Raw genomic sequence first — 144,179 nt, forward strand, 5'->3', positions numbered from 1 at the left:
ATGTACATATCAAGCTTATTTTGCAGTTTGTTACAGTAAGTCCACGTACACTCCTACTTCAGAATTCATTTGAACAGTTAGAATTGCAATATTATTAATGCACTAACTTGAAAATTATGTGTGACTCTGATAACCAGCTTCATCAATTATTATTCCCATTCAGGGAGCAGAGACAGTGGGAACTGTGGAAGACAATTCTACTCAGGCAGCGGATAAAAAGTGAGCAAGGCTCACGGCCTTCACTTACTTTCTTGGGAGTGGATAGAGCTGGACTTGTGGGAGACACTTCTCCTAGGGGCTGAGAGAAAAAACAATCCATGAGTGATAAAAGCAAAGTGGCACTGGCATGGGAAATCTTGTTGATTAGTTGGTGGGAAGCTGCTGTGAGAATGTGTGTCTAAATAAAATAAATTTAGAAAAGATATTTATTATTCATTAAGTATAATGAATAATATTAAATTTAATATTAAGTAATATTAAATTTCAGCAAAAGGGAGGTAAAATTAAATCAGGCTAAAGTAAAATAAAATGACAAAGGATAATAAAGTTAAAATAATTAAAGTTAGGTCTTGGTAAGATTTTAACCAGTCTTTCATTTTATTCTAAGGGCAACAAATAGACTTCAAAATTGTTAGATGGCAAGTCATCTAGGCCAAATAATGTGCACTGCCATGGTATATTTGAAATCATGGACATGTTTCTCAGACAAACACATCCTCAGGAAATTTCACCAACTGCACAAGCTGAGCTCTGCATTCCAGACCTTGAGCAGCCACTGAAGTCACTCCATGAGGTAAAGGTCTACGTGAATAGCACTTATAGGGAAATTGTCACACTGCAGTTTGGAAGTGTACAGGCAGAGAGCATACAAGTGACCATCAGACAATCTATGTAAACCAGGCAGGTATTGCAGAAGTGCCCCAAATCTATCAAGCTTGCCAACTGATATTTTTATTTTGTGAACTAGTGGTGAAGGTTTTTCAAGATATGATGTGGAGGAGCCAGTGTTGGACTGGGATGGACAAAGTTAAAAAATTACATAACACCAGGTTTATTTGGAAGCACTAGCTTTCAGAGCACTTCTCCTAAATCAGGTAGTTGGACTATAACCTGGCGGTGTCATTTTTAATTTTCTCAAGAGAGTGCAGCCAGAGTCAAGTCCATGGCACATCTTAGCTGTACAGAGAAAGAAGAATAACAAGGAAGTAGATATAGGAATCCCATATTCAGGAGATCAGGCAGACATTTCTGCAGCATTAAACTTGACTCCAATGTGACATATTGCCTTCCTGGTGCCATGAAGAGAATGAGGGCATCCTTTTAATGGATGGGGATTAGCTAAAAGTCATGGCCAATAATGCTACCAATGATATGAATGGGAAGTGAGATGAGGTCCTGAAAGCAGAATTCAGTGAGTTAGGAAGAAAATTTAAAAATAGGATCTCAAGCTCAATTTTCATATTTTTGAGCAGAGAACAATGTTCCCTGAGGAAATCCATAATATCCTAGAGACCTTCTGGAAGAGGATTATTTTTACTCAAGAAAATCATTTCTTTAGTAAAACCATCATAATCTGTATATCGACAGTAGCCATTTATTCCAGACCTTCCGACCACCTTAAATTTATGACAAAAAATGTCAAGTGTTCATTTTTAATAGATTTAAGATCATCTATTAAACACTTAAATACATACAAAATGTCAATCCTGGGCACAGAACAATCTAGTTACAACTGTCCTTAATAAGTTGTCATTTAACACAAGTATCCAATGCACTATTTTCTTATCCTTTTATCAAGAGCAATGAGAATTTGATCATTATTATTATTATTATTATTAACATTATGTGCAGGGTCAGTGGGGGAGAGTAACTATAAAATGATGGAATTGCTCAATCGGATGGACAGTGAAGACATTGATTCTAAAGCTAGGATCTTGAACCCAGAAAGGGAACTACATGGGAATGAGATGCAAGTTGGCAATGATGGTTTGGGGAACCTTGTGAAAAGGGTTGGCAGTGAATAGGCAACATCTAATATTTAAGGAATGTACAAATGAATTGCAACAAATATCCATTCCTATCTGGTGCAAAAACCAGAAAGGTTGCGTAAGCATGGTTTACAAAATAAATTAAGAATAGTGTCAGATTCAAAAAGAAAGCATATAAAATAGTCATAAAAAGCAATTAGCCTGAGAACTAGCAGCAGTTTAGAATTCAGCAAAAGGAAGATGACTTGATCAAGGGAAGAAAATAGAGGAGAGTAAACTTGCAGGCAATATAAAAACTCACTACAAAAGTTCTTTAAATATAAAAAAAATACAATTAGTGAATATAAATGTAGGTTCTTTACAGTGGAGGAGAAAATGGAGGAATTATAATGGGGAACAAAGAAATGGCCAAAGAAATTGAGCACATATTTTGGTTTAGTCTTCACAACAGAGGATACATAAAATTTCTGAAAAAAGTTATGGAACCACGTTCTAGTGAGAGGCAGAAATTGAGGATAATCAATACTCAGTTAAAACTGACCAACTCCCAAGACTTGGTAATCTGCATCTTAGAGTACTAATGGAGATTGTCCTGAAAATACTGGTGGTCATCTTCCAAATTTCTGTATACACTGAAGCATTTTCTGCAGATTGATGTGTAACAAATGTAACCCTTTTTTTAAAAAAAAAAGAATATGACCAGTGAGCCTAACATCACTAGTTAAAAAAGTGCTGGAGTCTATTATTAAGAAAAAGATGACAAGATAAAGTATTATTGGGATCAGACAAGGTCAGATTGGATTTAACGAAAAGAAAACCTCCTTGAGTATGCAACTAGCAGAATATATAGGTGAGAACCAGAGAATATGGCATATTTGGAGCTCAAAAAAAGCTTTAAATTAAGTCCCCCATTAGGAACTAATGGGCAAAATTAAAACAAACATGACTGGATGTAATATGCTGACATGGATTGAGAAATGGTGGACACAATTGAAACTGAGTGGAACTAAATGGAGTGGCAGACAGTGATTAGTTGTGGACCCCAGGGTTCAGTGCTTGAACCCCATATATTCACAATGCGTATAAATAACTTGGATGAAAGAACCAAATGCAATATTTCCAAGATCGCTGACAACACAACTAAGTGGGATTGTGAGTTGAGGATGATGCAGAGACTTTAGAATGATTTAGAACGATTGTATGTTTGGACAAAGACATGGCAGATGCAATATATTATGAATCAATGTGAAGTCATGAACTTGTGTGAAAAATAGAAAGGCAGAATATTGTCTAAGTAGCATTATTTTGTGAAATGCAAATGTGTAAAGGGTCCGTGTACACTAGTCAACAAAAAAGTAAATGGGCTAGTGTGGCAAGTTTGGAAAGTCTAGGGAGTCGAAAACCAGGGATTACTGTCTTAGGATATAGGATTGTCTACTTAGGACTAAGATGAGAAAACATTTCTTCACTGAGGGTGGTCAGTTCACTACAGAAGGCTTTGGAGGCCAAGTCATGTGGTGTTTTCAAGAAAGAGGTTGCTATACTTTTAAAAATATTCAAACCATCAAGGCATATAGGGAGAAAGCAGGAATATGGCTTTGAAATAGAGGATCAGCCAGGATCACACTGAATAGCCTACTCATGCTTCTAGTTTCTACTTAAGTTCTTCCTGACTCATTAATTAAAATATTTTGATAAGGTGTATGACAGCAAAGTGCTGGTTTCATGAGTTCCACGGTGAAATAATTTTACTAGAGTCATGGAGATGTACAGCATGGAAACAGACCCTTCGGTCTAACCCGTCCATGAAGACCAGATATCCCAACCCAATCTCGTCCCACTTGCCAGCACCCGGCCCATATCCCTCCAAACCCATCTTCCTATTCATATATCCATCCAAATGCCTTTTAAGTGTTGCAATTGTACTAGCCTCCACCATTTCCTCTGGCAGGTCATTCCACACATGTACCACCCTCCGTGTGAAAAGGTTGCTCCTTAGGTCTCGTTTATATCTTTCCCCATCACCCTAAACCTATGCCCTCTAGTTCTGGACTTCCCCACCCCAAGAAAAATACTTTGTCTATTTATCCTATTCATGCACCTCATGATTTTGTTAACCTCAGAACAGCACCAGCCTGTTCAGCCTCTACTTATAGCTCAAAAACTCCTATACTCAATACTCTGACCAATAAAGGAAAGCATACCAAATGCCTTCTTCACTATCCTATCAACCTGCGACTTTCAAGGAGCTTTGATCCTGCACTCCGAGGTCTCATTGTTCAGCAACACTCCCAAGGACCTTATCATTAAGTGTATAAGTCCTGCTAAGATTTGCTTTCCCAAAATGCAGCACCTCACATTTATCTGAATTAAACTCCACCCAACACTTCTCAGCTCATTGGCCCATCTGGTCAAGATCCCATTGTAATCAGAGGTATCCTTCTTCGTTGTCCACTACACCTCCAATTTTGGTATCATCTGCAAACTTATTAACTATACTTTTAATGCTCACATCCAAATCATTTATATACATGATGAAAATAAGTGGACCCAGCACCAATCCTTGTGGCACTCCAGTGATCACAGGCTTCCAGTCTGAAAAACAACTCTCTACCACCAACCTCTGTCTTCTATCTTTGAGCAGGTTCTGTATCCAAATAGCCAGTTTTCCCTGTATTCAGTGAGATCTAATCTTGGTAATCAGTCTCCCATGGGGAACCTTCTCGAATGCCTTACTGAAGTCCGTGTAGATCACATCTACCGCTCTGACCTCATCAATCCTCCGTTACTTCTTCAAAAACTCAATCAAGTTTGTGAGACATGATCTCCCACACACAAAGCCATGTTGACTATGCCGAATCAGTCCTTGCCTTTCCAAATACAAGAACATCCTATCCCTCAGGATTCCCTCCAACAACTTGCCCACCACGGATGTCAGGCTCACTGGCCTATAGTTCCCTGGCATGTCCTTACCATCCTTCTTAAACAGTGGCACCATGTTAGCCAACCTCCGGCACCTAATCTGTGACTATCGACGATACAAATATTTCAGTAATAGGCACAGCAATCACTTCTCTAGCCTCCCACAGAGTTCTAGGGTACACTTGATCTGGGTCCTGGAGATTTATCCACCTTTCTGCATTTCAAGACACCCAGCGCTTTCTGCTCTGTAATATGGACATTTTTCAAAATGTCACCATTTATTTCCCTACATTCTGTATCGTCCATGTCTTTTTCCACAGTAAATACTGATGCAAAATACTCGCTGAGTATCTCCCCCATTTCCTGCGGCTCCACACCAAGGCTGCCTCGCTGATCTTTGAGGGGCCCTATTCTCTCCCTAGTTACCCCTTTGTCTTTAATGTATTTGTAAAAACCCTTTGGATTCTCCTTAACTCTACGTGCCAAAGCTATCTCATGACCCCTTTTTGCCCTCCTGATTTCCCTCTTCAGTTTCCAACTTTGATAAAAACCACTTTGTTTCTGAAGCATTATCTTTGTTTGTGTCCAATAGAGTCATAGAGATGTTCAGCATGAAAACAGACCCTTCGGTCCAACTCATCCATGCGATTCTAGCCTCCACCACTTCCTCCGGCAGCTCATTCCAACCATATTCCACCCTCTGCATGAAAATATTGCCTCTTAGATCTCTTTTATATCTTTCTCCTCTCACCCTAAACCTATGCCCTCCAGTTCTGGACTCCCCCACACCAGGGAAGAGACTTTGTCTGTTTATCCTTTCCAAGGCCCTCATGATTTTATTAATCTCTACAAGGTCACCTCTCAGCCTCCAACACTCCAGGGAAAACAGCCCCAGCCTATTCAACCTCTCCCTAAAGCTCAAATCCTCCAACCCTGGCAACATCCATGTAAATCTTTTCTGAACCCTTTCAAGGTTCACAACATCTTTCCGATAGGAAGGAGACCAGAATTGCACGCAACATTCCAAAAGTGGCCTAACCAATGTCCTATACAGCCGCAACATGACTTCCTAATGCCTGTACTCAATACTCTGACCAATAAAGGAAAGCATACCAAATGCCTTCTTCACTATCCTATCTACCTGCGACTCTATTTTCAAGGAGCTGCGAACCTGCACTCCAAGGTCTCTTTGTTCAGCAACACTCCCTGGGACCTTACCATCAAGGGTATAAGTCCTGCTAACATTTGCTTTCCAAAAATGCAGTACCTTGCATTTATCTAAATTAATCTCCGTCTGCCACTTCTCAGCCCATTGCCCCAGCTGATCAAGATCTTGTAGTAACCTGAGGTAACCGTCTTCGCTGTCCACTACACCTCCAAGTTTGGTGTCATCTGCAAACTTATTAACTGTTCACCTATGCTCACATTCAAATAATTTATATAAATGATGAAAAGTCATGGACACAGAACCTGTCTAACTTAAAGTTAATGTTTGGGTCCCTTTATCGAACTAGTCACTGACCATTTCAGGTGCAAGGCATGTGTAGGTATTAGTAAGTTCATTAAGTGGATCAACAAGCAATTGCAACAAAACAATACTTATCAAGGCTGAAGGTACAATATGTTCTTGCAAACACTCACGCTGAACTTCCCATTGAATTGGGATGCCATCTCCTGCTATAATTTTGATGCTTTTGACCACAGTCTAACTCCTCTTCTCTCAATTGTATCAAGGGTCATGACTTTTTTTTATATCATTTAGAAATTCAGCATCATATCACATTAGGTGACTGCTTAGTTTACCTTCAAGTCAGGTCAACCTTTCCCTAAGCCAAACTGATCAGTTTACCATTATTTCATAATTATCTATTCCTGTTTTGTAAAACTTAAGTGTCTCCCATGCATGATAGTTTTGTTTGTTGAGAATGAGATGCTTCAGGTAACACAATTATGTAGTTATTTACCTTTGCTATTGTCTTATCAGAGAGTTTGGCAATTGAAGATGCTCATCCAAGTTTCCAGTGTAACAGAGGTCAGAATACTCACTGATTTAAGATTGAGATTTCTCACCATCGCCATATATTTCAAGTTCAAATTTGTTCTGATCCCAGCTGATGACATTATTTAACAGATCATAAGTCAAAAAAAGGTTTATGTTCTTTTGTTTACCAGGTGTGTTTACTGAACCAGGTTTTACTTAATTGATGCATCAGGTTTTTTTTGCTGTAGAATGTAGAGACCCTGTACAAATCTGTCAACATGGACCTTTCACATCCAATAGCATAGACTTTCTCAGTTCTAGTAACCTGCAAATTTCTAAGCAAACTCTCAAGCCTTTACAAACTAAGCCCTTCTACTGAGGTGACTTGTTCAGTGAACTATTATATAAAAAAAACATAACTTTCTTCTGAACTCAACCTTGGTGACTTTGAAACTTTAATAAAAAAACTCGTTTCATCTTAGATGGATCTGAATTGAAAAGAAATCTAATAGCTTTCATGATTACTTTGTCAATCATAAAGGCTACAACATGAACATTTTCCATTTACACCGCTGGGGCCCACGGTCACCTGATTTCTGAGAAATACTGGATTTAGATCCCTGCCATGGAAGGACTCTAACCTTGCTTTTTTTTTTGTTTTAAGAAAATTCTTCACAGAAGAAATTAATGCCCATTTGCCTTTATCTTGAAATCAAAATTCCAAAAACAATATTAAATACACAATTTCATCACATTGATAATTTAAAACTTACACTCAGTTTTGCAACATTTTCTAAATTTATAATTCCAAAGTAACCCACAGATACTTTGAATTATTTGCAGTAAATGCCAATGAAGTTAATTACGCTCAAGATCTACAATTTCCAGCTTCAAGCTAACAAGTCAACTTTTTGAAAGAAAGGAACAATATTTTGGTTTTGAGTAGCACCTTCTGTGAATAACAAGCAACCAAAACCTTCAGGCACAATTCCTCCTAATTCTCTCTCATTTCATGTATTCAGTATCTTTGGTTCCAACTGCCAAATGAATGTTCAAACACTTCATTCCTAAAATGTTAGAAAATTTTATCATCAATCTCCACATGATTATGTATATCCAACTCTAATATAGCAAACATTGCTTAATTTATTTTCATCATGGATCAGACATTTCCAATTTTCATTTATTCTTTAACTTTGAGAGAAACAAACCTTATTGAATAGTGTCCAATATTTTGACAATGTTGGGTTTATTCAGAAGGTGCCTCAACCTTTTAGGTTATCCTAGAAGCCTTTAGATACATTCTAACCTGCCTGTTTTGTTTTAGATCTGGGCTTTATTTTCCCCAAATTTATTGAGTATGCAGCTACTGACAATGTCATAAATAATGTTGTTTTAATGTGTTACTTCCTTCTCAGGCAGTCTCTCAGGAGCAAGGACAAATACTGTTGGGCTCCAAATGAACTGATAAGTTCAATGGGCAATCTGCAGACTCGACCACATGGACTAGATAGTTTTTGAGATATTGATGGAAGTTTGAGAGCTCTCGCCAAAGATTTAATCTGCACCTTCTCAATGAAGAGTCTTCATATTTTTGGTGCCCTGCCAATTAATTTGTCAACCACAATCAGAATGTCCCATGAATTGATGGGTATGTTTGATCGCTTCAGAAATTCTTGCAGGAGATCCCCAAAGCATGCCAAAAATATACATATTGGCTTCATAACTTTGGTCCAGCATATATTCCCTTGTGCTTCACCTTTAAGTTTTCAAACATTCACCTATTTTAAATAATCTGTGTTCTTAAAATGTTGCTTGTTAATGTTATCAACGCTTGCTTCTACATGTTATACCTTGAACGCCAATGGCACTTGAATTATTATATACCCATTTGCATTCAATACTGTTCCTGTAATAGGTTAACATTATCTTTTGTATTGAAATCAGCAAGGCAATTTTCCCACTCAAGTTTAACCATATTAGTAACTCAAAAGGGGCCATGCACGTCTAAATATAAACAAAACAAAGGCTCCACTAATGGTTCATGGAACCCAAAAAGAAGGAATGTCGCAGAGAAAAAAAACATTTAATAATGCGACTACCAGGAATTGATAGAAGATTCACTTGTGTGTAAAAATATTCTCAATTATGTAAGTGGTAGCAAGGGAACTAGTTACATCGCACATTGACTTTAGACCAGAATTACATTTGCCTTTGCTGTATCTCTCACTGTTCAATAGTTAACCTCAACACCCTTATGAGATCAAGGTAACTTTTAACGTAAAGAACGAACCATAGAAAGCAGTACCTTTTTTTTTTAAAAAGCAATAGATATTTAAAGTTAAACTTAGATAAACATTTCAACAAAACTGTTGTTAATACAAAGCTATTATGATAATTAAAAAAAAGTTTACACTAGTTGCTTTGGGTTCACAGCAGGCAATGTTGGCTGAAATGATCACATTGCCCACCCGATGGCACTAGTGAGAGCTTTGAAGTATTTCATAGGTCAAGCCCAAGAAAATACTTGTGGTCAGCTGTCAGCGCTTAATGAATGCAAATATAGGAGTTTGCCCATCTGGGAAGGATAGGAAATCTGATGGTACCGCTGCAGAGTTGAGCCAGTATCCAGCCCTTTTAAAGGGGATGACAATCCAGCAGAACAATATAATACCAAGCGCCTGACAGCAAGCAGGAATTTCTTTTTTGTTGTTGGATATGAGAAACATTCAAGTTCCTATTGGCTCCAAAGAAATCAGTGGCACAGACTTCTTTTAAAAATAGAATGACCCCTTCGAGCTGTTGAAAGTCCAAGGACTGTTGGTTTGGTTGTATTGAATCAGTTCAATCTGATGTATGCTCCACTCTAATTAAATGCCAAAATTAGATCAGGAATCTGCAGATGGAGCGGGGCTCTAACTTGCATATGTACGCAGATCTCTCTTTTAGGTATGTGCAGAATGTCTGCTTCTTTGTCTTGTCAAAAATCATACCGGACTGGAGGTAGGTGATTAGGAGTGTCCTTGCAATTTTTGGTGTACTATCAGCCCATTCTCACTCTAAAATCAGATCAAAAATATTTCAATCAAGATTTGTTCAAAATTGAAGATGTGAAGTTTTGAATGGCACCTCAGGAATAAGACTGAAGTGAATCCTTTCCAAACTGCACAAGCAAACTTTCTTTTAATAGTGCTCTTGATATTTAAAAAAAAAGATTTTCCCAGGGAGTTCAGACTTGTTTTACAGCCAGCAATCATTGGTTACCTACACCAAGGCAGCATAAGAGTCCTTTGTTCTGGGCACTGAAGCAGAACAATAGGCACAATGTTCAACTGCATTAAAAAGGAAAATAATGAAAGCAGCTAAATGAATTAATGAACCTACCAGCTAAGATGCTTGAGAGAGAAAAAAATTGCTGGTTGGCAAGGTCAAGAACAATCTGTATGCTGCTTAAAGCAAAAGTTTGTACTTTGTAGTTTTTAGAAATTTGGCGAGTGCTTTTGAATGCAAACATGGATTAAGTTCCCAGGCAAAACAAGGTGCTGAACAAAAACTAAACAATAATGAAATTCATTCATTTTAATACAGCTTTATTTGAACACGTTTTTTTTCTTGCAATTAACACCTTCATTAAACGCAAGTGCAAACTGAAATCTAAGGGGAATGAATATCAATGTGTTAAGGCACTGTCTTCACACAAATAAAAAGTCGCTCCGTCTTCAATTTTAAAGCCAACAATTGCAATAGCTTTCTTGTATCATGTACATATCCTAACCACTAAGTTGCACTGCTGACTTTTCATTGCTATCTCAAAAACAATATTTAAAATTGTAGACTTTTATAAGACCTTTTAAATAAATATACTTGACACTTAAATACAACTACCGAGTTTTGCACAGAACTAGGCCAGCAATTATGTCTTATGATTGGAACAAACTGCAATTTAACATGAAGTCACGTAGATAGAATTGTGGGAACTTCCTTTGTAGCAGCATAGAAACCGATTCTTACATAATATTAAGGAACTTCGAGAAAATCTATATTTAAATTCTTACACATGATACACTTCCAGTTCAACCATTACACCGGCAATATTGAAATAGTAAAAATGAACAGATATTTGTCAAATATTAATGAATTAAATGAATTCCCAGATGATTTGCAAAATGAAAATCATTTAAATCAACACATTGTAAAATGTAAATAAACTTTATTATGTTTCGTGCCTTTTTATTATTGAATTAAAGTATTTTTTTCAATGAAACACTCTAAAAATCCTAGAATTCTGTTAGAGAGAGGTTTCAGCCATTTTACAGAATGACCCAGTACTGTACAAAATCCATGCAACAGCAGGAGTTGAAGTACGCATCCTTAATCGGTGAGAACATTCACACTTCCTTTGGAAATCAGTGGCAGGCTCAGTAAGATTAGTAACATCGTCAGTGCTTTTCCACCAAGACTTAATATCATCAGGACGACTACATTCAGATCACACTTTTGCCTCTTTCATCATATAAAGTACATAAGTAAGGTCAGTTGCATTATTTATACTTTAAAGATTTTTGTTTTGATCTTTTAAGATGGCAAATTAATCCTCTAAATGCAACTGAAACCCATGTACTTCACAACTTTTATATGCACTGATAGTTTCACTCTCACTATGACATTAGCATGTCATTTTAGAGGCACTTAAAAGTTCCCAGCTTCAATAGTGGAATTCAAATGCATATTTTTTGATCATTAGTTTGGGCCTCTAGATCACTCATCCCATAATAAACACTGCTCCTGCACATCACATTGTAGTTGAACTCTAAGGGTTAAATTGCATGGAGAGATTTCACAAACAGGAGTGAGTCTTTTGGAAGTTAGAAGGCAAAGAGCTGATCAAAGTTTCCAAGAGAGTTGGTGGAGAGAAAATATTTCTGCTGGTCGGGCAAGTTCAGGACCATTGTTCATCATCCAAGAATTAGATGGGAAGCTAGGAAAAGTTTCTGCACAAAATGGTAAAACTTTCTCCCACAAACTGCAATGATGCTGGATCAACTGTTCATCAGAGATTGAAATACTTTTGTTAGCCAGACGTATTAAGGGATATGGAGCAAAGGATGGATATATGGAGTTAGGTCCATAATCTAATTTATGAATGGAACATGCTCAAGATGCTAAATACCTGAATTATGCTTCTACATTCCAATTACCATCAAATCACTTCAACACTCTTTCTTCCCAAGTGAAGGAAAATGTGCCAGTGAGTGCGTATGTTTTTTTTTTACACGAAGACTTCTCAATATTCTCATTGTTGAAACGGTGATGAATTTGGAATAATTCACCTACCTGACTTACAAAATACTGTCAAGGCAACTTACTAGATAAAGTACAAGTGGACTCAGCTTTGTTTGGAAAATGCATTTAGATTAATGGAGGACCAAGGTTGATGCTTTAACATTTTCAAAATGCTATGTGTTCTAACAGCGTATCACTGTAAAGGAATCCAAAATTTAGCAAAACAATCAAAACTTACTCCAAAAGGAGATGTGACTAATTTCACTATTCATGACAAGTTAACGGTTATGTGCAATACATAATTGGAATGTGTTTCAACTTTAAACCTATTGCTCACTTACTGGTTGGTGCTATGGTGAAGGTGCAGAGAAAAAAATTGCCTAAGATATATATTTGAAGTATTCATCTATTACAAGTCCCTCCACGGCTTTATTCCATTCTAACTTTGCAATGTTATCCAGGTTTGCTTCCCAGCCATCTCTTCCAATTCCACTTTTCTCCACTTCACCAGTCAAAAGAGCCTTCAAACATCGTACCCTTCAACTGCAGAATTCTTGTTGCCTTACTCAAATCTTCCTCTCAAATCCAAATACCTCTTCAAAGTTGATGCTCCACCAGTGCTTTGGTCACCTCCATAAAATTTCAATCAACTCCTGCTCAGTGCTCATTCAATTCCAATATATTCACCCGCAACATTTTCTGAAACATCTATTTTAAAAATGCCATATAATAGACCAGACCAATCTGGTTTGCCCCCTGCTTAAAAAATTCATCCCTATTTACTTGGCTGTCCCCATTACCCAGTTGAGTAAAACTCCTTTTAATTAAATCTCAACTTGATTCATATTTTGAGGCTGTATTCCAAATTACAGGATTTGGCATTATGCCAAATAACAAATCAGGTTCAGTTTACCAATACTTCAAAGTACTGAAAGCATCAATTTTTTTTAGATTATGTCCACTGGGAAAAAAATCTCAGCATCTTTGGTAGCTCAGATACTTAATCCATATTAATTTAATTGTCCTTTTCAGTAATCCCCTAAAAGCAAGTTCATCCGCTGCATAAGGCTCCAAAACTGAAAGCAGAATGACAGAATTTAACCAGTTGGTTATACACATCCACAATAATAAACGTCTAACTTTTATCTGTTTTATTACTGGCAGAATGTACTGACTGTTTCAATGAGTATGATCACTTCTGTTGTTATAATCCACTACTTGTCTATCTTGCATTCATAGGTCACTCTTGTTCCCCAGATTTAACAACATGCATTCCTTAATCATTTGATATATGCAGAAGCCTAGAAACAAGTTAACAACTGTCAATCCTGTTTCCCCATTATGTTCAGCACAAAAAAGAGTCATTAATAAGTAGGCTTCATACTTCACATAGTGGTTTATATTAAATCCAAATTAGTTCCTGCCTTTCATATTAATTCACTTGCTTGGATGCAAAATATTTGCAGTTTGTCAACAAAAGTTAAATTGAATTAAATCATGCAAATGCACTCAATTTACTAAGCCAAGTCTCAAATGGTGCCCACAGCATTAGTGTATCCCTCAATGGATTAAACTTTTAGATCTGTTTCATTGTCAAGATTCTTAGTATTTGCACAGAATTGAGACATATTGCATCACTCCCTTTCCAAATAATTTCATTTTTAGGCAGCTATATTCAACAGTCTGACATCACTGACCACAAACTATTATGTTCCTCCGCTCCACAATATTAGGCTTTAATATTCTCTAACATTTTTTGTTTTTACGTCTGCTTGCTTTCACTGCAGAATTCTTGTTGCCTTACTCAAATCTTCCTCTCAAATCCAAATACTCTTACTGATTTTAAATTGACCTCAGATGACCTATGCTTTCTGTCCACAATGACAAATGATACTGTTCCAGCTTGTGATTTTTCTTTGCTTTTACTCCCCATTGCCAGCATGACTTAAGTCAACCAAGGCCATGCCCAAGTTTTGTTGTTTCTTTATTGCCATTTCCCCTTTAAGGGACTTGTAGAAACCCATTCCCATTAATCACATTTTTCACAACCCTTTCTCATGTCTTCCTTTAAATCAACATTTGCTCTTGCACAGTAAAGCGACTTGCAGCATTTTTTTCTTTGCTCTATGCTGTATCAATCCAAGTTGTTATTTGAATATTCTTTGATATGAAGTGATCAAAATAAAGATACATCTAATTGCATAAATCAGAAAGTGAAGTGCTTCACATCTTTTAACCTGATGAGCAAAAGTACACAATTCTTAACATCTACCAAATTGGAAACAAGGCTGATCCATGAATACATTTGAAGATTTTAAATTCAGATTAATTTCAATTAAGAATGAAACTACATTGAAGATAAATGATCTGCACTGTGTGAAAATACAAGAAAAAGCACAAACTTTGTGTGGATGTATTTATTACAGCATTAGCTTCATCAAATGACAAGAGCAACAGTACATCAATCACCCACAGGACAATTATTTGACAAGTTGACTGTACAAGTCAACAAACTATTATATATGACACAGTATGCATTAGCTTCAATTATTTATCGATTTCCTAAAACTGCAGGATAAAGGATTCACTTAAAACCAGTCACAGTTCAAGATAAAACATACAACAAGCTATTAGTCCATCATTTGTCTTATACAATAGCAAACACTGCTAACCATTAGATTTTACAACCAAGTACCAGCATGTAAGCAAATTACTATCTAGTACAATATTTATGACAAATTTGTGTTTTAAAAATTTCAACGATTTGGTTTAAATCTGTATGTACAAAACTGCAATTTAAAACAGATTGTAAACTTATTAAAAGGCAAGTCACAACAAAAAAAGAACAAGCTCATCACCCGTTAGGTTACCTGTCAAAAAGTAAAACTACTTCAATGTGCAACCATAGAGATGTGCTATTAATACAGCAGCAGTTTAAACATTTAAGGAACCATGCAGGCTACAAAGCAAGAGAAATTAAAAAGCGGATAGTAGCTTGTCTCATTTCCCCATCCTGAGTAGATTTCAATGCTTTAATGTTGCTTTTTAAAAAAACTACACGCATATCAAAAAAATCTTTGAATCAGATTTCAGCTATTAAGCACAAATATAATTTATGTGGCAAGGATATCAGAGAAAACTGGTTCAAGTCACATCATTGGACTAGTGATAGTACTAATCCTTAAAAAGGTGACAATGCACGTTACGTGCCAAATAACAGAGAGAGATACCAAACCACACCTTAGACTTCCTCAGAGAGCTGGTGCAGGCACGATGAACCAAATCGCACCTCTCTGAATCACAATTCAGTGTCACTGTCCACCATTTGATATTATTGAAAATGACAAACTGAATAACATGCTTTGATTTATAGTACCACTATGGAGCAGTAAACTAAATACTTTAATTTAAGGCTATGTTATTCTCTGTAATATTTTCTCCAAATAGCAGATCTTGTAAATGACATCATTTAGCAACTTAGGATGATTAAGTACATATTCAAACCAGATATCCGGCATTTGCAAATACTAATTCCTAGTTTCCTAGGCGCTGCAAGTTTTCTTGTAATGAACTGGTAAAACCTTCAACACCTTAAATGTACATGGTAGATTATATTATGACCATACATCATCTCTCTCCATCATTTTCCAGCAACAGGCATTCATCGGATGGGTTCTTTTGTATTGACATTTAGAACATCTTACAATTAAAGATACAAGAGATATGGCTTCTCTGTAGATGACTTCATTGACTTCTTTTTAATATATAAAAATGCAATCACTTTTTCAAGTAGCTCCAGACTACCCACAATTGTTATTGAGGTCCAAATAACAAGACTGGGCTTGTTAGGTGGAGTAATGAAGTAAATGCATATTTACTCAATATAACAATTGTCCACTGCATAAATCCCCTGAGCATGCTCAGTTAATGCAATGGAATGTAAACGTGCTTCCTCAACAGCAACAACTGTAGCATCCTGATAAAAGGAGTTCCTTCCTACAATGGGGCTTTAAAAGCATGCATATTAAAAATAAAAACATCCCATTTATACAATAACAAAACCCTTTTCAAACTGACAGCGGGTAAATTATTAATTTCATAATCAGATTTAGTAACTTAGCTTAATTATATAAAAACATAAAAAAGTGCAAAATAATATTGTACACTCTCTTGTGATAAAAACTTTAATTTGACCTCAGTGTTGTTGGACAGCTTTCTAAACTTTCTTTCCAGGGAAAGAGGTCAGGGTTAACTATGGCAGGTCCTGGGTGATTAAGAAATCAACATCCTTGTTCTCAGCTGCGTTTGGTCTTTGAATGTTGAATGAGCCACTGTAGTGTTATATCTGAAATTAATTGGTAGAAAATTAGAAATGCAAGTGGCAAAATACTCCACACTCAATTGATTTTTATATATATAGTCACTGAAAATCATTTCTAATTATAAAAGCACAAGCAGCAAATTCCAAACGTGAACCATTCTCTGCATTTATATATTACGTGCCTTTGCAAACTGCAAGCTTGTTCAGTACATACTGCTCAAATTTTGCAGCCACTTTCAAGATACATGCCAATGTATACAAAATTAAAGTCGAATGTATTAACCAGAATGTATACAAAATTAAACTCAAATGTATTAACCAGAATGAAAGCCATTGACCAGGGCAAATACACAGCAACTGTAAAAATACATTAAGATAATAAACTCTTTTTGACTCTTTTTTAAATGCTAAATAATAAGTCCCACAGAGTTGTCAATACTACTTGTTCAATTTTTTTCTCTTATAAAATACATCACAGGGTCAAAGAATCTAATTCATCTCCAATGCAGTAGCATGCATTACTGAAATGATAATCTGGCAAGAGCACTTGGATTTTTAAATATTCCTTCAGGGCATCGGAATGTCACGGCACTTACTGCCTATCTCTGATTGGTTAATTGTAACATTCACTGCACAGCTCAAAATCAAACATTCTTATGTCTGGCTACATATAAAGACAAAAAAAGTGAAGGAAGTTTGCTGTCCTTTCTCACAGTAAACCAAATAGGTATTGACAATTCACCATTTTCACTATCACTATTAATGGTACAATATACTTTTAATTCCAGACTTGCTCATGTGAACAGAACTCATCCTACAACTACATTAGCAAGATTTGAATTCATATTGCTAGATTTTTGGCTCAGAGACTAATTATGAGAACTGTAACGAGAATTATACTATTATTAAAAATGTTTATCTTTAAATTTATTTCTTATTCTCCCAATTTATACTATGAAGATTGGTAATGTACATCTTTTAGCTTTTCTCTTTATTTCTCCATTTTTATACCCAATCTATTTTAGTCCCAAAACTTGGTACCTAAGATAATGCCTTGTGTGCCGAAGATAGTGCGCATTTCACTGTACACATGACAATAAACCTAATTCTAATTCTATTAATAAATGCATCACTGTTACTGGTGAACTCCATTACAGAATCAAATGTGAGATTGCCAAATTCTCAATGAGAACTATGCTCCCTCAATATATTTACTGCTTCATAATGCATTGTTGAGGGTTTTGACATATTACAGCATCATCTACCTTTATTCTACACCAGGTTAGCTACTTAATGCAAATTAAGCAACAATCAAAATACTAAAGTGTGCAGCTCATCCAGTGGTACAGAAAGTGCTCAGGTCAGGGACTGTATGTTAAGTGTTACAATACTGCAGTAAACCCTTCTACTAATTAAACCAAACACCCAGAAAAGCTCATCTTGTCTCGTAATCTGTTAAAATATAAGTGAGAGAGAACTCCCAATTTCCAATATTTAAAGAAAATAATATCAATTTAGTTTTTAAACTCTAAAAGGTGAACATTAAACAGCAACTATTCACAAATCTAATCTCCCCCTTTCTCTTAACTGATTATTATCTGCCTCCAAGTGTATAACAATATGCTGTTCCAATAAGACACATTAAAATTACATTAACCTAATTTCAACACCACATAGCTGCTGTCGTCTTCGGTGTCTTTCTTCCTCGGGTGACTGTCTGTGTGGAGTTTGCACATTCTCCCCGGGTCTGCATGGTTTCCTCCAGGTGCTACGGTTTCCTCCCACAGTCCAAAGATGTGCAAGTCAGGTGAGTTAGCCATGCTAAATTTCCCATAGTGTTAGGTGCATTAGTTAGAGGGAAATGGGTCTGGGTGAGTTACTCTTCGGAGCGTCGGGGTGGACTGGTTGGGTCGAAGGGCCTGTTTCCACACTGTAGGGAATCTAGCCTAAATCTCCCTAGGTCATCATCTTTCTTTTTTACTCTGAATGTGTTTCATCTGAAGAGGTATCTTTGATAGAGTGTTTCCTAATTCTTGGATCTCTCTCAATGGCAGTTACTCTCGCTGCAATTTTCAAAATGTCTGCACTTTTATATCCCCAACATTGGATCATCTCACTGGTTCGAGGTTGGCAAAAGAATAAATTCCACCTTGATTGGGTTTTAGTATCCTGACATAATTTAAACTGATTGGTTAAATTTGAATTGTTATCAAAACAACAACATAGGTATCCAAATGTTACATATTTTCAATTTTCTAGTATGCCATCTAGTCATATACACAGGTGCTTGTAATTTCAGTTCAGAACAGTATTCACTCTCTCAAAAGGTACTGTACACACCTTCAACTTCATAACATAAGGAAAAATACATTGAAGCTGTCTTTGACTTGCTGTCATTTAAAATGGCCATTCTGTCACTGTTGCTCCAAATCTCATACCTTTTCAACAACACTGAATAAACATTAATGCACAAGGAAAATAAAAGGTCAGCCTGCACCACAGAGCCATTTTAACAAGTATACATCATGAACCCAATGCTGTCCAGCAGACATTTAATCTCAATGACATATGATCCTAATGACTGGTGTTTTATGGCTGATTCAGCCATCCTCTAAACAGCAGCTATTTCCTCATCTGCAAGACAATTGGTGCACAATCAATGTGAAGAGAGACCAATAGATTAATCATTTTCAGTCCTGATCATCATGACTATATAGTTAGAGCAATACTAACAATGGTGTCTTCAAGCTATCACTTCTGTGTTAATGTATCTAATGGTAAATTTACAAGATCCTGGGCCTGAAGACACCATCTAATCTCCGCTAGGAAAGTAATTACTGGAAGCAACTAAAACGATTGTGACAAATCTTCAGGGAAACAGAAGCTTCTTTTAGCGTCGCTAAGACACAATGATCAAAATAAGTTTCAAATTTATGCCCAGCCCCAGTGTAAGTGTTGGTCTATTTGGGTGAAAGGGTTAAAGATTAACTAACAGCATGAATAAAAATTGGCTGATTCATGGAAAATGGTAATTAATGGTCAATGAGCATTTTTGGGCTGGAGGGAGGTTTGTAGTGGAGACCCAGCGATCCATGTTGGTACTTCGGCTTTTCCTGATATACAATAAATTCTTGGTGTCCATGAAATCACAAATTTACCTATTCACGCCAAAATGTTAAATATCAACAAAACTTCACATCCGCAGGCAAAAATCATATGTCTGCAATTTTTAATTTACTTTTAAATAAACTCTGCACTCGTGAACTACTTCATTCCAGGGGTTCTCAGAAATGAAACTCTCGTGGATACAGAGGAATGAGTGTACATTAATGATCCAGATCAAATGGGTAGGGGACAAAGTTTGCAGATCACAAGAAACTTGGAAGCATTACACAGTGAAGACAACATTGCAGAACTTCAAAAGCACATAAACACCTTGGTGGAGTGGGTAGATAGATAGATAAAGTTTAATGCAGAAGTGTGAGGTGATGCATTTTGATATGAAGAGCATATAAATACAATATAAAATAGTGGTTCGTTTTAGACGAAATAAGCAGGAGGGCCTGGATGTGTCTGTGCAGATATTACTGAAGATGGCAAGTAGAGGCAACAGTTAATAAAGCAGACAGTATTTTTTGCTTTACCAATAGTGGCACAGACAACAATGGCCAGGTGGTGATTCTGAACATGTGTAAGACATTTGTTGGGACATCAGCTAGAATACTGTGCACAGTTTTGGGCACCAGACGATAGGAGAGATCTAAGTGTTTTGGACAGGATACACAAGGGCTTTACAAGAAAGATTTCAGTGGTGAGAACCTTCAATTTATGAGGATAGATTGAAGAGGTTGGTACAATTGTCCATGGAGCAAAGCTAATTAAGAGATCTCAAAGAGGCTAGATGGAATAGGTACAGAGAAACTGTTCCAGCTCATTAAAGGATCAAGAACAAAAAGGGCATAGATTTAAAGTGATTTGCAAAATAGGCATGCATGACAAGATTTAAAACAAACCAGTTTTTATACAATGATTGTTCTGGATTTGGAATGCTCTGCTTGGATGTTTGGTGCAGGCAGATTCAATTGAGGCATTCAAGACAGGCTTTGAAGATATATTCAAATCAAACTGTTCAGAGATGATATTGCACGCCTCAGGAATAAGTAGTACTTCAATCTAGGCTTCCTGGCTCAGAGGTAGGGAAACAACTACCGCACCACAAGAATCCCACAATGGGTACTGGATGTTTATCTGCATTTAAGCAGTCTAAGAATCTTTAATGGCATGCCCAAAATTGGGACAAGGAGAAATTTCTTCACCAAATGAATGGCCTGTAGAATTCTCTGTTTCAGAAAGTAGTTAAAGCCAAAATATTGAAGATTTTCAAGAAGGAGTTGGACATAGTTCTTAGAGTTGAAGGGATTGTTACAACTCACTGCGATTTTTTCATTATTTTTATTTTGTTCGTTAATTTTGAATTGAAATTATGAACTCAAAACTGTGAATTTTGGATTGTGATTTTAGTTAATTCATGAGGTCAGACCTGGAAGTTAATTGTAAGCTGGTTCTAATTAAGGTTTTGCAGATGCTTGGTCACTAAGGAAGAGTGTTAATGTTTAAATACATATCAGAAGCTGGTTACTTATAAGGTCAGTTCCTAGATTTTGGTTCCAGCAAGTCTGAAAGACTTTATGATCAAGCAGATATTGAATGGTAACCGTGATCTCAGGAGGGAGATGGTCAGTCGTCAGGGAGTAGTCAGTGTTTGAATTGGGTTTTAGACTGAATCAGACCAAATTAACAGTCAGTCAGTCATTCACCTCATCTAGAGTAAAATATCTCCATTATATTCTAGTTAACAGTGGTTGCAATTCATAATGTATTTCCTATGAAACACTTAGAGAAGTTTTGAGAAATGACAGTACATGAATATCAGACTCTCGCTGCTCAAGTCAATTACCTACATCGGAAGGCTATAGCTAGGCTTGAGCTCTTTACATTATTACAGAATATTACAAATCATGTTCAAATAAAAATTCCAATTTATTGAAACAATAGATTTTCCAATAGTTCCTCCATTATTCAAATTGCAAATTAATTCCAGCAGCTGAGTTTACGATTAAAGGCAAACTCTGCTGGGTTCAGAGTGCTACATTGCTGATAGTAAAATATCTTGTATTAGATATAATAAACTGAATAATAAGTAAACCAAAAGGACCTCTGGACAAGCACACGTCACAATGCAGTAATACTTGAGAATTGAATGAAGCACATCCTGTTTACCCAGGAATTCATTTGCAACATTTTAAAAAGGTGAATATCTTTTTTGCTTATGCATAATGGATGGCATTCAAAACCTCCTACAAGGCAAGGCTTGAACAGAATGTGTAAAAAGAAAAGGCAGCTTTTCTCCTTCCTTCGCTTTCACTTTCACTTTCCAGGTTTATCTGCCTTAGAGATCCAAATCTGTTGACCATTCAGTCTTTAACTTCTGACAGATTTTCAGATGTTGTCCCTTTCTTTCAAAGAAAATCATCCTTGTTTTGGAATATTGCACTTTTGACATGTCCAACCTAAGATTCTTGAATAAGGTGTCACCTCAAAAAATTATGTTCGTTAGTCTAATCCTTTCATTCACTGTTCATGCTGTTTATCACAGCAAGGCTAAAAGACTAAAACTGTCAAAGACACAAATGACTTTCTTTGCCCTATATTATTGCTCCATATCCTCAGTTTTCCAACATCTGTCTGCTCCACTAAATCTCCTCTACTGTGGACCTCACTAGGACAGCTTTTCATTCAAACTGATTCATTTTCTGTAAGTTTTTTTTTCAGCATTCCAAACTGTTGCCCAAAAATCTTCTGATTCAGTTCTTCTATACAGTTTCCTTCTGCCATCCCATCAATAGAACAACTTGCAACCATCCTGACTATATCGTCTGGTGTACCATCTACAAATGGCCCCATATACATCCCTCATTCCATTTAAAAGCTTTTCAAAATTGTGTCAATATCATCAGTTGTCGTTCCTAATTTTCACTACTTCTCAGTACAGACAAATCCTCTGCAAAGCATCATGGAACATTTCCTAGATGAATGAAATAACTTATATTAAAAAGGTCCACTATTTTAGGTCTGATTTTCCATAAGGATCTTCTATTATTTCAGAAGTACAACTTGCATCTTGTTTCAGTTCCAACCAAAAGGAACCAAAATTTTGAAAGAAATCAAAAGATGTGCTTCACTACCCACATCCATTGAAAGTGAAAGCACAATCTTGCCCATAAGTGCTTACCTATGTTATCCTTTTCCTTGCAGGAGATGGAATAGCAACAGATTTCACGATCTTGGATAGCAGACAGGTTCCTGACATCATGAAATAAAGGGAAAATGAAATATAGCTTTTAAAAAAAATTCAATGTACTAACAATGCAACTAGTAATGTCTATATCAAAAATTCAATGAGAATGGCTTTGGATTACTGGTCTGCAAATTATATCTATGCAATCTTAGCAAAAAAAAACTTACTGTGGTCAACAGATAAACAACTTCATTTTCATAATAATTAACTAAAACATTTTTCCAACCTTTTGGAAAAAAGTGATAAAAATATACAAAATTTCTTAAAGGTTCCAATAGCTAGATAGTTGCAATATTTTATTATTTTACTTGGGATTTTAGTTTTTAAATGTACAGACTTAATGCTAGTTTTATTATCTACATAGTGATGAAATTACATAATGCAGTGAAAAGTTAACAAAAAAAGCTGGGCAATACATTTTTTTTTGCACCATCCACCCGGGGGTAGATTTTGTAGAATATTCATCAGGCTGTGCTTTTTAGGAAAATCACCTCTAGGTGGAGCAAGGAACACACTGGTTCAGAAACTCCAGTTGGTGTGTTGTATCATTGCCAAACGACTGATGCAGCTGTCATTCAATTGGAGGGATAATCTATTGAAACAGACCTCCAACTTTCCGTGAAGCGAGAGTGGGAATGGCTCTCTGATTTGTAACATTTTCAATGTCAAAACTCATTGTGTATGCATGATTGAAAAAAAAGGAATCCTCATTATAGGTAAGGGAAACATTTCAGTTGTGATTCATTTCAAAAGTGATGAATAAACCTCAGGTCAGCAACAGTGATTCACGCACATTACTGAATCTGTTGCACTGGCGAATGAAAATTTTCAGATGTGCATTGCAACAACAAACTATTCATATAGTGGCTTTGACTTGTATAATATTACAAGGTGCTGAATAGGAACATTCTCAAACAGGAGTATTCTCTATCACCACCTGAAGAAGCAGTGCTCCGAAAGCTAGTGCTTCCAATTAAACGTGTTGGACTATGATCTGGTGTTATGTGATTTTTAACATTATCAAAAAATCTTGTACTGAACTAAACGAGGAGATATTGAGGCACATGACCAAAAACCAGGTCTACAGATTCATGGAACATTTTATAGGAGGAAAGAGAGGGAGACACAATTTGCTTTAGAGCTTGAAAACAGCTGAAAGCACAATCATCAATACTGACAGAATAAAATCAGGGATAAAAAGAGAGAAGAATGGCTGAGCACAAATATCTAAGTGCTAGAAAAGATTACAATAATAAACTTGGGTAGCAGGGAAGAATTGAAAACACATGTGGGTGACTTGGTGGCACAGTGGTTAGCACTGCTGCCTCACAGCGCCAGAGACCGGGTTCAATTCCCGTCTCAGGCAACTGACTGTGCAAACTCCACACATTCTCCCTGTGTCTGCGTGGGTTTCCTTCAGGTGCTCCAGTTTTCTCCCACAGTCCAAAAACATGCAGGTGAGGTGAATTGGCTATGCTAAATTGCCCGTAGTGTTAGGTGAAGGGGTAAAATGTAGGGGAATGGGTCTGGGTGGGTTGCGCTTCGGCAGGTTGGTAGGGACTTGGGGTGAAGGGCCTGTTTCCACACTAAGTAATCTACAAAAAAAGAAAATTTTAAACCAAGGCATTATTTAACTGGGAGCCAATATGTGATGGATAATAAGCAAATAAGAATGGGTCGGAGTCAGGGCACTGGAAGCAAAAATTTGAATAACCCCAAGCTAACAGTTGGTGGAAGATAAAAGACATGGAAAGTGTTTGAACAGATAAATGTGAGGCAGGTGTGCAGTCAGACAATGTTAGGAGTGCAAACTACCCAAGGATGAGCAATTATAGCGCTAAATTAGACATATCTACTTAACTGTTGACCAGTAAATGGGAGATTTTTCACTCGGCAAATTCAAAGTCTACTTAAGAACTCACTCAGAATACACATGGATAAGATTTATTAAAATATTTTTACTGTGTTTCATTGATAACAGTAAAAATATTGCTTTTCATCTCTGGTTCTTGCAACAATTACCTTAAATCTGTCTATTCTAGTTAGCAAATCCTTCTGTCCCTAGAAACAGTATATCTTTTTTTTCTCAACCAAATCCCTTTACAATTCTGAACAGGTCTATTAAATCTCCTCTTAACCTTATCGACCTCAAAGAGAACTAATCCAGCTTCTGCACAATGTCTAGAAGTCATGCTAGCAAATTTCTCTAGAGCCTTAAAATATTGAGTCTGATGCTCAGAATTGTCCACAATAAATCTAGCTGGATTCTAGCCTGTGTTTATTGCTTGTGTGTTTCTTTTATATGCAAATACAGCTAATCAATAATTAAAAAGAATACCCAGAGGAACACCGCTGTGAAAGTGCAGCAATTTGAAAAATCACAGTTCCCAGCAACTTTGTCAATTTTCCACTCATTACTCCTTGACAACTGGGGTTTCAAGTTCAAATTAATTCCCTCACCTGAATTTGGTCACTTTGCTTCGTTCAATGCTCACCCAAAATCTAATTTCTTGCCAAATGCAACTTCATTTGCGAGCAACCCCATTGCCTTTAACCCAAATATCTATTGCACTTTTGAAATATAGCTGCTTGAAATAAACATTGGACAAGATTCAAACTATTTCACAATACCTTCATTTACAACCACATAAACTTGGCTCAGTGCTGGGGCCCTTGCTATCAGTGATATATATATATAAAATGTAGGTGGTATAATCAAGATTGCTAAAATTGATACAGGTAAATATTGAGGATAGTCATAAACTGAAGGAGGATATAATGGAATGGTTGGCATAAAAAAAACAGTAGCAAATAGAATTAAACCCAGAAAATGTGAAGTAATGCACATGAGAGCTAACAAGACAAGGGTTGGATGGCAGGACCCTAGAAAGTACTGACGACCAGATGAACCTTGGTGTGTATATCCACAGATGCCTGACAGTAGCTGGTCAAGTAGATAAGGGGGTTAAAAGGCATATGGGATTCTTGCTTTTATTAGTGGAAGGAGAGAAACAAGAACAGTTTAAAATGCTGGTCATGCTATTGCTGGAGTAATGCAGGCAGTTCTGGTCACATTATGGGAAGGATGTGATTACATTAGGGAGGCTGCAGAGATTTATCAGAATGTTGCCTGTGCTGGAGTGTCTAAGCTATGAGGAAAGTTTGGATAGGCTTGGGTTGTTTTTCTTGGAGCAGCAGAAGTGGAGAGGCAGCCTGATTAGAGGTCTAAGATTACAGAGGGACACAGAGTTGAGTATAGAGGTCAATAATCAGAGGGCACTTCAGCACAGAAAACCTCTGCTGTCTTGCTGTTTAAAGTAGTTAACCACTCTCTTCCACTCAATCAAAACTACCAAACTACTCCAAAATGTTCCCTCCATCCCCCTAACTACTGCCCTAACTCTAATCATATTATTCATGAAAGGTCTACGGCGTGTAGTACTATGTAGCTCTGTAGTCATATCAAAGGCAATTGGAGAAGAAACTCTTTTAGTCCAATTTCCACTCAATCCATTGCACAAATAACTTTGTGGTTGAAGTCATCAACACCACCCCTCAAGCGTGTTGTGGCACAATGGTAGTGTCCCTAAATTCTATGCTAGAGGGTCTGGATTGAAGTCCCATTTATTTCAAAGGTATGTCATAGCATATCTGAACAGGCTGATTAAAAATCTCTCTCGAAATATGTCCGTACAGCTTCAGTTAACATATTATTTAAACAATAGAGGCTGAATGAACTAGAGCTGCTATTTTATTCCTGCCAACTCGACTTTATTGATTCTATTCTTTCATTTCTATTACTCATGAAAATTGAAAAAAAAAATTGATGTTCAATAGCCTGAGATCATTTCCCTCCATATTCATGATTTGCCTTTGCTCATCCAGTGAAATTCTTAACTATTCATTAACTTCAGCCTTCGCTTCAACCACACTTCCTCAACGACCTCCCACTTATATTGTTCACAGTAATTTATACAAAATTTCCCCCTAAAAATGCTAGTCAACCTCTTTTTAAAAGCCTCTCACTGGATTTGGGTGTCATTGGCCAGATTAGCATTTATTGCTCATTTCTACTTGCTCATATGACAGTTTACAGTCAACCATATTGCTGTGCATCTGGAGTCACATGTAGGCCTGACCAGATTTCCTTCCCTATGGGCTATTTGTGAACCAGATGATTTTTATGGGAACTGACAGTGATTAATGGTCACCATTAGGCCAGCTCTCTATTCCAGATTTTTAGCAAATTCAAATTTCACAACTGCCATGATGGGAATCAAACCTACGGCCCCATGAAATTGTGCCTGGGGTTCTTAATTGCTAGCCCAGTGAAACTACACTACTGCCAACCCAAAGTATACTGGTTTATTGTTCTCTAATGAATTAAAAATCCTCAACCTAATTTACAGTCCTGTTGTAGCCATCTCTGTCAAGATGTATAAATTCCTCCAGCCTAACATCCGAGCTTGTACCTATAAGGATTTTATCGCCTCCAATACATCCCTATCTTCTCCATCACAAGTGGCAGTCATCAGCTACAACAAACTTGCTATCTCGGCTCACGCCATATCTCCTTCACTTTTAAAAGCTAGGATCAACCTTGTTGACTTTCTACCATGTGACAAGATGGCTACTGTTCATAATAGCTGAAAATGTGTTGCTGGAAAAGCGCAGCATGTCAGGCAGCATCCAAGGAGCAGGAGAGTCAGCGTTTCAGGCATGAGACCTTCTTCAGGAATGAGGAAAGTGTGTCCAGCAGGCTAAGATAAAAGGTAGGGAGGAGGGACTTGGGGGAGGGGCGTTGGAGATGCGATAGGTGGAAGGAGGTCAAGGTGAGGGTGATAGGCCGGAGTGGGGTGGGAGCGGAGAGGTAAGGAAGAAGATTGCAGGTTAGGAAGGCGGTGCTGAGTTCAAGGATTAGACTGAGACAAGGTAGGGGGAGGGGAAATGAGGAAACTGGAGAAACCTGGGTTCATCTCTTGTGGTTGGAGGGTTCCGAGGTGGAAGATGAGGCGCTCTTTCTCCAGCCGTCGTGTTGCTACGGTCTGGCGATAGAGGAGTCCGAGAACCTGCATGTCCTTGGTGGAGTGGGAGGGGGAGTTGAAGTGTTGAGCCACGGGATGGTTGGGTTGGTTGGTCCGGGTGTCCCAGAGGTGTTCTCTGAAACATTCCGCAAGTAGGCAGAACGTTTCAGAGAATACCTCTGGGACGCCCGGACCAACCAACCCAACCATCCCGTGGCTCAACACTTCAACTCCCCCTCCCACTCCACCAAGGACATGCAGGTCCTCGGACTCCTCTATCGCCAGACCGTAGCAACACGACGGCTGGAGAAAGAGCGCCTCATCTTCCGCCTAGGAACCCTCCAACCACAAGAGATGAACCCAGATTTCTCCAGTTTCCTCATTTCCCCTCGCCCCACCTTGTCTCAGTCTAATCCCTTGAACTCAGCACCGCCTTCCTAACCTGCAATCTTCTTCCTGACCTCTCCGCCCCCCACCCCCACTTCGACCTATCACCCTTACCTTGACCTCCTTCCACCTATTGCATTTCCAAAGCCCCTCCCCCTAGTCCCTCCTCCCTACCTTTTATCTTAGCATGCTGGACACACTTTCCTCATTCCTGAAGAAGGGCTCATGTCCAAAACGTCGACTCTCCTGCTCCTTGGATGCTGCCTGACATGCTGTGCTTTTCCAGCAACACATTTTCAGCTCTGAACTCCAGCATCTGCAGTCCTCATTTCTCCTACTGTTCATAATACATTTATTTTGCATGTGATCAGTACTTTAGGATGTATTTTATGCTAAACACACTAGTTGAGAGTTTAATCAATAGGTATTTACTTGAAAGTTAATGAGATGAATTGGAAGTTAAGATGATGAGACTGATACCATAAAAACATGTTACTTACATTCTTTCTATCAGTTCCTTTTCATCCAATGCCTCAGGTAGGTCTCGCTTATTCCCAAGAACTAGCACCTAAAAAGAGACTTGCCAGATTATTCAAAATGTTGTGCCTCATAAATGTTTAATCAGTGAAATTTTATGTTAGTTTATATCAAATGTAAAGTTTCTACCAACAGAGGTTAAAAATAGTGACAATAACATAACTTGTCACCAATAAACACTCTACTGATTTGCAAGCATTGCTAAAATGGATCATTTAAAGTACAAGTTTTTGTTCATTTAAAATGGGGATTTGAATTTATTATTACCATGCACTGGGAGGCAAGAACAAAAGAAAAAATATACATTTTAAATTTAGGTCTTTCCTTCAGTCATCCAGTGTTTCAGATCTCTAAGTTTAACAAGGAATTGTTGAAAAGTCTTCTGTGGCTACACAAAGAATTCATAACATTTTGAATGAAACTAGAAGGCAGATTAAAAAGCAAATTCTTCTTAGAATACAGACTGGGAACAGTAGGGAATCAAAGTGATGCAAAGGGAGTAAAAATACAACCAGGAAACAGCAGGTGCTGAGGCTACCATGAAACGACGAGATGTGACATCAAAGGGAAATAGATAAAGGATTGGCTGAGATGAAAAGGAGAGAGATCTGGAGCTGGGCAAGGCAGAACAGCTTCAGAATTGAGAGTAATGATGAGAGAGGCCGAGCCATTCAGTTATAACAGCAGGCAGGGAAGGCCCAGAGGCCAAATCACGACATCACAAATTGAAAGTGCACAGGGCAGGGAAGCGAAGTTAACATATGGGTAAGATCTGAATAGCTATTTGTGAAACATACAGCCTATTGTGGTAGCAGAGTCTTTGCTGCTATTACTGGGGTGACTGATACACCTTTGTCACTTTGACAGCAACTCAAGAAAGATAGACTGTGGGCTCCACTATTTTTTTGGGTGGGGTGAGAAAGGAGAGAAGAGTAGTTAGGACAACACGAGTGATTAACTGCACAGCAGAGTCTGGTTGCCAATCATTTCAGTTATCCACGCCACTGGACAAAGACCTTGCACACCCATGACACTGTGGTATGTCAATGCATCTCCGTGAACACACATAAAAAAAACATGTACAGAGATAATTTCCACCCCCTAGAAACGTATCTGAATCAGCCCGATAAATGTGTAGCCAAAACAGAAGGTCAGAGACTAAGAACTCGCTAGAGTGCAGTACCTCTACAAAGTCTGCTCACTACCGACAAAGCTCGGCAGCAAAAACAGCCTACTTGACCGCTTTTTGTCATTTATATAAATGATGTGGATGTGAATATAGGAGAGTTGGTTAGTACATTTGCAGATTACATCAAAATAGGTGGTTTAGCAGACAGTGAAGATGATTACCACAAAGTATAATAGGACCTTGATCAGATGGGCTAATGGGCCAAGGAGTGGCAGATGGAATTTAATATAGATAAATGGGAGATGCTACCTTTTGGAAAGGCTAATCAGCACAGGACATATGTACTTAATGGTAGGGTTCTGGGGAGTATTGCCAAACAAATAGACTGAAATATGCAGTTACTTGAAAGTAGAGCCGCAGGTAGTGAAAGTAGCATTTGGCATGCTTGACTTCATTGGTTAGTGCACAGAGTATAGCAGTTGAGATGTAATGTTGCGACTGTACACAACATTGGTGAGGCCATTTTTGGAATACTGCATCCAATTCTTGTCGCCCTTCTTTAGGAATAATGTTGTCAAACTTGAGTACGCAGACAGGATTTACAAGGATGTTACTGGGACTGCAAGATTTGATCTATAGGAGAGGCTGAATAAGCAGGGGTTTTTCTCACCTTCCTCGTGCTTTGGAGGCTGAGAGATGATGTTATAGAGGTTTATAAAATCACGAGGGGCATTAAATAGATGAAATAGACAAGATCTTTTTCCTCGAGTGTGGGTGCCCAAAACTTGAGGGCATAGGTTTAAGATGAGAGGGGAATTTTTAAAAAAAAACGTGAGGGGTAACTTCTTCATCTCAGAAGGTGGTGAGTGTATGGAACAAGCTACAACAGGAAGTGAAGGCAGGTACAATTACAACATTTAAAAGGCATCAGGATGGGGATATGAACAGGAAGGATTAAGGGATATGAGCCAAATGCAACAAGCTCAGATTGGGCACAGAGGAGTTGGATTGAATGATGTGACTGTATGACTCAACGACTGGGACATCATTTAAAACCTTTGGCACGTACATCCAACACCACAATACAGTGACAGCAACACATACCATCTACACAATGAAAGCAGCAACTTATTATGATTCATTCAATAGCACTTTCTAAGTCCACAACTTCAAGGATCGAACGGCCAAGGAGTGCAGATGGATGGGAGCACCACCACCTGCAATTTCCCCTCCAAACCATATCTCATTCTGTCATGGAACTATATTGGCATTCCTTCACTGTCACTGGATCAGAATCCTAGAATAACTTCCCAACAAAACTACCTGTACTGCAGCAGTTCACGGTGGTGTCTCATTAGCATCTTTGCAAGGGCAAACAGGGATGGAAAATAAATGCTGGCCTAGTCTATTTACATTTCTTCAATACGTTTAAATAAATTCAATTAAATGTTACTGTTTCCATACAGTGCTTAAATGACCAAACATCAACATTTTTAGAAAAATTAGTAAGCAACATTTTTGGATTTAGTGACTGCACCATAATAACTGAATAATTATTTCACTTGCATCGCTCATTTAAATATTGTAAAGTAGCAAAACCTCAAATGAAAACAGCATCAGCAAATAAAGTGAGTTCAATCATTTGCATGGCAAAACTAATACCAGATATAATTATTGATAGGATATAGTATTTTCCACAACAGAGCTTGATGTTTACTGAGGTTAGACTTTTTGTGCGTGCATCCCTTTAATCTAGAATTTTTAAACATTAAAACATGGTTTACTGAGCTTTAGCTATATACACACAACCTTGAATCAGATACAGAAGGTTCCACAAGTCTGTCATTGCTGACATGCATTCATTAATCATGATAACAGTACAAAAATAGAAACACTTGTCTATTACCATAAATAGTCGAAACTTGTGGCGCTGGAAAAATACAGCAGATCAGGCAGCCTTCGAGAAGCAGGAGAATTGATGTTTTGGGCATAAGCTCTTCAGCAGGACTATGGAGAGGGGAACTGAGGGATAAATAGGAAGAGGGGTGATGCTGGGGGTAAGGTAGCTGGGAAGTTGATAGATAGATGCACTTGAGGGAGGCGGGGAGTATGGTGATAGGTCGGAGCAGAGAGTGGAGCGGATAGGTGTAAGGGAAGATGGAGAGATAGGACTGTTCAAGAGGGTGGTGCCAAGTTGGAGGGTTGGATTTGGGATGAAGTGAGAGCAGGGGAGAGGAGGTAACTGGTGAAATTGACATTGATGTCATGTGGTTGGGAGCTCAATCATTTGCATGGCAAATAGAGGTCCTAAGGCAGAAGATGAGGCGTTCTTCCTTCAGACATTGGGTGACTGGGAATTAGCAGTGGAGGCGGCCCAGGACTTGCATGGCTTTGTTGGAGTGGGAGGGGAATGTTGAAAGGGTCAATCACAAGGGTGGTGGGGCTTTTTGGTGCGTTTGCCCTGGAGATGTTCAAAGAAAAATTCCACAAGTTGGCATCCTGTCTCCCCAGTGTAGAGGAGACCACATCGAGAGCAATGGACACAGTAGATGAGGTGTTTGGATGTGCAGGAAAATCTCTGTCGGATTTGGAAGGATCCCCTGGGTCCTTGGATGGAGGTGTGGTGGAGGAGGGGGGGGGGGGGGGGGGGGGGGGGGGGGGGGGGGGTGGGGGGTGTTTAATGGTTGCAGGTTTTATACCTCTTGTGGTGGCAAGGGAAGGTGCTGGGAGTGAAGGGCGGGGGCGTAGCCCTTGTTGCGGTTGGAGGGCTGGGATTCAAGGTTGGAGGAGCAGGAAGTGGAGGAGGTGCGTTGGACAGCATTGTTGACCACATGGAAGGGGAAATTTCTATCCTTGAAATAGGTGGCAGTCAGGGATGTTCTGGAGAGCAATTGCTCCTCCTAGGACCAGATAATGCATAGAAATTGTGAGTAAGGGATAGCATTTTTATGGGTTGGAGAGGGGACGGGCGTAGTCCAGATAGTTGCAGTAGGTGGATTTGAAGTAGATGTCCATGTTGAGTCTGTCGCCGGTCACAGAGATGGAGAAGTGAGGCAGAAAGGGGAGGCAGGTGCCTGAGATGGTCCAGGCGAACTCGAGATCAGGATGGAAGGTGTTCGTGAAGTTGATGAACTGTCCAACCTCCTTGTGGGAGTGTGAGGTGGCACTAATACAGTCATCAATGTAGCAGAGGAAAAGGTGGAGAATGGTGCCAGTATAACTACGGAAGATAGACTGTTTGATGTGTCCAAAGAGACAGACAAAGGACACCCATGCGGGTGCCCATGGCTGCCCCTCTTGCATGAAGGAAATGTGAGGATTAGGAGGAGAAGTTGTTGAGAGTGAGGACCAGTTTGGCCAATCCAATGAATGTGTCGGTGGAGAGGTTCTGTTTGGGTCAACGAGAGAGGAAGAAACAGAGGGCTTGGAGACCTTTGGCATGGTGGATGGATGAGTACAAGGACTGAATGTCCATGACGAAGTTGAGGCACTGGGGGCCAGGGAATCGAAAGTCGTGGAGGGCATGGGCTGTGTCCCAAATGTATGTGGGGAGTTCCTGGACTAAGGGGGACAGGATGGTGTCAAGTTATGAGGAGATACGTTCAGTGATGCAGGAGCAGGTGGAGATGAGGGGTTAACAGGGTCAGTCAGATTTGTGAATTTTTGATAAAAGGTAGAACCAGGCAGCGTGGGGTTCCAGAACTCTAATGACTGCCACTACATTGATGACTGTATCGGCCCTACCTTGTGCTCCAACGAGGAGGTTAAACAGTTCCTCAACTTCACAAACACCTTCCACCCTGATCTCAAGTTCACCTGGACCATCTCAGACACCAGCCTTCCCTTCCTGAACCTCCCCAACTCCATTTCCAGCAACCGAATCAATGTGGGCATCTACTTCAAACCCACCGATTCCCACAGATACCTTCTCCTAAGAGGAGCAATTCAACTCCTGAACATCGCAGATGGCCTCCTATTTCAACGACCACAATTTTCCATCCCACGTGATCAACAATGCCCTCCAGCACATCTCCCCCACTTCCCGCACCTCCGCCCTTAAACCCCACCCGTCCAACTGAAACGATAGAATCCTCACCTTCCACCCCACCAATGTCCAGATACAGCGCATCATACTCCACCATTTCCACCACCTACAGTCAGATCCCACTGCCAGAAATATATTTCCTTCCCCATCCCATCACCATTCTGTAGAGACCATTCTCTCTAACTCCCACGTTAGATCCATGACTCTCACCAACATATCCTCCACTCCCAACACCTTCCGTTAATGCTGCAAGAGGTGTAAAACCCACGCTCAGATCCCGCCTCCCCCCCCCCCCCCCCCACCTCCATCCAAGGCCACAAAGGATCCTTCCATATCCAGCAGAGATTTTCCTGCACATCCAAACACCTCATACCGTGGCCATTGCTCTCGATATGGTCTCCTCTACGCTGGGGAGACAGAACACAGAACGCCAAATCCTGGAATGTTTCTTGGAACAACTCTGGGACACATGCACCAAACAATCCCACCACCCTGTGGCCAATCATTTTAACTCCCCCTCCCACTCTGCCAAGGGCGTGCAAGTCCTGGGTCTCCTCCACCGCCAATTCCTCGCCACCCGACGTTTGGAGGAAGAATGCCTCATCTTCTGCCTTGGGACCCTCTAACCATATGGCAACGTTGACTTCATCAGTTTCCTCATCTCCCTTCCCCCCCCCAACTCATCCCAGATCCAACTCTCTAAATTGGCATCCGACCTCTTGAACTGTCCTACCTGTCCACCTGCCTTCCCACCTATCCATTTCATCCTCCGCTCCGACCTATCACTGTCACCCCCGCCAACTGCATCTAACTATCATCTAACCAGCCATATTCTTCTATTCCACCCCACCCCTCCCAATTTATCTCTCTGCTCTCTTACCTCCACACTCTACCACCTTCCTGATGAAGGGCTTATGCATGAAACGTCAATTCTCCTGCTCCTCGGATGCTGTCTGACCTGCTGTGCTTTTCCAGCCTCTCGCTTTTCAATTCTGATCTCCAGCATCTGCAGTCCTCACTTTCTCCTATTACTATAAATTGTATACTGTCCTTAACAGTATCAAAATTAAACACTTAGTCATACAATATCAGAAATAATGAGAGCTCATCATAACTCAGCATAGATTCCATCTCACTATTTAAATCCACCTTCTTCATTATGCTCTTGCATTGTCAAAACAGGTCCAAAGTGTTTGTTAGTCTTTATATTTGCTTGTGTTACAAAAGTCTAAGTTTTACTTGAGCCATTTTACTCAAAAATGGATACAAGGCGGCAAGACACAAGAAATGCTAGAAATCTGCAGTGGAAAACAGAAAATGCTCAGCACAAGGAAAGACAGAGATAAGTGTGTAAATTTGACATCAAGGTCATCTCAACTCTTCATAAATGCTACATGACCTGTTGAGTATTTCAATCATTTTCTGTTAAATTTAAATAGATTTTCAACTTGCTTTATGTACACATTTTTGCAATTTTGACAGTTTTTCAACTTGAGCTTGTTCAATTTTTTTTTGACGAGAATGCCCAAGTTAAAAAGGTACATAATTTGAGTTTTTCACATTAACTACACAATTGCTTATTGGATATAAATTAAGTCAAAATTGTAACAAAATGATCTCTTTACTCAAAGGAAAACTTCAAAAATAGTTAAATTATAAAAATGTGAATGCTAACTGCAATAACTGATTATTGTAATCATTAAATTGACTTTTTGAAGCATTATTATAGAATAATAGTCATAAATAGCATGTTTCCAGTGCATTATATTGCTCTGAAAACTCAAACTGCCTCAAATTCATACTTCTAACCATTTCATTAGAGCCTTGCTGTCAAATATGCATTCTGTTTAATAACTAAGACAGCTTCTCTCTACAGATAAAAGACAAACCCAGAAACTATAGCAGTACCCTTGTCTTTTAGTGCTTAAGCAATTTTCAAGAGTACAAGATGACATTATTCCAGCAAAGCTAAGTATTAACTGGCTGCATACACTTCACTAAGTCTTTCATCTAAATACCAGAGACTAGAATTTTGTTAAATATTACGTTTGAAAATATTTAAATCAGAATTCTTATTTGCATACTGCAAGCTCTGTATCACCACAATGTTGTAACCTCATCACCAAATCAGAATGATACAATAAATGCTGAAAACATTTGCTTCCAATTCTAAGACTTTGAAAATTACTGTTCATTAAATATTCAGAATACCTAGGTTAGGTTATTTATAAATCGAAAAAGAATCAACGTACCGGGATGCCTTGCAACTGTGGTTTCTCCAATAAATTATGCAGTTCATTCTTTGAAGCTTCTGTCTTCTCGTGGTCTGCAGCATCCACCATGTAGCTGAAAAATTCACAAATGTGAAACTTATTAATAAATTCTGTTTGAAAGCCACAGTGGCTCTAATGTGTAGCTAATCAGTAAACATCAAGATCTCTTTATGATTTGTGCTAAGGCAGCGTTGACAATCAGTACAAGTGCACAATTCTTTATCAGAAATGGTTGGGACCAACTGGCTTTCAGAATTCAGAATTGTTCCAATTTCAGGATAAGTGACAGTTTGATGGTGAAATTTTGAAAAATCTTACTGGAGGAGCATGCCTCACTAAGTAAAACAGGGCCCTGAAACAGAATTGAGGCCTGCTGGTGCTGGGCCATGCCCCCCACATCACATCTGAGAGACACGCATCTAGAGGGTGACAACTTGGGTTAACTGTTTGCATGCCCAATCTTGTTAGTGAGAAAAAAACTTCACAAGAACACCTTTGGACTTTGGAGCTTTTCGGATTTTGATAAAGGATTGCCTACCTGCACTTTGGCAACTGAGCTTAGAAATGAGAAAGAATGTGAACCAATTCACTTGCCAATTGCTGCTCAGGAATCATTGTTCAATGCAAACATGCAGCTATTAAGCACAGGGATGGATTTGATCTTAATGTCCATCTCAATACTCACCAAACACCATGTCATTTAACACAAGTGATGGACAGCATCTGACACCCAGAGGAATATGAGTAAGACAATGTTTTGAAATAGGTGGGGATGAGAGGAAAGTGAAGAAAATTGTTTCAAAAGGACAAGATACAGAAAGACGTGTTAAGGAAATGTGACACGACTAACGCCTAACTAGAAAGACAAGGAAAATGACCTCATTAGACACTTCTGTTGTGACAACACCAAATAATTTAAGATCGAACAGACTGTCAAATGATAAGTGTCAAATGATAATTTTCACCAATTTAAGTACTTACACAATTGCACTGACTCCTCTGCAGTAACGTTCCCACATGCTTCTAAATCGAGGCTGCCCGCCAATGTCCCAGAGCTAAAATTAAGGTAGGCAATTAATATAAAATAGTCTTTGAATAAATGTAGTCCAAGTTTGATCCTGCTCAGCCAGTTTCCTTCTTTTGTAGCGGATTTCAAGTTTCTCTACCTGCTATCATGCAGTCACAGACCTGTCCTTACTGACAATCATGCAACATATTGACAGTTTTTCTTCTTCTCACCTGGACATATCACTACAAAATGTTTTAACTTACATTATAAAGATCAAAATAAAAATATTTTCACAGAGGCTACCCAACACTATTTTAAATTGGATCTTTGAGGGCTATTTGCAAACCGATCAAGGTATAAATCACAACTAAGTTATATTTTTTCAATTTTAAACCCTACAGGTGCCAAATCCAAAAGGGCCCAAAGTGTGCCAGTCAGTAGTTATCACTATTTCTTTGACTGGGGGAAAATGTTCATAAGCAGGCTGCACAAGACAACCTTGAACTAAATCATAATGCAAACTGAAAAAAAAAATTAGTTTCATCTGTAGACATTTAGTAATAAGATCTTGCTTATGGAGGTGATGCTGCAGAAAAGGGGAGGATACTCTATTTACTTGAAAGAAAACAATGGATAATTGCATTTTTTACCATCCTCAATTCCCCAACAGAATACATGCAAGCATATCATTGGTCAACAGAAAATCAATCATATCAAAATTCACCAGATTTTATTACAGAAAAATGTTTAGAAACTTGGAATGTGACATTTTATTCGAAAACCTGAACTTCTGAAAAGAAATACTTCAAGAAAGGTTTTTATTTTATACTCATTAATTTCAGCAATTTGCAAGGATACCAATTCAAGGGGATAAAGCATCTACGTTACATTACAGGACTGCATGTGATTGCTTGGCAAGTAGACTAATTGGCAGGGGTGTTGCCACAGAAAGTGCACACATCAATGCTGGTTGACAGTTAATGGCCAAGCTTTATTTAAATTTGACACCAAACTGTTTAATATTAGGTGTGATTTTGCAATTGGACAAAATTTGCTGTACAATTTGAGTACACAAATACTGGATGCTGCATTATTTAGGGGCCTCTCCTTTGCAAGGGAAATAACATGTACATGTATGGAACCGGTTTTAACTTACCAAAATAGGTAACTGCAATTTTCTTGTTCATTTCTCAGGACAATGTTCTCACTAATTACAGTCAACTTGCTTGATTTAAAATTTAAACAAAACTTGACAGTGAACTGTCAATCATTAAAAGTGATTCTCCATAGCAATGCCTTGCAAGATTCTGAAATCCAATTTAACTTCAATTGTAAGATTGTGTCCTGATTCATTACTTTAACTATCAATCAGCTTCTCTTATTCCACAGTGGGTCATAGTTAGTATTGTCTGACCTCTGAGCCGAAAGAACCAAATCTAAGTCTCAGGTGTTCTAGAACTATGTTGTAACATGCTTGAACTGGGTAATTAAAAATATTACCCACTCCCCAAAGCCTATCAAAATAAGATAGAACTAGTAAAGCAATTTGAATGTCTGGCTAGTGCATCTATTATCCCCCTCCAGTGATAAACTATTATTCCAAATTATGCATTTAAGAAATTCACAAAATCTACTGACATCTTTTAAGCTGTTATTCACTACTGCTCATTATAGTTTTACTTATCATTTCACTGCGTTTTGTAGCTTATCACTGCAATATCAAAATATTGTGTGATCTGCTTTGCTCAGTTGCTTGCAGTCAATGTATATATGCTATCATATCCTTGTGAATGATACCTTCAATTCACTGTCTCAGATCTTGCTTAATTGATGTAAACCCACCATTAAGTCAAACAAGTATTAATGTCTGTGTTAGAGGCCACCTGTTTAATGCATTTCCACCCTCCAATTATTGATGTTTAAAACAAATTACTTTAAAATAAGAAAACAATATTAAAGGAAATATAGAAAACTACAAAGTACTAATGCATAAATCACAAAGTAGGTCATACATAAATAAAACAGAGTGTACAAAATAAGTGCACAATCAATACTGTATAAAATGACAGATATCCTTAAACTTTCAAACATATAATTTCAACTATTAAAACCTACAATAATTATACTACCCACAAAACCAATCACACATTGTGACAAAAGTTAAATCATTTAGCAAAGGCAGCCATTGCTTTTGTAACTAAAACATTACAAATTAAAAACATAGAACACAGCCGCGATCTTTCTTTCCTCCGCTAATGATAGATTTTAAGAAACTACTTAATGATGGAGGAAAATCATATTCACCCATTCAACCACAGCAGTTGTTACTTCCATTTTGTTTAAATACTGCTAAAGTGACACTGAACAGTCACATTACTAAAGTCCTACATAGATTATAATTTAAAAATAGGAATTTAATATTAAATATAGCTGAATGCAAGCTAAGTATGAACATTAATTTCCCTATAGCCTCTACCAGAAAACACTTACCAATCAGCATTGTCATCTTAGAGTATAAGTTTTACTCTTGAATTGACATTTTTGCAAAACCCCCTGACGAATGCAAGACAAGAAGTTTGACAAAATCTGTCCTTTTTTTTAATTTATTAATAAATCACTGAAATTTCCAATATTAAATACTTTAACTGAAAATTGGAAAACGCACATGAGTTAGGATATTTCAGGTTATTTTTATCTTTCATATTTTGTCTAATCAAGCCACCACAAACAAAGTACACTGGAAAATCAGAAGGAGCTAAATACCTTGATGGTAACATTTCCTTTGGTAATTTTTCTCATGTTGAATCCGACTGTTGGTATCATGTCTTCACTGAATTGTCCAGACTGTTGGCACAAAAACATTGAAATCAGGAAAGACTGTAGTAGAAATAGACTTACCACAGAAAATAATTAAATATACTACAATACTTCACAGCTCTGCTCAAAAAGCAGCACTGCTTCATATTTATCTTTCTTACTCATTAACATGGTGGGTGACTTCCATCAAACAGATTTCCAAATAAAATGTCTGAACAACACTCGCCAACAGTATGCACAAAAGATATGAGAAATGTTGCACCACTTTCTTTAAAAAAAAGATTTGTTTACATCAAGGCCTTGAATAAACCAGCATAGATATCTGCATATTTCAGACTTACAAAAAGACAAATACTGGAAATAAATGGATATATGGAATTTAGCTTTTAAAGAAGTTTCTAGTGAAACAAAAAAAATGAAAGCAACGTAAAGCACTGCTGTCAGTAGGAGTTAGCTAATGCACTTAAGAAAATTTTCTTTCCATTAATTGTTAATGTGCGGAACTTACAAATTGTTGACATTTATTGAATTTGGCAATTAGAGATATCTAGGGAAACCAGTAGTGGAGCACTCATTCTTGTCAAATATTGCAGTCAGATTAATTTTCCAGAACAGATACAGTTGATTGGAGGAGTGTGGAGGGAGCAAAAGGAAAGGTAAAAATTGTATTCACATGTTTCATATTCACTGTATGAAAACTACAAAACCAGTATTTGTCTGAATTCTGATTATAACAACATGAAGAACAAAATAATTTCAGTGAAAAACATTCAATTTGTTTATCTTCTGTTCACAGCATTTTTATTTTATTGTTTTCACAGGATGTGGATATTGCTGGCTGGCCAGTCTTACTGCCCATCACTAATTGCCATTGAGTTTGTGTTGGATTTGTTCTTATTTACAATGTACCAAAATAATTGGGCTTAGACACTACTGAATATCTCTGACATTTTCTAATCATGAATTGTGAAAAACTGAAAGAAGAATATCTTGATGGGCAGACAGCTAAGCCATTTAATTCAAGTCAGAAAATGCAAAGTCGGAATTTGTGTTACAACACAAAGACAAGATAGCAGAACTACATCAGCCTTTCTTGCTCTGCAAAATATTTGCAAAATACTAAAATTAAAACATTCAAAGATTCTCAAAGTTGATTCCAAATGGTTCCTAGCCAGGCTTTTGAATAACCTAAAACAAAAACAGAAATTGCTGGAAAATCGGAGGTCTGGCAGCATCCATGGAGACAAATCAAGGATAGTATTTCAGGCCCAGTGACTCTGTCAGAAAAAATCTAATGAATATCAACAATCTAAGTTCTGCTGCCAGAGAGAAAGAGTTAGAATTATGAAAATAACTGAATTTGTATGTCAAAGAGCAAATAGGATTTTAAAAAAAAGGTCTGAGGACATGGGATTTTGGGGTAATAGATAGTTTCTGTTGCTCAGCAACACAGAAACAAGGCGGCATATCTGAGAAAGCTTGAAAACAATTAAAGGAGTTTGTTAATTTGTCTTTACAGAATATGGTTACAATTTTCATTTCTGGCCACAATAATTGTAGTACAGACCATAATAAATTAACAAATGGCTTTCTTTTTAAATAAAAGAGGTCCAATAAAGGATATTAAGAAAAGGAGTTTCAGATTCAAATAATGACTCAATTGCGAGGGGTAGAACTTGCAGACTTGATAGAATTGAATTACTTCAAGTTTATGCCGTATCATTCCAAGAACCCAAGCAAGTTGGCATTTCTTGCATCCATAAAGTATGTTCTTCTACAACAGATCTCTCAAAATCAATGATGCCTTATATATTCCTAAGTTTCATGTATCCTTGTCGCCATTTGATTTCATTAACAAGATTCGCAAAGATCATACTAGTAATGCACACTATAATTTATAATAAGCTTTACAAGACAGTATATTTCAGAAGCAGGTATTGTATCATATGAAACCTTGGATTGATATAAAAGACCATCTGGAAAAAGAATACATCAGAATGCTGAAGGCATGAACTGACAGCAGCACTGGGAGCAACAAAATCATATTGAGTCAGTTTAGTGACTGGCTTCATTGGTAATATTTACTGAGCACTAGAGTTAGAAGGTCACTAGTCTGACATCACTCTTAAGATGTTTACATCCCAAGAGTTGAGCAACAAATACTAAAAATGACTACGCGATGTACAAGATGCCTAAGTGTACTCTAAATAAATATTACATCCAATAGAAAATCTTTAGAAGACAATATTAAAGATATTTATTTATTTTAAACTCTAAATTAGAAAATCAGTTTTCCTTCAACAAGTACCAGCACAAGCAATGAAAAAGTAACTCAAGACAAAAGTGAAGTCGACTTTGGCTTACACGAATGAAATCAATGGGCTACCACTGAAGTTGTATCATTTTATTTGCGTCAGTCAAAGAAATTATTGATATTCATCTTTCTTGCGAAACAGGTTACATGATTGATGCTCTTAAGAGGTTATGAATACCTTGCAACAAAAGCTGTACGTTATGATCATTTTGGAAATTTAGATTTTAAAGTACAGGCAAATGAAGTACAGCTTTTTTTGAAAAAAAGTCAAAGTCAATTGGAAGAGTAATTTGAAGACATGACTTCCAAAAAGAGTAAGTGTCTAGCTGAGTTGTGTTTTATGATAAGCACCCTGATACTTTTCAGATCAATTCAGAAGAATCGGGTTTCAGTGCAGAAGGACAACTACATCCTATGTTACTTTGTAGAATTTCCAGGTGAAAGCAACTTGCAGAAGTGTCCCATCTCTTTGAACAGAAAATGAATCCAAGCCCTCAGAACCAGAAAGAAGTCTCCAGGTCATCAAGACTGAGTTGGTTGAATCAGGAATCATATGTTAAGACAGAAGTAATACTTCGCTGGAGTTCACAAAGCTGTATGCAGCATGAAAGCAGACCCTTCGGTCCAACTCATCCATGCCATCCAGAAATCCTAAATTAAGCTAGCCCCCTTGGCCATAATTTGGCCCAAATCTGTCTAAACCCTTCCTAATCATTTACCCAATAAGATGCCTTTTAAATGATGTAATCATATCAGCTGCCACCAATTCCTCTGGCAGCTCATTTCATACACGGACTACCCTCTGCGTGAACAAGTTTCCCTTTCATCCCCTTTAAATCTTCCCTCAACCCAACCCCACAGCTTAAATCTATGCCCTCTAGTTTTGGACCCCGACACACTGGGGTAAGGACTCTGGGTATTCACCACATCCACACCCCTCTTAAATTTTATAAATCTCTAAGATCACCCCTCAGCCTCCGACACTCGAGTGAAAAGAGCCACAGCCTAATCAGCATTTCCCCTATTATGTAAACCCTCCAAACCTGGCAACATCCTTGTAAATCTTTTCTGAATCCTTACAAGTTTCACAACATCCTTCCTTTAGAAGGGAGACCAGAACTGAACTCAGTATTCCAAAGTGACTTAACCAATGTCCTGTACAATCACAGCAAAAGGATATTGTCAAGAAGAAAAACACAAAAACAAAGACTGATCTTATGATTAAATCTTTTCAAACTATTTTTATTTCTTTTGTTTTATAAACTTGTAACTTTTGTTAAAAGAATACTGACAATTTCATGTGAATACATTCAGTGACTAAACCACCATGGGTAACCAAACTCCAAAACAAAAAAGAAAAAAAAAACTTATGATCTTTCAAGCAATGTTTCACTCTGGGATTGGACTTGTCCAGTATTATCAGCAGATGGGGTCATAACTTCAGGTGGAATATAATCCCCGGATTAGAGGAGATTTGTTTTCAAATTCAACGAATGCATTTGATCATTTGAAGCAGCGAGTGAAAGTATCCTAGGCAAAAAAAAACACTCTGCTCAAGGAATCAGATTTGGGTTCACCCCATTTTTGACCATTGTAAGCCAGAGATCTTGCTGTATAGGAATTAAAGAAAGGAACAACTATTCTATTTTAATACAATATATCAGAAAGACGGTTTGCAATTTCACAAACCTAAAAGAACTAAATAGTGAACATTTTCCACCTGAGTATGCATAAGATACAGAGTTGTTGATATTGATCATCACTGCTTTAAATAGAATCAGAGATGTACAGCAAGGAAACAAACCCTTCAGTCCAACTTGTCCATGCTGATCAGACATTCTAACCAAAGCTAGTCCTTTTTGCCAACACTCGACCCATATTCCTCAAAACTCTTCCTGTTCATATACCCACCTTATAAATGTTATAATTGTATCAGCCTCCTCTGGCAGCTCATTCCATGCATGCACCACCCTCTGCGTGAAAAAGTTGCCCCTTTAGGTCCCTTTTAAAGCTTTCCCTGCTCACCTTAAACCCATGCCCCCTAATTTTGGAATCCCCTACCTTGGGGAAAAGACCTTGAATATTCACACTATCATGCCCCTTACTATTTTATAAACCTCCATAAGATCACCCCTCAGCCTCTGATGCTCCAGGCAAAATAACCCCAGCCTGTTCAACCTCTCTCTATAGCTCAAACCTTTCAACTCTGGCAACATCGATGCAAAATCTTTTCTGAACCCTTTCAAATCACACAACATCGCTGCTAAAATGCGTTCTAACAGTCATTAAAATTACTAAATATTCAATTATTTTGCATGTGAATGGATAAACTTTATTACCAGACAGGTACAAGTCTACTGATAATTCAGTTTTAAATTATCTAACGCAGCTAGAATCATGAAATATAAATAACTTGAAGTAGTCATTACTTAAAAAATGAATATGATGACTCAAATGATTTTATTGGACATTACAGTGAAAAATAATTAAGTTTTTTTTTGTAAGTCCAGTGAACTAAGTTTATTGTGAAGGTAACCGTGCCATGAAGGTCCCAAGTTTAATTACTAATAAAGCAAAAAGGTGTTCATTACTTATAAACTTTACAGTACTGTACTGTCATTACTTTGTAGAGACTCATTCAGATGTTTTTCACTGACAGAACAAATAGAAATGCAAACATTGCTAACAGTATCTGTCGGCTTCTCCCTGCAGAAAAAAAATGATATTTACTTATACCTGACAACACTCAACAAAATGTGGAAAAAGGAGACCAAGACAAGATCAAATAAATAGATGCACCATTTGTGCAACAAGGTGAAGCATTAATAAGTGTGACATATGTAGATTAGAGAATTAAACATCTGTTGGATTAAAATAAACAAAAGATCATTTCATTTGCTTCACTCAGCTTGAAATTCACCGAGAACTACAATTGTGTAAGAAGCCTTGATACAGAACTATTGTTCATGTATTATAACATGCTGATTCAGAAGCTTTTGACAAATCAATAAAAGCTAGAGCATGGGCATAAAATTAAAAGTGCTAATGGAATATTGACATGCATCTCAAGTGGCTTGGAATAAAAAGGGGAAAGTTATGCGTTCTGTACATCCCTGCCAGCAGCTCATCATTTAGTACTGAACAGTTTTTTTTATACAGCACTCAAAAAGTAGTAAAGCATCCCAAGAACTTCTCAGACGCATAAAACAAAAGATGACATGCGCCATATAAGGACGTATCAGGACAGATGCCCAAGGCCTGGATTAGGAGGTAGGTTTCTTTAAGGATTGCCTACAAGGAAGAAAAACAATTGGTGAGTATCTATCATCAATTGGCCTAAAAGTCCATCTGGTTAACCAGCGTTCTAACACTAATCTTCATTTTCCTAACTACCATCACTTCTGAGGAACGTTAACTCTAATTTCTCTTCACAGATGCTGTCAGACCTGCTGAGCTTTTCCAGCAATTTCTGTTTTTATTTCTTTCACTGCCATCCTTATCTGGTCCAGTACACATGTGACTCCAGATCTAAAGTAATATGGTTGACTCTTAACAGCTGTCTGAATTGTTCAGCCATTTCAGTCAACTAAAGAGCAATTTGGGATAGCTAATAAATGCCTGTCCACATCCCATGAAAGAGTAGAGAAAGTAAAATTTCCTTAAGGTTAGAAGACCAAGTGGTAATTTAACTAGAGCTTATAAAATTTCAAAAGAACAGATGCAGAGAAATTACTTTCACTGGTGGGAAATCCGGAACAACTGGCATAAAGATTAAATGTTAGATCATTTGTGGAGAAAACACTTCTTCCACACAAAAAGGTGGTCTTCAAAAGGCTCAGAATACAAGCTATTAGAGATTTTCAGGACTGAGATCAATGAATTTTTAGTAGGTATAGGTCTCAAATGGATAAACAAGGTTGTGGTACTGACTAATCACAATGTAGTTGCACACCAGCAGCTGTTCCAGGAACTTACATTTTCTCATGTCAACACTCAATTTCCCAAATGCTCAACTTGCTTGCCTCCTACTTTTCACTTGCATAAAATTCATTTGTTCTAAAGCATGGCCACACATTCTGTGCTAAGCTTGATCCAACTCAGCTGTCATACTTGTATTAACTGACAATATGTAGAGTGCTCTTGCATATTTCAAATCACTTCATGACTTCATCTGAATCTGTAACAGTACAAGGCTAGATGAGATTCCCAACTCCTTATCTTATAAATCTTCCAACCTGTTAAATTTTGTAAATTTCCATCCACTTCTATCTGTGCAGAATTACTGTCTCAGATCTCTAAAGTTGGATCACCTCTTAATGCTTACATCTTTCTCTGTATAATCCTTTCACTCCATGTTTATCCTTACTCTGTTCCCCCATTTCAAAGCATCTTGGCAACGTTAAAAATATACTACATAACTGCAAGCTTTCAAGATTGACAATATGCTCAAATGAACATGGATGATAGCACTTTTTTATTATGCATTTCCCACAATTATGTTTAGGGCTAACCTTTAAAGCTCTTGCACTGACTTTAATTACAAATACGTTGTGACAATAGCAAAAGATGAATGTGAAACACAACCAAATTAAGTTTTCTGCATTGTTTAAATGGTCCAAAGAGCTTCATTTCCATCAGGCAGTCTCAAGGAAAATTACTTTCACATATCCGATAGCAATGCTTTCCACATCATTAAAACTCTACAGGTTTGATTGGCGACAATAATGAATAAGAGGAAGTGGTGAATGGAGAAAGGTAGATGTAGTAGTAGAAAAATTGTCATGGATGTAGGTTATCATGGTCATACATCCAACTGACTGGAAAAGGACAGGAAGATGACATGACAAATCATTTGTCCTCTCTCATGATCTGGCAAGTAAATATCTGTGAAGAACTGTAATGCATTTGTGTGCATTTCAGTCAACTTGGATTGAAGCATATACATCATGGAATTAATGGAAAATAGAAGCTTTAAAGGAAGTGTGGTGCTGAAAACCATTTTTTTAAAAAAAAGCTTAATTTGTTCCAGGAGAAATGTTTCAACAAATGCATTACCAATTAATTCAGACTTTGGAATTTCCTCTCAGGAAATACTTTATTACAGTTAAAATCATAACATCAGCACATGCATTATGGCATTTCATGAACTGTCTGGTTTTAGAAACTGAAATGGTTATTTCGCACTAAATAGAAAACTGCATACATTTATACACACCTGTTTCCAGTGGACAAAAATGGAAAAAATAAAGTGAAATATTAAACCGTCTAGTTCAATAGAAATGAGAACAAATGACAAAGTCATTCAGTTTCACTATTTCTAAACTGCCCTTACTAAACTGCAAATCGGGTTACCAAAATGTTACATAATTTAGAGAGCAAAACAGGGAACTCAAAGACAGAAGACACTGGTCGTTGTGTTCAGACTGTGCTTAATTCAACCGTGACCTGAAAAAGTCTCCTCTGTCCACAACCTGTTAGCACGTCAATCCAGTTCCAAATGGATATGAGTTTTGTAGCATAAAACCCTCCTTAATTTTCTACTATGGGGCAGCCTCATCAAGAGCATTGGTGTGACAAGTGATAAATATTCTGATAACGTAGCTGGTTGGGACATACTCATGGACATAGTAGAGGCAGCATTACTGCACAACTGGTCATTCTATACCTGACCTTTGACCCTAACATTGTGTTTCTAGCCACTATAAAAGTCTACGAAACTGTCACAATCGTGGTTCGGTCTAGAAAACAAATAATTGCAACTCAAAAATTTGTCAAAATACTAATCTCTTTTGGCATTGTCACAAAGAATTTAGTAAATTGCAATGATAGACACATGTTTTTTTTAAAAACACCAAATCCTCTTGAAAAAGCAACTTGGCAGAATGATTATAGATTTGGTCCTAAAAAAAATTGGTAGGAAGTTTTAAGTTACATGACACTGCAGTAAATTGCTGGTCATTACGGATCTGTCAGCTGTGGAAGCAATTTAAAGTGATGAATTACAAGGAAGCTTGCAACAAAACAACATACTGCACAGTATTAAAGCACACCGGCTCATGGCATCTTTGCTATAGTATTTTGATAACTGCAAATCAATAAATCAAGCAGTAACTCTAAAATGAAATAGCTTTTCAAGTTATCAGAACTCTCAAAAAGCAACCTTCATTTTTTTTAAAATAATTAACTTTTCTGCTCAAAACTTAATGCAAAAACATTATTTTAACTGATCAATGGCCAACGGACCTTAGAGAGCACTTAGGCCTGTATTCCCATGTCACCATCCAGCAAACTTAATATTGAGATATTTAGTTTAAACAGATGACACATAACTTAAAACTCATATGGCTTTAGGGATCAGCCCTTCTGCAATTAAGCAAAAAGGATGCAGGAAGAGAAGAGTGAATAAAAAAAAAGGCAAGAGATCCTCAGCAGACAAAAAAGCAAAACTCATGGAGGTGGAAAAGGAGAGGCCTAGAATGTGATGCTTTCTTGCTTCTAACACATGCAGCAGAAAAAGACTGGACATGATAATCATACACAGATGTATATATTTTACAACACTAATTCTATTAGCATTTTTCATGCTTGCAGGTGCCTCTGGACACTCAATTTTGAAGTCAACATTTCGCCATTTCCATACCTGAAGTGTTAATTAAATAGAAATTCCAAACATCCAAAATATAGTTATCATAAAGACACTTTCAGGAAATTATTGACCTTAATTTGGCATGAAAAATATAATAAACAATGGAAACCATGAGGATGAAAATTTCAAATTCCATGCTGTAATTAAATGGTTTTTAAAATATTTATGCTACAAACGCACAATTAAAAATACAGAACAAGAATCACGTTCAGGTTGCAAAACATACACTCTTGTCCTCTAACTTGTAAGATATTTGTCATCAAACTTGAACAGGTAATAGAGTGACACAATTTAAAAATGAGAGATTAAATATATATTCTTTGACATTTAAATCTGAAATGGAAAAAGAGGAATGACTGACAAACGATACTGATGAATTACCTAAAGAGAAATAAAGGAGCTAAAAGAAAGATTGGATAGATGAAAAAACTGAAAACAGTTCAATTTTGAAAACATCTGGGATCAACTTACTCCCCAACTCTTTCTAGGTTCCAATGTTAGGTTATATTATAATAACAGAAATCTTGCTTGCAAATATCAGCACTATGTACTTGGTAGATACAAAAAGTAGCTGAGATGTTCAGCGATGCAAACTATTTGTAAGTGGAAGTGGTGTGTAATGAACCTAATTAATACAGTAAATGCAAAAGCAGCAATTTCCTGAATCTAATTAAGAAGGTGGTGATGAATTTAATAGGCAGTCTCTTAAATAATCCAAAAACTTCCTAATTACAAACATATACTTTATTCATAAAAATCTACAAGTACATACATAAGGTCCTAAATCAGTCTGTAGTCTTTGCTGAGAATAAGCAAACACAAAGAAATTTGACATTTCTCAGATGCGACTGAAAATGCATTTTCTACTCATGCAGGAAACTATTTGCACTCATTTTGAAGCAATAAGAGGTCTGAGAACTTAACTGACCCTCATTACACTTTAGCAGAGAGATCTTAAAAAGTGGTCTTTCCCCACTACGCCTTGGTAGCAACTGCCCTGAGCTTTAGCTTGTCCCTCAGCACATAGTCCTAGACCTTGGAATGTACCAGCCTGCAATAGTCAAGGTCAACTTTTCACACTGGAAGACCAACAAGGTTTGGGCGGACCGAAGAGTGTCTTTCACCAAGACAAAAGACCTCCAAGGCTTGGTCAATATTTGTGTCTGTGCGTGTCCCAGGGAACAACAGCACAAGGTCCTGTACCGTGGAGCTGCTTGGGATGATCCTCAACAAAAAAACATTGCATCTCTCTTCAAAACATTGCATCTCTCTTTTGTGAAGGTCCATCCTGAAGGAGAGGCACAACAGTCACTTTAGCTACTTTTTGAGGGTAGCATGCGGTGGCAGAGAGTGTCAGGCAATTATGAAGGATCTGATGGATGGTGCATTTCTTACCATCAGCCAAGCTATGTTTTGATGTTTGTTAGAAAGTTTTGACAATGAGGTATTCTGCCAAATGATTTGACAATTTGGACTGCTCCAATAGGATCAACTATTCTCTTTTGAATTGATCAACTTGTCGTCAAAAAATGTTCCTTTACAAATTTCTCCACGGAGGACGGGCAATAGACAACACTCCAACTACTTGGAGCATTCTACAGCTACAAGCCAGACTCATCTTTGTAACACCAGGTCAGGTAGAATCTCAGTATGTAGTGATACTTGACATTTGCGTAGCAAGGGTCTACACACAGCTTGATGTAGCTGCACAAAAGGTGTGCGTCAGGATGAAGGCCACATTGGATAGATGTTGCACACCACCCCTGCCCCCCCCGCCACTATCCACCTCAGCTACAGCCTTGTATATGGCATCCCTGCAGTTGATGCATACCTTTGATCTCTGATGAAGTTGATGATGGCTTCAGTGACTGAAGTGGTGCAGGTTCAGGGAATGGGCAAGATCTACACTACATACAACACTAAGAGTTCCTAATACCTGACGACCAGGTTTTTTACCTGCAAGAGAGGGAGGGAGTGATGCTCTGATCTGGTCAATTTCAGCCTCATCTTGGCAATATACTCCTCCAAAGTTCAGCACACACCCTGCCCCCTCCAAACTATACTCACAGCACCTTCAAGTAATGTGACCTGATGATGAAACAGACAAAGGACCTGTTGGCCATTCCCAAAGTACATGGCCTTGCTCTTGTCTTGATTTATCATGACTTTCAAGGCGAATCTGAAATAGTCACAGATATTCATGAGTCTGTGCACTGATGCCGGATCAGAGCAGAAAATGGCAACGTCACCCATATACAGGGAAGATTTGACCCACTGACCTCCACTGCCTGGAGTTTCCCCACTCAGACTCGCAAAGTTCCTGATGGATTCAGCAAAGGATCTATGCAACACAAATAAAATCAGGAGTGGGCAGCCCTGCCTGACTTCAGATCCCACGAGGAAGTTGAACAGTTCATCCACTTTACTAACACCTTCCACCCTGATCTCAAATTTACCTGGACCGTCTCAAACTCCTCCCTCCCCTTCCTAGACCTCTCCATTTCCACCTCGGGCGACCGACTCAACATAGACATTTACTACAAACCAACCGACTCCCACAGCAACCTAGATTACACTGCCTCCCACCCTGCCCCCTGTAAAAACACCATCCCATAGTTCCAATTCCTTCACCTCCGCCGTATCTGCTCCTAAGAGGACCAATTCCAATTCCGAATAGCCCAAATGGCCTCCTTCTTCAAAGACCGCAATTTCTACTCCGACGTGGTCAACGATGCTCTCCACCGCATCTCCTCCACTTCCCGCACCTCTGCCCTTGAACCTTGCCCCTCCAATTGCCACCAGGACAGAACCCCACTGGTCCTCACCTTCCACCCCACCAACCTCCGGATACATCGTATCATCCTCCGTCATTTCCGCCACCTCCAAACAGACCCCACCACCAGAGATATATTTCCCTCCCCACCCCTTTCAGCATTCCGGACAGACCACTCCCTCCGTGACTCCCTCGTCAGATTCACAGCCCCCACCAACTCAAACTCCACTCCCGACACCTTCCCCTGCAACTGCAAGAAGTGCAAAACTTGTGCCCACACCTCCCCCCTCACCTCCCTCTAAGGCCCCAATAGATCCTTCCATATCCGTCGCAAATTCACCTGCACCTCCACACACATCATCATTTACTGAATCCGCTGCACCCAATGTGGTCTCCTCTACATTGGGGAAACAGGCCACCTACTTGCGGAACGTTTCAGGAACACCGCCTGGACACCCGCACCAACGAACCCAACCGCGCCATGGTTGAACACTGTAACTCCCCCTCCCACTCCGCCAAGGACATGCAGGTCCTTGTCCTCCTCCATTGCCAAACCCTGGCCACACAACACTTGGAGGAAGAGCGCCTCATCTTCCGCCTAGGAACCCTCCAACCACACGGGATGAAGATAGATTTCCCCAGCTTCCTCATTTCCCCTCCCCCCCACCTTATCTCAGCCCCAACCCTCAGATTTAGCACCGCCCTCTTGACCTGCAATCTTCTTCCCAACCTCTCCGCCCCCACCCCCTCTCCGGCCTATCATCCTCACCTCCTTTCACCTATTGTATTCCTAGTGCCCCCCCCCCCCCCCCCCCCCCCCAACCACCACCTTTTTGCTCAGCCCGCTTGGCACACCAGCCTCAATCCTGAAGAAGGGCTTCTGCCCGAAATGTCGATTCTCCTACTCCTCGGATGCTGCCTGGCCTGCTGCACTTTTCCAGCACTTTTTAATTCAGATCAGATTGTGAAAGTTTCTAATTCCTACCCATTGACTGAGAATTTCCACTGATGTTGGTGTAGAACAGTCAGATCCAATTGTGCTTTCCCTCCACAAAGCCCATTTTGGACAACATGTCTCTCCTCCACCCACCCCCTCCCCACCACCCCCCAACCGCCCAAGTATGCATGCAATATTCTGCCAAAGGCCCTCAGGAGCCATGGTGCCAGTATTGATGGTTCTTTACTTCCTGAAGATCCTCCTAGACATCAAGTGCCATTGTCTGCAGCAGAAGTTAATTTTGCATGTTATTCTGGAGTTTGGACCAATCTCCCCCCCATCTCGAGAACCTTTGAGGATGGAGAACGCCTTAATGTACTCCTTGACCAATCCACTAGAGGCTCTGACATTTCATAGTTCCCCCACCTTTGTAATCCATTTTGAGTTCCTCAATGTACTCGGTGGGGGGTGGGGCAACAGCTTCATGATCAGCCTCCCCATTCCCTTGCTGACCCATTGATCATCCTGTAGGTGGCAGCTGGCCAGCAGGAGGCAGCGATAAGGGAAGAACACCAGTTTGACACTGGTGGATCTAACCAAGAATGTTTGGGATACAAGCAAGAAATCTATTATTACAACATGGGTAAATCCTCCATTTCTGTTCCAGCAGGAGGAAGAGTGGGAGCTCCAACCAAGAAGGACTCTCGTGTGTTGTAAAGGTAGGGCTTTTCAACTTATATTTGTGTATCAGTTTAATTGGTTAATTGAATAAGACCATAGCAGAGAAGTACTAGAAATTATTTAATACAAAAATTGTAAAAGTTAATTAAATGAGTAGTTATGGCTGGACTGGTGATGTGCTGTAGCTATATGATGTGGGAGCTGGCTGATCCCATTGTGAACAACAGTGACCACATCTGCAGCAAGTATTGGTTGCTGGAAGAACTCCGGATCAGAATTGATGATCTGGAATGTGAGCTTCAAACTCAACAACACCTCCGGGAGAGGGAGAGTTACCTGGACACTTCAGGAGACGGTCAGACTCGGTAGATTAAGTAATTCAAAATTCAGTAAGTGTTCAGGGACAACAGGGAGAGACAGTAAGTGAGGCAGATAGGGGGATTCTGAGTTTAGGAGTGCAGGAGCTTAAGCCTTGTCCAATAGATCTGAGATTCTTGCTCCCGGTATGGATGAGGGAAAGAGATGTGGATAGGATGAACCAGCTGACCACAGAACCATGGTGCAGAAGGCGATTCAAGAGGGGGAGCAAAGAGACAAGTAGTTGTTTTAGGGGAGTCTAATAATTAGGCGACAGATAGTATCCTATGCAAGCCAGATCAAGAGACCCTCATGGTGTGTTGCCGGCCGGTGCCAGGGTGCAGGACATCTCCGCCTGCTTGAAAAGATATTGGAGCGGGAAGGGGTCCACATTGGGACTAACAACACAGGCAAAGCTAGGGTGGAGGACCTGTATGATTATCGAGCACTAGGAAGGAAATCGAAGTACAGGTCCTCAAGGGTCATATTCTCTGAATTACTGCCCAAACCACACGGCAATCGGCACAAGGATTAGTTAAGGAAATTAACGCGTGGCTAAGGGATTGGTGGGGGAAAGAGGGGATTCCATTTCATGGGCATTGGCATCAGTTTTTGAAATGGGGGGGGGGGGGGGGTTGTATCATTGGGGCAGTCTTCACCTGAACTGATCAGGAACCAGTGTTCTAGCGTAAAGGGTGGTCAGTAGGACTTTAAACTTCTGAGTCAGGGGTAAGGGAAAGCAAAAGCGACAGGGAGTATGGAGTTAAATGGAAAGATAAGCAGCAGGATTAACAAGTGTGCAGGTGGGTTTAAGCTCGAGGCAGACGAGGAATTCAGCAAAAAGGAAGGATACCTTGGGATATCTTATGATTTCCAATATCTCTAATAACGATTAGAAAGTTAGCATTAAGGCACTTTGCCTGAATGCTTGTAGTATTCATAACAAAGTAAATGAATTAACGGCACAAATCACTGTGAATGATATGATGTGGTAGGCAGAGAGACATGGTCGCAAGGGGTTCAGGGTTGGCAGTTAAACATTACAACTTATCAAAAAGACAGGGAGGTGGGCAGAGAGAGCAGAGTTCCCTTGTTAGTTAAGAATGGAATTAAATCTATGGCGCTAAGTGACATAGGGTCAGATGATGTGGAGTCTGTGTGGATTGAGTTGAGGAACCACAAAGGCAGAAAATAAAATGAGAGTGTTATGTACAGACCCCTAACAGTGGTCAGGACCAGGGACGCAAGATGTTTCTGGAAATAGATATGGCATGTCAGAAAGGCAAGGTCACTGATCATGGGAGACTTCAATATGCAGGTGGACTGGGTGAATTATGTTCTAAGTAGATCCAAAGAAAGAAAATTCATGGAATGCTTACAGGATTTTTTTTTGGAACAGCTTGTGATGGAGCTCACAAGGGAACAGACGACTCTAGACTTAGTGCCTTGTAATGAGCCAGACTTTATAAAAGACCTTAAAATAAGGGAACAGTTACTTATTTAAAGCAATCATAATATGGTAGATTTCAGTCTGCAGCTTGAAAGAGAGAAGGCAAAATCAGATGTAATGGTGTGACAGTTAAATAAAGGTAATTATAAAGTCATGAAAGAGGAACGACGAACATCAAATGGAAGCAGAGCCTAGCGGAGAAGACAGCAGAACAACAATGGTAGGAGTTTCTTGGTGTAATTGAGGACACAGTACAGAGGTTCATCTCAAAGAAAGATTGTCCGGGGTGGGTGGCGAGTGGTTAATTAAACAGCCATGGCAGACCAAGGAAGTCAGGAAACGTATCAAAAGGTAAAGAGAGCACCTATAAAGTGGCCAAGAACACTGGGAAATTAGAAGGTTGGGAAGGCTATGAAAACAAGTAGAGGATAACAAGGAGAAAAATAAGGAAAGAGAGGATCAAATACAAAGGTAGGTTAGCCAGTAATATTAGAAATGATAATAAATATTTCTTTCAATACATAAGAAACAAATGAGAGGCAAAAGTAGATATTGGGCCGCTTCAAATTGATGTTGGAAGGCTAGTGATGGGAGATAAGGAAATAGCTGAAGAACTTAATAAGTACTTCGCATCAGTCTTCATAGTGGAAGACACGAGTAATATCCCAACAATTAAAGAATCAGGGGGCAGCATTGAGAATGGCAGCCATTACAAAAGAGAAAGTGCTGGAACAGCTAAAAAGATAAATCTCCTCGCCCCAATGGGCTACATCGTAGAGTTCTGAGGGAGGTGGCTGAGGAAATAGTGAAAGTGTTGGCTGTGATCTTTCAAAAGTCATTGGAGTCAGGGGAAGTCCCAGATGATTGGAAAATCACTGGTGTAACCCCCTTGTTCAAGAAAGGATTAAGACAAAAGATGGATCAGATTAAAACAAGTCAGCATGGATTTAGTAAGGGGACGTCGTGCTTGACAAACATGTTCAAATTATTTTAAAAGGTAACACGTAAGTTAGACCAGGGAAACCCAGTGGATGTTATCTAGACTTCCAAAAGGCCTTTGATAAGGTGTCTCACGGGAGGCTAATGAGTAAGGTGAGGGCCCATGGTGTTTGAGGTGAACTACTGGCACGGATTGAGGAGTGGCTGTGTGACAGAAGGCAGAGAGTTGGGATGAAGGGTTCTTTTTCGGAATGGCAGCCAGTGACAAGTGGTGTTCCACAGAATTCAGTGTTGGGGCCACAGCTAATCACTTTATATATTAACGATCTGGATGAAGGGACTGGGGGCATTCTGGTGAAGTTTGATACAAAGTTAAGTGGATAGGGCAGGTAGTGCTGAGGAGGTGGGGAGGCTGCGTTAAGATTTAGACATTTAGGAGAGTGGCCCAAGAAATAGCGGATGAAATTCAATGTCAGCAAATCCAAGGTCTTGCACTCTGGAAAAAATACAAGCATGAACTATTTTCTAAACGGTGAGAAAATTCATAAAGCCAAAGTACAAAGGGATCTGGGAGTGTTAGTCCAGGTTTCACTAAAGGTTAACTTGCGAGTTGAACTGTGATTAAGAAAGCAAATGTCATGTTGTCAAGTGGGTTGGAATATAAAAGCAGTGATGTGTTTCTGAGACATTATAAAGCTCTAGTTAGGCTTTTAGAATACTGTGTCCAGATTTGGGCCCCACACCTCAGGAAGGACATACTGGCACTGGAGTGTGTCCAGCAGAGATTCTCACAGATGATCTCTGGAATGGTAGGCCTAACATATGATGAATGGCTGAGGATCCTGGGATTGTATTCATTAGAGTTTAGAAGGTTGAGGGGAGATCTAAAAGAAACTTACAAAGTAATACATGGCTTAGAAAGGTGAGACGCAGAGAAGTTTTTTTTCTGTTAGGCGGGAAGACTAGGACCCATGGGCACAGCCTTAGAGTTAAGAGGGGATCAACTTAGAATGGAAATTAGGAGACATTTCTTCAGCCAGAGGGTGGTGGGCTTGTGGAATTCATTGCTATGGAGTACAGTGGAGGCGTTAAATGTCTTTAAGGCAAATATTGATAAATTCTTGATCTTATAAGGAATTAAGGGCTATGGGGAGAATGCAGGTAAGTGGAGTTGAAATGCTCATCAGCCATGAATAAATGGTGGAGGGGACACGACAGGCCAAATGGCTTTACTTCCACTCCTAGGTCTTATGGTCTTCTGCTAATTTAACCCAAATACACAGAAAAGCTTACCTCGCCTCGTGATCTGTTTAAGTACGAGTGACAGAAAACTTCCCAAATTCCAAAACAGTAAAATTCAAATTCAATTGGGTTTTAGTATCTTGGGGCATAATTTAAACTGATTGGTTGAATTTGAAATGTTGAGTAAACAACTCAGTCTCTGAGCGACAGCTCAAATGTTACATTTTCAAGGTATCCAGCACACTCTTTGCCTGTAGTCATTCACATGACAGGCTTGCCCGCTTTTCAACTTTCGCTCTGTCTTAAAGGTACAGTACACGCCTTCAACTCCATAACACTATACTTGAGCAGATATACCTGGCCAGAGCCAGACAGGCCTATCTATACTTTGCTCCATCTGTAGGGGTGCTGAATATGTCGTGCAGCTTGGCATCTTTTACCAGTGGCATCAAAAATCTGGATGTGGGGTCCAGTTTGCTATTAGCCCCACTAGATCACCCAGCTGTATCAGTGACGTTGTTGAAGTCACCGAACACAATAACAGGTGTGGATGTTGCCAACAGCAGTGGGAACCAGATGCTCACACTTTACTGCCCGGCAATTGGCGTGAGTTGCGAGTATGAATGGACCCACAGTTTCTCTATCATAACACAATCTGCCAGATGATAAATAATAGGCTGTACATTTAACTCAGTTTTATATTCTCAGCAAATTCTGAGCTTCACATATGATGTCTTAACCATGCTACTTAATACATTTCGATAAAATATGTCACATGTAAATTACTGTAAATGAAGATACAAAATCCAATTAAAAGCATTGATTTATGCAAGTCACACACCCATGTTCTTCATTAACAAAGGATTTATCTTCCTGACCTTCATAACCAAATTATCCCAACAAGAGATTGCACATTCTTCCATGTAAAAATGTGGCTAAAAAGCAGATTTTTTTTTTTCTTCCGCAAATAAAAAACTTGTACACAATTCAAGAAAAAAAGTACACCTGAAAAAAATTACAATGGCCCCTCTGACTCAAAACAAGTCTGGAATACAATCTTTTTTGCTGAATCGTCCATCAACAGCATCTTAACGGTGACATGCGTCATACCAGATAAGATTATTGTACAAGGCAAGGACTTGCCGTGCACTGTTGCATAACTCAGCCTAATTAACAGTGGGCCAGCAGCACAGTCTATGAACAAACAGTTTCCAAAACATTGAACAAACATATGAAATAAGTCAGAAGTAGAACACTTTGATCCCGAATCCACGCTACCGTTCAATACATGGATAGCTGATTTTCTTGCATTTTAAATTCCATATTCCCATTTGGCTCTGATAATCCTTGATTTTCCCTGTCTAACAACAAATCTATCGATCTGCATCTTAAAAGTAATCAATGACCCTACCTCCATTGTCTTTTGAGACAGAAAGCTCCAAAGCCCCACAACCCTAAAAATAACTCCTCATTCCTTTTCAAAACAGTGTTCCTTTACTCTGGACTGACCCACAAGATGAAATATCCTTTGCATGTCTACCTTATGAAAACCATTCTGGATAGTATACACTTGAATCAAGTCATCCCTCATTCTTCCAAAAGCAAAGGGATTCTGTTGTTCTATGATTACTAAGATGACAGCCTGTTTCTCACTAGGTTGTGGTCAGCAATGGTGCTTTAGGGATAATGTTTACCACTGCTATAAGCAGCGAGGAAAATTAGACAGATCCATCATGTTTCATTTATGCATCTTCCAAGCTAATTTATCCAACCAACAGAAAGGTCTCAAACACTGCCACAGCAGTACACAAATAAATAACCAACATGGCAGTTAAGGGAGTGAGTATGCATGTTATTTTAGGGACTTCAGTAGCATTCAGCAAGCTGGACAACCATACAACAGCTTGACGGCCCCAAGCATGCTGATCAGCATCACAATGCAGAAGTTGCTGCCTTGCACAGAACTGGGAGGCTCACACAGTAGGAAAAAATTAGAGAGATCACTAGACTTCAGAAAAACATTTGACAACACTTAAAAAAAGAGTACACATGGTATGGCTTCGACAGGAAGTTACCTAGGAGGTGGAGTAAATGTGGGGATAACGAGATGCATTTAAACGACTAGAACACGACAAATTATATCCCACAATGTTCTGTACTTGGGCCATAATTTTTTGTCCCTGTTTCTGGCGGCAGATGTCTAGAACACACAATCCTTCCAAATAAATGACCTTAAATTCAAAGCTTGAATCTTCAGTGGTGATCCTAGAAAGCACTTCAAAAAGGATAGGTAAAATTAAAAGCTAGTGAGGCAAATATAAAACTTCAAAACTCGGGGGTGACAACTTTTGTTTGGTATGGCTGGTAAGGGTTAAAAGCAGACAGATGCTGAAGAGGAATTTCCCATAATTCTCTTTTCCCTGTAGTAGTCTATTTTTCATTTGGAATCCAATCTTTCCTGCTTCAAGAGTTTATATGGCTGTTGAGAGAGGGGATATCAGGAACCACAATTGTACTGCAATTAAATTTTATGTGAGACACATTCAAATGGTCCAGTTCATTTTCCTGCCATGACTGCATATTTGTATTGTAGTAAATCTGATGCTGCAACTTTTTACTAAATTCAAATTCTCCCTTTATTCTCCACAAGCTGAGCCCATAAAAATGTCTTTCTCCCCTGCCACCACTCATTCATTGTTTATTAACAAAGCTTTCCTCTGCTCCAGACTGATAGCCAGAAACTCAAAAATCACACCATATTGTAGCATAGATTAAATAGGTAAAAACAATGACTGCAGATGCTGGAAACCAGATTCTGGATCAGTGGTGCTGGAAGAGCACAGCAGTTCAGTCAGCATCCAAAGCGCAGCAAAATCAACGTTTCGGGCAAAAGCCTTCATCAGGAATAAAGGCAGTGAGCCTAAAGCATGGAGAGATAAGCTAGAGGAGGATGGGGTGGGGAGAAAGTAGCATGGAGTACAATGGGTGAGTGGGGGAGGGGATGAAGGTGATAGGTCAGGGATGAGAGGGTGGAGTGGATAGGTGGAAAAGGAGCTGGGCAGGTTGGACAAGTCCAACCGTAACAAGGACAGAATGTCCCTGGTGTTCACCTACCAGCCTACACACCTTCGCATAAACCAAATCATCCGCCGACATTTCTGCCACCTCCAAAAACACCCCACCACCAGGGATATATTTCCCTCCCCACCCATTTCCGCCTTCCGCAAAGACTGTTCCCTCCGTGACTACCTGGTCAGGTCCACGCCCCCCTACAACCCACCCTCCCATCCTGGCACTTTCCCCTACCACTGCAGGAATTGTAAAACCTGTGCCCACACCTCCTCCCTCACTTTTATCCAAGGCCCTAAAGGAGCCTTCCACATCCATCAAAGTTTTACCTGCACATCCACTAATATCATTTATTGTATCTGTTGCTCCCAATGTGGTCTCCTCTACATTGGGGAGACTGGGCGCCTCCTAGCAGAGCGCTTTAGGGAACATCTCTGGGACACCCGCACCAATCAACCACACCGCCCCGTGGCCCAACATTTCAACTCCCCCTCCCACTCTGCCGTGGACATGGAGGTCCTGGGCTTCCTTCACCACCAGATGCCTGGAGGAAGAACGCCTCATCTTCCGCCTCGGAACACTTCAACCCCAGGGCATCAATGTGGACTTCAACAGTTTCCTCATTTCCCCATCCCCCACCTCACCCTAGTTCTAAACTTTCAGCTCAGCACTGTCCCCATGACTTGTCCGGACTTGTCCTACCTGCCCATCTCCTTTTCCACCTATCCACTCTACCCTCTCCTCCCTGACCTATCACCTTCATCCCCTCCCCCACTCACCCATTGTACTCCATGCTACTTTCTCCCCACCCCCACCCTCCTCTAGCTTATCTCTCCACGCTTCAGGCTCACTGCCTTTATTCCTGATGAAGGGCTTTTGCCCGAAACGTCGATTTCGCTACACTTTGGATGCTGACTGAACTGCTGTGCTCTTCCAGCACCACTGATCCAGAACATAGAATAAACTTCAGCTTGTATACATTTATCCTTCCTTGACCTATTTAATCTATGTTCTGGATCAGTGGTGCTGGAAGAGTACAGCAGTTCAGTCAGCATCCAAAGTGTAGCGAAATCGACGTTTCGGGCAAAAGCCCTTCATCAGGAATAAAGGCAGTGAGCCTGAAGCGTGGAGAGATAAGCTAGAGGAGGGTGGGGGTGGGGAGAAAGTAGCATGGAGTACAATGGGTGAGTGGGGGAGGGGATGAAGGTGATAGGTCAGGGAGGAGAGGGTAGAGTGGATAGGTGGAAAAGGAGATGGGCAGGTAGGACAAGTCCGGACAAGTCATGGGGACAGTGCTGAGCTGAAAGTTTAGAACTAGGGTGAGGTGGGGGATGGGGAAATGAGGAAACTGTTGAAGTCCACATTGATGCCCTGGGGTTGAAGTGTTCCGAGGCGGAAGATGAGGCGTTCTTCCTCCAGGCATCTGGTGGTGAAGGAAGCCCAGGACCTCCATGTCCACGGCAGAGTGGGAGGGGGAGTTGAAATGTTGGGCCACGGGGCGGTGTGGTTGATTGGTGCGGGTGTCCCAGAGATGTTCCCTAAAGCGCTCTGCTAGGAGGCACCCAGTCTCCCCAATGTAGAGGAGACCACATTGGGAGCAACAGATACAATAAATGATATTAGTGGATGTGCAGGTAAAACTTTGATGGATGTGGAAGGCTCCTTTAGGGCCTTGGATAAAAGTGAGGGAGGGGGTGTGGGCACAGGTTTTACAATTCCTGCGGTGGTAGGGAAAAGTGCCAGGATGGGAGGGTGGGTTGTAGGGGGGCGTGGACCTGACCAGGTAGTCACGGAGGGAACAGTCTTTGCGGAAGGCGGAAATGGGTGGGGAGGGAAATATATCCCTGGTGGTGGGGTGTTTTTGGAGGTGGCAGAAATGTCGGCGGATGATTTGGTTTATGCGAAGGTGTGTAGGCTGGTAGGTGAACACCAGGGACATTCTGTCCTTGTTACGGTTGGACTTGTCCAACCTGCCCAGCTCCTTTTCCACCTATCCACTCTACCCTCTCCTCCCTGACCTATCACCTTCATCCCCTCCCCCCACTCACCCATTGTACTCCATGCTACTTTCTCCCCACCCCCACCCTCCTCTAGCTTATCTCTCCACACTTCAGGCTCACTGCCTTTATTCCTGAAGGGCTTTTGCCCGAAACGTCGATTTCGCTGCACTTTGGATGCTGACTGAACTGCTGTGCTCTTCCAGCACCACTGATCCAGAACATAGATTAAATAGGTCAAGGAAGGATAAATGTATACAAGCTGAAGTTTATTCTGTCTTATACACAACAAATATTGTTCAAATACCTATTCTCAGAAACCTAAAACACAATTTGTACACTATAAAATAGGTGTCAGATACAAACAACCATTTTTTTTCTTAAAAACACTGCAGATAATTTAATAGCTTTTTGTGGTGGGAAAGATTGTACTTCACCTTTGTATCTGCTCACATGACTTGAGTCACATGAATCATTGTAGCAAATATTGCACAAATGTGTTTAGCTAAATTTCAGTTAGTGCTTAGCTTCAAGATAAATAGACTTGTATACTGGAAGAAATAATTGGAGAATGTCTCAAGCCAATTGATAGTTGTATTTTCTTTCACAACTTGGAACTTGCACAATCTTTGTTCAACCTAACAGTTATTCTACATCAAACTTGATGACAGCTAATTTGATAAAGCTTGCCTTCTCTCTTCCTTTGCTCAACTTTGCTGACACCTTGCACAAGGAACATTCAACTTTCAACTGGGATTTTCAGTTACAAAGATTACCACAACAATAAACACCAATTAGCCAATCTAAGATAATGGATATTCCAAGTGCAGTTGAATAAAAGCATTGATTTTGGCAAAGAATTTTACACCCAAAATGAATATTATTCCCTATTAAGTATTCCATGATATAGTTAAGTAGTGGATGAGAGGAAGTTTAAACAAAAAGACATGCAATTCAGTCAAATGTCTCAAACAATATAACATTCCACAAAAGCTTAAGAAGGCTTACCATAATATGCAATTCAAGACTGAAAGATCAAATTAGTTCTGTACCATTGAGATCGTTGCGTCCAACCTCACACTCAGACTTCAGCACAGAATTTGGACAAACATTTCAACACAGCAAAAGGGAATACTGCATTGGTGTGAGGCCATCACTGGATTTGAAAGGCCTGCTTCCTTCTAAAGTATTACAAAATATCCCATAGCATAATTTAAAAGGCAGCAGTTATCCTGGTATTAAGGCACAGATTTATTCATCACCATAAAAGCAGAAATATCTGTCTTTCATCTCAGTTGGTATTGTGAATTTGCTGTGGACAAGCTGTCTACTGCCGCAGACTTATGAAAATGACAATTCTTGTAAATAATTTATTTTTTATTATGCAATATTTGAAGTACAATCAAGCTATTTTCGGTCCTTAAACTGACACTAATATTTTGTTCCACCATGACCCACATAATTGAAATGGGTGCTGCTGCTTGCTGTCTAAACCTTTATGTTCCTCATTTTCAGGCAACTATTGATTAATCTCTTAAAAATAGCTGGAGCCCTGGCATTGACAATAATACAGGGTGAACATGTAATCTCATATTTGGAATGTAGAGAACGTAATAAGCATTCTATAGTCACTTCAGACCTTCCTGTAAACATGTGAAGAGTTAAAAAGGATTGAAGTGATTTGAGAGAGGTTCACAACACTACAAATAATAAAATGAAGAGCTGCAGATGCTGGAAATCTGAGAGAAAATCAAAGAGCAGGAGAAACTCAGGATTGACAATACCTATAAACAGAAAAACAGAGTTGACACTTTATGTCCCATGACTTTCTGACAAAAAATCTCTTGCCTCAAAGCATCAACTCTGCTTTTCTCTCTACAGATGCTGTCAAACTTGATTGGTTTCTCCAGCACTTCCTGATTTTGTTATAATGGTTATGACAGGGTATCCACTTTTTGGGGGGGGTATATAAGAGGAAAAGGTGAGGCACAGTATGAAAAAGAACAAATTCAAATTGTTAGAAAAGCAAATCAGAGGTTCAAAAATTGTTACATGCCCATCCCATAACATTGTCAACACCACAGCTCCAACTACTTTTAAAAGACATTTATCAATAGTTACCTAAAAATGAGGAACATAAGGGTATGGGCAGCGAGCAACGGTTTTCAGTTAAATTACGTGGCTTATAGCAGAACAAAATATTGGTGTCAATGAAAGACAAAATTGCTTGCTTGTACTTAGAATGTTGCATTTTCTACAGGTGCTGTTAGTCAGCCTTGCAAAGTCATAGAGTTCTCTCAAAAAATGAGACTAACATAGAATCTACAAACTTTTCTTTTCAGGATAAAAGCATTCAAATGAATTACAAAGGGAACACTGCTGCGTCTAGTTGAAACAGAAGTAAAATATCACCCTGTACAACACATCAGTATGGTATGCTGGTTTGAAGCAAATCACAAAAAAATAAAATGGCAGTACTTCTTGAAAACTGCTTCTCATATTTTACAGGAACAGGCAACCATCTGGTGTGTCTTCCAAGTGGCCTCACTGTGAGAGAAGCTGGATTATAATTCTTTAAAGCTACTTGGCTTGGGGTGGGGAGGGAAAAAAAGAGAGACAAAACACAGCATGTGCATGTTTCAACAGCTTATTCCACCCTGCTTCACAGGCTTATGATTGTTGGACATTCCCAGCCAAGAATATCAAAGCCAATCCATATCACCAACCACTGCAGTAAAGACTAGGGATCAAGCAGAGACCTCCAGTTCTTTTGTAATCAGTTAGTGTCACCAGGCAGCAGATTTAAAATGTTAAAAATGATGATTCAAATGCAAAAACAACTTCAAATTAAAATTTTCTAATATCAGGACCTTACTTTCACAACAATGACACTAACAATACCTTTAAACCTGGGTCTATTCCCCATAAAGCTGCGAACCTGATTTTAGAAAGTATAAAATCACCAAACATGTGATCCAGGACACAACTAACATGATTATGACAGATAATTTGCAGATTACTCTAAATCAAACTTTTAGCTAACCTTCATCGACAGTTTATTGTAGCATATTCAATTCAAATTTTATACATAGACAGCCAATACCACAAAAGTTACATTTGTGCAAGATTATAAATAGATTTTGATTGATTATTAAATCAACTATTAAGTGAAAAGTAGTCTTGTGTCTGGGTAATAAAGGGAAGTATTGCCAACATAAAACTTATTACCTTTCATCTGCACAAGATTGTTATTCATATTTTAAAGTTTGGTTCACAAGTATACTTGAAGGCTTCCAAAAGGTACACTTCAATTAAAGGAAAGTGGAAATTATTGATAATCTCTTTACAAAACAGACCACAAGAGCAACCCTTCACCCATATGCTGTTCATATCAAAATTTGAGTGAAGCTATCCTATTTGAGAATAGGATCTCTACAGTGTGGAAACAGGCCATTTGGCCTAACAAGTCCACACCGACGCTCCGAAGAATGTCCCACACAGGCCCAATTCCCTACCGTCGTACGCTACGTCTTACTCAGGAGAAAGCGAGGACCTTGCTCTGACCTATCACCATCATTCCCCACCTGCATCTACATACCACCTTCCAAGCTACCTTCTCCCAACCACACTCCCCTCTCCCCCTTCCTCCCCACCCCATTTACCTCTCAGGCCCCTTCCAGCTCCCCCTAACACATTCCTGATGAAAGGCTTATGCTCAAAACATTTCACTCTCCTGCTCCTCAGATGCTGCCTGACCTGCCGTGCTTTTCCAGCACCACACTTTTCATTTCTACGTTCCCCTACCTTACGCATCCCTGAACTCGACGGACAATTTAGCATGGCCAATTCACCTAACCTGCACATCTTTGGATTGTGGGAAGAAAACAGAGGGAGCCCACACAGACAGTCACTAGAGGTTGGAAACGAACCTAGGTTCCTGGTGCTGTGAGGCAGCAGTGATAATCATTAAGCCACCATGCTGCCCTGGTGTTACATATTTTACTTTCATAAACAAAAGTTACAGGAAGGAAGTAATTTTATTCCAATATCTTTAAGTTCTGGTCGCAGAATGCATCCAATGGTACCCCATTCCAAAACTGACTGACTTGCCCATCAGCGAGCTTTCCTGATGGGTTGAATGTATATCAACGCCAATGTATAATTTAGCCTTGAGATAGGAAGGTATTAGGTCTCATCCTCATTCTCAACTATATTAAAGTATGGGGAAAAATACAAAACAAAAAAAAAGAGTCAGGCTAGACTGTAATTTCTCTTTCACAACATCAGCATTTAAGCTATGTATAGATTCAGCTTCAGCAAGGGCAATCAGTGCTCATGTGAGGGAAATACTAATTTATTTGAAAACAAAACTTGGATTTGGAATGACAGCAATGCTGGGACAGTTGTAATGGTTTGAAATTATTAGTTCAGTTGTCAAGAAAGTGATTTTCCTTTTGATTCAGTTAACTCATACATTCAAAGTTTTTTTAAAAAGTGATTAGGCATAGCAAAAACATCCTGAAAATATTGCAAATCTATTTCAACAGTACTATAGACAAGGGAAAAGAAATGCACTTGGGCATGTTTGCAGGAAGGGGCACAGATTGGCAATAATCACAATTGACATTAATTTTGTAAATCCAACGTGATTCCTCTTCAGAACAAAAGTGTTAATTTTCTTTCCCCACAATGTTGTGGTGTTCTGCCAGAGTTTCTCCAGTGCTTTGTTTATAATCACAAAATAATGTATTTTGCAACTTGCTATAGTTAGTGTCACTGCAAATCCATTTTATAATGAACATTCTACAAATTCCATTACTAAAATGAGAAATTTTTAAAAAGTTAACATAATAATAATGACTTGGTTGATATTGTCACTTGGTTGGATTGTGTTGTATATTCGTAAGATAAACTTACGTGTTTAATAATTTGGGGCAACCCTAAAAGGAGGCAAATCAGGACACATTCTCTCCCTCAATGCGGTGTGAATTATCTTTCAAATATTTCAAATACTCCACCACTGTCAGTTTGCAGAGATAAGAATTTCATGCCAGAAGGAACCCATAAAATCCATAACATTCATCTTCAGCAATGAGAAGGATTAAAAAAAACAGATCCAGGCTGCAAACAATTAAGGCAATGTTATCTGAACATACTGACAGACCATAAAGGGTTAAAAAAAAACTCGCCTGGAAGTTAAAGCTGGAAGGGCGGATCATGCGCAGAATTGTTTTTTTCTTAATTAAAGCACCATCTTTTTTTCGAAATAAAGAGAGGAATAAATCAATCATGAAAGCAAGATATTGCCAAATTCGTTTCAAAATAATTGCCAGGGGACGTTTTAATTTCTAACATGTAAAACAAAAAGCGTAGAAAGGATGGTTATACAAGCACGGGACAATTGAAATGGGCTGGTTTCCATGGGGCAGGCCCCTCTGTTGACATTTTGTTTTATTATTGCTAATTCTCTTACCGCTATCACATTGACAAACGTCGTCTTGCCCGAGTACTGCAACCCCACCAGGGTCAGCTCCATCTCCTCCTTCCAGAAGAGGGACTTGAACCAGTCCAGCAGCTTGTTAAAGAGGGCCAACATCTTCCCGTTGCCTCCTTTCTCCCCCGTTGCTTCGGCTTTTTTTTAAAGCTTTTTAGGAGGCTGGGGATAGTTGATGTGGAGGGTGAAGGGGCAGGGAAGTGATGAAAGGGTGGGGGTGAAGGGGGTGGGGTGACAGGAGGGGGTGGTGGATCAGCTGCTGTTTGACGGCTCTTTTTATGAGTTATTTATTTTTTTTCAAAACCCCGACGGCCGCTGCTTCAGCCAGAAGGCGGCTCCGGCTCCTCCTCGACCGGCCTCTCCTTCCACAACCCAGAGCTGGAGGAGAGAGAGAGAGATGGAAGATGCTTCTTCTCCCTCCCGGGGACAGACCCGACAAGAGGGAACCGAGCTCCCACAGCCCCGTCTCCTGTAAACACACCGCCCGACCCTCGCAGCGACCACTCGCGCCCCCTGTCCTGGATGAGTGGCAACAACCCTGTCCTCTTCAGGGAAGGATGAGCCATTCCCTGTGCAAAGCCTCCCTGTTGCCACAAAATATTTCCTCAATCAACCTGTTTCAGAGATGTTGGGACACACCTTTGGAGCAACTGGGACTTGGACCCAGCTCACCTAGCTGAGGCGAAAGGAAACTACCATCGCACCACAAGAGCCCTTAGCCTCCCACACTCCTTCCCAAAATTGGGACCAATTTTTCAGGACTCAAAGCACCGCTGAGAAAATAGGTAGGTTTTATTCTGACAAGCACACCACAGTTGCTGCATTGACATTTAAGATAATAGGTAATTTTATGATATTTTCCCCAGACACTTCAGGCAATATATTAATAAGAGGGTTATGGATAAGAAATTGAGGGACAAGAAAATGTACAAGACTAACTTATGATGGCCTGAAGGATTACTGGCAAGGTAAGGGTGAAGCTAATTCTACCCACTGCTTTCAGTTAAGTGTCAGAGTAATTGTTCACAAGGGTGATTACAGGTAAAGAAAGTGCTGTTTCTGTTGTGAGCTTTACAAAAATTATAGTTTGCTGTTTGGGTGCCCATTCAGAAGCAGGGCATTGCATAAAGTTTCTGGCTTTGCAAATTAGATACAAAGTAAACTTCTTCTAGTAACTGAAGTCATTTCAAGTTTAAGTGCCCTTTGAATAATGTGATGTGCTAGTCAACATCTTTGACACTGAAAATTAGCTTTTACAAGTGTGGAACCTCATTCATCAAGATTTAATGTTTAAAATTATAAAGCTTTTTTTTTACTTTTCTCTCCCTGTGACTCTATTGATCCACTCTTTATTTCCCTTTATCTATTTCTCAATCTTTACCCGATTTGACATTATCAACATTCCTTCTTTATTCAGTCCTTATACTATTAGTTTCACAAAACTCTAATCAAAACTCTAACTCTCTGCTATTTATTTTCAAGATGTTGCTGTTCAGCAACACCATCCACAAACACAGTATCTGATTCCACAAACACATTGATGACACTCAACCTTCCTTCACCTCTGACTGCTCTTCTAAACGTTCTAGCATATTTCTTCCAATTAAGTATTAGGACAATTAAAGCTACTATCTTCAGTCCACATCACCAGGTTCCTTCCTCTCCATACCAGCTGGCTGAGGCTGAATCAGATTTTGTGTAACTGTCAAAGTTGAAGGTATAATATAACTACAAGAAATATTATTGTCACTTGATTGGTTTAAAACAAAGGGCACTTGCTTTCTGATTCCACATACATGATTGAAGGTGCTGGTCCATTTTAATTTTGCTGCGCTATTTAATTTAATCTTATCCAGCCATGTGCAAGGCTAAATATGGATGATAAAAGTAGACAGAGGCCAACAGCAATTTTCTCATCATTATTGCAACATCAAGAGATTGCAAACACTTATTTTGTGATTGGAAATCTGACACCGTTTGGAAACCATAATGAACACCCAGTACTCTGGTTATTTTAAGGCATGACATACGTGTACACAGTGTCAGGTCTGGAAGCCAAAATGAATGACTGCCGCTTGGGGTTGCCAATACTTCAAGAATGAAGGATTAATCTGTTGAACCGGCGGTGAGCAATTTGCCTGAAAACAAATGGGGATTTGAAAGAAATTGTGTTCTCTTTCTCATTTTATTTAAATTGTTGCACAGTGATGCAACATTGTTAGCTGAGTTCAGAATGTGTGCTTTTGGAAATGTAATGAAACTACATGCATTTGTATCATTTATGAGTTGAATAATAGAATTATTGTTCTTTATCTTAATGGTTTGTGCAGAGTTCTTTTGTTCAAAATTATTTTCAAGAACTACAGAAGGACAAATTTCAAGAACTTAATTCAGATAAAACTTGTTTTGAAACAAAAACAGAAATTGCTGGAAAGACTCAGCACGTCTAGCAGCATCTGCGGAGAGAAAGCAAGTTAACGTTTCAGGTCCGGTGACACCTCTTCAGAATTTAAGAACTTACTTTGAGATTGTTTTAAATCAAGAGGTTGTCTGTGTTTTCGCCTTTGAGAGTCAATGATTGTCTACCTATATGTAGATTTAATTTACATTCTATGACCATATTAATCTGAACATTTTAATTATTATCCATTGTTTTATAATTTTAAAGCCAATTCAATACAATGTGCATTTTGCTAACAATTAAAACAGTTCTACTTATACCTGTAAAATGTACAGTAAAGAAGGCTGAGGATAGTGAACTCAACCTGAAAGTAGGGTGATGAGAATTAAAGTGATAAGCACTGGCAACTGAGCATAATGTTTGGGAAGTGAATAGAGGCACTAAGCAAAATGACCACCTGGTCTCTCTTAAGTGATGAGGGGAAGTGGGGTGAAATGGCAGGACCTGGAGAATCAGGGAGCAGAGGAGAAAAGGGAGGAGGGGAACGAATCATGGAACATAAATATTGTGCATATAGATTCTATACTGGCTTTACTTGATAGTCACTGAAACTCATGAGTACCTTGCAGGAAGAAATGTAACAACAAAGCTAGAAACATAGAAACATCGATAGTACTGTAGGAATAGGCCATTGGGCCCTTCGGGTCTTCTCAGCCTTTCAAGATAATCATAGCTGATCACTCAACTCCTTAATCTGTTCCCACTTTCTCTCCATATCCTTTGATCCCACTAGTCTTAAAAACTATATCTAACTTCTTGAAATCATTCAATATTTTGGCCTTAACAGCTTTCTAAGGCGGCAAATTTCACAGGTTCACCATTTTCAAAATGGAAAGAAATTCTCTTCATCTCAGTCCTAAATGGCCTATCAGTGTTCTTAGATTGTGACCCCTGGTTTTGGACTCCCAGATTATCAGGGACATCCTTCCTGTATTTATCTCATCTATTCCTGTTAGAATTTTGTAGGATTATATGAGATTCTCCCCTCATTCTTCCAAATTCCTGTGATCCACTTACCAAAATTTACCAAAGATCCTTTGACAGCATCTTCCAAACCCACAACTACTTCCGTCTGGAAGGACAAGGGCAGCAGATACATGAGAATACCATCACCTGCAAATTCCCCATCAAGCCACTTACCAATCTGACTCGGAAATATATCACTATTCCTTCATTGTCACTTAGTCAACATCCTAGAATACCCTCTCTAATAACAATGTGGGTCACCTTATAGCACGTGGACTACAGCGGTTCAAGAAGGCAGCTCACCACCACCTTCTGAAGGGAAACTAGAGATGGGCAATAAAATATTAGCCAGCCAGCGATGCCCATATCCCACAAGTGAATAAAAACATCTCCCTTCATCTCCCTTCAGTCTAGTAAATGTTTATTGCACTCTCTCCATAGCCAGAATGTCCTCCCTCAAATAAGGAGACCCAAACTGCACACAATACTCCAGGTGTGGTCTCGCCAAGACGCTATGGAATTGCAGCTAGGCTTCTTTGCTCTTGTATTTGAGTCCTTTTGCTCTGGAGGCCAACATCCCATTTCACTGTCTGCTTCACCTGCATGCTTACTTTCAGTGACTGGTGTACAAAAGACATCTAGGTCCCACTGTACCTCCCTCTTTCTCAGTCTATCACCATTCAAATCATAATCAGCCTTCCTGTTTTTATGACAAAAGTTAATAACCTCACGTTTATCCATATTGTATTTCATCTGGCATTTGCCCACTCCTTCAACCTGTCAAAATCACAATGAAGCATCTCTGCATCCCCCTCACAGCTCACATTTACACCCAGTTTTGTCATCTGCAAACTCATTACATTTAGTTCCCTCATTGAAATCATTATTATGAATACCTGGGGTCCAAGCACTGATCTCTGCAGTAGCCCATTAGTCTCTGCCTGTCGACCAGAAAAAGATTTGTTTTTCCCCACTTTGTTTCCTGTCTGGCAACCAGTTCTCTATCTATGTCAGTACACTTGCCCCAATCCCACTTTAAATTTACAAGAAAGTTTCTGATGTGAGACTTCTTGTAGGTCTTCTGAAAATCCAAATAAATCACATCCACTCGATCCCTCTGATCAACTCTACTAGTACATTCTCAAAAAAATCTAGTAAAGTTGTCAAGCACAATTTCCCTTTTGTCAGTCTGTCATGTCTCTAATCCTGTCCTTGTTTACCAAATGGTCATAGAGTCATAGAACTGTACAACATGAAAACAGACTCTTTGGTCCGAACTCGGCCATGCTGACCAGATAGCCTAAATAAATCTAGTCCCATTTGCAAGAATTTGGTCCATATCCCTCTGAATCTTTCCTATTCACCAATGCATCCAGATGCCTTTTAAATGTTGTAATTGTACCAACCTCCACTACTACTTCTGGCAGCTCATTCCACACATGCATCACTCTCTGCATGACAAGGTTAGCCCTTTAGGTTCTTTTTAAATCTTTCCCCTCTCACTTTAAACCTATGCTCTCCAATTTTTGACTCCCACACCTTGCATATTCACCCTATCTATGTCCATCACAATTTTATAAACCTCTATAAGCTCACCCCTCAGCTTCTGATACTCCAGAGAAAATGGCCCCAGCATTTTCAGCTTCTCCGTGTAGTTCAAACTCTGCAACCCTGGCAACATCTTTGTAAATCTTTTCTGAACTCTCAAGTTTTACAACGTCCTTTGTATAACAGGAAGATCAGAATTACAAGCAGTATTCCAAAAATGGCCTAACCAATATCATATATAGACTCAACATGACCTCCCAACTCTGACGCTCAATGCTATTAAATCATTAATAATGGACTGTAGTTTTTTCCCCATGACCAATGTCACACTAACCAGTCTATAATTCTCTGTTTTAAATAGTAGAAATACTTTAGCTACCAATCCATAGAAACTGTTTCAGAGTCTATAGAAGCTTGAAAGATGACCACCAATGCATCCAATATTTCTAGGTCAATTTCCTTAAGTACTCAAAGATGCAGATTATCAGATCCTGGGGATTTATCCATCTTTTGTCCAATCAATCTCCCCAATTCCATTTATCTACTAATACGGATTTCCTTTAGTTCCTCCCTTTTTACTAGACCCTGCGTTCCCACATATTTGTATGATGTTATTTGTTGGTTCTGTAGTGATGTCAGGATTGTAGTAGATTCTAGTTAGAAAATTGGTGGACACCCAGGATTCAGCTAAACAGATATTGCTAAATTGGAGAAGGATTCAAATTCCACTTAATGCAGGGATCAGTGCTTAGTATATAATTTGATTTCAGGCAGAGACAATTTGGACTTATGAAAAAGCACAATACTAAAATTTGCAGACCACACATGGGAATTGGCAAACAATGAGGAGGATTGCAAAATATAGCTGGGTGAGTAATAGCGTATGCTTCTGAGTCAGAAGACTTTAAGATGACATTGACATATTTATCAGGATGGACAGAGAGGTGACATTTAGTATAGTAAGGTCGTGAAATCATGCCTTCTTCATTAAGAGAAACAAAATGAGTCACTGAACAGAAAAAAAGAAAGCAAATAAATAATTCCATGAAATATGGAAATAAATTTTAAAAATAATTAAGTTGAACAAAGTGCAATGTGACTCTGATATTTTTTCTCAATAAATGATCCTGCGAGCTCATTGTAGTGTGGATTTATTTCAAAGGTTTACCAACAGAAAATCCAGTGCCCCTAGAGGAAACATTGATTCTCATGCGATTGTAAAATCAGGGCAAAGAGTACTGCTGCCAAAGCAGACTCTGTATGTTTGGTGTCGTTGCTTAACAACACATTTATCAACATGATGACATCAGCAGAATAAGGCTGCACATTTGGTCCCTTGCCCATCAAAGAGGAAAGCAAGCTTGCCCAACCACATAACCTCTGATCAAAGTTAGTCTATTGTGAAGCTATAATACAAACTGTGCAGCTGAGATTTATTTACCAGCATTAATATTAGTTGGAATCAAGCCCAGCTTGATCTGATCTTAAAATTGGATGATGACATTTCAGGCACTGTCATTTCGTACTGTGAACTGATGAGTCAGAAAGCACAAGTCAATGTTGTAGTTCATAACATATATTGGTAAAATGCTGGAGATAAACATCGAGCTAAATAAATACTCAAGGTTTGTTTTTTTTTTACTTTCACTTTAATGTACTCAACAAGTGACACTTGTCCTAGATTGTTTCATCTCATCTACCTATTTCCCAATAGCTCATCTGCCTAATCACCAAGAACAGCCTTGCTTTTGTATGGGCAGAAACATTGCAACCCCTGAACGACATGGAAATTATACATTTGGAAAATATGGTGAGGGTGGCAGAACTGATATTCTTGACAAAATGAAGAAATGTCTGTGACTCTGCAATCAAGTTTTAAACAGTGAGAGAAGAATGTCATCAGTGAGCAGTAAGAGGCTATTTGCATGGATCAGCCTACAATGGACATCAGTCAGCATTGTTCTCTTTCATTTTTTTTTAGCTGTGTGGTCCATACCTAGCAGAAGTCAATGCTACAGTTGACATGCCAATACTGATTGTCATGTGCAGAATCTAAAGAGTCTGAACAGGAACATTGACAATCATCAACATCACAGGACACGTTTCATGAGCAGCAACCATTCATCCATGAAGGTTGGCATCAGACACATATCAGCCTCTCTACATCCTCACTGCACATCTCTGACCCATTTACAATGTAGTTTTCCCCTGAATTCTGCACTTCGCACATACAGCCACCTTTCATTGTAATACTGCTACCAGGACACTTTCCACACAGGAACTAACATCCATCTCATGGCGGGGCACAGAATGTATTTTCGAGCCTTTACTTTCTTTCTTAGTGCTCAACCACTGTGTATCAACTTTGATGTTCACAGCATCCGTGCCCTGCCTTGTCCTTTTGTGCTTTGCCTTCTTCATTCAGACTTAAAGACTCACAGGACGATGGGGGGATCCAAGATGGCGGCGACCCAGCAAGACTGAGTCCACAGTGCTCTACCCAAAACTTGGGAAAAGTGGGCTATCCACCCCCACCACACTCACTAAACCATTTATAATAGTTGTTAACCTTAAATAATTACCTATTAGTACATTTAAATAGTCTAATACTAGCTGGAAAATGAGTAAAGGGAAGGGAACAGGCGGCTCTAAGAAAGCAGGGACCCCTCCCCCACCCTCTCCCTCTTCAGCTGCAACAAAGGTGTCTTCAGCTACTTCAGGAGATTTACCAATGAAGATGAGCTTTGAGGAGATGTTTGCCAGGTGGGAGGCGAAGATTGATGCTTTTATCGATGAGTCTCGGCAGAGCAGAGAAGCACTATCAGCCGAGCTGCAGAAGCAGGGCAGAGACATTCAGGAATTGAAGTGCCGAGTCAGAGAGGTGGAGTCGAAGGCCGCAGCCTCAGAGACTGGGATAAAATCAACAGCCGACCACATCCGTTTTCTCGAGAATCGAGTCCAGAACCTAGAAAACCACATTGATGACCTCGAAAATCGATGTCGTAGAAAAAATATTCGGTTGTTGGGCCTTCCCGAGCAGGAAGAGGGAGGCCAGCTGACAGCATTCTTAGAGCATTGGCTGCCACAACTTTTAAATCTGCAGGCTGGATCAGGCCGGGTAAGGGTAGAATGGGCCTACCGGGTCACAGTACGTGGGCCCGGCTCAACCCAGCGCCCACGCCCGGTCCTGTTCCAGCTGCAGAGCTATAGGGAGAGGCAGATGCTCCTGGAAGCCTCAAGAAATCTGGGAAAAGATCCCCAAGCTATGACCCACAAAGGATCCAGGATCATGCTGTTCCAGGACTTCTCCCCAGCTTTGGTCCGAAAGAGGAAGGCATTCGATGAGGTGAAGAAGCGTTTAAGGGACTTAAATATCCAGTACTCCTTACGATATCCAGCGATGCTACGCCTTAGCCACGAAGGATCCATATATAACTTCGGATCACCGGAGAAGGCTAAGGAATTCTTGGACTCTCTTAAATAAGCTGTAAGAGATTGTGGACGCTGGTCTGCCTTTCCCATTATTTTGGTTTACATCCCTTCATCTTTTCTTATCTTTCCCCCTATGTGTGTATGTATATATATATGTTGGGGCGTTTGGTTAATGTTGATGGGGGGAGGTGGTTACCTTATTCTATTTTACTTCTGTTTTTAGGAGCGGGGTTGTTTTTCTTTCCCCTGTTATTCTGTGGTATTATATTTAAGTATTACGTGTTGAGATTGTAATCTTATAGTTATATATGGTATTAATATTCCCAAATATATTTAGATGTGGGTGTGGGTGGGGGTGGGGTGTTCACTGTTAACTCTAGCTTTATATTATATTTGAATTCTCCTCATTTTATTGAGGAACACCTGGGTCAAGGGTGGGGCACTGGTTGGAAGAGGGTAAGATGGACTGTGGGAGAGGAAGTGACGCTCCCTGGGAACAAGGGAGAAAATCTCCAATTCGGAATGTTTTATATTTTTTATACTTAGAAAGAGTTTTTTGTTATATTGTTTTGAGTGTATCAGAGAATCTTTACTTTTGTAAATCTTGTATGCTCCATGCTCGGGATGTTCTAGATAGGGTTTCCCCTCCCGAGGGGTCTCGGATCTGTCCAGATGATTATGGCTGAACAGTCGGTTAAGTGGTGCACCTGGAATGTCAGGGGGAGTAATTCGCCAGTTAAAAGGAAGAAAATATTATCAAATCTTAAGAAGGAGAGAGTTGATATAGCTCTCCTACAGGAGACACACCTGTCGGATAAAGAACACTTAAAATTACGACAGGGCGGATTTGATCAGGCCTTTTTTTCCTCTTTTAATTCAAAAAGCAGGGGAGTGGTTATCCTTGTCAGGAAGAACTTCCCTTTGAAAATTCTAAATCAGATAAAAGACGAATCTGGACGATATATTTTGATTAAAGCCCTCATAAATGGAGAGGAATATGGGATCTTAAATGTATACTGCCCCCCGGCACACCCCTTTAAATTCATAACGGAAGCTTTTTCAAAACTGATGGCCTTTGGTGCCCGTCATACAATTATAGGGGGAGACTTTAATTGTATTATGGATCCGGAAATAGACAGGATTCCCAAGAGTGCCGCTGGAGTATCTCCCAGATCTAGACAACTGGCGGACCTGAATAAAGAATTAGGATTGGTAGATGTATGGAGATGTCTCCATCCACAGGGTAGAGATTTTTCTTTCTACTCTAATCCACATAAATGTCACACAAGAATTGATATGTTTTTTGCCCCATCGATTTTTCTAAACTCTATAGCAACCTGTAAAATAGGTACTATAGCAATCTCTGACCATGCCGCTGTATACATGGAAACTAAGGTAAAGAACAATGGGACATCTGCTCGGCATTGGCGTATGGACCCCTTCCTGATAAAAGATAGCAAATTTTTAAAGTACTTCTCCCAAGAACTTAAAACTTTTTTAGAAATTAATACTGGTACGGCTAGCAATCCGTCAATGATGTGGGAGACCATCAAAGCTTATGCACGAGGTTTGATCATCTCCTATTCAGCGACCCAGAGGAAAATGAAGGGAGAGCAACAGCGTCTGCTCGAAGCTCGCCTAAAAGCAGCCGAAACAGCATACGCTGATAGACCTTCTATCACAAAATTGCAGAGGATTACAGCTCTTAGGACAGCTTTAAACACCGCGCTTACTCAAACGGCTAAAAGGGAAATATTATTTGCGAAACAAAGATTATATGAATATGGCGACAAACCGGGTAGATACTTAGCATTTCTTGCAAAGAAAAAGAAAGCCCCTCAAACTATTCCGACCATCAAGGAAAGTACAGGTACCCTGACTCATGATCATAAAAAGATCAATGCGACCTTTAAAGAATTTTATTCTGAACTATATAGATCGCAGGATTGTGAGGATAGGATTAAGAGGATGCAGTCATTTTTTAAAAATTTGACCTTCCCGGGCCTGACTCCGGAACAGGTGTCGGCCCTAAATACCCCTTTAACAGTCCAAGAAATACTTGAGGCAATTAGGCAACTTCAGAGCGGAAAAGCACCGGGCCCGGATGGTTTTCAAGCTGAATTCTATAAAGAATTTACAGGAATATTGGTTGACCCACTTATGGATATGTATAATTTTGCGCATAGTCAGGTCTGTCTCCCGCCCACGCTGAAAGAAGCAAATATTTCTCTTATCCTCAAAAAAGGAAAAGACCCAGAAGATTGTGCATCTTACAGACCAATATCCTTACTAAATGTAGACTTTAAAATTCTCTCAAAAATGTTAGCACTAAGACTAGAAAGGGTACTGCCATATATTATAAAGGAGGACCAGACGGGATTTATTAAGGGCCGCAGATCATCCAATAATATCAGAAGGGTCTTGAATATGATCCAAGCCTGTCATCAGGGAAAGATACCAGGAGTAGTAATTTCATTGGATGCGGAAAAGGCATTTGATAGGGTTGAATGGTCATATTTATTTTACACATTGGAAAGGTTTGGCGTTGGACAGGTGTTTACCAAATGGGTTTCAACATTGTATAATGACCCCAAAGCAGCTGTTATTACTAATGGGTTAAGATCGGATGGCTTCAGTGTGGGTAGGGGCTGCCGTCAAGGATGTCCTCTCTCACCATTGTTGTTTACACTGATAATCGAACCATTAGCAGAAGCCATCCGGACTGATCCTAATATAACGGCCCCGAGGATTGGTACAGGTAAACACAAAATTACCCTCTATGCAGATGACGTTCTCTTATTCCTCAGTAATCCTTTAATGTCAGTGCCTCGTCTAATTCAAGTTATTAATACATTTAGTGCATTCTCAGGCTATAAAATTAATTTTTCAAAATCGGAAGCCATGCCAATGGGTGGTCTGGCTATGATACCCCACTTAATGGACGGATCCCCTTTTCCCTTCCGTTGGTCCCTGGAGGGCTTCTTATATTTAGGTATTTTTATCACGCCAGTATTTGATCAGCTGTATAGGGCTAATTTTGTACAATTAATGGAAAGGATAAGGCAGGACCTCCAGCGATGGAGAGACCTTCCGATTTCCTGGCTAGGGAGAATAGCATTAATTAAAATGAATGTTCTGCCCCGTCTCTTATATCCTATGAGAATGCTCCCGCTGATGCTGCCAAGGCTAGCCCTACGTAAATTATATGGCTGGTTGGGCTCCTTTATTTGGAACCATAGACGGCCCCTTATTAAGCTGAAGAAGCTACAGCTTCCACAGGCAAGGGGAGGACTGGACTTCCCAGACTTTAGGAAATATCAGTTAAGCTCCCTACTAAGTTACATAGCTGATTGGGTTTCATCTGATCCACAATCAATTTGGCTGGATATCGAAGCCTCCCAAGTAAAATACCCACTTATTAACCTTTTATTTTCAGATAAGAGGAAAATCATTACAGACCACTGTAAAAATCCCATAATATTAAACACAATTAAGGCCTGGAATATAATGCGGCAAAATGAGGGTAACTCACATAAAACATCCCCCCATGCACCAATAGTAGGCGCATGGGGATTCCAACCGGGGATTACAGATGCCACCTTTAAACTCTGGAGATCCAGGGGCATCTCATGCTTAGGGGACCTATTTAAAGATGGGATCCTGATGTCCTTTGAGCAGCTGCGTCTGAAATTCGGAATACCTAATGGGGATCTCTTTCGATACTTCCAAGTTCGAGATTATATACAGAGGAAGACTACATTAATAGATAGTCTTTATAAATCAGACAGAGAACGTAATGTCTTACGACCAGCGGGGGCATCCTCCGTTAGTACTATATACCATTTGCTACATGATGGAGTCTCAGGAGACATGGATGACCTGCTTCAAACATGGGAGCAGGACTTGGGGCTAGAAATCTCCGAGGATATGTGGAATGACATTTGGGAAAATGCTAGAAGAATTGCTATCTGTAACAGAACTCAGGCTATCCTACTAAAGATACTTCATAGGGCCCATATAGCTCCGGCTCGACTGGCAAAATTTAAGGCAGGAGCATCTCCAATGTGTCCCAAATGCAAAATAGAGGTGGGTACTCTTGTACATTGTCTGTGGACTTGTCAGAAAATCCGCAGATACTGGACTAAAGTGGCAAATACCCTGACAGAAATTTTAGGAACGGAAATTAGGGTGGACCCTGTATCTCTCCTTTTGGGCTTTTCGAACCTCTCATTTCTGGATACGCACGGGAAGAGACTATTTTCTATTCTCTCTTTCTGTGCAAGGAAAAATATTTTGGTGAACTGGGTGGCTGAGGGCCCCCCTGGACTTTCAAATTGGCACAGATTAATTATGGAATATATCCCCCTTGACTTGCTCACAAATATGGTGCACCGAAAGACTGAATTATTTTATAAAATATGGCAGCCCTTTTTGAATTATATAAATGCAGATATTTCGGCTATCCTAACAAGGGCTTTTATTTAGTGAAGATTTCAGACCGGGCTGCTCCGGGGCCCCTTGGGAGAGGAATCCTGCGCGAATACGGGTTTTATTATATTTGATGTTTATACATTCCGAGCATGTAAGAGACTTAGGTATACACTCTGGTTAGTTATAGGTTAGATTAGTAGAAAGTTGAGTTTTTTTTTCTTTCTTTTCTCGTTTCTTTTTTTTTCTTTTTTTGTTTTCTTTCTTTCTCTTTTCTTTGTTAAATTATGACTATTGTATATATGATTTAATTGTACATCAATGTTTGTATTTGAGAGTTTTGCTTATTTTTGTAAATTTGCAAAAATGTTAAATTTCAATAAAAATATCTACAAAAAAAAAGACTCACAGGACTCTATGTTGACTTGCTGTTTGGTGTAAACAAAGTCAGGCAACTTGTCATTGTTGGCAGCAATGGTCTGTGAAGGGTGTGAACTTGTTGTTTTCTGGCAATGTGTTATATTAAAGTTACAATCATGTGATGTGCTAGCAAGAGATGTGGCTAACACACTACATGTGCTTCAACCAAACAGCCATGTCTCAAGTCTTCAGTCAAGTCAAGAAATACAACCTTCAGTCAGGGTATCCAACACAGTATGTCAAGGGCAACATGTAATGTTTTGCAGGGGCTTGGACACAGCTTAGGCTGTTAGGGTAGGTAGGTCTGTATCACTAGTCTAAACAATGTGATATGTCAGCCAGAGAGCTACACAAAGATCAGTCAGGGATCAATAAAAGTCAAAGTATTCTCTAATCACTGCTGTGGTAGAGAAATTGGATAAATCAATTGTCTACATTAGAAGCAGCGCACCAGGCTGCAGAGATGACAATAATTGTGAAGGATGGGGAATGACAATTCTACATGTAAGGGGGAAAGACAGTGGTGAATTGGCGAACATGGATTATTAATGGTCATAACCACACTGGCTTTGATGGGGGTCAGTGGAGTATGACGGTTGACATATCTAAGTAGGACTGAATTCAGGGTAATGTTGTGAGATAAAATGGTAGCTGAAAGAGGTGGATCAGAACTTGTGACAGCATAGTACTGATTGACTCAACAGGAGTGCAAGGGGAAAAACAACATGGTGGTACTGGTGGGGTCGGGGGTGGAGTGAGCATTTGATTAGCAAACTTTGCCTGGGACTCACTGTGCCAAGCATGACCTGCACAGTTTTTGAATGTACAATGAGAAATCGAAAATGGTTGCAACCACACAAAGAGTGAGCAGAGTGTGTTTGTTTTTTCTGTCTGAGAATATGGAATCTACTTGTGAGTTAGGGGAGGTTGGACTCAAAAATGTTAACTCTGTTTTTCTCTCTATAGATGTTGCTAAATCTGTTGTGTTTCTTCAGCACATTTTTGGTTGCCTTCAAGGGACAATTGCATTAATTAGGCACTTACACCGTAACAGTTGAAGTTATCTGTAATCATTGTACCCTGTATATGAAATGCATGCAGTGTCTATCCAAATCATGGTCACAAACTATCTTTACCATGACATTGGTTATTGCTCTGCACAACTGAAGCAGTAGGGTTAAAATCAACTAGGTAAAAACAATGACTGCAGATGCTGGAAACCAGAGTCTAGATTAGAGTGGTGCTGGAAAAGCACTGTGAGACAGATGGGACTGAGTTGGCACCTGCTTTCAACAGACGTATGTTGGATGCAGTGATCACTGATTTACTGTAAATCTGTTGTTGATCCTGTCTATTCCCAGAAGCAAATGCAACTTTTTTTCTGTTTCTTTGCTTTTCTTGTTGATGAATAATAGTGAATGTTTCCAACCGTTTGAAGACTTTTCAGACTGTCACAGTCCCATGTTAAATACTGAGAAATGTTAGGCTATACTGGAAAGAACTGCACTTCTTTGGACAGGGTTCTAAGGTAGGAAAATGCTTAGGACAAGTAATCTATATAGCTTGGTGATAATGTAAAGTAACAATATATTTACAAATGGGCATCTGTGTTTGCAGGGAAGTGTCAACCATGTTACCTATGGGCCTGCAGAAGTGCTTCCTTTTCATTTCTGTACTGCTATATGTGTCATGAAGAAAGGTTGAAAGAGCTTCTCATTGGAGCAAAGAGGAATGAGAGGTGACTTGATAGAGGTGTACAAGACAATGAGAGGCATAGAGTGGATAGCCAGAGACTTTCTCCCAGGGCGGAACTGGCTATCACGAGGGGACTTAATTTTAAGGTGATTGGAGGAAGGTTTAGGGGAGACGTCAGAGGCAGGTTCTTTCTGCAGAGAGTGGTGGGTGAGTGGAATGCATTCCAGCAGTAGTAGTAGAATCAGATACATTAGGGACATTTGCGTCACTCCTGGATAGGCACATAGATGATAGTAAAATATAGGGTATGTAGGTTAGTTTAATCTTAGACGAGGATAAAACTTCAGCACAACATCAAGGGCCAAAGGGCCTGAACTATGCTGTACTGTTCTATGTTCTATATAAATGCAGGCCTGGCCAGTGACACTCACATCCTGTGAATGAATTAGAAACAAAGCATGTGAAGTGTAGATCCTAGCTAGCTGTGCTTGAGCTAATGTACAGTTGAACTTTAAAAATGTACTGGCTACAGGAATCCTGGCAAAGCCCAGTGATGGCATGTTGCTGAGGAGAAGATGGGTGAGCAGAACACCATTGAGGGATGGTGCATATCTAATGAGGCAAGATGGAAGGAGAAAACTCACTGGGGTGTACAGAGAGAAATGCCCCAAGATTGAAACTTAGACAATTTCTGGTAACATTTAGCTCAGTCTTTCCTAGAACTGTAATATCAGCAAATATTACCCAACCTAAGTTCGAGTAAACTGCATATTGTAGTACTAGATTGATACGTAGATCAGAACAGTTAAGGGTTCCTGTTCTTGTGAGTTGTTGGCAAACTGTTGGATTTTTACAACAATCTGGTCATTTTTATGGTCAATTTCTGCCCCTTTTCTTTTCCTAGTTATTGAATTAGTTTCATATTGCTATTGTAGATAGCTGGGTTATTATGTTTATAACTTTGGCTGGCTAGAAATTTGAGGCCGGAAGAAAATAAATAAGCATTAAACATTGCAGGATACAAATATTTCCTCATTGTATTATCTAGTAAAATGATTGAAGACATAAATATATCTACAGTGACTCCATTTTAACTACATGCATTAACTACAGAAAACGTATTACACTGTTACGTGAGCTGTGTCTCAGATAGTAGCATTGTTAGTGATTTTTTAGAAGATTTGTAGGTCAGGTTCAGAAAGATGTGAGTTCAAGTCTCACTTGATGAGTTGAGTATAAACATTCAGATGATCACTCCAGTGCAGTGCTGAGGAAGTTTTGCACTGTTGGAAGTGCCATCTTTTAGATGAAACATTAAACTGAAACCTTTTCTGCCCTGTTAGGTGGATGCACAAGTTCCCATGAAACTATTTCAAAGAAGAACAGAGATTTATTTCCAATGGCACAGAGAATATTCATCCTTCAATCAATATCACAAAAACAGATTGTTCATTCATTATCACATAGCTGTGTTCCTATTGAGTGCAAACTGGTTGAGTGCAATTGCAACAAATTCTTTGTTGGTTGTAAAGCTCTTTGGGAGTCTTGTAATTGTAAAAGGTGGAATATAAATAGAAATGTTTTTTTTCGCACAATACAGCTAAAGGCATATGTATTTATTTGAGAAACAATCTGAAAACATTTACCAAAGTTTGGATGGGGACTGAATTACCTTTGTGTGCTCTGGTCTTGTTGCCCCTGCTTTCATTGGAATACTAACTAATGAAAAACACCAAAGGAGACTGACTAGAAATAACTGTGAATATATATTTCTGTTGAATATGTTGAAAAGTTTACTTCTGTATGTATTTCCTGGCTTTAAGACTTGCTTTTCTGTTGCCATATTTTGGTCATAATTTTTTGTGTGACCTTTTATCATTATGCATTTCTGTGGCCACATTTTTATTGGGAAAAAAAAATCTCATCAATTATAAAATCTGATATCATGGGGGGTTCTGAGTTTTAGTGAGTGGCATGTTATGGATCAGACCAAACCCCCTCAAAATGTGTTAAGAAGATAGCCTAGCCCTTAATCTTTTCTTGTTTGAAAGGCAAGTGCCTGGCGTTGTGTTCTGGATGCAATTCAATTGGTCAAACTACCAGATTTGAAGCAAAACACACTTTTATTCATACATATTCATGCAGTTAAAATGCAACAAAAGAAATTTTAAAAATTGGAATAATTTAAATCTATTGGAAAACTTAACAGAATAACATTATTTAACTGCTAAACAGCAACTGTTCCAACAAGGTAACATCCTATAAACACACACTTGGCAAAGACAAATTAGTAAAATTGATTGTCTCACATGCAAGTCTCCATCCCAGGAGGAAATACATCTAGAGAAAATTCTGAGAGGAAGAGAGTAGCAGGGAGAGATGTACTGCAGCTTCCAAACCCGACTTCAAGACTCTAACAACTGCTGTTACTAAACAACTAAGACTCAAAATCCTGGTTCTGTGGAGCTGGACCCCATCCACCTGGGCTGCTTCTTTTGTTCCAACTTTAAAAAAATTCCTTGGCCTCACAAACTGTTTACTGGCTTTGAAGTAGGCTACCAACATCTCTGTCTCAATCTTTCTTCAAAGAAAAAAAACCAAGACAAAATACACCTCTTAAAGCCATAGTATCAACACAGGCAGTGTTGAAAGAGATGTCAGTCAGGATGTCTTTACATCCTTACTCTCTTATTTGTTTTCTTGTTTCTGTTTCAAGACAGAATGCTTTACACCACTGAATAGAGATGGTAGAGAGTCCAATTTGTTTCACCATTAAACTATTGCTTCACTGATGACAGTTTTCAGGAGATTGGTACTGCCTTTGTAGGAGAAGCTCCTGCTATACTTTGTCTGGATTTCAATACATCTGACCACCCTGAAGCTACCAACTCTATAGTTTTTATCAGTACCATATAGTTATTTGGAATAGGCCAACTTATTCCTGATGAAGAGCTTATGCTCGAAACGTCGACTCTCCTGCTCCTCGGATGCTGCCTGACCGGCTTTGCTTTTCCAGCACCACACGTTTGACTCTAACTCATCTCATGCAGTCTGTAGCCAAATCCTCAAGACTGAGAACAAGTGTGATTAAAATGTGGAACTTGGTACAGTTTGAGGTGAATCAATACACTCAAAGGGAAGCTGGGTAAGCATATGTGGGAGTAAACAAAATATTGTTATGTTCATGGGGTTGGATGAAGACGGGACGAGAAGAAGATAGACCAATTGGGTTGAATGATCTGTGCCTTAAATGCTTTGTAGTACTTTGTAACTGCTCAAAGCCATCCTTTCTGGCTGTCTGCAGAGTCTCAGTCAAGGTTGAGAGATCTTCTATTTCCCAAGCTGCTGCCAAAAACACTGCATAGGACCATTGATATCAGAAATGAGCACAGAAATAGATATTAATGATAATTCTGAATTATTTATAATAGCTTTTACAAAGATGGAATTAAATTACACATTTATTTTCTGGATTTAGTATTAATGTTTGGGGACCAGAATTTTCTAGAACAGAGCATCATACAGTTAATCCAATTATTTAGGCAATTTTCTGCACTCTTCTGTTCAAAATATTTTGCTCCATAACTAACTGAAAAGTGTGACCTGATAAGAGAGCAACAGGGACAACAGGATGTCCGGGTCCTGAATGAATGATTGGATAAAAAGCATATTCCCTAAACCAGTGAGATTCATAGATAGTGAAATAGACCAGACTAAGAAAGAGATGGAATTAAAGTGGGCGAAGTGTGATCAAATCAAAAACTGTGAAAGAATGTGAGAGAAAGAAAGATTGGATTAAAAGAAAGTGATAAAGGAACCAAGAGAAAGTAGCAATCTTGAGCAGTTATGTCATCTGAAGAAAGAAACTTACAATAATTAATTACAAAATTTAATATTCTGTGATGTGATTATCTGGACCTATGTGCAAATGCAGCAACTTCATGAAACTCAGAGGGAAACTAAGAATGTGTTGCTGTTTTATAAAGTTAAATGTGGGACATACAAATCAACCAGCAATTTGTAGCTAAATGAAATTGATAGGGCATCTCTTTCACCCCACAAATTGCTGTCTGATTTGCATATTTTTAACAGAATGCATCAGTATTTTTGATTCTATATTTCCAGCAAATGCTGGCTCATTATAGTGCAGTGTGGCTTAAAAGCATAAAGCTGGACTGAAGGATGTAGCAAGGATGGTAATACAAGAACTGTTGTATTTGGGCATGTGAGTGATAATTCATGTGGTGATCTTTTGGATGGATTTGTCCCAGCCAGGGGCACTGATGCTCAGTACTGCTCAGCTCTTTCTCCTGGTTACACTACTCATCATCCTATCATTTTTCTTCCAGCTGTTATTTTCGCTGCCCAGATATTAGTAAGAGCTGGTCCATCATGATTGCAAAGTTATAAAAAAAATGCAGAAAACAGCAACAAATCTGGAAACATAGCTTGGCCAGCACCATAAAAGTTCTCCTCAGTAATCCAGGAGATGGGTGTATTGCTTGAGTCCTAATTGGCCTTTGATAATGCTTTCGGTGACAGCTTGATGTGCCCAGGTTCTGAACAGAAGGCATGAACTATGCAACCCATGTAGCCAAGCCATGACTCGATTGCATGTTTGGAATAAAAGTGGCATAAGGCTGAAGAAATTATGGTTTGAGTCTTGCGTTGTGGCTGAAAAGCTGCCTTTGTTAAGTGAAGGCACCTTAGGTAAATGAGCAGTGCAGTAAATGAGCGAAAAAAATTCAGGTATAATAAGTGTTCCCTTAAGTCCAGATGTTGGTACAAACTCAGCTCAACCAAACTACCCAGCCCTGCAGCTAAACTGTTTTGAAAGCAGCAAAAAGCAGTCTACTGCCAGTAAAAACGAATCAGCTGTCAGTAAATTCAGAGAATAGATGAATAAATGGCTATAAGTTAACCTGCACTCTGGAAAGAAGGTCAGCAACTGACAACCATCTAACAGGTATCTAACTGAGCTGTCCTTGCTACTGATTACCATAAGTTTTGAATGGATTTGTCACTGAGAGTTCACCCAATTTCATGCATGTTGTCATAAGTAATACAATACCCTTTCTTAAATACCACAGTGGGTACCTTGAATCATTCCCAAGGGCATGCGAAAAGATGCTAAATCCAAAAAGACTGGCAAAACCAACATATTGGAAGCCCTTAGGTGTTGCTTCCATTAAAATGTCTGAGGTGACAACCAATTTCTAGCCCAACATTCATTTATATGTACATGAAGTTTGAGGTTTGGTATACTTTGGTTCGGAAGAATAGAGGCATATACTATTTCCTAACTGGAAAATGCTTTGGAAATCTGAAGCACAAACAGTCTTAGCGGTCCTAGTTTAGGATTCTGTTAAGGTTAACATGCAAGTTCAGTTGGCGGTTAGGAAGGCAAATGCAATGTTAGTGTTCATTTCAAGAGGGCAAAAGTATAAGAACAAAGATATACTGCTGAGACTGTATAACACTCTAGTTAGACTGCATTCAGAATATTATGAGCAGTTTTGGGCCCCGTATCTAAGGAAGGATGTGCTGTACTGGCGGGGTCCAAAAGAGGTCTGCAAGGATGATTCTCAGGATGAAGGGCGAAACGTTGAAGACCAGCTGAGGACTCTGAGGTCTACTCTGGTAGTTTGGAAGGATTGTGGGGGCGGGATCTGATTGAAACTTGCAGAATACAGTGAGGCCTGGATACAATAAATGTGAAGCTGATGTTTCCATCTGTAGGAGAGACTAGGGCCTAAGGCCTCCGAGTGAAAGGACGACCCTTTTGAACTGAAATGAGAAGGAATTTCTTCAGACAGAGAATGGCTAATCTGTAGAAATCATTGTCACAGAGAGCCATGAAGGCCAAATCATGAGTGCTTTAAAAAGACAATGATAAATATAGATTCTTGATTAGTAAGGAGATCAACGGTCACGGGGAGAAGATAGGGGAATGGATATGATAAACATACCAGCCATGATCGAATGGCAGAGCAGATTCAATAGGGCAAATGGTCTAATTCTGCTGCCATATATTGTGATTTAATATTTCCGTCTTCTACACACACATGCATTTACACATATATTGCTAAATGTTTAGTTTCCAATCTTGAACCTAGCTACCAAATAGTATTGACAACAGTCAGTGTTCAGGTTAATTGATTTTCAAATTGGGTGGTTTCAAAATTTCCAGAAAACAAGATGTGAGTTTCTACCAAAATTCCATTTTTTTTCCAATTCGTTTTTGTTACTTAAAATGTAGCTTAGGTGCAAACTTGCAGCTGAGGCCATAATTCCATGTCTCACTAGCAGACATTTTAAACGAGCATCTTTTCGAATTGAAACATTCATCTCCCTTTTATGATCAGCTACAGAGGCAGAAAATAGATACATACTAATGCCATTATTGATTTAGTCGTATAGATTTCCTTACTGTTCTATTGAAATCTGAGTTTATGTTTCAACTTTATTAGTTGTCCTTAAAACAAAGATATGCGTGCAACTTTTTGTAACTATTGTCACTGGGAACTAGTTTATTTTCAAATATTAACTCAACCAGCATGTTATATATTGTGGCTATGTCCAGTGGAACCATCTGACAAAATTTAGAATGATTCACTGACGCTAATCATTCTTATTGGTGTTAGTTTAACTTCTTGATATCAAATGGAGAAGATACCAAGTCTCCATGAATTTTCTTCGACAGAAGTGAAGTTCAGTCTTGTTGAACAAAATAAGTTTATTACATAGCATTTCATAGCTGGTTACATTATATCTGAGTTACATAAGAGTATATTGTAAGGCCACAAGCTATGCTGGGAAGGCAGTGACCTAGTGGTATTATCACTAGATTATTAATCTAGATGCCCAGGTAATGTTCTGGGGACCTGCATTCGAATCACATCATTGCAAATGGTGAAATTTGAATTTAACAATGATCTGGAATTAAGGGTCTAATAATGACCATGAAGCTGTTGTTGATTGTCAGGGAAAATTGATCTGGTTCACTCATGCCATTTAGGAAAAGAGATGTACTATCCTTACCTGCTGTGACCTATATGTGACTTCCAACCCACAACAATGTGGTTGACTCTTAACTGCTCTCTGGGCAGTTAGGGATGGACAGTAAATATTGACCTGGAAAGTAATGCCCACATCCTGTGAAGTAATTTTGAAGTAACCTTAAGTATAAGTCTGAATTACTGTTAGCGACATAGATATAACACTGGTTAGTTCCTCCCAGAAGTAATCCTTTCATATCCTGATGGGTGGGACTTACCTCGTGACATTAGTTTAGTTAAATCTTTCAGGTAATAGCTGCCTTACAAAACAGAAATCATGTGGCTATGTTCGTGCCCAGATATCCTTGGAGAGGGAGTGTCCATCCATGCTGTTGATGCTTTCAGAGAGAAGTGAGCACCACAGAGTGCTTTATCTCCCCTTCCAACTCCATTTTGATATAGCCCCTTTTCTCTTTCCCTATCTCTCTGGCACCCTTGATAGTTTGCATTGACCTTGACAGCATTTGCACATAAATTATTCAATTGGAAACATGGGTGATATACTGGCAGTGATGAATAAAGAAAGAAAGACTCTGCAGGTGATAGGAAAAAAAAGCTGAGTTGTTTCTAAAAGCAATTCTGGATGTAGAAAAAAAACAAAAAGCAAAAAAAGGAATTACAGCACCCCACTCCACTCCATTCATAACACACCATGCAACCCCTGTCTTCAGCAGTAGAGAAAATACTAGACTCTATTATAAAGGATGTAGTTATTGAGTAATTAGAAAATAATTGTCTTTTTAGTCAAATTGGATTTATGAAAAGGGGTTCATGTTTGTCAATGATAGAGATTTTTATGCTTGTTACTAACAATTGGTAAGAATAACCGGTGTATGTGGTGTATTTGGATTTTGACATTGTTTTTGTTGAAGTCCTATATAGGAAGCTAGGAACCAAATTAAAGCTCAGAGAATTGGGGGAAATATATTAGCATAGATTCAGGATTGGTTAGCAGGCAGAATGCAGAGATTAGGAATAAATGTGTTATTCTCAGTTTTGCAGACTGTGCCAAATGGTTACTACAAGGATCAGTGCTTGGGCCCCAGCTCATGACAGTCTGTAGCAATATTTAGGATATGTGGGACAATGCAAATCTTTCCAGGTTTGTAGATGGTACAAAACCTGTTGGGAATATAAGTTGTAAGGAGGATGCAAAGTGGTTTTGAGGGCATTCAGACAAGCTGATTGAGCAGGCATGAACATTACCGATGGAAGATGGATGTAGATAAGTGTAAGATTATCGACTCTGGTAGAAAGAATACAGTTGCAGAGTACTTCCTAAATGATGAGAGTTTGGAAAATGTTGATGTTGAAAGGAACCTGGTGTCTGTTCATAAGTCACTCAAATCTAGCATGCAGGTGCAGCAAGCACTTTGGAAAGTTAGTGGGATGTTGGCCTTTATTGCCAGAGAATTTGAATACAGGAGCAATGAAATCTATCTTCAATTGTGTGGAAGACTTGTGAAACAGCACCTTGAGTATTGTTTGCATTTCGGGTTGAAAATGTGTTGCTGGAAAAGCGCAGCAGTCAGGCAGCATCCAAGGAGCTGGAGAATCGACGTTTCGGGCATGAGCCCTTCTTCATTTTGGGTTCCCTTGCCATAAAGCAAATGCAGCAGCGGCTCCCCAGACTGATTCCTGAGTTTGTGGAACTGCACTAAGAGGTGAGATTGGGGAGATTGCATCTAACGTCTCTGGAGTTAGAATGAGAGGCAATCTCATTGAAATTTCCAAAATTCTTAGACGAATAGACAGGATAAGTGCTAAAAGGGTGTCTTCCCTGTCTGTGGTGCCCAGAGCCACAAATTCAATAAGAGGCAAGCCATTTAGTTGTGAGTGGAGAAGTATTTTTTTCACTTGGACGGTGGTGAGTCTTCGAAATTCACTATCCCAAAAGACCATGGATGCTTAGATATTAAGTAAGTTCAAGGCAGAGAATGATAGATTTAGAGTCAGAGAGATGTACAGCACGGAAACAGACCCTTCGGTCCAATTCATTCATGCCAACCGGATATCTCAACCTAATTTAGTCCCACTTGCCAGCACCTGGCCCAAATCCCTGCAAACCCTTCCTATTCATAATTTAAATGTTGCAATTGTACCAGCCTCCACCACTTCCATACATGTACTACCCTCTGCTTGAAAAAGTTGCCCATTAGGTCTCTTTTATATCTTTTGCCTCTCACTGTACCTATGCCCTCCAGTTCTGGACTCCCCCACCCCAGGGAAAAGACTTTGTCTATTTATCCTATCCCTGTCCCTCATGATTTTATAAACAGCTACAAGGTCACCCCTTAGCCTCTGATGCTCCAGGGAAAATAGCCCCAGTCTATTCAACCTGTCCCAAAGCTCAAATCCTCCAACTCTGGCAATATCCTTGTAAATCTTTTCTGAACGTTTTCAAATTTCACAACATCCTTCCAATAGGAAGGAGACCAAAATTGCACGCAATATTCCAAAAGTGGCTTAGCAAATGTCCTGTACAGCCGCAATATGACCTCCCAACTCCTGTACTCAATATTCTGACCAATAAAGGAAAGCATACCAAAAGCCTTTTTCACTATCCTTGACTCTACTTTCAAGGAGCCATGAACCTGCACTCCAAAGTCTCTTTGTTCAGCAACACTCCCTAGGACTTACCATTCCGTGTATAAGTCCTGTCCTGATTTGCCTTTCCAAAATGCAGCACCTCACATTTATCGAAATTAAACTCCATCTGCCATTCCTCAGCCCATTGGGCCATCTTATCAAGATCCCATTGCAATCAGAGGTAACCTCCTTCGCTGTCCACTACACCTCCAATTTTGGTGTCATTTGCAAACTTACAAAGTATACCTCTTATGTTCACATCCAAATCATTTACCCACATGATGAAAAGTAGTGGACCCAGCATCGATCCTTGTGGCACTCCACTGGTCACAGGCCTCTAGCCTGAAAAACAATCCTCCATCACCATCCTCTGTCTTTTACTTTCAAGCCAGCTCTGTATCCAAATGGCTAGTTCTCCCTGTGTTTCCTTGCTAATCAGTCTCCCATGGGGTACCTTGTCGAATGCCTTACTGAAGTCCATATAGATCACGTCTACTGTTCAGTCCTCATCAATCCTCTTTGTTACTTCTTCAAAAAACTCAGTCAAGTTTGTGAGGCATGATTTCCCATGCACAAAACCATGTTCACTATCCCTAATCGGTCCTTGCCTTTCCAAATACATGTATATCCTGTCCCTCAGGATTCTTTCCATCATTTTGCCCACCACCGATATCAGGCTCACTGGTCTATAGTTCCCTGGCTAGTCCTCACCACCTTTCTTAAATAGTGGCACCACGTTAGCCAACCTCCAGTCTTCCGGCACCTCGCCTCTGACTATCAATGATACAAATATCTCAGCAAGGGCCCAGCAATCACTTCCCTTGCTCCCCAAGGAGTTCTCGGGTACACCTGATCAGGTCCGGGGATTTATACATTTCAATACAGTCAACGCTTCCTCCTCTGTAATATGGACATTTTTTAAAGATGTCACCATCTATTTCCCTGCATTCTATATCTTCCATGTCCTTCTCCACAGTAAACACTGATGCAAAATACACATTTAGTATCTCCCTCACCTCCTGCAGCTCCACACAAAGGCCATCTTGCTCATTTTTGAGAGGCCCTATTCTCTCCCTCGTTACCCTTTCGAGATATTAACAATACCAATGGATCCAGGGATAATGTGGGAATGACATTGAAGTAGATGATGAGCCCTGAACTGAATTGGTTTGAGGAGTGGAATGGCCTACTCCTGCTCTTATGTTCCTTTCTCTTGTGTTCTCTGCAGCCAATCCTTCCTTCTTTTCATCAGCTTCCAAAATTGAAAAGTCAGGAAGTTATGCTAAGCAATGTCAAACCTTGGCTACATTTAGAGTATTTTGGGCAGCATTGGTTTACTATATTATTAAAAATGAGGTAAAGACTCTTAAGAGGGAGAAGAGAAGATTGAAGGATGGTGTATAAATTAATTGTTCTGAAAGGGTTCATGTTGGAGATTACATGAGGCTTCACCCAATTTGATTATGTCAGAATCTTGGAGTGAAGAAGCAGTCTTGAATGAGGCCCCAGTGGAGACAGAAAAGTTTTTGTTGGGTCCTGATATTCTTTGGAATTATGCTGAACTTATCAAGGCAACGTGTACCTTTTACCATGCATAAAGTACACCTTGTGGTGAAGAGAAGTGCATTGTCTTTAAAAGATGTATTAGTGGTTTATTATCCACTACTGCTAACAGACGGGTCTTAAACTCAATGTAGAATGTTGATACAGCAGTACAATAGAAGCCTTTCAAGACCAGTGACACTGCAGAAGTCTGGGGTCCCTCATCACCCTGCACAATGTTATTTTGATTTTGTAAGTTTCAATTTCCTCATATAAGATTGATTGTTAGTTTTGTATTTTTGTTATAATGCTGCATCAGTGGGTTCTTTAACCTGATTCTGTTTGGTTTGAAGAGTAGTAGTCGATAAAGTGTACTGCTGGAAAAAAACACAGCAGATCGGGCAGCATCCAAAGCAGGAGAGTCGACTTTTCAGGCAGAGCCCTTATAGGTTCCTGCCTGAAACATCAAGTTGCCTGTTCCTTGGATGCTGCCTGACCTGCTATGCTTTTTCCAGCACCACACTATATTGACTTTGTGCAGCATCTGCATTTCTCACTATCACCTATTTAAAGAGTAGAATGTTGAGGACTCTGGCATTGTGGTAGTTTCCCTATCATGGGGCCAGAAAGCCTGGGTTCAACTCCCAACTACACCAGAGATGTGTCGTGACATTCCTGGTTTAAAATATCTATAATGAGAGACTGCCCTTTAATGGGTTTTTGTAGTCCAGTGGTAGTATCCATACCTCTGGGCCAGGAGGCTAGGTTTCTGCAGAGCTATGTCATAACCTCATTGGAATGAAGCATTGAGGGCTCAAGTGGTGCAGTGCTATTGTCCTCACCTCTAGAAGATCTATGTTCAACTCCCACCTGCCCGAGACATGTCTGAACAGCATGATTGAAAATATCTGAGGAATCTTGGTGAGAAACCACCTGGAGCACTTCTGGGGTGTCAATCGATGCCAATCTGTGGCCTGAGCTACCCAGAGGCCCTTGACCTTGATACGTGGGCCTCAAGATTATGTGGAAAATCGAGGTGCTCAGGTGTGCTTTGGTCTTCTGGACAAACTGATCCCTGTCTGTTCGGGATTCAATAGTGTCCTTTTACAATAGACCCTCCTTAGGGTCATGGCATCCCATAATTTGAACCATCTCAGAGATATTCCCCTGTCCCTTTCAAAACCACATGGATGCTTTTCCTGTCTGGGCTGCTCCTGAACACAATCCAGTGCCTCAACTTTGACAGACATTCAGATATTCTCTGGCATGACATACTGTCTTCCAGTGGAGGAGATCCTGGTAGTGGGCCCTCTACAAAGGAGCTCTTCCCTTTTCCATTGGGGATCTGGAGTAGAAAGTTCTGCACACAGTAGTCCTATGCAACAGTAGGTTATGTAGGTGCATTGGGTTACAGACTACCAGTAGATTTTGTGGCCTGATGGAAATAGTTTTCCACGTTTATGTTGAATCTTTCTGTTTATAGACCCTCTTTAGTTTTTTTTTGAAGGGATTGCTCATAAATTTCTCCTGATCCATGGGCCCCCACTCTCCTGATCCATGGGCAACCCACTCTCCTGATCCATGGGCCTCATGCTCCTAATCCATGGGTCTCCCATGCTCCTGATCCAAGGGTGCCCAGTGCTGACAGGGTGGCCAGGTCAGATGGCCACCTCGTAGATCTGCTCCCAGGCTTTGACAAAGTGGCCATTGACAGTTCCAGACATCGGAGCATATGCCAGACTCTCAGCTTCTCTTTTATCATTACATCTGTGCTTGAGTGTCCATTTAAAGGGAGCATGTAGTGTTCAGTGGCACGATAGAGGTCGATAGAGGCCAATGAAGACCACAGCAAATGGTGTGCATTATCACCCGAGAGAATGTTATTTTGATTTGTTAAGTTTCCATTCACCTTTTATAAGTTACTATTAATCATTTGAATGTGTTTTAGAGTGCTCCATCACAAGCTGTTTTAAACTGATTTTAAGTTAGCTTTAATAAAATGTAAGATTGAAGGTTTTTGTGGTGTAGTCGTAGCCTCTGAGCCATAAGATCTGGGTTCAAGTTTCACCTGCTCCAGAGGGGTGTAATGACATTTCTGTGCAGGTTGATTGGAAAATATCTAAAGTACAGGATGTAGGATTGGCCGCACTCTCCCCCAAAAATCCACCAATGATTAGTACAAGACTGTACAATGGATGACACCAGCTACCTGTGAATATTTGTCATAATTGTCATCTGCTACCCCTTGATTTGAGGATGATACATAGAACATAGAAAAATACAGCGCAGTACAGGCCCTTCGGCCCTCAATGTTGCACCGACCAAAGTCTACCTAACCTACACTAGCCCAATAACCTCCATATGCTTATCCAATGCCCGCTTAAATGACCATAAAGAGGGAGAGTTCACCACTGCTACTGGCAGGGGATTCCATGAACTCACAACCCGCTGACTAAAGAATCTACCCCTAACATCTGTCCTATACCTACCACCCCTTAATTTAAAGCTGTGTCCCCTAGTAACAGCTGACTCCATTAACAGAAAAAGGTTCTCAGTGTCTACCCTATCTAAACCCCTAATCATCTTGTACACCTCTATCAAATCTCCCCTAAACCTTCTTTTCTCCAATGAGAACAGCCCCAAGTGCCTCAGCCTTTCCTCATACGATCTTCCTACCATGCCAGGCAACATCCTGGTAAACCTCCTCTGCACTCGTTCCAATGCCTCCACATCCTTCCTATAGTATGGCGACCAAAACTGCACACAATACTCCAGATGAGGCCGCACCAGAGTCTTATACAACTGCAACATGACCTCAGGACTCTGGAACTCAATTCCTCTACCAATAAAGCCCAGTACACCATATGCCTTCTTCACAGCACTATTTACCTGGGTGGCAACTTTCAGAGATCTGTGTACATGGACACCAAGATCCCTCTGCTCATCCACACTACCAAGTAGCCTATCATTAGCCCAGTAATCCACCTTCTTGTTACTCCTACCAAAGTGAATGACTTCACACTTAGCTACATTGAACTCCATTTGCCACCTTTCTGCCCAGCTCTGCAACTTATCTCTTTCCCGCTGTAACCTGCCACATCCTTCTTCGCTGTCCACAACTCCACCGACTTTCGTGTCATCCGCAAACTTGCTCACCCAGCTTTCAAGCCCCTCCTCTAGATCATTTATAAAGATGACAAACAGCAATGGTCCCAAAACAGATCCTTGTGGAACACCGCTAGTAACTGCACTTCAAGATGAACCTATTCCATCAACTACTACCCTCTGTCTCCTTCCAGCCAGCCAATTCCGAATCCAAACCTCTAATGCACCCTCAATGCCATACCTCCGTAGTTTTTGCATTAGCCTACCATGGGGTACCTTATCGAACGCCTTGCTAAAATCCATATACACCACATCTACTACTTTACCCTCGTCCACCTCCTTTGTCACCTTCTCAAAGAACTCAATAAGGTTTGTGAGGCACGACCTGCCCTTCACAAAACCATGCTGACTATCCTTGATCACATTATTCCTATCCAGATGTTCATAAATCCTATCCCTTACAATTCTCTCTAAGACTTTGCCCACAACAGAAGTGAGACTCACTGGCCTATAGTTACTCGGGCTATCCCTACTCCCCTTCTTGAACAAGGGGACCACATTCGCTATCCTCCAGTCTTCTGGCACTATTCCTGTAGACAATGACGACATAAAAATCAAGGCCAATGGTTCTGCTATCTCCTCCCTAGCTTCCCAGAGGATCCTAGGATAAATGCCATCAGGCCCAGGGGACTTATCTATTTTCATCCTTTCCAGTATTCCCCAGACCTCTTCCCTACATACCTCAAGGCCATCCATTCTAATCACTTGTGACTCAATATTCACATCAGCAATAGTGTCCTGTTCCTGAGTGAATACTGACGAAAAGTATTGATTTAGTGTCTCTCCAATCTCCTCCGCCTCCACGCACAACTTCCCACTACTATCCTTGACTGGACCGATACCTACCCTAGTCATCCTTTTATTCCTGACATACCTATAGAAAGCCTTTGGGTTTTCCCTAATCCTACCAACTAAGGACTTTTCATGTCCCCTTCTCGCTGCTCTTAGCTTGCTCTTTAGATCCTTCCTGGCTACCTTATAACTCTCAATCGCCCCAACTGAACCTTCACACCTCATCTTTACATAGGCCGCCCTCTTCCCTTTCACAAGGGATTCCAATTCCTTATTAAACCACGGCTCCCTCATGATATTGGGGTCATGGATTTTTATTGTGTGATTGAACATAACAATTTTTGATCCACAGATCTTTGGTACATGGGGCCAGATGCCACATTATAACGCTCTAAGAAATAGGTACAGATTTGGGCCACTCAGCCCCTCAAACGTGCTCTGTAATTCAATAGGATCATGGCTGATCTGGCAACCCTCACATTCATTTTCCTGCCTTTCCCCATAACCCTGGATTCCCCTACTGATCATGAAACTGTCACAGCCATAAATATATGCAAAGACTCTGTCCCCATTGCTGTTCACAGCAAAGACTCACAACCTTCTGAGAGAAGAAATTCCTCTTCATCTCAGACTTAAATTGATGCCCCTTTATTCTGAGACTATGCCCTCTGCTCCTAGACTCTCCCATGCAGGAAACATTGCTCCAAGATGATGGGACCCAGAGTATAGGATTTGCTTCCTTTTCATTCCTTCTCTGTAGCCACTCTTCCTAATCATAGCCATAGAGTCATAGAGATGTACAGTATGGAAACAGACCCTTCGGTCCAACCCATCCATGCTGACCAGATATCCCAACCCAATCTAGTCCCACCTGCCAGCACCCAGCCTATATCCTTCCAAAACCTTCATATACCCATCCAAATGCCTCTTAAATGTTGCAATTGTACCAGCCTCCACCACTTCCTCTGGCAGCTCATTCCATACACATACCACCCTCTGTGTGAAAAAGTTGCCCCCTTAGGTCTCTTTTATATCTTTCCCCCTCACCCTCAGCCTATGACCTCGAGTTCTGGACTCCCCGACCCAAGGGAAAACACTTTGCCTATTTACCCTATCCATGCCCCTCATAATTTTATAAACCTCTATAAGGTCTCCCCTCAGCCCCCAACGCTCCAGGGAAAACAGCCCCAGCCTGTTCAGTCTCTCCTTATAGCTCAAATCCTCCAACCCTGGCAATATCCTTGTAAATCTTTTCTGAATCCTTTCAAGTTTCACAACATCTTTCCAATAGGAAGGAGACCAGAATTGCACGCAATATTCCAACAGTGGCCAAACCAATGTCCTGTACAGCTGCAACGTGACCTCCCAACTCCTGTACTCAATACTCTGACCAATAAAAGAAAGCATACCAAACGCCTTCTTCACTATCCTATCTACCTGTGACTCCACTTTCAAGGAGCTATGAACCTACATTCCAAGGTCCCTTTGTTCAGCAACACTCCCTAGGACCTTACCATTAAGTATATAAGTCCTGCTAAGATTTGCTTTCCCAAAATGCAGCACTTTGCATTTATCTGAATTAAACTCTATCTGCCACTTCTCAGCCCATTGGCCCTTTTGGTCCAGATCCTGTTGTAATCTGAGGTAACCCTCTTCGCTGTCCACTACACCTCCAATTTTGGTGTCATCTGCAAACTTACTAAGTGTACCTCTTATGCTTGCATCCAAATCATTTATGTAAATGATAAAAAGTAGAGGACCCAGCACCAATCACTGAAGAGGCCATGCTCCAAAAGCTTGTGATTTCAAATAAACCTGTTGGACTATAAACCAGTGTCGTCTGTATTCTGACCTTGTCCACCCTAGTCCAACACTAGCACCTCCACATCAGTGAGATGTCCGGAATCAAAGCCTTTTGATTGGGTTCCCTACAGTATGGAAACAGGCCCTTCGGCCCAACAAGTCCACACCAACACTCTGAAGAGTAACCCACCCAGTCCCATTCCCCATATTTCCCTCTGACTAATGCACCTAACACTATGGACAATTTAGAATGGTCAGTTCACCTAACCTGCACATCTTTAGATTGTGTAAGGAAACCAGAGCATCCAGAGGAAACCCACGCAGACACAGGAAGAATGTGCAAACTCCACACAGACAATCGCCCAAGGCTGGAATTGAACTCGGGTTCCTGGTGCTATGAGGCAGCACTTAGCCACCATGGTGCCCGAATTTCTGAATCTCCTTGTTGCATTCTTTTTGTCCACCTGGAACACAGGCCTTTTGAGAGCTGAGAAAACAGGAACTAATAGGATAGATGGTTTCAGCCATTTGGTCACCATGTCCAGTCATTCATAGTTGAGTTTCCAAGAGGTTTTCTTGAATACTTGTGGTGCTGACTTCGGAAAGGGCATCATCATTTATTCAGTGATTCTCCTCTAGAAGCTGGAGAGTGCAGGTGGACATATTGGTAGTGGAATTTCTCTAGAGACAAAAATCTGCAGCTGCTGGAATCCAAAGTAGACAGGCAGGAAGTTGGGAGAACACAGCAAGCCAGGCAGCAACAAGACATGGAGAAGTCAATGTTTCGGGTGTAACCCAACCTGAAGAGTTCTGAAGAATGGTTACACCTGAAACATCAACTTCTCCACCTCCTGATGCTGCCTGGTCTGCTGTGTTCTTCCAGCCTCCTGCCTGTCTACAGTGGAATTCGTCTAGCATTCTTTTGCATTGCTAATACACAGTCCAGGTTCCTTGATGCCAGCCAGGTGTGTGGTGATGACAGCTGCTCGGTATACGAGGACCTTTGTCAACTGACAGAGGTATCTAGTAGAAGGCTGAGCATGGCACAACTGATCCAATGTTTTTCTGATGCTATTCTAGCTGAGGTCTTCAATACTGGTGGATTTTGCTCACGACAGCATTCTAAGCACTTATCCTACAGGTTTAGGACAAAAAGTAATTTCCTCCCCGCCCACAAATTGAAGGAGGAATGCGAGAATTCACGAAGAGATTTAAATCATGCTGTTAAAGTTATTGAGCTATTATTCAAAATAATAGACATGCTATAGCACAGGAGCCTATTCAACCCATTGTGTCTATACTGGCTCTTCAGACAAACATCATTAATTTGTGTCTGTCTTCTGCTTTTGCCTCATACCTTTAGCAAATAATCATTCAATGCCCTCCTGAGTTCATCCATTACCTTCCAGGCTGTGTGTTCCATGTTCTAACTACCTGCTTTTTTTTCTCTCCCATCATCCTTGCTTTGTTTGCATATCACAGCATGGATCCTGAGAAGATTTTCTTTCTCTCCATGGAGCCATTACAAGTAGGGGAAAACATTTAAAATACTGGATCTCTTACATAAGATGAAGAGGGGGAGATTTTTCTTTTCTTTCACTGCCTCATTAGATTATCAATTTCTCTTCCTCAGAGAGCAGCAGAGACAGGATCACTGACTCCAGCCTCAGCCAAGAATCTATGCAAACTCGGACTCAAAATTATTTAAGGAGTATCAGAAATTGCCAGGAAAGAAAAGACCATAAGACATAGGAGTGGAAGTAAGGCCATTCTGCCCATTGAGTCCACTCCGCCATTTAATCATGGCTGGTGGACATTTCAACTCCACTTACCCACACTCTCCCCATAGCCCTTAATTCCCTGCGAGATCAAGAATTTATCAATTTCTGCCTTGAAGACATTTAACATCCCGGCCTCCACTGCACTCCATAGCAATGAATTCCACATGCCCGCCACTCTCTGGTTGAAGAAATGTCTCCTCATTTCTGTTCTAAATTGACCCTAAATCAGCCATGATCTTATTTCATGGCAGAACGGTTCAAAGTGTCTAATGACCTACTCCTGATTACTGTGGTATTTTCCCAGATGACAACTCCTGCTATCTTGTGATACATGCCACTCTAACATATTTGATACTGGGTAAAGATTATTTGAGGTGGTTTGCCTCTGCCAATCTGCTTTTATCTTTATGTTATGGGACTATTGAACAATTGGTTCGTAATTATTGTTAGTCCACTCTGAGCTGAACATTTTAGAAAATTCAGTCCACTTTCACACTGAATTACGTTTCAGTCAATCTTCTTTGTTCCTGGGTATGGAGCGGATTAAGTGTGCCGTTCCAAGGACTTCACCTGATGAAGGAGCAGTGCTCCAAAGGTTTGTACTTTCAAATAAACCTGTTAGACTATAACCTGGTGTTGTGTGACATCAGACCTGACCCATCTCCATATCTTCCTAAACTCCTGCCCTGGTTTTCCCACACTCCCGCTCTGGGTTTTACCTAACTCACACTCCGGGATTTCCCTAACACCCACTCCGGGATTTTCCCTCCTAGATCCAGCTCCAGGTTTGCCTGGCACTATGGGTTTACTCTCATAGATCCAGCTCCGGTTTTCCCTCCCATATCCAGGTCTGGGTTCTCTTCTGCTACTCGGGGTTTTCCATCCGGGGCTGGACCCGCACTGAGTGCAGGGCAACAGGGAAAACCTGGGGCTGGATCCGCACAGAACGCAGGGCAAGAGGGAAAACCTGGGGCTGGATCTGCAGGGAGCGCAGGACAAGAGGGAACACCTAGGGCTGGATCTGCATGGAATGCAGGGCAAGAGGGGAAACCTGATCCGGCTCCATGCTTATCTAGCTCCAGGCTTTCCCTCCTGGATTTGGCTCGGTGTTTTCCCTCCAACCCAGCCTGGCTCTATGTTTACCCGGCCCTGGGTTTTCCCTCCTGGATCCGGCTCAGATTTTTCCCTCCTCTGCAGCCTAGTTCTGTGTTTATCCAGTTCCCGGTTTTCCCTCCTCCCCAGCCTGGCCCCGAGTTGATCCACCTCCAGATTTTCCCTCCCTACTCCCTGGCCTTGCTCTGTGTTAATCCAAGTCTGGGTTTTCCCCCTCTCCTACTTGGCCCCGCTCTGTCTAGATGCAGCTCCGGGTTTTCCCTCCCTCCTCCCTGGCCCAGCTCCTTATTGATCCTGCTCTGGGTTTTCCCTCCCTGGCCTGGCTCCATTTAGATCTTGCGTTGAATCTTCCCTCACTCCTCCCCAGCCCAGCTCTGGGGTTTCCCTTCTCCCTGTCCTAGCTAAATGTTGATCCAGTTCCAGGTTTTCTATTCATTCTCCATGGCCCGGCTTCATGTTGAACCAGCTCCAGATTTTCTTCCCTCTTCTGCGGCCAGATCTATGTGGATTGAGCCCTCCCTAGCTCCGCTTCAAATTGATCCAGTCCTGTGCTTTCCCTCCTGCGTCCCTGGCCCAGCTCTGTGTTGATCCAGCTCCGTGTTTTCCTTCCTGCCCCACTCCATATTGATCCAGACCCGAATATTCCCTCCTGCCCCCGCTCCATGTGAATCCAGCCCCGGGGTTTCCCTCCTGCTGCCCTGCCCCCTCTCCATTCCGATCCAGCCCCGGGTTTTCCCTCTTGCCCCCTCTCAGTGCAGATCCAGCCCCGGGTTTTCCTTCCTGACCCCTCTCAGTGCGGATCCAGCCCTGGGTTTTCCTTCCTGACCCTCTCAGTGCGGATCCAGCCCCGGGTTTTCCTTCCTGACCCTCTCTGTGCGGATCCAGCCCCGGGTTTTCCCTCCTGACCCTCTCTGTGCGGATCCAGCCCCGGGTTTTCCCTCCTGGCCACTCTCAGTGCGGATCCAGCCCAGGGTTTTCCTTCCTGACCCTCTCTGTGCGGATCCAACCCCGGGTTTTCCCTCCTGCCCCTCTCAGTGCAGATCCAGCCCCGGGTTTTCCTTCCTGACCCTCTCAGTGCGGATCCAGCCCCGGGTTTTCCTTCCTGACCCTCTCGTTGTGGATTCAGCCCCGGGTTTTCCCTCCTGCCCCCTCTCCGTGCGGATCCAGCCCTGGGTTTTCCCTCCTTCCCCCTCTCCGTGCGGATCCAGCCCTGGGTTTTCCCTCCTGACCCTCTCAGTGCAGATCCAGCCCCGGGTTTTCCCTCCTGACCCTCTCAGTGCGGATCCAGCCCTGGGTTTTCCCTCCTGCCCCCTCTCAGTGTAGATCCAGTCCTGGTTTTCCCTCTTGCCCCTCTCCTTGCAGATCCAGTCCCGGGATTTGCCTCCTGCCCCCTCTCAGTGTAGATCCAGTCCCGGTTTTCCCTCCTGCCCCTCTCCTTGCGGATCCTGTCCCCGGTTTCCCTCCTGCCCCTTCTCAGTGTAGATCCAGTCCCGGTTTTCCCTCCTGCCCCTCTCCTTGCGGATCCAGTCCCCGGTTTCCCTCCTGCCCCTCTCCTTGCGGATCCAGTCCCGGGTTTTCCCTCCTGCCCCCTCTCAGTGTAGATCCAGTCCCGGGTTTTCCCTCCTGCCCCTCTCCTTGCGGATCCAGTCCCGGGTTTCCCTCCTGCCCCTCTCCTTGGAGATCCAGCCCCGGGTTTTCCCTCCTGCCCCTCTCCTTGCGGATCCAGTCCCGGGTTTTCCCTCCTGCCCACTCTCAGTGTAGATCCAGTCCCCGGTTTTCCCTCCTGCCCCTCTCCTTGCGGATCCAGTCCCGGGTTTCCCTCCTGCCCCTCTCCTTGCAGATCCAGTCCCGGGTTTCCCTCCTGCCCCTCTCCTTGCGGATCAAGTCCCGGGTTTTCCCTCCTGCCCTCTCTCAGTGTAGATCCAGTCCCGGGTTTTCTCTCCTGCCCCTCTCCTTGCGGATCCAGCCCCGGGTTTTCCCTCCTGCCCCTCTCAGTGCAGATCCAGCCCCGGGTTTTCCTTCCTGACCCTCTCGTTGTGGATTCAGCTCCGGGTTTTCCCTCCTGCCCCCCTCTCCGTGCGGATCCAGTCCGGGTTTTCCCTCCTACCCCTCTCCTTGCGGATCCAGTCCGGGTTTTCCCTCCTGCCCCCTCTCAGTGTAGATCCAGTCCCGGGTTTTCCCTCCTGCCCCCTCTCAGTGTAGATCCAGTCCCGGGTTTTCCCTCCTGCCCCCCTCTCCTTGCGGATCCAGCCCCGGGTTTTCCCTCCTGCCCCTCTCCTTGCGGATCCAGTCCCGGGTTTTCCCTCCTGCCCCCTCTCAGTGTAGATTCAGTCCGGTTTTCCCTCCTGCCCCTCTCCTTGCGGATCCAGTCCCGGGTTTCCCTCCTGCCCCCTCTCAGTGTAGATCCAGTCCCCGGTTTTCCCTCCTGCCCCTCTCCTTGCGGATCCAGTCCCGGGTTTCCCTCCTGCCCCTCTCCTTGCAGATCCAGTCCCGGGTTTCCCTCCTGCCCCTCTCCTTGCGGATCAAGTCCCGGGTTTTCCCTCCTGCCCCCTCTCAGTGTAGATCCAGTCCCGGGTTTTCCCTCCTGCCCCCCTCTCCTTGCGGATCCAGTCCCGGGTTTCCCTCCTGCCCCTCTCCTTGCGGATCCAGCCCCGGGTTTTCCCTCCTGCCGCCCTGGCGGTTATTTGTTTTCGCGGCGGTCAGTTTAAATTTGAATTCTCGCGGCGGTGCTCTAGACTTCCCCTCCCTCCTGAGGGGCTTTCACATCGCGGGCTGTAGTGTACCCCTCCAGCCGGAGGGGAGTGTCCCGCCTTCAGGAGGTGTTTGATTAGAGAGTGTTTGCTGCTGCGATTCAGGGCCTGGACCCCTCACTCCAACAACAACCACTAAAAAGCTGCACTGTTAACAACCAGGGGGTGGACACAGTTAAACATCACACACCAGGTGTTTTTAGTTATGTGATTTTTTTAATATATTGTGTGTATGCTTATAAATAGTTTTATATATAGTTTATTTAAATATATAGTTTTATTTAGTATTATAATATAACACAATATATTATAAACCTGATGAAGGAGCAGCATTCTTAAAGCTGGTGCTTCCAAATATCCCATTTGGATTATAACCTGCTGTTGTGTGATTTTATTTTTAAAACTTCAGGCTTTGATAACACAGCCTGAGTGAGATATTTATCATGCTGAGGTGTACATTGATGTGATTTGTAGCTGTAACTCATTTTTGTTTGTGCTGCAGGTTGATTGCCAGACGATGCAAAGAGCTTCGAGGTTAAAGAAAGAAATGCAGTTCTTGGCAACTCAGCCCCCGCCTGGAGTCTCATGTTGGCAAAATAATGACCAGATGGATGATTTACGAGCCCGTATGTTTTGTTTTGCACACTGGAGATTTGTGATGATTTGGTGATGCTGGTGTTGGACTGGGGTGTACAAAATTAAAAATCACATAACACCAAGTTATAGTTATCAACAGACAGGAGTGTTCCCTCCCAGTTGGGGAACACTTCAGTGGTCCAGGACATTTGACCTCTGACCTTCGGGTGATCATCCTCCAAGGCAGACTTTGGGATAGACAGCAGCGAAAAGTGGCCGAGCAGAGGCTGTTAGCTAAGTTCGGTACCCGTAGGGAGGGCCTCCACTGTGACTTTGGGTTCATGTCAAATTACAGGTGACCACCATTGCACTGTGTACACACACAGACACTCCTCTCACAGACACACATGTACACAGACATGCACACTGACACACTCTTACAGACACATGCTCCCTCACATTCATATGCACCCTCTCAGAGACTTAGACCACTCTACACTCATGCACATACATATACTCACTCTCTCTGACATTTGCAACCCCCTACCCTAGACATATGCGCACACACACATGCATGTACAAACTCTCCACTCTCTTTCCCTCCCCCCAGACAGACAGAAACACAAAGATCCACATGTATGTGTTTGTGGGGTGAATTTGTACTTGCAGAGTTACATTGTACTTTGCTCAAAAACTGCATGAATTCATGTAAAACTATTATTATCTTCCTCTTTAGATTAGAATCAATCCAAACATCTTGGCACAGACAGAACACAGGGGGCTAACACCTTCAACATATTGTCTAGCTAAGACCAATTGTTACAGTTAACCTGAGAATGCAACTTTTTTTAAAAAAAAATTGTGATTTAGACATGAAAGAAACAAAACTATCATGGTATTTAAACAGATGAAAGGTATTTTTCAACATATAATTTCAGTTACATCACACTGTAAATTTTTGCCATAAATTCTGTGCCTTACAATGGTGTTCTCCACGACCACCTGATGAAGGAGCAGCGCTCCGAAAGCTAGTGTGCTTCCAATTAAACCTGTTGGACTATACCTGGTGTTGTGATTTTTTTTTAACTTTGGAGATTTGTGCTCAGCCTTCCCTTAATAAAAGAATAATGATATGGAGATGGTGGCGTTGGACTGTGGTTTACAAAGTTAAAAAAAATCACACCAGGTTATAGTCCAACAAGTTTAATTGAAAGTGAGTATGTAACTTGAGAATGTAACTTTTTTTTTTAAAAAAACGGTTTACAATTTTCATGAAAGAAGTGAAACTATCATGGTCATTTTAATAGATGAGAGACTTTACAAACAATCAAACTATTTTCCGGTGTATAATTTCAGTTACATCACACTGTTAACTTTTGCTATAAATTCTGTGTCTTACAATCTTATATTCCACACCTACCTGATGAAGGAGCAGAGCTCTGAAAGCTAGTGCTCCCAATTAGACCTGTTGGACTATTACCTGGTGTTGTGATTTTTAAAAGTATAATGTCGACTAATCTTTAAAATGTACAGTCAGAGCTTTAAGTGGAATTTTGACTTTTCTTTTCTTCCTAATTGGCTTTGTTCCTGATTGATTTGCTTCCACCAGATTTTGTCTGTGGTTAGTAATGATCGCCTGTGCACTCAGCTGGAGAGACTCGTGTGTCACCCTTTTTGAGGAAAATTTATAGCATTCAACAAACTAATAGCCCCATCCCCCTCAGTCAAGAGTTGCTGAATGGTCACATGGGAGTTACCTTCTACCCAGCAGCACTGCTGGGGACCTTGATGGCACTGGACCTACCTGAGGCCTCAGGTCATGGAAGGGTCCAGACACTGGAAACTGATGGCCAGGGTATTTGACTAAGGAGAAGGTTTTTGGTGTACCCCGTTCCTGTCAGACACCCCTCTGGGAGCCTGCAAGATAAAAGTTCAGTGTTTTCCCATAAGGCAGATACCCACCTATTGGTAGGTTAGTATCCATGACAGTGCAGTGAGGAATTAAACTGGGCATTTAATACTCACTGGCTTTAATTGGTGGTGCTGCCTCATTTTGCCACCCTCCTGCCTAATTAAATAACTTCTCCTACCCCTCTGTTCTCTTTATCTCTTTCTACCCTCCCCCTCCCCACCAATGGTCTCTGAAAGGGGCCACTCAGTTCAAGGGGCAATTAGGTTTGGTTAAGGAAGGATGCCCTCACCAGCAATGCTCACATCCAAGGAGTGAATGATTTGCTGCATTGTAAAAGTAACCCATTGACTGTGAAGTATTTTGGGATGCCTTGAGATTGGGAAGGGCACTAGACTGGAAGGCACAATATTCTTCCTTGTTTGTATGCAATTTGCCCACCAATTTTATTCTACTACAGAATAAATGTGAAAAAATCACTTAAATAAAGATGATAGACTACAGGAGGAATTGGTGAAATATTGGTTAATATGATGCTATTTCACCTTTTTTAGAGCAGGTCTGAAACTAGCCTACATTGATTGGATAATACTTTCTTTCCCTGTAGGATCTCTTATAGAATAAGTACCAGTTCTGACTGTTTCATATCAGAAATCAATATTTATAAATTGAAGATCCACATGCTATTATTCAATGAGCTCTGGAATGAGGTTGGAATTTCACTTGAGTTGTACTTGTCATTTTCATGTAGACTTGTATTTTAGGGCTCTTGTGGTGCAGTTGTAGTTTCCCTACCTCTGGACCAGGTTGAAGTCCCATTTGCTTTAAATGTACTTAATGACCATGAAACTTGGTTCCTCCTCCTCCTCTTTTCCCCCCACCCCAAAGTCTGCAAAGCTAAATGTCATGCCAAAAGTATTAACTTGGCTTTTCTTGTAATAGCTGCTAATGTGGGGTATTTCTGCCTTTTTGGCTAATTTTCATCATGCAGGTATACCTATAGGAAATATTAATAAACCTTGCATAATGTGTAAGGAATGAAGAATGTATTGGCGACGCTAATTAGTTGAATCTTTTTTATTAGTTGAAGTATATCAGATGAATCTTTGCCTTTTTTTTCCCCTCTTCCTCTCCCAAGCATGTGCATGTTTAAAAAAAAATTAGATGTGATTTGAAATATGTCCGGTATCAAGTGTGATGCTGAAATGACTTGAATTAGAAAAGTTGACTTAACCAAGCAAAAGCAGTCTACAACAGGAGTGTAACGCAAGTATTCACTTGTGCTTGCCAAAGGATGACAGATATTAGTTCAATATAAGGGCATATTAGCTAGTTTGATATTATGGCTTTAAGAGATGTATTTTATCCTAGTCTTTTTATGAAGAGAGATTGAGACAAAGGTACTGAGCGGTCTGTTCCAAGCCAATAAAGTAAACAATTTGTGAGACCTTGGGTTTTTTTTTAAGGGTTTGAAATATAGAAGCAGAATGAAGGGTTAGGGTCAAACTCCTGCGGAACCAGGATTTTAGTTTTAACTTTCAGCAGTTGCTGGGATCTTGAAGTTGGATGTGGAAGCTCTTATTCTTCTTCTCTCTGATACTAAAAGCTGGAATGTTCTCTGCTGTGAGAATTGCATATGAGACCATCCATTTTACTGAATTTGCCTTTGCTAAGGGTATGTTTATGGCACGTCACTATATTGGAACAGCTGTTTAGTAGTTAATCTATTATCTTAAGTTTTCCAGTAGAGATCAGTTATTCCAATTTCTTCTTTAATTTGTTTGTATTTTAACTATGGTTTAAAAATAAAGTATTTTGCCTCAATCCTGTTAGTTTGACCTATTGAATTGCATCTGGAAGACAACACGTTACACTTACCTTTAAAAGTTGGGGTCTCGGCTATCTTCTTAATATATTTTGAGGTGGCTTGGTGTGGTCCGTAACATTAGTATGACTTTATTAACTCCATTCACAACAACTAATAACTCTAAAGGTAGTTACTTTTATTATAATCACTAACTGTTCCTTAATATCAGTGAGAATATATGTTGTCAAGCTGCAATTGTTTTCATCAGTAATGCATACAGAATGGTGTCTCAAAGGTTTTGTAGTACTTGACTATAAGTTGGTGCAGAGATGCTAACAAACTACACATGACTGTAGTAGAATATCTGGTTGTCTTCTGGGTATACACCAGGTGGACTGCATGGTTCAAGAAGGTGGCTCACCACCACCACAGGTCTTCAGGGCAATTAGGAATGAGCAACAAATGCAGGTCTTGCCAGTATGACATCCGATTTAATTTTGGTGTAATATATTTGGTGAATTCAGATTTTGTACTGTTATTTTGTTAGATCTTCAATTTAATGTAAAATAATGGGATTCCTTTCCTGTTGTATTTGATTTCATTTTTTTAAAAATGTTAATTGCAGTATGTTAAATAAAGGATCAGAGAATGGATACTTATGATCATTGTTGTAATATTTTACACTTTTTCATCTTGTGGGTAATTACGAATATTTTTAAGTCTTCGCTGAACTCAAAATTAATTGCGTAGATGCCCTTCTGGTTCCTGGTTATTCAAGATATGTAAGCTTTTTGTGTTGAAAATGATGGAAATCTAAACATTAGAAGTGAATCTAAGTTTTGTAATTCAGCCAAATAAAATCTAGATATGTCATCAAAAATACAGAATGTTGTTATGCATCATTTTCCTTGTTGGAATTAGTATTAATTATTTCCTTGTACTAACGAATAGTAACTTAAAGTTCACTTATAGTTGCCTGTTTTGCAGTAGGTAAAATTTCTTGGGGATTGGTGTTAGTGTGTATTAGTAACCCTTTGTTATCCTTAATGTAGAACATTGACAGTTCTTAATGCTGAAAACATTTTAGTACCCTTTTTTTGAATTAGATTGTTATTTAAAACTAGTTTTTCAATTACTGTTCTGCCTTGGATCCAAAGTGTCATGAGTGACATCCATGTGTTTGTTGACTCCTACTCTCTGGACTAATCAAAAATTATGTAAACGCTCCCAATTTCCTTTTTTTCAGAGATTTTGGGAAGTGTCAATTCACCCTATGAAGGAGGAATATTTAATCTTGAAATTATTGTTCCTGAAAGGTACAATTTTTAATTTATCAAGCATTTTAATTTTCTTGCTATCATTTTTATTTACACTGTATAACTCTTCATGTACTCACTGGTTTGATAAACTGACGACAGTGGCATGTTAAATGTAGCCTTCCATATGTCTGTGCTGAATATAAAAGCCGTTATCGAAACACTCGTGTTAAAAATGTACTATACCTGAATATATTCATGCCACAACTTTATTGGTTATGACTAATATATTAGTAGTAAAGCATTAATTTGAGTTTTGCTTAAATGCTGTGATGTGAATTGGGGAAAATCTCAAGCTGAAGTAATTCCTCTTTAAAGTGGAGACATAGATATCTAACTTCATGTCCTTACGGAGATTTATAAATGTTTGTCTCCTCTTCAGCTAATCTGGTGATGCCTTTTTACAAAGTGCTGTTTGAGACCTGATGTAACTTCAGATATGACCACAGCAGTACAAATTTTGAAGTTTTGTGATATCCAATTCAAACTTGCTGAACTAGGGGAGACATTGGTTTCACTGACCAAGGTTCCATCCAAAATAAAATGATAATTCCACAATAATGTCATTGCACTTGCATCGTGGTTGGATATATACAAAATTTATCCCACAATTACGCCAGGTTTTATTTTAAAAATCTATAGTATAGGGATACTAAAGCAGCTACCTAAGACAGTTCCATGCATTTCTTTTTTTAAAGATGTGTGGTCCTTAATGACTGCTGATAAAGGTCTTGAATTATTTGGGTGTGGGTCTTCAAAGTTAAATACTGATTATCACAGAATTAGCCATTCTTGGCTAAGTGTGGTAGAGTATTGAGCTTCTTATTTTCTGCTCTGACAGAGCAAGGATAAGATGATTTGCCAGTTTTTCAATCTTAATTGTTTTCTGGTAATCCTTTCTGCAAAGTATACTTGTGTTACCGTGGGGTGAGCACAGAATTGATAATACCCATCGTAGTCAAGTATCTGACATTCTGTATTTAGCTTGTTTATCAACAATGAGTTTGTGTGACTATACAATTTATAGTTGATGTGAAACTAAGTCTCACTTTCTAATATGTATGTAAATATGATCAACCAAATGGCCGCCTCGTCCGGTTTTCTAGATCTAGATGTTAAGTAATTCACTATTGATGATCAAATGTAGATATAATTCAAGATTTAATTTAAAATGACTAAACTGTAATATTATCCTGTCTCATTAATAAATGTTAAGATCTGTTAAACCATTGATTCTTGAATTCGTGTTTTTTTTTAATTGTCTTGATTTCAGATATCCATTTGAGCCTCCAAAAATTCGGTTTCTGACCCCTATCTACCATCCTAATATTGATACTGCGGGAAGGATCTGCCTAGATATCTTGAAGCTGCCTCCGAAGGTAATTAGAATTGTTTTTCAGGATATAAATGCTCTTGATATTTTCACTTGAAAGTGACTGTTTCGGCAATTGGACAAGTTGAATTGCTCCGCAATGTTGAAAGGAGCTTTTCTCTTTAATAACAGAGAAAAAGATAGACAATCTACAAACTGGTGGCACCTTAAAATCACTCTTACCTTTTTACCAGTACTTCAGTATGTAGTATATCTACCAAGTAAATTATCAGTCTTAATTTTAGTGTTCTTAATGGTCACAATGAATGATAAAGTTTAATTTTAGAGGCAGAATTTCCAATAGGAACTTACCTTGAGTAAAGATCTTCGCCAATAGCTGCTGACATTTGAAAATGCCTGTGTTTTGTATTTTGAAAATACCTTTCGACTCCACAGGAAATCTGATGTTCACCATTACCAAAGACCAATTCTTGCATTCTCATGACGGTGGCTCAGTGATTAGCACTGCTGCCTCAGTGCCATGGACCTGGGTTCAATTCCAGACTTGGGTAACTGTCTGTATGGAGTTTGCACATTCTCCCCATGTCTGCGTGGGTTTTCTCCAGGTACTCTAGTTTCTTCGCATAATCCAAAGATGTGCAGGTTAAGTGAATTGGCCATGTTAAATTGCACATAGTGTTCCGGGTGTGTAGGCGCATTAGTCAGGGGTAAATATAGGGTAGGAGAATGGTTTTGGGTGGGTTACTCTTTAGAGTGTTGGTGTGGACTTATTGGGCTGAAGGGCCTGTTTCCATACTGTAGGAATTCTATGATTATTTAAACTTCTATGATTATTAACAGTATTTCGGCCATCAATTGTAGTTGATTCTATAGATTGCTATCACATACTTTACCTCCTTTGTTCTCTATTGGAATCCATCCTACACTCCTGGCATGTCTGAGCCAATTTTTAATCCTAAATTAAACCCTCTTCTGAAAATTCACAAATTCATTAACCTCACTTGAGGGACTCAACGATGACTTTTAACAAAAATGACTATGGAACAGAAGTATTTTCAAAAAGCCATAGTTGAGGGAGGCAGAGTAAGAGCTTCATAGCTGCCTACTTTATGCTATACTTGGCTCTTAATACCATCAAGTGTGGTGCTGGAAAGCACAAGTCAGTCAGCATCCGAGGAGCAGGAAAGTCGACGTTTCAGGCACAAGCCCTCCATCAGGAATGGAGTGAGGGGGATGGTGGCAAGGGGGCTGAGAGATAAATAGGAGGGGGTGGGTCTGGGGGGAATTAGCCAGGAAGATGCAGGTGGAGGGGGGGTGGTGGTGATAAGTCAGGGTGGAGCGGATAGGTGAGAAGGAAGATGGACAGGTGGGAGAAGTTCAAGAAGATGAGTCGGAGGATTGGATCTAGGATAAGGGGGGGGGGGGGGGGGGAAGGAGGAGATGAGGGAACTAGAAGTCAACATTGGCATGTGGTTAGAGGGTTCCAAGGCAGAAGATGAGGCATTCTTCCTTCAGGCATCAGGTGGCTAGGATTGGTAGTGGAGGAGGCCCAGGACTTGCATGTCCTTGGCGAAGTGGTAGGGGGAGTTGAAGTGGTCAGCCACTGGGCAGTGGGGTTGGTTGGTATGTGTGAGCCAGGAATGTTCTTTGAAACATTCTGCAAGTTGGCGACCTGTCTCCTCAGTGTAGAGGAAACTACATCTGCTGTTTCTGTTGCTTTCTCTCAGACTCCACGTTGATTTCGCCAGTTTCCTCATCTCCCCTGCCCCCACCTCTATCTCAGATCCAACCCTCCAACTCGACACTGCCCTTTTGAACCTTTCCCACCTATCTGCTCCATCCTCTGCTCCAACTTATCAGCTTCACCCTGCATCCACCTATCTCCTTCCCAACCCTCCTCTCCTATTTATCTCTCAACCCCATTGTGTGATTTCTGTTGAAACCCCCAAATGATTTTTCTTATGTCACGTTTTGTTTCTTTTCTGTTTGCAGCATCTGGGGGAGAGTGCAGGGGGAAACTTTGTCATTGGCACCACCTTGTGGCAGCTGTGAAAATGTTGATCTGCCCTTGGTGTCATTCATCAGTTTTAACTGAGTTCTGCCTGCAGGCGATGAGCTCTGCATCTGTTGTCAGTGTCTACTCGAGTAAAACCAGAATTGTTTTCTGATTTTTAAAAAAATCAGTTCATAGTTGTCAATGTCTGTTAAGATTTAAGTGGACAAGATTGACATTGTATTTGGAAATGTAAACTGAAAAATGGAAGTTTGGAATTTCTTTTAAACAAGAACCCAAATGAAAATTTGAATGGGTGGTAATCACTAGAACAAGATGCAATGTTTAGAGAAGTTAGATTTGATACTTTTGTGAGACTTGCTGGCTTTGGGTTTAAAGAAACTGCCCAGCAATAGCTTTGGGATCTGCTGTAAGCTGTAGTTTTCCACAAACCTGACAGCAACTGCTGAAACCTCTAGAAGCCTGCAGAAAAAAGCAAACTTCCTTGCTCTGTCTCTGACTTACTCCCCCTGAATAAAAGAAAACCCAGGTCTAAAAGAATTTGAAAAGAATTTCAAGCTCTGACAAAGCCTTCAGTCCAACTGATGGCTGCTGAATCAAGGATCACGGTGATATCGTCACTAGAAAACAAAGAACTGATGAAGTCCCATTACCCCACCCTTAAGACCGTAAGACACAAAGGCTGAAATATATCATTTGGCCCATTGTGTCTACTCTACCATTTATTGAGACCATGGTTGTGATCCAATAATCCTCACTGCTGTTTCCTGTCTTTTCCTCAGTCCTTGATTGCTTACCGATTTTAAAAAATCTCTTGATCTCTGCCTTGAATATACTTCTTAATCTATCACAAAACAGAAAAAGCATTTTGACCGTTGGTATATTTGGCACTAAAATATGAAATTCAGTGATGGGTATTAGATGTAATAATCGCCTTAATGACAAGTATTATAGTGACAAGGTTTATATTTTTAGATTGGGAAGACCAATTAAATCTGAAGTCGCTATTTTTTAATATGCATTTCTCCTCTTTATTTGAAAAGATGTTACTTGTTTCATCAATTTGTCAAATGCGAAAGATTGGCTGTAGCTATAACAAAAAATAAAGTTCTGTGGTGCCATGAGACACCAAGGCAGTTCATAAGGTGTATTTATCGCTCTCAACTCTGAAGCATTACTAATATATTTGTTTCTTCTTTTGTGTATGTTTTTATAAACTTGTGGAGATGGTGATTCTAACAATTAAATATCTAAATTATTTGCTTTGTAAATTTGTTGACTGACAATGCTCAAATGTAATTGATGGCAAGTAATTTTCAAATGTGGACTTGGGTTTACATGCTAATATTAAATGCCTATTTTGAATAATCTTCTATTTACTACTAAAGCAAACCATATGTCAAGATGTAACTTTGTTATCTAGGGTGCCTGGAAGCCATCTCTTAATCTCTCTACTGTGTTAACCTCCATTCACTTATTGATGTCAGAACCTAATCCAGATGATCCTCTCATGGCTGATATTGTGAGTTAATTTATTTTAAAATGTGTAATTGTTTAGGTATGCAATAAATGTTGAGTCACACTACATTTTTAAAAGTAAGTATTGAGATAGTGAGCAGACAATGTGCAACGTATAAGTGAAGGGGGCTGCTAGCTGACTAATCTTTGAAGCCCCTGACAGAAAAAAATAGGCAAATGACAGATTAATAACTCTTGAATAAAAGTATAATTCAGATCTCCAACAGACATTGATACTCTAAGTGAAGGGAATGCTAAAGTAACAGAAGCACTTGCAGCAGCAGTAAGAACCATGTTAATGTGGAAATTTCAGCCACAGGCTACAAGAACTGGTTAGGATCCCTTGGCCAAATGTACAACGTGTGGAATATAACAGTGACTAGAGAGGCTTGGATGTAACTTAATGTGATGTGGCCATTACTGGCTGCAAGCTGACTGATAGGGAGTTAATAATCTCTGGTACAGCATTTTTCAGTGAAGCTAAAAGGAAAATAACCTTATTGATGAACTGTACTAAACACTAGAATGAGAGAATATATGTAAAGGAAGAAAGCTGCATAGACTGATTTAAAATTGAGGAATAAGGGATGACTTAAAACTGAATTACAAGTTGTATACAGTCCTCCTAATGGTGGCAGTGAAGTATCAGAATGTTTTAATTTGAAACTCATTGGAAGGGCTGTAATGAAGTTTGAAACCAAGAACTCTGGATGCTGGAGATCTGAAATAAAAATGGAAATTGCCAGAGAAATTCAGCCAGTCTGGCAACATCCATGGGAAGAAAGCAAAGTTCACATTTTGAGGCTGATTCTTCAGAGAGAGATGGAAAGGGAGGCAAATGAGGAGATCTACCCCTCTTATTTCTCTCTCCTCTGGGCTCCATCACTTATCCACTTACCTCACGCCTTCCCCTCCCACCCCCAACTTCAGCTTTAGCATAAATGTTTTGCTACTAGTAGTTCTGACAGAATCACTGGACTCAACATTAAGTGCTACCAGACCTGCTGAGTTTCTCCAATTTGTTTCTCTAATAGAACAGAACCGCTTCAGCCAGAAAGATGGTAAATTTCTGGAGTAAAATTATCTAGAACTAGTGCGATGATATTCGTTTATAAGAATTAGTATTGAATCAATAAAAAGTGTGGCGCTGGAAAAGCACAGCTGGCCAGGCAGGAGCAGGAGAGTCTATTTCTGAGCATAAGCTCTTCATCAGAAATGGGAGCTTATGCTCAACATCAACTCTCCTCCTCAGATGCTTTTCCAGCACCACACTTTTTTTGACTTTGATCTTTGGTATCTGCTAAATTGCCCTTAGTGTTAGGTGAGGGGCAAATGTAGGGGTATGGGTGGGTTGCACTTCGGCGGGTCGGTGTGGACTTGTTGGGCTAAAGAGCCTGTTTCCACACTGTAAGTAATCTAATCTAACTCTTAAGTACATAATTTCAGACAATCGCTGATTGTTGGGATATGAAATTGCTTTGCATCTGTTTTAAATGAGCGTCCCCTTATTTGGTAACTACATGCCCTAGTTCACGATTCTCCCATTAATGGGAACATTTTCTCAATCTATAGTGCTAAGACCCCTCAAATCTTTATAATTCAATAAAATCATCTCTCATTCTTCTAAATTCTCGTGAATAAAGGCCTAACATGTTTAAATGTTCTTGATAAGTCAACCACTTCAACCGAGGAATTGGTCTCCTGAATCCTTTTCAACAGCCTCCACTACAACTATATCCTTTATTAAATGAGACACAAATTATATACAGTACTCCAAGTGCAGCATATAATGGTTGTAATATGACTTGTCTATTTTTAAACTCCAAATCCCTAGCATTAAAGACTAAAATTCCCATTTGCCATCTTAATTATTTGTACCTTCCGCATGCTAACATTATCTTTTATTGAGAATAACACCCAAGATCCACGTGTACTGTTTTTTTTTGTTTCTCGCCATGTAATTAATAGTCTGCCTTTTTGATTCTTCCTACCACAAGTGGGAGAAAGTCTCATTCCTGATGAAGGGCTAATGCCCAAAATGCAATTCTCCTGCTCCTCAGATGCTGCCTGATCTGCTCTGCTTTTCCAGCACCTCCCACTCTACTTCCTACCACAAGTACATGATCTCTGTTTTCTTCATTAAACTTCATATGGCAATGTTTTGCTCACTCCCTCAACCTCTCACTATCTCCTTGCAGATTCCTTTATATTCTCATTTCTCCATTCTGTCTCATTAGTTAGCCCTTTCCAACCTGAAAAGAGACCTATCAGTCCTGAACTTCTATCTTTTGTATGTTAACCAATTCTCAATGCATCTACTATATTGCCCCGAATAACATGAGTTTCTATCTTGTACAACAAGATTTTCTGTAACATTTTATCAAATGCCTTCTGAATATCCAGATACTTTGCATCTACAGGTTCCCCTTTACCAATTGTTCTTGTTCGATCATCAAACACAAACTTTTCTAAATGTCCCGCTGTTTCTCCCTTCTCCAAGATTTTCCCAACGACAGATATTAGACCAACTAGCTTTCTCTCTCCCTTCGTGAAAATAGGCATCACGTTATCAATGTTCCAATCCACCGGAACCTTTTACAATATCTCAATGTTTCCATTACCTCCGCAGCCGCTTCCTGTAAAACATTAGGATGCAGCACATTAGTTCTGCTGACATATTTTCATAATTAATCGTCTTCACTGTTAGCTCTTTGATCAGCCAAATTTAATTCCTTTAAAAAAAATTCTCTGTCCTACTCCTTTTATATGGCTTAGATTTTTTGATTAGAAACTCTTTGACTATATTTGTTAACCACAGGTGATTTATTCTTCTCTTCATTCATTCTAGTAAAAAATCATAACTGTCTGCTACTGCTGATCAAGTCACTTTTTTCTTTTTTTTTTCAATGCCTTGGCTGGCTGGGCAGCTAGTTTGTGACGTAGAGTGACTTCTGTAGCATGGGTTCAATTCCCACACTGGCTGAGGTTACCATGAAGAACCAACCTTCTCAAACTCTCCTACCATCTGAAGCACGGTTGCCCTCCTGTTAAACTACCACCAGTCAATCCTCTTTAATGAAAGAGCAGCCCTATGATCTGGTAGGGCTATTATGATTTCACATTTATCTTTTGCTCCCACCCACAACACTAAATAATTTTCTATAATGAAAAATTGATGGATTAACTAAGATTTCAAACCAGATAAGGGTAGGGTCAACCATTTTGCCCAAAAAAAGGATGGATTTAATTCATTTTTAAAGTGTGTAGAGTTCGGAATGAAATTGATCCAATGGAAAAAATCACTAGAATGGTGAATCTGTCCCTATAGACTTGAAAAGAAAAGAAAAGGAAAGAAGTTTTTTGTTTTATTTTGACATCTTTTCGAAGCCCTGGTCCACCAAGTGGTGTATCAAATATAATTCTGGGCATTGCATCTTAAAATCAAGTCACAAAACATGCCAACAGAGCTCTGAGGGTTAGGTTGAGCAATGGTGACATAAACTAAACTTGTTTTTCTTGGATTATAGAAGGTTAAGGAGTAATTTGATTGAGGTTTTATGTTTGAGAAAGGCACTGATAGTTGTTTTCCTTTACTTTGTTCCTTGGGGAGTCTCAGACAAGAGGACATAAGCATAAACTTGAAGCGAGACCATTAAGGAGAGAAATCTGTAATAAGTAATAGAAGTGTCAGACCATCTCTCTCAGAAAGGAATTTATGCTTATTCATTAATTTAAAATCTGAAGTTTAGTGTTTGCTTATATATGACAATAAGGGTTATGGAGACAAGGTTCCAGACAAAGATAGGTTACAGGTCATTCATGATTTCATCAAATAGAGTCATAGAGATATACAGCATGGAAACAGTGTCTTCGGTCCAACCTGTCAACGCCGACCAGAGATCCCAACCCAATCTAGCCCCACCTGCCAGTTACTGGCCCATATCCCTCCAAACCCTTCCTATTTATGTACCCATCCAAACGCCTCTTAAATGTTGCAATTGTACCAGCCTCCACCACATCCTCTGGCAGCTCATTCCATACACGTACCACCCTCTGCATGAAAACGTTGCCCCTTGGGTCTCTTATATCTTTCCCCTCTCACCCTAAACCTATGCCCTCTAGTTCTGACTCCCTGATCCCAGGGAAAAGATTTATCCTATCCATGCCCCTCATGATTTTGTAAACCCCTCTAAGGTTACCCCTCAGCCTCCGACGCTCCAGGGAAAATAGCCCCAGCCTGTTCAGCCTCTTTCTATAGCTCAAATCCTCCAACCTTGGCAACATCCTTGTAAATCTTTTCTGAACCCTTTCAAGTTTCACAAGATCTTTCCGATAGGAAGGAGACCAGAATTGCACGCAATATTCCAACAGTGGCCTAACCAATGTCCTGTACAGCCGCAACATGACCTCCCAACTCCTGTACTCAATACTCTGACCAATAAAGGGAAGCATACCAAACGCTGCCTTCACTATCCTATCTACCTGCGACTCCACTTTCAAGGAGCTATGAACCTGCACTCCAAGGTCTCTTTGTTCAGCAACACTCCCTAGGACCTTACCATTAAGTGTGTAAGTCTTGCTAACACTTGCTTTCCCAAAATGCAGCACCTCGCATTTATCTGAATTGAACTCCATCTGCCACTTCTCAGCCCATTGGCCCATCTTGTCCAGATCCTGTTGTAATTTGAGGTAACATCCTTCACTGTCCACTACACCTCTAATTTTGGTGTCATCTGCAAACTTACTAACTGTACCTCTTATGCTCGCATCTAAATCATTTATGTAAATGACAGAACGTAGAGGATCCAGCACCGATCCTCGTGGCACTCCACTGGTCACAGACCTCCAGTCTGAAAAACAACCCTCCACCACCACCCTCTGCCTTTTTAGCTTTGAGCCAGTTCTGTATCCAAATGGCTAGTTCTCCCTTTATTCCACAAGATCTAACCTTGCTAATCAGTCTTCCATGGGGAACCTTGTCAAATGCCTTACTGAAGTTTATGTAGATCACATCTACTCTCTGCCCTCGTCAATCTTTTTTGCTACTACTTCAAAAACATTCAATCAAGTTTGTGAGACATGATTTCCCACGCACAAAGCCATGTTGACTATCCCTAATCGGTACTTGCCTTTCCAAATACATGTACATCCTGTCCCTCAGGATTCCCTCCAACAACTTGCCCACCACTGAGGTCAGGCTGGCTTGTCTTTACCACCCTTCTCAAACAGTGGCACCACGTTTGCCAACCTCCAGTCTTCCAGCACCTCACCTGTGACGATCGATGATACAAATATCTCCGCAAGAGGCCCAGCAATCACTCCTCTAGCTTCCCACAGAGTTCTTGAGTATACATGATCAGGCCCTGGGGATTTATCCACCTTTAACCATTTCAAAACACCTAGCACTTCCTCCTCTGTAATCTGGACATTTTGTAAGATGTCACCATTTATTTCCCAACAGTCTATATCTTCCATATCCTTTTCCACAGTAAATACTGATGCAAAATATTCATTCAGTATCTCCCCCATTTTCTGTGGCTCCACACAACGGCCGCTTTGCTGATCTTTGAGGACCTCTATTCTCTCCCTAGTTACCCTTTTGTCCTTTTAATATATTTGTGAAAACCCTTTTGGATTCTCCTTAATTCTGTTTGCCAAAGCTATCTCGTCCCCTTTTGGCCCTCCTGATTTCCCTCTTAAGTATACTCCTTTCTTTGTATTTTTCTAAGTATTCACTCGATCTATCCTGTCCATACCTGACATATGCTTCCTTCTTTTTCTTAAACAAACCCTCAATTTCTTTAGTCATCCAGCATTCCCTATACCTTCCAGCCTTCCCTTTCACCCTGACAGGAATATACTTTCTCTGGATTCTTGTTATCTCATTTCTGAAGGCTTCCCATTTTCCAGCCGTCCCTTTACCTGCGAACATCTGTCTCCAATCAGCTTTTGAAAGTTCCTGCCTAATACTGTCAAAATTGGCCTTTCTCCAATTTAAACTTCAGCTTTTAGATCTGGTCTATCCTTTTCCATTACTGTTTTAAAATGAATAGAATTATGGTTGCTGGCCCCAAAGTGCTCCCCCACTATCACTTCAGTCACCTGCCCTGCCTTATTTTCCAAGAGTAGGTCAAGTTTTGCACCTTCTCGAGTAGGTACATCCACATACTGAATCAGAAAATTGTCTTGTACACATATAAGAAATTCTCTCCATCTAAACCTTTAACACTCGGCAGTCCCTGTCGATGTTTGGAAAGTTAAAATCCCCAACCATAACTACCCTATTATTCTTGATACAGGAGTGGATAGCACCTGTTCCTAAAATAATTTTTTTAATGTAATTATCATTTTATTTCCTTTCATATTATTGAGTTTTAAACATTAGTTTGAGCTTTCAAAAAAAGCTGCTGTTTTAATTTTCACTTTTTTTTTATTTGGATAAAGATGTGTGTAAATAAATCAGTTGCTAAGTAGCTATGTTTTAATAAAATGCTGGTGGCACTGTTCCTGCCAGATGGAAGCATCAGAATTAATTTTTGAAAACACATTATTTAGCATTTATCAATTTCTGTTAAATTTCCAGCAAAAATTAAGTTTTAAATCCAGGTTCTTCATGAAAATTTATTTAATTCATCATTGTCAACGTACTTGAGTACTCCCAGCAAACATATTTAAGCTATGCTAACATCCTTTATTTGAAAATGCTTAGTCTAATCAGTGATCACATACATTTTTATTATCTTAATTAAATATTATAAATTGGTTGCATGTTTGCAGTTAATTTAAGTTATTAGCTTTTGGAAAAGTGGCATATTGATTCCAGGCCTGTAGCAGATTTTTTAAGCTCGCAGAGGTCCTCTAGTGTTACAAATTGCTATTACAGTTCTGTGCAAAATAACTACTATAAAAGGACAAACGAGGTGTGACCCAAAATAGCACCCATGCACTGATTTACTGTTAAATAACAGCTAACCGTAGGCAGCACAGTGGCACTGTGGTTAGCACTGCTGCTTCACAGCGCCAGAGACCTGGGTTCAATTCCGGGTCAACTGTCTGTGTGGAGTTTGCACATTCTCCCCATGTCTGCATGGGTTTCCTCCGGGTGCTCCAGTTTCTTCCCACAATCCAAAAATGTGCAGGTTAGGTGAATTGGTCATGCTAAATTGCCTGTAGTGTTAGGTGAAAGGGTAAATGTAGGGGAATGGGTCTGGGTGGGTTACGCTTCGACGGGTCGGTGTAGACTTGTTGGCCTGAAGGGCCTGTTTCCATACTGTAAGTAATCTAATCTAATCTAATCTAAACTCAATTTGCATCTGATTAGATTTGAATTTTACATTATTTTTTGAAAATTCAAGTTAAACATGATAAATGGAAGTTGTCAAAAGGATGAAAGACTCTATGAAATTCCTACAAGGTCATTGCAGTGCTAAACACATCTGTTGCTTAACTTTAAATTTAGTCCTACAAAAACTGAATTATTGAATAAGTCGAAAACTGGATTGTTGGGAGGTAGGTGGTAAACTTTTAGCCTTGTCAATACATTACTGAATTTAATTAACACGAGATTTCTTGTTCAAGTTTTTGGCCCTTGGATCATGCTAAGATCAGATTAATCAAGTCCACAAGTAATTTATTATTAGAAATAATAAAGTTGATAACAATCTGTAATGTGTTCTGAAATATTAGTGAGTTTTGAGGATTTGTAGGTCCGATTGAGATTCTGAATGTAGGTTTGCTCACGGAGCTGGAAGGTTCGTTTTCATATGTTTCGTTACCATACTAGGTAACATCTTCAGTGAGCCTCTGGATGAACCACTGGTGAAGATGTAGCCCTTTTTTTTATTTATGTTTGGGTTTCTTTGCGTTGGTGATGTCATTTCCTGTAGTGACACAATTTCCTATGGTGATGTCATTTCCTGTTTTTCCCAGGGGTTGGTAAAATGAGACCCAAATCACTTGTTGATAGAGTTCCAGTTGGAATGCCATCCTTCTTGGAATTCTCATGTGTCTCTGTTTGGCTTGTCCTAGGATGGGTGTGTTGTCCCAGTTGAAGTGGTGTCCTTCCTTATAAGTATGTAAGGATACGAATGAGTGTGGGTCATGTCTTTTTGTGGCTAGTTGAGAGAACTAACAAACTGGTACTTACCAACAGGCAAAGATCCTTGTTTGAATTGTTTTCTTGTCGTCTTTCAGTTTTACTACAAGCTAATAAAATGCATTCTAAAGATAGAATTAAGTACTTTAATGTGGTTTTTCTTTTTTTAGTCATCTGAATTCAAATACAACAGACAGTCTTTTTTAGAAAATGCAAAACAATGGACATTAAAGTATGCAACACAATCAAAAAAAGATGAGGTATGTTCAAACTTCCTCAACTTGCAGGGTAATGGGTGGAATGTGTAACTTTGTGTTCCTAGGGCAGGCCGAAACTGCTTTGCATATAACTGCTAAATGCACAAAGGCATAATTCCAGAATGGCTTCTTTCTTTCCTTTTTGAGTCATGGACTGGTGGTTGGCACCTTAGTTTGCAGGGAATCCAATTGTACAGCTATGGTTTGATTTTTCCATTTGAAAAAATGCGAAATAAATATCGTGGGTTAATAAAAACAATTTTATAAACACTAAAAATGACGATCCATATACGCTCAAATTTAATGCATAAACACGTACATTATTCATGAAAGAAGTGAAGCTATCACTGTATTCTAACAGATGAAAGGCTTAACACAATCAATTTTTCAATATATAATTTCAGTTACATCACACTGCAAATTTTTGCTATAAATTCTGTTACAATCGAGCCCTCCACAATCACCTGATGAAGGAGCGTCGCTCCAAAAGCCAGTGTGCTTCCAATTAAACCTGTTGGACTATAACCTGGTATTGTGTGATTTTTAACATTCTTCAGTAATTCAGTTAATTTAATAGAAAGTCTGGTTCTGGTCCAGCTAGGGCAGGAACGATGATGGGTTGCTGTCTTGTTTGTATTTGAGTTAGTCAGTATCAGTTAGAGATGGATTACACGGCTGACATCAGTTTTGGTTGAGTTTGGTGAGAGGAGTTAGTCAAAGGTCCTGTTCATGACTTCTATGTGTTTTTGCAGCAGTGTGTTGATATTTAGATGTTGGGCAAGGCCGTAGCATGCTTGAGCTAAGTTTCAATGCCTTCATATTTGAATAGTTTAGCAATTCGTTATCAACTTTAAATCATGAAAAATGGTTACATGGAGAGAAAATTAACAATAAATGCTGATTAATGGAGAACTGGCATCTCCAGAACGCAAGAGTAAATGTTGAGAAGGAAAGTGTGAAAACTTTGTTTAAAATAAGTTTTTAAGTCTTACTATTAAATCCCAGAAAAGCTTTAAGATTATGGTGCTGTCTTTTAGTTAAAACACCTTCCATTTATATAAGTATCATGACAACATGTTGTGAATCTGATAATGGTATTCTGTATGATATTTGTATGACACATTGGTTAGGCCACTTTTGGAATATTGTGTGCAGTTCTGGTCTCATTCCTATCAGAAAGATGTTGTGAAGCCTGAAAGGATTCAGAAAAGACTTACAAGGATGTTGCTAGGGTTGGAGGATTTGAGCTATCAGGAGAGGCTGGGGCTGTTTTCCCTGGAGTGTTGGAGGTTGAAGGGCGACCTTATAGGTTTATAGAAGTGTATGGGGCATGGATAGGGTAAATCGACAGTCTTTTCCCTGGGGTGGTGGAGTTAAGTATTTGATAGCATAGGTTTAGGGTGAGAGGGGAAAGATATAAAAGATACATAAGAGGCAACCTTTTCACGCGGTGGGGGGGGGTGAGTGTATGGAATGAGCTGCCAGATGAAGCGGTGAAGGCATCTGGATGGGTATATGAATAGGAAAGGTTTGGAGGAATATGGGTCATATGCTGGCAAATGGGACTAGATTAGGTTATGATATCTGGTCGACATGGACGAGTTGGGCCGAAGAGTCTGCTTCCATGCTGTACATCTCTGACTCTATGCAGTTAGGCTCGTTATTTGTTAGTTAGTTTGCACATGGCTTGGAGATGTATGCTATCTTTTCTCTTCAGTTTATATAACTACTTCCCACCAACTCCCCAAGCAACTTGTATTCCCCATAAAAGCAGTTCTTGCTAGTGGTGGTCAATATTTCGCTGGAAAAAGAGGGATAACAAGTTTGCTATTAATAATGCAAATATAAACTATAAAGCTAAGTGGATTAAAAGAGATGCTATGAGTTCTGAATGATCAGATGTTGATGCCTGATAAACACTGCTGTTATACCTTTGTGCAAACAATACCTCTCCCTTTTTGTCTCCTTTACATTTAAGAACTTTAACTGCCCATGAAAACTGTTACATAAAGTTGTATATAATAACTGTTAGTACCATCTGAACAACCTGCCTGGCCAAGGAAGGGTACAATTTAAATTTGCACCTGTACTTTCACTAGAGTTGGCACAATGAAGGTTCAAATAAATTAGTCCCTAAGCTCATGGGATTCTCCTATGATGAGAGGTTGTACAAATTTGTTCTCATCGGTGAAGATTGGAAAATTTTGAGGCAATCTCCTTGAAACTTAAGATTTCTGAGGGAGCTTAATGGGCTGAACACTGGAGGATTGCTTCTGCTGGTTGAAGAGTCTAAAAAATGGGAGCATAATCTTCTGATTGAGGCTGATGTTTTAGGATTGAGCTAAGAAATTATTTCGGTCAATAGTGTGATGCTGGAAAAGCACAGCAGGTCAGGCAGCATCCGAGGAGCAGGAGACTCAATGTTTCTGGTATCCCGATGAAGGACTTTTGCCCGAAACATTGATTCTCCTGTTCCTTGGATGCTTCCTGACCTGCTGTGCTTTTTCAGCACCACACTTTCAACTCTAATCTCCAGCACCTGTAGTCCTCACTTTTGCCTAAGAAAGTATTTCACTCAAGTCATCGTAAATCTTTGGAATTCTATGTACCATTGTTGCACATGCTCTCATTAATACAATTAAAGCTGGGTTAGACAGATTTTTGGTGTCTCGGGGATTAAAGAATATGTGGAGTAGTCAGAATTAAGCATGGTCATGTGTGATGGTTGGCCAGGCTTGATGGACAATATGGTTTACTCCTCTTCCAAATCCTAGAGTTATAGTCTGTCTCCTGTATATAATAAAAATAATTTTTTAAAAAATGATCTTTGAGCCTGATTTAACATTTGGGATCCTGTTTGTTGTTCCACCCCAGCAAGATCCAGATAAAATTGCATGTGCATGCTAGACTATTCAATTTCTGATTTGAGTATTACTACCAAAGTATAACTAACTAGTACACTGTATGGCACTGTAAAATGGATGTTGGGAGTTTCATAAACAATATGACGTTTATATGGCAATATCAGCAATTCTATTGTTCACTAAGTAGTATTGCTCAATAACTCCTATCCCACTTCTTCTGATGTGTAAATTGTAAGTCTGGGCCCAAATGGATGACTTGAATCCTTTATTCTTATTTCAGATTTCCAGCTGCATGAAAGAGAATCAGAGCCAGGTTGAAGATGAGAATCGGAGCCAGGTTATGAATAAGGATATACCAGTATCTAGAAAGAGATCTGCCTGTGATTCTGAAAATGCTAAGAAATTTTGTTTATAAATAATGTGGTACTTTCTATTTGTATTTTGATATCTTTTAATTTTTTTTAACTACCCTGTAAATGTGTTGCTTACATGGTTTAGTAAATTTAGCTTTTGACAATGACAGTAAATTGCCAATAAATGATAAAGAAAACAGATGAGTAAATTTTTCTCTGTAGATGCTGCTCAATATTTCCAGTACTTTGTTTTGATTTCATGTTGTCAGTCTCTGTAATATGCTGTTTTAGGACTGGGTTGAATAAATCCAGATCAGGTGCATGGGCCAAATTGCTTTCATTAGTGCTACAAATTTCTGATTTCTGTCTAGGTGCCTTTTTTCCCCACCTAATTTAATGAAGAAAAGTGTGGGGAAGAGTTGGGGGTTTGCTACTTTGGGTACGAAGGCAGCTAGAGAGATAGGGATTCTAATTCCAATTGTTCTTTGGCAAGAGGGTAATATTACTAAATTAACAAAGCCAGCTGAATGACTGATTCCTCCACCACCCTACCAACAAATGTTTGAGCTGAGGTGGAATAGGGCTAGAAATTCAACATGCCATGTCAAGAAATCCCATGTCTGTTCTTCATGTCGAGGTGGAACCTAAGCATTCAGTCCTAGGTATACCTCTTCAAATTATGGTATGACCATCTTAAAGCACAAACTTTAAAGAGCACTTCCCATTTATAAACTAACAAAAAAAAACCTCAAAAGAATGCAGATGTTGTCCGATGGTTGGTCTGAGAGGTCGCCAGCTACCCCAAAATCAAAAACAATGTGCAACCTAATAAGGACAGAAATGTCTGTCATTGAGATTTGTACAAAGATTGGAATGAGCTCATGAGATGCCCAAGCAGCAGGACCGAGAACAAAAGAAATTGATCTGAAATTGCAATTAGGGAGGAGTGGCAGCTGGCCTAAGACTCGGGGCAACAGGAGCTGGTGTACAGAGCTGTTGGGTGATACGGGAGGGGGAGGGGAAAGAGTCAAAACATTTTTAAGAAATTAGGTAAAACAATGACTGCACATTCTGGATTAGTGGTGCTGGAAGAGCACAACAGTTCAGGCAGTATCCAAGGAGCAGTAAAATCGACGTTTCGGGCAAAAGCCCTTCATCGGGAATAAAGGCAGAGAACCTGAAGGGTGGAGAGATAAGCTAGAGGAGGGTGGGGAGAAAGTAGCATAGAGTACAATAGGTGAGTGGGGGAGGGAATGAAGGTGATAGGTCAAGGATGGAGTGGATGGGGGGGGGAAGAAGATAGGCAGGTAGGACAAGTCATGGGGACAGTGCTGAGCTGGAAGTTTGGAACTAGGGTGAGTTGGGGGAAGGGGAAATGAGGAAACTGTTGAAGGCTGGAAGTTTGGAAATTGTCAAGTCTCAAGAAAAGACTGAGTAAGGAGTGACAGTATTTGGGAGAAATATGATTTGGAGATGCTGGTGTTGGACTGGGATGTACAAGGTTAAAAATCTCAACACCAGGTTATAGTCCAACAGGTTTAATTGGAAGCACACTAGCTTTCGGAGTGGTGCTCCTTCATCAGGTGATTGTCATCTGAAGGAGTGGCACTCTGAAAGCTAGTGTGCTTCCAATTAAACCTGTTGGACTATAGCCTGATGTTGTGATTTTTAACTAGGAGAAATATAGCTGAGTGCATTCATATATAGTATTGATTTATACCTTGATAGCCATTTTTTTTCTCGCTTGTTTCATTAGTAATTCTTTTTGGTTGATAAAGTTCTGATAGTTTCAGTTGAAGTTGGCATCCTTTACTCTGTAATGTAGATTGGATCAAAAAGCCTAATTTTGCAGCAAGCGGTTCCACACAATCCCATAAGAATTAATTTAGCAGTCATCCAGCAGAACAAAGCATTCATGAAATCAGTGAAAGCCTCATTAAATAATTTTACAAATAAAACAAATCTGGCAATAAATTAAAACCATATGTGGCATAATAGAATGCATGTCAAGCTAACAATGTACTAAGCAAAATAAACTACTTCATATGCTGTTTTTAGTCTGCTGATCCTTCTGTTTGTGCCAGTGATTAACCTGATGCTCGTCTAACTGCATAACTACCAATTCAGAAACTGAACCAAACTAGAAAGAGGGAAAACTGAATTGAAATGTTTTTGGGAAGGATTTGTGGTAGGGGAAAAAAAAGGAAGGATTTGATAAACTTGTCTTTCTGAAAAATGATTTGAAATTCAATGGTCATGTGACTCAATTAAAAATGTTGAACTCTCATGCCCAGTTGTTATCTAGCAGCTTGTATGACAATTTGTACTATAAATATTTCATGAAATTCGTCACAGCAATAAAACAGGGAATAATGACACTAGCTTTTGCAAACTAAGTTATTGCTGGCTTGAATGCACAGCAATTAAACAGTTTGTTTGACCATGGAAAAACAAAACTAAAGAGCAGGTTTCAAAACATTGTTTTTAAAAAACAATGTGGATTATTGAAGCAATATTGGAATAAATCTGTAAATTCTGATCTGACTGATAATTACGCTGTGAGATTCTCTCCAGAAATAACCTTCTATTTGGCTGTAAGAGACAAATCTACACTATCAAAACTATGCAAATATGTGTGAAGAGCAGTGAAATAAAAATGACAACTTTAATAAAACTATGGCCTCGAAAATTAATGGCTCCAAAATTCAGCTGTACATTCAGCCACTTAAATCATAATCTTATTGGCTGGGGAAGGGGTCAGTTCTCAATGCCACAATTGTTCATGTTATAGGTATGTCCCTCTGGAAGTGACCCCACTGAAGTTAGTTTATTGTTTAGCTATAGTGTGACAGCTAATTCCCAAGGACTGTATTTTTGATATGACTTTTATCATAATTGACTTTGTCAAGGTGATTCATGAAAACATTACCAAGCAAAATCAGTTACGAAGCCAGAAAGATATGAGATGATGCAAACCTTACTCAAAGATTAGGTTTTAAGAAACATCTTAAAGGGTGAGAGAGGTAAAGTTTGAGGCAAGGTATTTCAGAGTTTAAGGCCTAAGCAGCCAAAGGCACAGTTCCAATGCTGAAATAAGGAAAATAGGGGACTTCTAAGAGGCCAAAGTGAAGGAGCACAGATCTTGGAAGGTTGTAGAACTAAACAGGTATTGAAGTAAAAAGGTTGCAAATTACCTTTTGAGGGATTTGAAAACATTGAGAATTTTGAAATGGCATTGCTGGTCAAGGTTTAGAAGTCAATATTAATTTACACAGCACAGAAAAGGCCATTCGGGCCATCGAATCTGCACTGATATAACTACCACTAAAGGTATGCTAATACTAATTTCCTGCACTTGTCCTATATTCCTGAGTGTTACAATATCTCAAGTGCTCATCCAAATATTTTCCAACCTCCACTACCTTCCCAGACAATACATTTCAGGTTCCCACCACTAGCTCAGTGAAAAGCTTTACCCCAGATTCCCCCCTAAATCTCCTGCCCCTTACTCTTAACACTGTTCCCTCTTGTGATTAACCCCTCAATCAAGAGGAACAGCAGTCTGTAGTTTCCTGGATCATCTTTACCACCCTTCTTGAAAAGTGGAACCACATCAGTCATCCTCCAGTCCTCTGGCAACTCTCCTGTGGCCAGAGAGGAAGTAAATATTTGTGTCAGAGACCCTGCAATTTCCTGCCTTGCCTCCCACAGTAGCCTGGGATGCAATTCATCTGGGCCAGGGTATTTGTCTGTTTTTAAGTCCAACAGAGTCTCCAATATCTCCTCATTTCCTATATCAAACTGTGCAAGTTCCTCACAGTCCCTTTTACTGAATTCTATACCCAACCATTTGGCCAGAGAACACATGAATGCTGCTGTAATTGGACATTGTGTGAATTAGGATATAGTTAATAGAATACAGATTGAATTTAAGTTTATCATGAAGTAATGAGAAATGTTCAGAAAATATGAAATGCATGAAATATCAAAGTTCATGCCTATTAATCAAATTATTATTTTATTTTCATTATTATATAAAGGACAAACTTTGTGCATGTCCCTGGGATAGTCAAATGCTCAGCCGTAAGAGATACATGCAGATGTTTTATACTGATGTTTAAAAGTTCTTTTTAAAGTCATTTCCTTCACTACTCAGGAGCCAATTTAACACCAGACAGATATAATTTCACTATAAAGCATAATGTTTACATGTTGTACCTCATCTAATCAGAATTGTTAAGCAACTCCCTCTCTGCTCTTATTAATTCAAGAATTAGAATCATTGTCACAGTTTCCTTTAGAGAGATTTTTCAAATATCCAAGTTGCTGGAGTTTTTGCTTGAAATTCTAGGCTTCAATGGCTTCCTGCTTCTCATGTGGCTCAGGATAAAAAGTTTGAGAAACGTTGCGATGGAATTGAAAAGTACTCCACGAAGCTATTGTTGCAATGTTATGTAATAGAGGGCAAACCAAAAACACACAATCATCACACTTGAGGCAATACTAAGAATTCCAAAGATTTTGGCTTAGTTTCAAGAAAATTATTCAAATTCCATTCTTATCAATGTAGTACATGCACTTGAGTTATTTTTTTGCGAATGAACATGATAAATGAAGCTAGGGCATTTAGTATACTTGGAGAAAATAATCCAATTTGGATTGTCCAATTAATTGCTGTACTCATAACAAATTTATTCCATGTTGATTAGCTTCCTGCTTTATTTCTTTGAGCCACATTTTGCTGAAAAACCAATGGCATGTTGATATGAAAATCAGCAAGTAATTTCAGTAGGTTTATCACGAATTGGGAATCTAAAGAATTTTGTTTATTTTAAATACTTTTATGGATGTTGCATTGTTGGCAAGGTGAGCCCATTTGGTTGTCCATTCCAAATTATACTTCAGGAATTGTTGGTGAGCTGACGTCTTGAATTATTGTAGTCTATGTGGTGTCATTACATACACAGTAAGTGGGTTCATTTGCACCACTCCAACACTTCCTTTGCAGAAACTGCAATTCATTCTGAGTTTCCTGTTATTTTTAAGAACTTACTTGATTTGCACAGTAATATTAACAAAACACTCTGCATAAGGTTGAGTTGGATAACTTGCAGCATTTATCATATAGCCTAATGGTATTATGTGGACAATTAATCCAGAGATTTGGGAGCATTCAAATTTTGCCACTGCAGATGATAGAATTTGAATTCAATTAAAAAATCTAAATCTGGAATTAAGAATATAAATGATGACCATTAATCCATTGTTGATTGTCAGGAAAACCCATCTAGTTCACTCATGTCCTTTAGGGAAGGAAACTGCCAGCCTTACCTGATCTGGCCTCTATGTGAGTTCAGATCCACAGCAATGTGTTGACTCTTAGCTGCCTGATAGACAATTAGGATGAGCAATGAATGCTGGCCTAGCGAGTGATGCCCTTGTTCCATGAATGAATAAAAAAAAACTTTTTACCAATGAAACGATTGTTCACGTGATGCTAATCAATCTCTCTTGTGCAGCTGTCAACCAGTGTTCAATCTCATTTCTGCATATGCTAAGTTCTTAGAGATGTAAACCATTTTTATTGTTACCCTTCTGTTTTTTAAATTGACAATAATTCAGCGTCTTTCCTTGATCCCACATTTTTGAAGTTACCAGGTGCTCATTGATCTTGCATTGACATTATCAGCCTGCACTTTCGGAAGTTGCAACACAAAAACATTTTTAGCCAACTTCATTAAACAAAAGTCTATGTAATGGCAAATGATCTGTTCCAGAAAGATCAACACACTGATTTGAGATATTGAACTAATTAAGAATCACAAATGGGTGGTAATTTCGATTGATGCATTAAGCTGTGAAAATGTGTATGCCATTTATCAAAGATCTCTCAGAGAACAGCTCCTGGAGTATGAAAAATATTCATGTTAGCAGAGACAATATAGCAAGCTATGTTTCAACAATAGGAAAAAGTGAGGACTGCAGATGCTGGAGATCAGAGCTGAAAATGTGCTGCTGGAAAAAGCACAGCAGGTCAGGCAGCATCCAAGGAGCAGGAGAGTCGACGTTTCGGGCATGAGCCCTTCTTCAGGAATTGTTTCAACAATCGACAACTTGAAGTAAGGGAATGTACAGTCATAAATTTTCTTGTATGTGCATTTCCAGATCATTTATGATTGGTTGCTAGAGATCAGATTGAAGAAAAGCTTGCCGTATTATGAGAGAGTCCAAAATTTCCCTAAATAAATTTAAAGTACATCACAAAAAAAATAAGGCAAATCTTAATTGCATTATGCTTGGAAAAAGCATATTAAAAGTAGAAAAGATTGAAAATGGACAATAAGATAAAACATTACTTTGGAAACAACCATTCAGTAGTCAAAAGGGATGTCAATAGCCCAGTAGTATAAATACTAAACTTTAATCCCAGAAAACTTGGTAATGGTGTGGAGAGCTGGGTTTGAATCCTGCCATGGCAGATGGTGGAATTTAATTTCATTTTTAAAAAAAATTTGGAATTAAGTGGGATGATACAGTGATTAGCATTGCTGCCTCACAGCGCCAGGGACTGGGGTTTGATTCCAGCCTCGGATGATTGTCTGTGTGGCGTTTGCACATTCTCGCTGTGACTGCGTGGGTTTCGTCCCACAGCCACAGATGTTCAAGTTAGGTGGATTGACCGCACTAAATTGCTCAGTGTCTAGGGATGTACAGGTTAGGTGGATTAGCCATGGGCAATGTCAGATTACAGGGTTCGGATGTGCGGTAGATCCAGGTAGAATGTTCTTCGGAGGGTCGGTGTGTACTCAACGGGCTGAATGGCCTGCTTCCACATTTTTGGGATTCAGTGTTTCTATGATAAGAGCTTAATGATGACCATGAATCCATTGCCAATTGTTGGGAAAAACTCTTCTGGTTCTTTCATATTCTTTAGGGAAGGAAATGACCATCCTTACCTCATCTGGACTACATGTGACTCCAGGTCCAGAGGAATGTGGTTGACTCTTGACTACCCTTTGGGATGGGCAATAAATGCTGACCCAGCCAGCAACGCCCTCATCCCATAATTTTAAAAAAAAGGAATGAGAAACTGCCTGTTTTACAATGTTACTCAGTAAAGAATATTTGTTACATTTACCATCAGTACAAAGGTACTTATCACTTACTAGAAAATAGATTGTTTGTAAAATAAACACCATAAAAAATTTGCATTTATTTATATATGACATTTCTTTGTTCAACAATGTGATTCACTGTGCCCAATTCTATGTTTACATTGACAAAGAATTCATAAATGGATTTTGATTGTTGCTTTGCAAATGCCAGAGAGTTGAAAAATTATGAGAAAGTGAGGGCTGCAGATACTGAAGATCAGAGTTGAGAGTGTGGTGCTGGAAAAGCACAGCAGGCCAGGCAGCATCTGAGAAGCATGAGAACCGATGTTTCGGCCAGACGCCCTTCATCAGGAATGAGACTTGTGGACCGAGGAGGCTGAGAGATAAATGGAAGTGTGGTGGGACTGGGGCAGGTAGCTGAGAATGCAATAGGTAGATGAAGGTGAGGGAGAAGGTGTTTGGACGGAAAGGAAGATGGAGCCGTTAAATGGGAAAGACGATGGACAAGTCAAGAGGGCAGTGCTGAGTTGGAGGTTTGGGACTGGGATAAAGTGGGGGGAGGGGAAATGGGGAAACTGGTGAAATTCACATTAATCCTGTGTGGTTGGAGGGTCCCAAGGTGGAAGATAAGGTGTTCTTCCTCCAGGTGTCAGGTGGTAAGGGTTTGGCGATGGAGGAGGCCCATTACTTGCATGTCCTTGGTGGAGTTGAAGTGTTCAGCCATGGGGCAGTGGGGTTAGTCAGTGCGAGTGTCCTAGTGATGTTCTCTGAAATGATCCGCAAGTTGAGGTCCTGTGCCCCAATGTAGAGGAGACCACATCGGGTGCCACAGATACAGTAGATGACATTTGTGAAGGTACAGGTAAATTTCTGTTGGATGTGGAAGGATCCTTTGGGACCTTGGATGGAAGTGAGGGGGAGGTGTGGACATAGGTTTTGCACTTCCTGTGGTGGTAAGGGAAGGTGCCAGGAGTGAGGTGAGGGCTGGTGGGGGTCGTGGATCTGATGAGGGAGTCGCGGATGGAATGGTCTCCGGATGGAGGTGAGGAGGGAACCGTATCCCTAGTGTTGAAGTCTGTTGTAGGTGGCGGATGTGGGGAAGGATGATGCGATGTATATAGAGATTGATGGGGTAGAAGGTGAGGACTGGGGTGTTCTGTCCTTGTTGCATTGGGAGGGGTGGGGTTCAAGGGCAGAGGTGCAGGAAGTGGAGAAGATGTGCTGGAGGGCACTGTCAACCACACGGGAGGGGAAATTGCAGTCTTTGAAGAAAGAGGCCATCTGCGATTTTCTATGTTGGAATTGGTCATCCTGGGAACAGATGCAGCAGGCAGAGAAATTGGGAATAAGGGATGGTATTTTTACAGGAGGCAGGGTGGGAGGAAGTATAGTCCAGGTAGCTGTCGGAGTCAATGGGCTTGTAGTACGTCCGTGATTAATCAGTCATGGGAGATGGCGATGGAGAGATCCAGGAAGGAGAGAGAGGTGTCCGAAATGGTCCAGCCGAAATGGTCCAGATGAATTTGAGGGCGGAGTGAAAGATGTAGTGAAGTTGATGAACTGCTGGAGCTCCTCATTGGAGCATGAGGTGGTGCTGATACAGCCATCGATGGAGCAGAGAAAAAGGTGGGGGCTGGTGTTGGTGTAGCTGAGGAAGATGCACTGTTCCACATACTCGACAAAGAGACAGGCATAGCTGGGGCCGATGCGGACCCATGCCTTTCCTAACTATTTGTTCCACCCTCTTCTCTGACCAATCACCTTCTCCTTCTCCTTCTCCTTCATCTACCTATTGCATTCCCAGCTAACTTCTCCCAGCCCCACTCCCTCCCATTTATCTCTCAGCCCCCCGCCCACAAGCCTCATTCCTGATTAAGTGAAAAATTATGTCAACTATCAACAAGGTAGAGTAATGTTTTTTGTAAAGTGAAGTCTTTGATGAAATTATTCTTAGATATCCAAAATGGATGATGCATTTGTGAGCTATATGATGCACAATTCATTTTCAACAAATCTGTTATGGCTAGGTGCCTTTGTTACTTTTTGCAGTCAGTGAACAAATGGCCCAGGTTTTATTGAAGAAAAATACCTGATCAATGCAAGTTAGTATAAATTCACAAATTAATCAGCAATTGGTGATACTTTCTGGAATGTGAAGCTAACAGCTTCAATTTACCTTCAATTCATGAGATTAATGAAGTTTCTGTAAAAGTATGTTAACAGAACATTGTCTGTCCAATGACCATTAGCAGTTTGAGAGAGGTTGGAACAAACAAGGACTGAATACAATTTTAATATTAATGCAGAATACTAAAATTTAATATCAATGCATCATGAAACATGGGGCTGAAACTTACATTATCTTTTCTAAGCGTGAATAGCATCGAGTTGTTTTGAAAGACTGCTACGATGCTTAACCCCACCATATGCGTTTCCAGACCAATTCATCACTTACCAAATGTCTGTTGAGAGACTAGGATCTCTGGCACCATGGACAAGCACTAGCATTTTGAAGTTAAAAATCACACAACACCAGGCTATAGTCCAACAGGTTTAATTGGAAACACACTAGCTTTCGGAGCGCAGCTCCTTCATCAGGTGGTTGTCTGATGAACCACCTGATGAAGGGGTGGCGCTCTGAAAGCTAGTGTGTTTCCAATTAAACCTGTTGGACTATAACCTGGTGTTGTGTGATTTTTAACTTTATACACCCCAGTCCAACACAGCATCTCCAAATCATAGCATTTTGAAGTGACCCTCCTTAATCAAGGACATTTTCTGAAGATGCCTGAAAAGGGGAAAATGGCACCATGATTCTCTGACACGGACCGAGTGACACATTCTTCATTCCATTTGCATTATTTTGCACTGTGGGCCTGTTTGATTCTTGCCCATGGATTTTATACCTGTTACTTTTCTTATTTTCCATTCTGTCTTTTGTCTTTACTCTTGATTCCCTCTCTGCTGTCTCCCTCTCTCGGGTGCTGCTCCCCTGGAATTTATGTCTAATCTCTCCACAACTGCACTAGCAAATATTCCCTCAGGGCGTCAGTTCCAGACTGGCCCAGGTGCAAACTCTCCAGATGGAACCAACATCTTCCCACACGCACTGCTCCCACAAACACCCTCTCCCCACCTCCCCCAACAGTATACCCACACCACTTCAAATTCCCCCATGACTGGCTTTGTGCAGTCTTCTCACTCCATTGGAACACCTCACCACCTTTCTCCACCTGAACCAGCACAAGCAGCTGTGCCAATCACCTTCACCTCACTCAATCCCTCCCTTTCTCTCATTTTAGGACAACATAACCTACAATCGGGTTGAAAGAGCCTAGGTAGGTGAAACGATGCTTGACATTTGACTCCATATGCCCTATGAGAAGACAATTCAACTCTTACAGTAATTCCACTGTCACCCTCATTCATTGCATACCACTGTTAACCATTGGCCGTGATACCTTCTCCCTCTTTTGACTTGCAGGTACCACAGAGAATTGGCTGGCTCTCCTAGAAACCACCTCCTTGATCTTTGATGAGGAAGCTATGGAAATATCAAAGGAAGCATCATCAAAGCTGCATCTTACATCCCTTAGCTGCTCAGCAATGGCCTTCATTGTCCAGAAGCAATAGCTTTGCAGAGAGTTATGCAACTGCCTGGTTACCTCCATTGACACATTGGAGCTTGCCATAGGAAGCCAGGTCCAGCACCCTCAAAGTCTGCTAGAGAGGCACACAATTCTGCACTCCAACATTCCAGCTATTGGTCCTCAGGTCCAAACAGATGGCAAACGGGGATTGGGGGGGAGAGTTTGGCATGCACTTCAGGTGCCCTACCTTATGAGGACACAGGGGTGTTGCCAGAAAACACCCAGCTGGAGGCAGGACTACCCACTCAGGAGTCTCCAATCAGGACACTCCAGGTAAGTGACCTCCGATGTAACGTGTAGCACTATCACTGTGCTAAATGGGATAGGTTTGGAACAGCTCTACCAACTCAAGACGTTGCATCCATGGGGCACTGTTGACCATCAGCAGCTGCAGAGTTGCATTCACCCACATTCTGTAACCTCCTGACCCACTTTAACATAGATCAAGTCTGGTTCAAGGAAGAATCCAGGAGGGTATACCTAAAAATGAGGAGTCAACTGAGTGAAGCTACAAAACAGGTCTATTTGCAAGCCAAAATATTTAAGAACCGAGCAATACACAGTGCTGTGAGATTCTGTAATGGATCAAACCTCAGCTCTGAAATTCTGCCACATCCTGTCATTAATGATGGTAAACCATTAAATAAGTAACTGAGGGAGAAGACTACATAAATATTCTGATCCTCAATAATAGGGGTCCATCACATCAGTGTGAAAGATAAGGCAATAAGATATTTGCAATAGTTCTCTATCAGAATTGCCACATGGATGATCTGTTTCAGCTTCTTCCAGACATCCCAGCATCCAAGATGCCAGTCTTCTGAAAATTCAACACACTCCACATGATGTCAAGAAATGGCTGAATACTACAAAGGCCAAGGGCCCTGAAAGCATTTTGGCAGTAGTACTGAAGACTTGTGTTCCACAATTTGCCACTCCCCTAGCCAAGCTCTTCCAGTACAGTTGCAATGCTGGCTCTACCCCACAATGTGGAAAATTGCCCAGGTATGCCACTACAAATCCAACTTGCCAAGTTATGTCCCATCGGTTCTCCTCCTGATTATCTGTAATGTGTTGGAAGGTGTCATCAACAATGCCAGCAAACAGTTCCTGCTCACCAATAACATGTTCACTGACTCACAGTTTGGGTTCCACCAGGGCTATTCAGTTTCTGACTTCAATACAGCCTTGGCTCAAACATGGATAAAAGAGCTAAATACCAGTAATGGCATAGGAGTGACATTTGACTGAGTGCGGCATCAAGGAGCACTTGCAAAATAGTAGTGAATGGGAATCAGAGGGAAACCATTTGCTGCTTGGAGTCATACCTAGCATAAAGGAATATGGGTGATAGAGTCATCACAGCTGCAGACTTCTCTGCAGGAGTTCTTCAGTGTAGTTCCTAGGCACAAATATTTTCAGTTGCTGAATCAATAACTTTCCATCTATCACAAAGTCTAAATTGTGGCTGAACATTAATGCAGTTATCTATGATTCAGCAGATGTTGAGGCAGTCCAAATGCAGTAAGACCTGGACAATATCCAGGCTTGGGCTCACAGCTGGCAAGTAATATTCATACCACATGTGGCAGGTCATGAACATCTCCAACAAGACAGAATCTAACCATTGACCCTTGATATTCAATGGCATTACTATCAGTGAATCAACATCTGAGGTTTTACCATTTTCCAGAAACTTATCTGGACTTGCCAAATAGATACAGTGGCTACAAAAGCAGGCCAGTGTTTAGGAATGCTGTAGTGAATAATGCACCTCCTGTTTCCCCCCAGACTGCCCTCAATCTACAAGGCACAAGTCAGGAGTGCGATGGAATACTCTTCACTTGCCTGAACTCCAACAACACGCCTGAAGTTTGCCACCATCCAACAAAGCAACTTATTAGATTGGCATCACATCTATAAACATTCAGCAGTGTGTACTATCAATGAGATGCACTGCAAAAATTTATGGAAGATCTTTAGACATTACCTTCAAAGCTCATAACCACTGCTACCTGCAAGAGCAAGGGCAGCAGATACAGGGAAATACCATTATCTGCAAGTCCCCTTCCAAACCACTAACAATCTGACTTGGAAATATATTGCCATTTCTTCACCGCCTCCATAACGACATATGGTCTAACTACCCCAAAATAAGCTGCAGCATTTCAAGAAGGCAGTTCACCACCTCCTTCTCTAGGATAACTAGGGGTGGGCAATAAATGCTGAAATTTAAAAATTTCTGTAGGTTCCCAAATGGTGGTGCATCCACTAAAATTACTAGCTGATCTTCAATCATGCACATCCCGTGAATAATTGCAACAAAGGTGGCCAAAGCCTCCGCCTCCATTCTCTCTGACCCTTGAAATTTCAAACCTCTGACAAGAAGACCCTCAGCGTATCTGGCTTGTCCAGACACAAAAGCCTCTGATGTTACGTGACCAAATCTCCAGGACCAACAGGTTCCAATCCCAAGCAGGCCAACTCCACCCCAAGGAGGTGGAACCAAGGAGTATATTAGGACAGAGTAGGAGGGAGAGGAAGAAGAAAGTTTATTGGGGAACTTTTGGTGATATGGATGACAATGTGCTGTACATTATTTGGTATGTTTCTGTTCAGGATGACTGAGTGAGCTGGATACACCTATCTTTCCTCTCTTCCTCCCTGAAATCAGGCTTTGAAAGAAGGAAAACCCAAGTTAAATGACAACCTGCCTCTGAACGCCACTTTCTGCTGAATTTCACAGAGACCACCCTGCAGTATTTGCCACCAGAGGGGAAAACAAAGTCGGTGGTACTAAATCCCAATTTCTTAGCTTGTCCCTGGTTCTTACCTGGAAACCAGGATTGTGGGCCTAGTCTGTCTTTTTCTTGTTTCAAAAGACACAATAAAAGATTTTATTAGTAAAGTCTGCTGCTTTACGTTTTGAATGGTAATTCTTAAAAAAAACTGTATATTTACTTAAATTACAATGAATTAAATTACAATTAACTTACAATGTATTTACTACGCATTGATTTGAAATTGTTACTGTTGTTCCACTGTTGTGCTACTGTTGTACTGATCTTTCTGAATTTTGCTCACCTGAATGTGAAAAACTTGAAATGGGCTTTCCTTGTTTAAAAATGTTGGACATGACTGGACTAACTAAACTCGCTAATAATGGCTTGTTATTAACAATGTGGCATGATGGCTTTATATTTAATCATTTTTGTGGAGTTGAGTTTGAGGAGTTTTGGGTATGGATACCTAAACGGTTTCTTTTAAAAGAGGACATTGAACGTATAGTGGAACTTTTTTAACTTTAACAAGGCATATCGTAGAACCAGTAGATTATTGGGCTTCATTGCTTGAACTCATTTCAGGGAAAGAAAAATCTGACTTCGTGCAACTGGATTTTATGGCTTTTCTGCTTGCAGACATTTACCAGAAATAAACCAAGTGCAGCTATAGAAGGTGGTTCAAAGTAGAAAATGGATGGCCTTAACTGAGATTTGAGCGTGTGTAATGTTGTGATTGCGAGTAAAAGAGTTGCATCTTTACTTCTGATATTTGTAATAAGCCTGTTTCTACTGGTATGTGTATGGTGTCAAATAATTTCTCATTTTGTATGTAATACACTTTGATGTCTTTTTTTGTTAAAAGTACATTGAAGGATTCTTGAGAGTATGTTTAGTGACTGAATGTGATGATAACCAGTTTCAAAAACTAAACTTTCTATCAGCCAGGTTTCACTCTCGAATTTGACTTGACTAGTATTACCGACAATCAACCACACTGCCCCGTGGCCCAACATTTCAACTCCCCCTCCCACTCAGCCGAGGACATGGAGGTACTGGGTCTCCTTCACCGCCGCTCCCTCTCGACCAGACGCCTGGAGGAAGAACGCCTCATCTTCTGCTTCGGAACACTTCAACCCCAGGGCATCAATGTGGGCTTCAACAGTTTCCTCATTTCCCCTTCCCCCACCTCATCCTAGTTCCAAACTTCCAGCTCAGCACTGTCCCCATGACTTGTCCGGACTTGTGCTACCTGCCTATCTCCTTTTCCACCTATCCACTCTACCCTCTCCTCTCTGACCTATCACCTTCATCCCCTCCCCCACTCACCCATTGTACTCCATGCTACTTTCTCCCCACCCCCACCCTCCTCTAGCTTATCTCTCCACGCTTCAGGCTCACTGCCTTTATTCCTGATGAAAGGCTTTTGCCCAAAACATCGATTTCACTGCACTTTGGATGCTGCCTGAACTGCTGTGCTCTTCCAGCACCACTAATCCAGAATCTGGTTTCCAGCATCTGCAGTCATTGTTTTTACCTAGTATTACCAACAGTTGGAATCCTAACACTGCTCTATTAGCAAGTGAATATGACTATTCTTTTAAGTAGTGCTAGAAATCAACATTGGTGCTAAGTTCACTCCCAAACAGCTGGCTGCTATTAGGAGTTGATGTTAAGACAAGTACTACATGCCAACATGCCATAATGAGTGCTGCAGGCATTCTAACAGCATCCACCCCTTAATGGCCCCTGGGCAGTACTGGGTAATGGGGCTTCAATTCATTAATCAAGGTATTTGCTCTAATGCGGGATATACAAATGGTTCAGCTCAAGAGTCCTTTCAGAGAATCTTTAGAACACAAGTATGCTCCTGAACATTGTCCCAATGGGAAATCTTGGTTATTTTCTCAGTGAAATGTCAGCAAAACCTATATCATAAGTATAAAGCGTGAATATTATTAATATATTTGTTTTTCAAGGCTCTTGGAAACATCCCAAAATATTTTCACACAATAATTTGAAATGTAGTGGCTGTTTTGTACTTGTTACTATAGTGCTTATATTACTGAACTAGAATCTTGAGCTAGATACAGAAACATAAGTTTGAATTCTGCTAAAGCATATAGAGATTTAAATTCTGTTAAATAAATTAACAGGGGAACAAAAAACCAATATCAGTATTGGTGTCCACATTATTTTGATAATCTCAATTGTTTCATTAATATCCTTTGGGAAGAATAACTACTGTTATACCTGACAGATCTATATGTGATCTACAGCAACATGGTTTTCTTATTACTTGCTTCTGTAATGGCCAAGCAAACACTCAGTTGTATTCAAAAAGATGGCTCACCACCGCATTCTCAAAAGTAATTAGAAATGGGTCAATAATGGCTTTGCCATAGATAATAAAAAATAAAACTATTTTCCACAAAGCAACATCCAACAAACAATGATTAACAATTTGTTTAGGCAGGCATTAGTTGAAAAAGAAATATTGGATTTTCTACAAATAGATCGGAATGACCTTTAGTTCAACATGAATAGGAAGCTGGGTATTGAGGTTTAGACATGAACATTCACTCAGTGTTTACCTTCAACCTCGATGAGGTGACCAGAGTGCTGCAGCAACCCTCTGGCTTATCCATGTCAACTTGAAAAATTAGTAAAACTGTTCAATAAGCCCCAAACAAACAAAATCCTAAACAAAGCCAGCAACTCTAAAACAGCTCTGAGTGTTTTGATGACAGATGAAAGCAACAGTAAGACTGGAAATATGAACTCCAGACTGGAAATGCAACATGGTAGAGACTTCTTGTAATATAAGTTGGGTTATGCAGAATCCAAACTTTACATCCATCTCACAATGATAAAATTCTGAAGCGCATAACAGCAGCAACAATGAGGTTGGAATTTACTGAAGGGATTTGACCACACTCCAGCAGCCCCTTCCCCACAAGGAGACAGGATGATGTCAGCAGGTATCCACCAGAAGACCATCAAGGCACAAGGCCCCCACAAGTGTTTTCTCAGGACATTCCAGTGGTGCCTAGCACTCCACTCTACTTGTGACTTT

The 144,179-nt window shown here is 40.2% G+C and overlaps 2 protein-coding genes across 3 annotated transcripts; one reads left to right on the forward strand and one right to left on the reverse strand.

Annotated features, from left to right (window-relative positions):
• Positions 1-14,597: 14,597 nt before the first annotated feature.
• Positions 14,598-68,461, reverse strand: LOC132828199 (ADP-ribosylation factor-like protein 8A). Its single transcript, XM_060845140.1, has 7 exons — positions 67,953-68,461; positions 40,021-40,101; positions 37,230-37,303; positions 36,228-36,321; positions 28,765-28,832; positions 22,788-22,858; positions 14,598-16,519 (listed from the first exon to the last, which is right to left on the reverse strand). Exons 1-7 carry the CDS (start codon positions 68,073-68,075, stop codon positions 16,470-16,472), a joined length of 561 nt encoding a protein of 186 aa, XP_060701123.1. The 5' UTR covers positions 68,076-68,461; the 3' UTR covers positions 14,598-16,469.
• A 36,981-nt stretch (positions 68,462-105,442) lies between these two features.
• On the forward strand, positions 105,443-128,781 carry ube2t (ubiquitin-conjugating enzyme E2T (putative)). 2 transcript variants are annotated; one of them, XM_060845142.1, is made up of 7 exons: positions 105,443-105,464; positions 106,019-106,142; positions 111,055-111,124; positions 112,398-112,503; positions 115,895-115,993; positions 124,255-124,344; positions 127,486-128,781. In XM_060845142.1, the coding sequence occupies exons 2-7, from the start codon at positions 106,034-106,036 to the stop codon at positions 127,618-127,620; spliced, it is 609 nt and encodes a 202-aa protein (XP_060701125.1). In that variant the 5' UTR covers positions 105,443-105,464; positions 106,019-106,033; the 3' UTR covers positions 127,621-128,781. The 2 variants fall into 2 exon arrangements, with proteins under 2 accessions (XP_060701125.1, XP_060701124.1); XM_060845141.1 differs by lacking the exon at positions 105,443-105,464 and adding an exon at positions 105,471-105,709.
• Positions 128,782-144,179: the final 15,398 nt, after the last annotated feature.

This window comes from Hemiscyllium ocellatum, chromosome 26, assembly GCF_020745735.1.
Source record: "Hemiscyllium ocellatum isolate sHemOce1 chromosome 26, sHemOce1.pat.X.cur, whole genome shotgun sequence".
NCBI classification, from domain to species: domain Eukaryota; kingdom Metazoa; phylum Chordata; class Chondrichthyes; order Orectolobiformes; family Hemiscylliidae; genus Hemiscyllium; species Hemiscyllium ocellatum.

Excerpts from the sequence above, each read along its gene's own strand:
- LOC132828199 (XM_060845140.1), bottom strand. The coding sequence starts at position 68,075 with ATGTTGGCCCTCTTTAACAAGCTGCTGGACTGGTTCAAGTCCCTCTTC. Across the intron at positions 40,102-67,952 it reads CGTTTGTCAATGTGATAGCG|TCTGGACAATTCAGTGAAGA; the intron begins GTAAGAGAATTA and ends TTGTGCCAACAG. Across the intron at positions 28,833-36,227 it reads CACAGTTGCAAGGCATCCCG|GTGCTAGTTCTTGGGAATAA; the intron begins GTACGTTGATTC and ends GTCTCTTTTTAG.
- ube2t (XM_060845142.1), top strand. The coding sequence starts at position 106,034 with ATGCAAAGAGCTTCGAGGTTAAAGAAAGAAATGCAGTTCTTGGCAACT. Across the intron at positions 106,143-111,054 it reads GATGGATGATTTACGAGCCC|AGATTTTGGGAAGTGTCAAT; the intron begins GTATGTTTTGTT and ends CCTTTTTTTCAG. Across the intron at positions 115,994-124,254 it reads ATCCTCTCATGGCTGATATT|TCATCTGAATTCAAATACAA; the intron begins GTGAGTTAATTT and ends TTCTTTTTTTAG.